At 44.2% G+C, this 144179-nt stretch overlaps 2 protein-coding genes across 3 annotated transcripts; both read right to left on the reverse strand.

Annotated features, from left to right (window-relative positions):
* Positions 1-4804: 4804 nt before the first annotated feature.
* On the reverse strand, positions 4805-8052 carry SNTN (sentan, cilia apical structure protein). Its single transcript, XM_056501665.1, has 4 exons — positions 7943-8052; positions 7308-7342; positions 6408-6547; positions 4805-5089 (listed from the first exon to the last, which is right to left on the reverse strand). Exons 1-4 carry the CDS (start codon positions 8050-8052, stop codon positions 4931-4933), a joined length of 444 nt encoding a protein of 147 aa, XP_056357640.1. The 3' UTR covers positions 4805-4930.
* Positions 8053-13011: 4959 nt separating this feature from the next.
* On the reverse strand, positions 13012-113843 carry SYNPR (synaptoporin). Of its 2 annotated transcripts, XM_056501281.1 has the most exons (6): positions 113714-113843; positions 113542-113607; positions 42234-42358; positions 25025-25223; positions 16205-16396; positions 13012-15194 (listed from the first exon to the last, which is right to left on the reverse strand). In XM_056501281.1, exons 1-6 carry the CDS (start codon positions 113729-113731, stop codon positions 14928-14930), a joined length of 867 nt encoding a protein of 288 aa, XP_056357256.1. In that variant the 5' UTR covers positions 113732-113843; the 3' UTR covers positions 13012-14927. The 2 variants fall into 2 exon arrangements, with proteins under 2 accessions (XP_056357256.1, XP_056357257.1); XM_056501282.1 differs by lacking the exons at positions 113542-113607; positions 113714-113843 and adding an exon at positions 57463-57680 and having other exon boundaries at positions 13190-15194.
* Between the last annotated feature and the right edge of the window lie 30336 nt (positions 113844-144179).

The following is a 144179-nucleotide window of genomic DNA, read 5'->3' on the forward strand; positions in this document are numbered from 1 at the left end:
GGGCAGCAGATGTGCCCAGAGTGTGGCTGCCACCCATGAAAGCCACAAGCCAGTGTCCTGAGGAGTCCTTTGCCAATGTGTTGGATGTATGCATCCAAAAACATAAGGGAAATGATCACTTGAGCAATTTCAAAAGTCTCCAGTCTCTCTTATCCTTCTTTCAATTCCAAATCTCACTGTCCTGTTACACCCATGGTCTCTTTACTCCCATAGAGGAGGTGAATCCCCCCAGACTCTGGAACAGGCAGCACAAACCTTCCTCTGCTGCAATCCCAGGAACTGCCTGTTGTCCCAGGGCATCAGCACACCCCAAACACCCCCAGCCCCACCTTGCACCCACACACTGCCAGGCTGTGGGGCAGCCTCTCCCTCCTTGGGGGCAGCTCAGAGCTCCACTGCTGCTCAAGCAGGGTCCAGCATGACACAGCATGAGCCTGGGAGCTTCTTATGAATCCAGTTCCATGTGGAAGAACTTTCCTTTTGACCTTTGTCATCCTCTAACAGGGATAGAAGTCTGCAATTCTTCTACAGTCTCAAGGGCTGGAATAGGTATGAGAGAAGAATTAAGGATCTCTCTTTAATTTGCTGTGCTTACCCACTCTTTCCTTCACATGAACTTGAGCTGTCCCAGCATTGCTTGGCCTCAGGCTGCATTCAGCAGAAGGCTTCAGGTGCTCCTTAATTAATGCTTAATTTGTGTGGGCCTCTGCTTACAATTCTTATGCAAATCCTTATCAAATTGTGTTCTGTTTTCAGCTGAGCTGGATCCAAGCCCTAAAAAGCTAAAATAGGAAAGACAAATTGAGGAGTGTATGTGCAGGTAATAAAGCCTTTCTTGTCCTCAGAGGCTTTGCAGTAACCTTGGGTCATGTGTACTACAAGTATCAATTTAGAGGAGAAATATAAGTTTCTTAATGATTGGGTCTTGCAGAATGTACAAGAGCTGTTGCTGGAAAGCAACTACCAATAAACACTTACTGATGTGTTGGTTATCAATGTAATGTTTTTATATAAATGCTTCCTTCCACTAGAAAGAAGATAGGTCTTTACCAGAGGAGAAAAAATGAGCTTTTTCTGTATAATTTAATCACTGTGTATGTTGCCTGGTACTAACACAACACTTGATAAAGCCACATCTATTATGATCTGTTTTTAATTTGTGCTCTTTATTACAGTTTGTTGTAGCTACCTAATTAAAATTTGTCAGGGAAGTAATCAGCCTTATTTCTGCAGTGAGATCAGTTTAATAAGAAAGCAATTTTGCAATTTGGTTTTATTAATTAATTAGGCAAAACCCTACACAATCCATGTAGTGGTATATAAACCCAGAGATGCCATGACAGCAGCTACAGCATCCCAGGAAAAAAGGGGATATTTACCTGTGGATTCTCTATCCCCAGTGTGGCTTTTGCCCCTGCCAGCTTCAGAGAAAAAAAGCTGCCATATAATGCTTAACCTGAATGTGTCTGCTAATGCACATTTTCTTCAATCAAACCTCAAAAAAGCATTATGTGGAGATTGAGGCAGAAGAGCTGGATCAAGAAAATTTCACCAGCAAATGCAGGAAATGGCTCAGCATCTGTACATGGACTTGCTCCAACAGTCCCAGGTGTCAAAGTAAGATGTCAAAGTAAACAAATCTCACACTCCTGGGAAAACAAATCAAAGAAATAGTGGGAAGACTGTCTGGGCCACCAATGGAGGAGGAAGAAGGGTCTCAGGTCTGGGTTTTTCTGCACTCCAGTTCCCCAGATATGAGGTCTTTCTGAAGGTACAGTAACAGCAAGACAGTTGAAAAATGTACTTTTCTTCCCTGAAAGATTTATGAAAAATTGTACATATGGTGTGTGTGGCCCTGGGCTCCCAGAAGAAAGTTCAGCATGCAAAGCCCTGCCCTGACTCACCTCCTCAAAGTCAGTGCACTGGGATGGGAGAGTTCCCCTGCAATCTGTGAGAGCCCCTAAGAGATTACACTAAAGCCAGATTTTAAAAACTTTCTGAATTCAGCAGGCCAAAGAGGTAAGGCCAGGTACAAAGTAAGAAGTCATGGGGAGAAGCTGTAGGTTGTGGATACTGAGAGCTAGGGAGAAAGAAGCTTGAGTCTTTCTCCAGCTACTCAAAGGAAACCAGAAGGGAAAGAATTAATAACAGAGATTAGCAGCTGCAGTTGGCACAGGAGGATGTGTGAGAGATGTGATGTGCAAGGGGTGTCACCTTCCTTGGACCAATGAAATTAACTTTATCCTCAGTTCTATGATCTAGTCTATAAAAGTGTGTTTGCTTCTTTAATAAATTGCTTTTCTTCTGCCTCTGAAGGAAGTTGTGTGTTGCTATATTCTTTCACTGCTTCCTAACCCTATAGTGACAGTAGGTGTGCTAATTAAAGTGTAAGAATGAACCTGCTTTCCTGAACTGATATTTGGAAATGGAAGATGAAGATCTGAGGCTGAAATTCTCCCTGTCCCTTATTTCTCCTCTGGCAGTCACCTGAAAGTTCATGTAACTGCAGAGAAGATTCAGACTTTTCAGAACAGAACTGAAAGCTTAGATCCAAAGTCTGCAGAACCTCCCAAGATTCACACCTGAGCACTCCCAGGGCACAAATCCCAACACAGCCTCAAGCTCACAGAGGTCAGGGCTGCCCACTCTTCATGCCACTTGCATTCTGAGGGTATCAGACACTGACATGATGTTCCCACTTGCTGAGGCAGAGGAACCTGCAGATTTTATCAACTCAGCTGCTGCTCAAGTCCTTAGCACTTGCTGGGCTCTGCTCTGAGGAATCAATGATGAGCTCTCTTTGCTTCCAACAGGAGTAAGCTAGGGACAAAATAAAGCTCAACAGTAGTCTTTTAAGCAAGCTTAGAGCCAGCTCCCTGAGGATGCAGCCAGACACACTGTCTGCACCAGATCAGCTTCAAAGCCAAGAGCTGAGAGTGCTCAGGGCAGCCACAAATGGTCTGAGTTAATACAAGAGCATTTTCCACAGTCAAGGTGCAAACTTCTACCTACTTGTAACTAAAGGAAGATGCTGGGGCTTTTCCAAGCATGTCCTTGTGCTTTTGAGCATCAGGTGGGGCTTTCAAGGGCTGAGGCAGATCAAGCCTTGCACATCCCATTCCCTTTGCTCAGAAACTCTTGCAGAAACCATCACAGTGCCTTGGCTTCTGTGTGAGCAGCCCAGTGCAGGCTGAATCCAGCTCCAGCTCTGCTACATGTGCTCACTTGGTTTTTCTGTGCTCTGATTCCTTCCCTACCATTTGAATATCTTTGCTACTGAGTTGTTCAGGAATTGCTTCTTACTTTGAATTTTCATTGTGCTTAGCACAAGGGGCTTTTGATCCAAGCCAGGGACTGGGGATGTTGCTCACAAGACACCAAATTGGGATAAAAAGGATTTGCACATGATAAGATGACAGAGTGAATTGATCTGATAAAAGGCTCTTAAGTCATTAATTCAAGTCATGCAAGATTTAGAAACATTTCAGCAATAACAAAAATTCTGTTAGAGCCTTAGCAATTTCAAAGAACTTTTTCTTGATTGGCTTCACAATATTTTTTCCTTTCAGTGTTTTTTTTTTTTGGGACAGAGGGGTATTAGGAAATGTATGCTTCCAGCATCACCAATGCATCCCAAACAATCTTTTCAGGACTGTGCTGTTTTCTTTGCCTGAGTAATGGGAAACCTGCCTAGAAACTCACATTCAGTTCACTTTCCTACCCCAGAAAAGGAGCATCAGGTGATATTTTAGGCTTTCACAAATCTACCTGGCCAAAAAAAAAAAAAGAGACAGGAAAAGAGACTAACACCAGGGACACAGTGTTTAACCAGTGTTAAACTGTGATACCAAGTTCCTGGGAGGCCTGATGGGCACCCCATGGGAGCAGTCACCCTCAGAGCACTGGGATGTCCCTGAGCAGACAGACAGACAGACAGACACAAACACTGTGTGCTGGCTTTGTCACTCATTGCCACCTGTTCTTGCAACCCACCATCACAAAGGGCTTTGCTGATTTATTTGTAGTAGGACTACAGTGAATGTTTAGCCTCCAGATGAGGCTGTGTCCTGGCTGAGGTCCCAACCCTGCACCTTACCTGCTGAGCTTCATTTCAAAATCCACCATATCCATTTGCATTTCTTCTTTCAGCTCCATCCCACACTGCAGAGATCTTCCTTCTCCAAAAAACTGCTGGTCTTCTACTGTAGCCTTTCCTTCACATCAAAATCCATTACAAAACATTGTCTTAGCTCCTGAAAACACTAAGAGCCTTTTTATGTCAAAGAGTTAAATCTCACTCAGCTGGCATTAATTTCCCTCTTTTAACACTAGAGAGTTTGATCCCTTCCTGTTAAAAATTAATGCACCAAAGCTGAATCATTATTATCTTCTCCTTTCCAGCCAAGGAAGAAGAAAAAATTTAAAAGGCTCCAAAATCTTGCTGGCTCATTCATCTTGGTAGAATCTTATTAAATCCTTAGAGAGCTGTTCTGTTCCTGGGGTGTGACTGCTTTTTGTCCCATAGGGATGTCACAGTGGGATAAATGCTGGCTCTGAGCCAGGACTTTGTAGGTTGGAATCAGATCAAATATTAGGATGATGAGCATTTAATACTGAGGCTCTGGCCTAACCAACATCACTCAGCTCCAACACAAACAATTTATTGGCAACCCTTTTCCCCCACCATCCCTGGTCTGGACCACCTCTTCTCTGCTTTCACTCTCTCTCCCAAAGCACAAATGTAGTGGACACAGACCCCTGAGCACCTGCTCCATGGAGGGATTAAGAGAGGAGTAACATCAGCCAGGTTTGGACACAACTTTATTCCATTTACAAGGAACCAGCACAGGGTATCCAAGCACACAGTGGTCTCTGTGTGTAGCTCACTCACTCATATGGTGCCAGGCCATTTCTTCTTTAAAATCACAGATCATTTCGTGGTTTTCACATTCTTGATCTCCTGCAGCAGGTCAGACATTAGAGTGAGACTGACTAACAAGATCATGAAATCTTCAAAATTAATTTTGTTCTCTGACTCCTCATCCAAGGAAGAAATTATTTCCTGGTATTTTGGTTTGTTTTCTTGGCCCTATGGAGGATTTTAAATAAAAAAATGAAAGCATGAAATCCCTTTTTTATTGCATCATTAGAAAAAAAAGGCATATACCTATGTAAATATCAATGTATATTTTTATTTTCCCATTAAGTTGTTATATCCACATTCATATTAGTTTTTCAAAAGGTAGCCAAAGAAATTCAAACAGAAATATTATTGCAATCAGACAGGAGAACAACCAGTCCTCAAAGTTTCCTTCAGAATCCAGAATATATCTTTTAAAAGACACCTAATCATGACTGAAAATCTGATGATGATGATTTAGACTGGTAACTGCTAGGAAAAAAAGGGAATCCTGTTTCTTGATAAAACTGGGAGGAGGAAACAATCAACTGACCAACCTTCTTAAATTTAATATTCAAATATATACAAATACATATTGTGAAGGTCTCAGAAACTGTTGATTTTACAGGCAAAACTTTAGTACTGCTATTCTTGGTCCTCTTGGGCATTCCTGTTGGAATGGATTATTAAAAATCTGTAACATATCTATTATTTATATTTCTTTATGAAAAAAACCTTGCCAGAGTAGCTTTTTAGCTTAATAATTTCCAAACCATCTCAGTGTCTCCAGCTTAATTTCTTCCAGTGATATTTTCAATTTTTTTTTTCAATAATGTGCCTAGTTTCTAATTTGGTGCCAATTTCCCCTCCCCAGCCAGTCATGTGAGTCTGTTATTTTTGGAAGTAAAGGTATTACCTCTCTTGTTTACTTATTTGAGCTTTTTTTATTAGTTCTATATAGCTTTCCCTACTGCTTGGTAATTTTTTTTTTTTTTTTTTTAATTTGAGGATGGGGAAAAAAGTAGGAAGTAAACTGTAGGAAGTTTACAGCCACAAGTGCTGCTGTGGTGGTTTTTCACCATCCCCAGCCAGGTGGGTAAGGGCTTTCTGCCCCTCTCTCCCAGGAACCCACAGTGACTGCAGTGAGCACAGGGCTGGCTCAGTGCTCTGGCAAACCACCAAACACCTCTTTAAATGCCATGAGTTTCTTCTCTTCATAAATCCAGCCTCTTGTCATCATCCAAGGGTTTTAATTTGGTTAATTGGGGTTTTTTTGCAGTTGCCCTGTTTTCTTTAAACAAATTCAAGCAGGCATCAGCTTTATTTATTGCTGTCCCCCTCCTTTGGCCCTCAACATAAAGCAGCTAAGTCACAGAATATGTTTGTACCAAGTCCCTAAAGCCTCATTTGGGATTCCCCCATGGACTGATGCTTGAGCTGCCATTCCTGCACCCAAAGTTCTCAGCCAGAGCTGCCCCAGTGCCACCCACTCAGCAGACCCCCTCACCTGCATGAAATGCCCAAACTGGGACTGCAGTAAGCTCTTGGTTTCAGCTTTGCTGAGCTTGCTCTCAGGGTCAGCATAGCTGTTATACACCAAAGCTGCTGTAGCAAAAGCCTTTTCAAGGTCTGAGCCTTTTCTTAGAGCTGGAGGGAAGAAAAGTTTATGAAAAAAAAAAAAAAAAAAAAAAAGAAAAAAAAGGCTTTGAGATATAATTGAAAGAAATTGTTAGAACCATCCTGGGTAGGTGGAAATTTGTGTAGTTTCATTAAAGTTAATGAGACTGAAACTGTTTATATCCACAGAGGATCTGGCCCAGATTTTATTTGGAGTGGGCCAGCAACATGCCTCATATCCCATGCAATCACACCCTGAAGGAAGCTTTTCTTTGGAGCTAGGGCTGTGACACAGCATGGGCTTGAGACCCATCTGGTCTACCCTGACCCTGGGCATGCAGTGAGGACCTGCCACACCATGGGGACAGGCATGGGGACATCTCCTGCATGTATTTGGACTCCCAGAGACCTGTACCAGGGAAAATGTGGCTCATTTGGAAGCCTGGCTGCACAGGAACATCCATGTCTGAGCACCAGTGTTGCATCCAGCATTATAGAATTCTTGGGATTTGGGCTGGATTCATTCCCCCCACTCGTGCATGACTCTGCATGCTCACAAATTTCTGCTAGCAGAGGTTACACAGATGATTTATGCTGGGATTTTTTATGAAAAGGCAAGCACAAGAGATGTGACAACACAGGAGCACATGGCACAGGGACCCATGAGACCCTCTTGACTTGCATCAGCTGAGGATCTGCACAGCCCCTGCAAACCCTGTGACATTGCCAGAACCTTCTGTGTGTGGCTGTGAAATCCTGAACCCCTGAGTGCAATGAAGGGTCCCCTTACCTTTTATTGATGCCAGCTGCTTGGCTATGGGTACTCTGGTGGTGAGAAAGCAGAGAGGCACAATTATCACCTGGTAAATTGTGTTGGGTATTTAATTTCTCCATGAATGAGCTTGCTCATTTCTGTTTGATTTAATCACCCAGGAACTCAGGGCTCCCCAAGGGAGGGTGTCTTTCCTTCACAGTGGAAAGGAAAATGGCCTCTACAAGCAGCACAAGATCATACAATTTCTAATCCCTCACCTAAGTGAATAGCCCGGAGTTGTTACTACAGCTAATTATTAAATTTAAGTGAGGGACATTGCAACACGCTTCATGTAATTTCTTCATGACCATGAAAGATGTCCCAGAGATTTCTCAGTTTTACATCCATTCCCAGGAAAGCAGAGAGGGGTCTGCCATCCCCTCCTCACCAATGCTCTCAGTTTGGAGCAGGCACATAGCTTTTATTTCCAGCAGGACTCACATTTGTGAGAAGCACCTCCCTGCTTTCAATCAAAACCCAAAACCTGCTTACCTTGTGCTGAATCGCTAGAAACTAATTACAGAGTATGTGATAGAGACAAACACACCCAGACAGTGAGTTCCAAGGCAAAGGGCAGATCACCCAGCTGCCATAACAAAGAGATGACTTACCCCTTGGGCATGCCTGCAGCAGCTGTGGGGCCTTTTTTGGTGGAAGCAGGAGCTGGCTGACTGACTGAGTACTGCTTGGTACTGGGAACGCTTGCTCTGCAGCCACACATCTCCAGGACAGGTGTTTGTGATCTCCAAGCAACCAGATAATAGCAAGCAGGTGGATTGAGGCTCTGCCCTGTGGAAGCAGCCTGCTTGTAGCCATGCCCATCAATAATGTAAACACTGCCTGGAACCCTGGAGCCAGTTAAATACTCCAGTCTACAGCAGCCCCTGGGCTGGCAAGTAGTGGGGCTTGTATTTTACAGAGGAATTTGACAGAAACAAGCCAAACTCATAATGGAACCTGGATCCTCTTAGATCTGTGGGGATGTAACTGCATCAGGAATAACTTCAACACTGCAGCCATTCATCTATACAAATTATAATTTTAATGAGAAATTTTCCTGGTGTGGGATAATGTAACTTGCCCCAAGCTATAAAGTGAGTTATCCTACATCCAGAGTCAGAATCCAAGCATTTCCTAGTCCCTGATCCAGCATTTCCCCTAGGTGAGCACACTCCTACTCTAATATTTATTCTATTTCCCTGTCACAGTGCAGAGACCTGCTCTGCCTTCCAAAAGCAGCATCCAGCCCAGAGCCTCTGCTGTGGTTCCCAGCTGAACAGAGGGTGCCTGCTTCCAAAAGCAGCACGGAGCCATATGGCAGAGCAGTCACACATTAGCAGAACTGGAAGGGCTCCAGTGAACTTTGTTATTTATTGGCATGGATATGGCTATTAGAAAACACAGCTTGTCACACTGCCTATCTCCATGCACGGGCTCCTCTCTGTGGATCCTTTGCACAGAGGTGTCTAGACAGGATAACTTCAACTTAAAGGACCAAGCAGCCACTTTAATTCCAGGGTGGTCTGTTAATAGGTACTGACTTCAACTACCTGATCCAGGTCATCTTTCCTGGTGAAAGGATACAATGCTGATGTTAAAACTATCCATGATGAGACTTTATGTAACGGGACACACAAAGGAGACTGCAACAGATGGCCTAGAGAATTAAAATGTTTTCCTCATTTAGTAGAAGCTAAATTACTGAAGGCTAATGAATAAGGATGTTCACCACCTTACCGTTCCTGGATTTTAATTATCTTAAAAAGCATGGGAAAAGAGAACCTTTAATTTTCCATCTAAGAGTGTCATTACTCAAACAATTCAGAGCCTTTTTCTGAGAGGTTTAAGCTGTCTTAGATCTCTAGTGCATTCTTTAGGACTGGCTCATGAATAAAACAGAGCCTGTAATTGCAATGACGAAGCCAAAACACATATAATCAATGCTCATTATTCCATCAATTAACACACTAAAATTAAACAAGAATTCAGGCTTAGTAATATGCCATCAGCTAAAAAAAAATATATAAAAAAAAAAGAGAGAGTCTTGATATCATGTTGAAGTGATAATTCCCTTTCACATCTGTTGAACCATACAAGGAGACACAAAAAGTGTTACATCCCAGTTAATATGTGGATGTTTGGTCTTAGTGTCCAAGGTAAAAAATGAGAGTGAGAAACAGACTCAGTTGTCTGTTTATCAGTGGCAGGCAGTACTGTGAGTGGGCTGGCAAACCCAGCCCTCTGTGTTTTGGGATCTTTCCACCATAGATCAGATTTCAGCTCACAGTTGTTTTAATCCCACCGACTCTTGAGAGCCTGAGCTCTAGAACAGGTGATTTGCTTTGCTGGGGTAGTAGCAAGTTCAAACAAACCTGGGTTCATTATCCCTCTAGGATACACTAATTAGCAGGAGGGTTTGTGCCTGACAGATAAAGGGTAGCATGAGGATAACCCTTGCCTTTGCAGATGATCAGCTTTGAAGACGGTCAGATTTTGGCTGGGTGTGTTGCTTGAGTATTCTGGTCAGCAAGGTGTGTGTGGAGCCAGGCCATCTGCTCTGTAGCTATTTTGGTACACACTATTTATGTTGGAAATATCCAGGTGCCTTTATTGGTCAATTTTTAGCGTGTTTCACACATCAACAGTCCTGTCTGCACAAAATACGCAACCTGCCGCTTCAAACTGCAAAATCTTTACAGGCAGTTCACTTAAAATAATTGCCACTGCAAAAAGTCACAACCTCTGCTTCACTTTCGGAATTCTCCCAGAGTTTTCCCCTCTTTTTGTAAGGAAAGGCTTTTTGCATTTCAGGAAGGCTGATGTTGTGAAAGGTGTGTGTGTGACAGAGCCCTGAATCCCTTAGAGATGACCCTGGGCAGGGCAGGATCCAGGGGAATACCTGAAACAGGAGATCCACTCACACCTCCTGGGCTCTCAGGCTTCATTTCACCAGCAAACCCTTGGGGAGCTGCAGGAGAAGAGCTGCTAACTTCACCCAGGCAGGAAATAGCTTGAACTCTTCCCCCAGAGAAGCTGTGGCTGTCCCATCCCTGGAAGTGTCCAAGGCCAGGTTGGACAGGGCTTTGAGCAACCTGGTATCCCTCCCCATGGCAGGGGGGATGGAACCACATGATCTTTAATCCTGAAAATACTATTGCCAAGTCATTTTCCCTCTGAGAAATGTTTTATTATGGGACATTCAGGGCTTCAGAGAGGCAGCTATATTCTTAAAAACCTAAAATCTCATTAATGGGGGACACAACAACAAAAGTATAAGAACAGACACTAAATACAACAAACAGGATGCCTGCCTGCTGAACTATTAAAATTTCACATCAAAATGCTAAGGTATTCATAATAAGGATAGATGGCATTGACAAATGATGGGATAATCAGCACCAGATATTAATAGTAAAATAAAAATAATTGCTGATGTTAGAGAATTCCAAAAGTAAAAACTCTTGGGTTTAGCAGAAGAAGGGAATAAAAAGAAATCCTAAAAAAGAATATTTAAGTTAGGGAGAGCATGAGCTAAGTAGACCATCCATTCACATAGAGAATTTTAACTCAAATCTGTCTTAAAACTAGTGGACAATAGAGTAAATGCTTGTAACATGAAGTGGCATAATATGAGAATAACTATTTCAGAAAAGGATTAAATAATAAGTGGCAGTTTTTATTCAGTAGTTCTTAATCTGTCTGTCATATTAGCTGTGAAACTGCAGATATTGTCAGGAGCAGACCACAGGGAGGTGCAGTGCATGTTGGTGCCACTGCCTCTTTCATCAGCACGTCACAGTTTCAGCCAAGATTGATTCAAGGCTACATCCTGGATTTTTCTTTCAATTTGAGAGTATATAAAGATTGGAAATAATTAACCTAATCAGGCCAAATTGCAACATGAATTCATGCAACAAGAGCACAAACTTTCTCCAAGTCTTAGCCATCACTGAGGCTCTGTTATGTGCAGCTCAATGGCCACACCGAAGGAGATATGGACACAAGGAAAAATATCACACAGAAAAAGCCCAACCCCATCTAGCCAGGGCAGAGCCCTGTGGGCTGTGTTTGGATCTGAACTCATCCTTGATGCACTGGGCAGGAAGTGAAGCAGGCTGCAGAGCCAGTGGTACCCAGAATTACCTTCCCTGCCCTCTTCAGCACCTTCCCATGGAGGGCATTGATGCTCCAGCTCTTCAAAGTGCATTCCCTCCCCAGCCAAGAGCAAAGAGGAAAATCCCAAACCAGCAGGTGAGTGTGCCTTGGCCTCAGGCACCTGGAGAGAAAGTCCTGTGCTTTTTTCTCCCCACACACTCACCAGATGTACCTGCCTCTCCCCCATAGCTTCACACTTGATAATGCAAGCATGCTGCTACCTTGGGTAGCTGAGAAATGGGCTATAAAGAGAAACACATGGGAAAACAGGAGGGACAGAACAGAAGATCAAGGAACATGTTTTTTCTCTCCCAGGCTGACCTAGTTATTTAACTAACTGGCAGAGGTACTAATGATGAAGCAGGGAAGCAACGAGGCTGCCAGCAGCAGTTTCATAAAGGATGCTTGAGTTGACTTTGCTATTTGTCTTAAATCCAGGTAACATCAAATACAGTCTATTTCATCAGTTGCTCAGCCCTTGGCTATGCAGTCACCATCCCCAGCTGAAATAAATGTTCAATTTCTCCACAATTGCAAAAGGATTTGATAAGACTCAAATCCAGAGGAAGACAGAGGAAACATTCAAATACATTTTCTTACATAACACAGCCAAGTGCATGCCTCATTTTTGTTTTCACTTTTGCTGCTGCCATACTTTATTAATCTGAAAAGCTATGGATGAAGAGATTTTTCTTCCCTCCTAATTCAGAGTGAAGAAAACAGTCCCCAAAGGGTAACAACCAGCTCAGCTGCTCTGTACAGCACAAGGAGCTGAGGTACCTGTGAAGATCTGGCCAGCTGGGTAAAGCAAGGGCAAATCTTCCATGAAAACTTGTGCCTCTTACACTACTTTTTGTTAACTCTTCCACCAGTTCTGCCCTTCATGACAAAGCCTTAGACCTGGAGTTACACAAATAGTACCCAAAATATGTCATAAGCTTAATTCTGTTCCCAGCCTTTTATCTGGAACTGACCTTTGTCTAGGGGTGTGAACTCCAGAAAGCTGCAGTCCTGTGCTCACATGGTTACACAAGAATTTCATCTGGTTTGAAATGCAGGAATAAGCAAAAGCAAAACCCATTTCCATCCCTCAGTACTGGATAGAACAGTTTAGGAATGGGACCCTGCTGACAGGGGTGGAAAAGTTCATTAAGAGAAATGTAGTTGACACAAAAACTATTTCTAGTGGAGAATCTTAGATATGGGAGCTTAGTTTGGGATATTCCTCATCAACTAATAGAAAGGAAATTTAAAAGAACAACAATAACAAAAAAAGGAGTAGAAGCAGGACTATGTGGGAGAGGGTATGAAAACCACACATCCCATCACACCCCTTGACATACACACAGATTTCACTTCCTCCTGACTTGCCAATGTCTAACTTTCTTCCAAACTTAGAAGAAAATCAACCAACCAACCAACCAACCCCATCTCCAACAAACAAACAAACAAACAAACAACCTCAAAAAATCACCCAAACAAAAAAAACCCAAATTAACCAAGAGCCAAAGTAACGTCTTTCATTAACCCAGAAAATTGTATTTTGCCTTCATTTGGAATAGGAGAACATTCAGATATTCCAGTTTGTTTTCTCTACAACTCACCCATAGCTTTCCAGCAATACTCAGAACTGGGATAGTTAGCACAGTACTGTGCTAGTTCTACTGAAAGTGGAAAGAGAGGTAAAGAGGCAGGCAGGTATTAAACTGCACACTTTTAATTATTTTTAAAAACTTGTGATACTAATCTTTAATGTCAGGTGTCTGCAGAACTGTTGTACTCCACTGTACATTGAAACAATTCCCAAGAAAGTGTTGGAAAACAGTAAGAACATGACCAATAAGGTCAGGCATAGGAATAGTTATTTTTCTTTAATAGTTATCTTCATTATTTGGCAGTGACATTTCAATATCAACATACTCTGAGAACATGCATTGTATGCAATAACTTTATTAGGGTCAAATAGATATCACAATATAGATTCATCCACTGAGTAGCCATAAATTGGTTACAACAATCATAGAAGAGACTAAGCTGTTTTAAGCTAAGATGCTTTCAACATTACAGCTCATACAATAAGAGTATATACTGATACACTTTGATCTAGAAATGCAGATGATCAGTTTTGATTAGTACATTGTGCTTCAGGCTTTCTTTGTGTCAATGCATCCCATATGCTGTAGTGAGGGAGGGCTGAATTTCCCAGGGAGGAATCCAAACAGGCTACAAGTCTGGCTCAGGATCTTTTAGGATGAGTTCCTCTGAGCCTGAGTTATTTGGTCAATCCAGTTACATTCTCCATTAGCACCTAGCTAGTGCTCAGAGCAGCAACCTAACAGAGGGATATCTAACAATCTTGAAACAGCACGGACAGAAGGGTTTTCTTCTCATAAGAGGGCATAAAGGAATATTTATGCTTTGTAAGGTCACAATACGTGCAGTTTTCATGTTGCTGTATCAAGCAACAGGGAGTTTTCATATGATTTTCTATACTGATATCTGCACCTCTGTTATCTTAGTTAAATAAATACCTTTGTAAACATATAACACAGTTACTTGGTCCTTATTCTCCACAGCTCACGTTAAAAGATTCACAAAACATCCATAGAAATAGTGATTTATAGAAGGAATACTTAGCTGAGTTAAATGGAATAAACATTGGTCAGGTACCATATATACTACTGAATGCCATTTCAAGGAAAAACAGTTTAGTTACAAAGCATTCAGAACTTGGGTAAGCCATATATTCAACTCTGCAAAATATATAAAAGATGCATACTTCTTTTAAACAGACATTTAACAAAATGTAGTGGCAGAAGTCGAGAAGTTCCATTTACACAGTCCAGACATTTGGTATGAAACTGCTTATCCATGCACTAAATTACAGATGGATGACTCAGTTAACTGAAATAATAGTAAAATCTTCTGAAACAAAAAGGTATAACCAAAACAAATGCTCTGAAGAGTCACAGACAGGCAGTTTTGAAAATTTAGGTGCAATGTTACATGCATGGATATACAGAATAATCTGTAGAAATCATAGTAAAACACTTCCGTTTTTCACCAAAATGCAGAAGGAAATTCAATTATATTATGCATATTAAATACTACAGACTTGAGGCTACAAAAAGCTTCTACCATCTTAACACATACAAAACTACCATAAAGTTATCTCTACAGTACGTACTACAACAGCAACTCCAGGTCACCGGCGAGGAGCACATCCCCTGTGTCTGGCTAGCCAGGGAAAGAAAGGCCAACTCCAGCCCCCTGGCCACCTCCCATCTGCCAAAGGAGGTGGGCTTAGACCTTCACTGGACATTAAACACCGTGTTGTAGTATTAATTTATGTAGAACCCTTAGAAATCTGGCGCCACTGAAACTTGAGACCTGTTTAACTCTCTACTCGTGAGGGATGCAGGAGCTTGCGCTGTGTGAACCCTAAATTTGATTAGCGAAGGAGGTTGGCCCGCTCTGCCCATAGCTCTGGGGCTGGCCATATTCACCCACCTGGCCATAGGAGCCTGGCTGGTTGTAGCCACCAGCTGGCCCATAGCTGTCTTGGTTGTAGCCACCTTGGTTGTAGCCACCGGGCTGCTTCTCCATGGTGTCCGCAGCGTGCCGCTGGCCCGAGGAGTGCCAGCCCGTCTCCTTAAACACAAACCAAATGTTGCCTGCCCACAGGATAAAGTTCAAGTAGCCAAAGACCTAGGGAGGAAGAAGAGGAGCTCGTCACCAGCAGCCATAATCTCACAGCTCAACCTAAAGTTATGGACCCTGCAGAAGGCAAAGCTGCTCCCAACCCCTCCTTCCCAAGGACAGGAGGGAATGGCCTCAAGCTGTGCAAGAGGAGGCCCAAATTGGTTATTAGAAAAAAATATCTTCACTGAAACTATTGTCAAGCTCTGGAACAGGCTGCCCAGGGAAGTGGTGGGATCACCATCTGTGTGGTAATTGTAGATGTGGCACTTGGGAACACGGTTTAGTGCTGGACTTGGCAGTGCTTGGACTGTTTAGTGGTTGGACTCTATAATCTTAGAGATCTTTTCCAACTTAAATGATTCTATGATTCTCCTAAAACCCGCTGGAAAATTTTCTCAGGTTTGGAGCAAATTCCCAAATGCACCACCCTTAGCTGTAGCTTACAAGGTGTCTGCTTTGCTTTTTGCTTCCAAAAAAAAAAAAAAGGTGGAGTTTTTAGACAAAAAAAAAAAAATTAAAAAAAAAAAATAGTTTAAAGAAATTGTAGAAAGATAAAATCGAAAGAAACTAATTAAAAAGAGAGACCTTAATTGCTCAGGTGGCCTAGAGGGATTCTTTGTGTTTGTTTTTTTTTTTAACATGCTGAAATCCAATTTCATGGGTTTTTTTGAGGATTTTTAGAGAAATCTGTAAGGCACAAACCTCTCCTTCCTAAAGGAGCACACAGACCCCTTTGCAAAAGAATTGCAGTGAGCAAGTTAAAAGCAGAGGGGCAAGCAGACACTTGGACAGACACTTTGCCTTTTCCCCATCCCAGCCCTGCACACTCATCCTGCTGCTGCTCCACGGCAGAGCTGCTATGAGTCACAGCCTGCCTTTCCCTGCAGCAAGACTGCACTTCCAACTAAATCATGTCAGATAACTGGCTTACACCAGTCAATTTAGGTCAATACATGGGTAAAAGATGAAAACACACTGCAAGGTAAGGGTGAACAGCAGCAATCAAAGTCACTTACAACCGAAGTGTTGAGGCTTGACATAACAGGGCTGCGAACAGGCAAGCATTTGTTGGACTGCTGTTTGCAGGCTGACATCAGCAGCAGCACTTCATCAGGGTCAGTTGCAACCTTTACATCTGACAGTCCTTTAGCCCAAGCAGATGAGCTCACTAGCCACAAGAATGAGAAGACCACTGTCACAATGAAATCCTAAAAGACAAATTAGTTAGAAGCATTATACTGGTGTGTCCATTGGAAAGGAAAAAAAATATTAAAAAATCACCAGAAAACTGAAAGCTTGTGTCAGAGGAGAGAAATACCAAGAGCTTGTTACTTAGTGGAAGGTTGTGTTACTGTCATCACCTACAGAGCTCATATTCAGAGGTGCTTGACATGCCTAATGGGGCAGAGCCCCTTGGATGACATTTGCACTTCTGGCCTTGAGGCAAGAGTCCCACTAACACGTGGCTGGTACCCAGGATGCTGAGCTGCCTTGAAAATGTGGCTGTTCACAGCACCAGGCTGATGCATTGGGATGAATTACAAAATACACCTGCCTGTAAAGAAGCTGGGGCCTCCCGAGGGCTGGGTACTCCTACAGATAGTCAGGGTGGGTTTCCAATAGAAAGTGTTTCTGTCTTAGGGAAAACCTGAAATTGGCTAATCCTCAGGTACCAGATGAGGAGTTTTCTCACCAGCCACAGGTAAGGCCAAATGTCCCTGCTGCATAAGCCATGCAGCCACTAATTACTGTGAGTGAGCAAGTAAACAGCAAGACTTGCCAAGCAGAGACTCCTGCCTGGCCTGGTAAAGCACTGGTTCCTAATTCCCATCCACACGAAAAGAGGGGAGAAGGTGTGGTGGTCCCTCCAGGTTCCAGCAGCTCTGCTCTGATCCACTCTGCTCACTTTCCCCTTGAAAGACTCTCGGGAGCATGCACAGGCACAAACTTCTCCTTGTCTTAGCCAGAACAAGTGGCCAAGTGACACTGTTGTTGTGTGGGTTTGGGGGGAAAGGAGGGAGGAGGTGTGATTTTTCAAGCTTTCTTGTGTCTTGCTAAAACAGAAGAGCCTTTCTGCTGTCATATTTCATCCCATCTGTCAGCGCACAACAGATGGCAGAGGTGCCAAAGTCTAACATACCACTGACTGCATCGCTGCGTCTTGCTATCCCACCTCCCGTGGGGCTGCTTCCCCTTCCCCCTGCAAAATAAAGGTGTGCATGGAAGGAAGGGAAAACACTCATTAAGATCCCAGTGTTCCAGGTTGCTTCCCAAAGAAAGAAGCAATCCCTAGGAAGCACCATGGTCATCTACAAGCACACATTTGGGGCAGGAGCTCTGGTGGCACCACAGGGGTGGAGGGCGTGAGCCTCCATCACGAGAGGCACCAGGCAGCAAAGCCATGAACAAAGGATGTCTCCACTGACACAGATGGGATTAAATTAACTGTGCTTGGATGCTTTCCCAAAGGATACACCCTTCTCTTTTAACAATTAGTTTTCTGCAGGCCTATGTCTGCCACTGAGCTCAGAGTTCCTCTGACCTTCATGCTGCCCAAATGGGCTCCCTTGGAGAGCGTGAAGCCAGGAGCTGACAACTCCCTTAACACCCAAAGAGACTCCCTGTGGGCAGAGTAATTCCTCTGCTCAGGGAGATTTCCATTATTGTATCTCATATGTCTTAGCAGTGAATGAGAAACAGATTCCTGGAGGCAACAGTTCAATTGCAAACATTTCCTAAAAATGCCTGCTGAGCTGTGGATGGTGATGGGAGATGCTCTTTATTTGCTGTGGGGTTTGACATGCTATCAGCCCAGATGCCAAGCCCCCATTCCATTTCAGACTGACACAAGAGATGGGGACACAGCAGAGGTTTGGGGAATGTCCAAATGACAAGCAACCCTCTCCCAGTGCCACCACACCTGGAGCAAACTAAATCCAGCTCTGTAATCAGTGCACTGGCAATGCCAATTAAAGAAATGCGTATCAGCAGGTAGAAATTTGATGCAGAGACAAACTGACTAAAACTAATGCAACACAGGAGATCAAGCCTGCTAAAAAGAGAGACATTTTAAAAGAGAGCAAAGTTTTGAAGCAGGTGTAGGCAGCAGGGGTACAGACCTGCTGTTGAGCTTATGGGCCCTGACCCCATGTTGGTGAGGCTCATTGCACAAATTACTGCATCTGCATGAGCCCTCAGTCTGACTGCTGGCATAGCCCATGCCCTGGGCTGTAAGTCCTTCTAGAACATCCCATGGCACTGTGCAGCTGAGGGGATGGCCCTAAAGGCACTAAGTATTTCACGTTATTTCTCAGGTCTTGTCTTCCCCATGCTCCAGCCTTCTCCTGCTCCCCTGTGCCAGGATGTTCACAAAAACTCTTGTCCTCTCTGCTACAAACTCCCTATTTCAGAGCAGGTCAGAGCCTTGGGGAAAGGGCTCATGCTCCTGGGGTACCACAATCAGATCTTGTATAGAGGAACTCCCCAAAACTGTAAAGTCTGGCTGGGTGCAAGAAACCAAACCAGAAGTGAAAGATGACACAGTGGGACTCAAAGAGGAAACCATGCAGCCTGCCCACCAGCTGCCAAGGAGACAGGACAGGAAAGCTGATGGAACACTGGGATTTTTTCAGTAGTGTTCTCATCAAGGCTACATGGCCAGACTCAGGCTCTCAATGGACTGTTTGTCTCATCTGTGCAATGCAAGGAGCAAAATGTGTGATTCTGTGACTAGAATCTTGTATCTTCCTATTTATTTTGAATCTTTGTGAACCTTCAGCTTTGGCTGGAACTTGAACCTCTCTTGTTTTCAAGTGGGTTTGCATTTCTGGCTGAACATTTTCACAGCTCTAGGTGGAACAGAGTTACAAGATAATGACATGCTGAAAATAAAAGTGAATTTCAAGCTAAGCTGCTCTGTGGCTTAATGTCTATCTGGGGAATTTCTCCTTGGTAATTAAGGCCAGAGTGCCTGCATACTAAAACAAATCGTGCACTTCACTGTTTAATATCCCTATAGCATGGGTGAGTCTTTTTTTCCTTTGGAACAAAGTAATTTTTTGTACTTGCCCTCTTAAAGTGGTGTCTACAGATCTCTTCAGTGTATATTGTTGTATGATTACACTACGCTCCTAATTGCCAAGTTTCTCTCTCAGACCTCAGCTGAGACACTTTGCTCTGCCTACAGATGCCTTTGGGAAGGAAGGAAAATAGGAACATATAAAGAAAGGCAAAAACCAAAATTTAAAATACTCTGAATATATAAGGAGGGATTTTTTAGGATCCTGAAGTATGTGCAGAAAAAAAAAAAAAAATCTTGCTGCCTTTTTCAAGTTGAAACTTGCTATTACTAAGTTTGCCAAAATTCCTACTTGGAACAATTTTATATACTATACATTTTAGAATAGAACTGTGAATGCCTTTTCTTTTCATAATAATTGAAATATTTCTCCTTGCTATCAAGCTACTTACTGTCTTTTGCAAAATGCCCTCTTTGAAAGGGGCAGTCACAGTCACTTAAGCCTCCTGAGCACAGTTTTGGATTGCCCAGTGTGTGGCACAACCTCACCCAGCCAAGAGCCTCTGTAGAAGCTTCTCTTTCACTCAGAAAGGGGATGCCCTGATCTGTTCCAAGCTGGTCAGGGCTGCATCAGCCCCTGAAGGCTGTGACACATGTCCCTGTGTGCCCTCTGTGCCCTGCTCTCCCTCCCAGCCAAGTCTGGCAGCATGGTCTTGGGCTGGCACGGCTGGGAACAGGCAAAACCTCAGCTCTGGCCTGGCCACAGCACTCCTGGCATCCCTCCTCCCTCACACAGCTGCAGCTGCTGCCTTGAATCTGGCTTCCATGCAGGGCTCATGCCACAAACCCTTCCCAAAACCCTCTCAGCCATGTACAGCCCCAAGGGAGCAGCTCCTCAGATGCTGATGTCCACAAACCTCCCAGTCAGAGCCTGTCCAGCACTGCCAACAGGTTTCATGGCAGCAGCAGAGGAAGATTGCTTTACCCAGCAGAGGCAAACCACTCAGAGGATCTGCTTTCACAGTCACAACCATCCTAAAATCTCAAGAAGTACCCCAGCCAGAGGCAGAGCCCTGTCCCAGCTGGGAAAGCGGCCAACAGCAGATTGCTGCAGGCAGCAAACGCCTTCCTAGCGTGGAATTTTAGCTCTGTTTTGGTTTGAACCAGGTCCCAGCCCAGACTTTCTGCAGAATGAAGCTTTGAAAGAATTACATGCTTCTTGCAATAGTGTAAGGCCTTGCAAGCTTGCTTGTGGCAGGGAAGTGCAGAGCCTTTTGGGAGGCACCAGCATGTACAGCGAGGTCACCCTGGCCTGTGCTTCAAAAGGACATGACAAGAGCAGGCTGAAACAGCTCTTTGAAATGCAAATAAATATTCAGGTTCTTCCTAATTTCGTTTTTCATCTGTAAAGGATTCAGTCTTTGTTTTTATAGATGGCTCTTTACTCTTTTCCTGTCTATTTTCTAGATAACTGGACACTGGTGAAGAAGTACATGTTTAATCAAAGAGGTGTCCAAAGAGCAGACCAGGGTGTACTTAACTCACTCAATCTGCAACATATGTAAGGAACCAAATGCCTTTCTGCATAATGTGATTATTCATGGGACTCCAGATGCAAAAGAAAGATCTCATCTTCTTAAGATATAAGCATCTTTATGCACCACAAGAATGAGATTATCAAATAATCACTATAAAAATGAAGTATCTCTTTTCAGGGCTATGTCAGTCACCTTTCTTGGCTGAATAATTTTATGCCTTTATATTAATTGACTGGAATATTAATAAAATGATTTACATTTATACATGAATGCATGTGGTTTCTCATGGCTAAGCTATAACTTCCCAGAGACAAATCTGAAGGCACATAGGGTTATCAGCATGTGGATTTTAAAAGGAACACATATGGGGTAAAGAAACCATGGGAAAAGTAAGAAGTCTGAGTGATGGGGTTTTATACACATTGACTGTGACTATTCTTTCTTTTCTGAGAGACATATGGAAGCATCCTATCCCTGATCCCCTAACATTTCAGCACTCTCTCAGGTTCGTCTACCTGTATGAGCCCCCTCAGATGATCCCAGCAAGGGAAGCAGAGGGTGCAAGGACTCACTGCTGCCAGCCCTGTGGGAATGAATAAGCAACACAACCAGGGCCCTGTGCAACCAAAAGAAAGACTTTTATCCCCAAAACCTGACAGGCAACAGAAATGATTTACTGCATAGTGAATAAACACACCACTGCCATCCAAACAGACAGGGAAGGAGTTAACTGCTTCTCCCACTGGAAATATTTCCTTGCTATCATGCCTCAATCCACACTGAATGCTAAAATATTTTTCCAGTTAAAGTGATGCTTCATTGAGATCTCAGCACATGCAGTTCACTTCCCTGTATCTGTATAAACTTGTAACATCTGTGACTGAAATTTTCATTGCAAGTTACTTGTGACTTAATAGTCATTAAATTCCTTTTTATCATATCTTCTGCACCCAGTCAGGCTTCTGCAATTTGGTAATGCATTGATGGTGTTCTGACTGCCTGTGCAGGGGCTTTTTGAAAAAAAATATTAAAACATTTCAAGTGAAAGGGGGTTTTTCCTCTCTCAGCTTCTCCTGTCACACTCATTTTTCAAATCCTGAAAATTTGTCAGAAGAAAAGGCAGCTCTCAGAGGGTGCTGCTTAAAGGCAGATGTCATCCCAGACTGAGAAAATATGAAGCCAAGAGGAAATACAAGGCTTAAAACAGGAATGGTTTTAACTATGAAATTGTGCTCAGGCACTGCATCAGAAGAAAGTATGGGTGAAACTATCATCTTCAAACTCTTCACTAAGAGAGAAAGAGCTGGTGGTCTGGATGAGGTGCCTGATGCACTGATCCTGCTTGTGATGAAACAGAACAAGGGCTGCCCTGCCTGCTGCACCAACACGTGCTGCAGCACAGATTCCTGCAGCACTTTTCCTTGGAAGGAACAGGCTCAGGGATGAGACATACTCACACATCTGATCTGATACACGTCAGTTCAGAGCAGCATCTGCCTGGAGCTGGAGGATATATTGCCTGCCTCCTTCAGAGTGTATGACATCCCTAGGTGAGCACTGCAGCTCTGAGAAGCTGGTTTTCACTCCAAAGTTTCTTATTCCTTGACCACTGAATTCCTCCTGGCTACAGCTGCTTGCTTTTTCTCTGTCTGGGGCTCTGCATTTTCCCTACACCTCCACTGCATGGAGGGACTCACACCTGTCCTCAGCCAGGCTGTAGTGCTGCAATCATTTCCCTGGACAGTGTCCAGGGACACCAGCAAGGATGTGCTCCAGGCAAAAAAGCTTCTTTTTTTTTTCTAAAAATACCAAATACAACAGAGCTTGCAGTGCACAGGAGTTGCAGGAGCATTTGGCTGGGGAAGATGGGACTCTCCTCCTGCCAGGCATAACCTGACCATAACCCTGAGCTACTCCCAGAACCACTCACCAGCAAGAGCTGCTTTTGCTGTAGGACAAACTCAAAAGCATCTTTATATTCTGAAAAAATAAGTTCATATAGCCTTGGTTTAAATACTGGGAAATTGCAAACAGAGGCTTTGGTAACAGACAGTGGTTAAATTTAACCTGTAGATTCAATTACAATCCATTACACAGAACAAATTAAGTCAATGTGACGTTAATGCTGTAGTGGATTGTGCCATGACCCTGTGACAGACACGACTGCAGCAGCTGTTTCAGGAAAGTTCTGGGCAAAGGCAAGTGGCCACACCATAATGTGACATATTAATACTATTGTTTTCTTTCCTTTTTCTATTGCTACAGAGGATGACGTGGTTGGTCAAAAGTGAGAATTATTTTCTGCAAGAAAATTAGGAAGGAAGAATTCTGTAACAAATCACTAGATGAGACAGTTTGAAACGAGATCTTACTTGATACCAAGAAGAAGCAAGACACTTTACTTATTTACTGTTTCTGCAGGGACCCATTTATTTTACCTTCTTTGTCTCTTCTGTGAGGATTTCCTTACATTTTCTCACCATGCTCCCAAACTAGAGCAGCCTATCCTTCGAGGACTGCACCCCATGGATGAGTTTTGGGAAGACTGTTTGCCTGTGAGAGGGACCCCACAGCATAGCAGAAAAAAGACTCCTCTCCCTCAGGGAACAGAAAAAGATCTCCAGTGACAAACTGACCAAAACTCCCACCCCTGCCTCCCTGTGCTGTCCGTGGGAAGGAGGCAGCTGCAGAAAAAAAGCTGCTTTAAGGGCTTCTTTTACTTCTTATTTTAATTATTATCCTCCTCTGACTCTGTTAATAATAAATGTACTTTATAGCTTTAAATTTGAACTCATTTTGCCTTTAGAGTGTTTTTCTCCAAGTCCTTATCTCAACTCATGAACCCTTTGTTAATTCTTTTTCTTCCCCTCTCCTCTGCCCTACTGTAGCAGAAGATGGTAGCAAATGACTTTAGTGGGTGCCTGACATTTGGCCAGTGTCAAACCATGACACCCAATAACCTCCAAATGAAGAGGATTAATTTCCTTTGATATGGAAGGAGAACTTTTTTGGTTAATGTACATCAGTTTTGAATTATGCAAACTCAAAAAACCAGCTCACATCTCCCTGAAGCAGGAAAATCTTTCCCTCAAACCCCCAAGATGTTAACTTTACTTTCCTACAGTTTAATCTTTTGCTGGCTGTTATTGTAGTTACTTCCTTTAATAGAGTCAGCATTACTGCACTGGCAATTTATTTTTTTTTCCCATTACATATTTCTGATATTCCTTACTGGTGGCTTTTAGCCACTTAAGTCTCAGCAAAATGTCTGATTTCTGTCAGTCATAAACTTTAGAATTCTCTGAAATCTAGATAACTTTTTCTTACGTGGGTCCTTCATAAATTCCCCCCACTTTCACACCAAGACTTCAGAGAAGTATTTTCTCTCCCTTCTCCTTGCAGTCATGAGGAGGAGGGTTGTCCATGGAAGGGAGACTGTGCTGCAACTCTACAGCTCACAGATGCAGAGACCTGACCCCAATTCAGGTGAGGGTCAGCACCCAGTGCTTGGAAGCCCAGCAGGACCATGGGGAGAACCACGGGCCACAATGCACTGACAGGCAACAGACACCTGGGCCAAAACAGCCCTCCCTGACTTTACAGTCTCAGTTTGTGAGAAAATATATGCACAGCAGCACTTGCTTTTTATCACAAGCCTTCAGGAATAAATAAAAAGAAAAATAAAGGCATGAACAGCCACAGCTGGGTGGGTGCAGATGATAACTGGAAGGCTCACAAAGCAGTGTGGAGACACAAAGACGCTGGGAGCTCAGTGTCATGCTAGGAAAACAGCCATATAATTCTCCAAAGCAAAATAATTTGGCTTAACCCTGCAGTAATTAGCAATAAGCAATCTCCCTCGCTTGGCTTTGATCAGGGGCATGTTTTCATCTGTCTGCTAGGACAATGCTTAAGATCTCCTCTTCCCTTTTTTCCCCACCAATGAAGCTCTGCTATCACAGACATAGGGAGCTTAGATCCCAATCCTCCTACCACTCAGCTACAATTTCATTATTTGTGTGATCATCATCACTGTGGGCAATGGGAGAGAAGCACAGAATTTCACAAGTACACACAGAACTGAACTCCTCCTGCATACAGCCTCCATTACCTTTGATGTTAAAACATTAAATCACCATTAATGTAAAAAAGCAGGTGAATGCAGAGATGCTTTGGGCAGCAGGACACCTGGATCTCCCAGACTGTGCCAAAATCCCAACAACAAAAAGCAAGAGGTGAAGACGTTCACCTGAAACACTGCAAATGCTGCAAACACTTACAATTAGAGGCCCTCTGTTGTTCTCACGGTACTTGTTCTGGAAGAAGATATAAACCACGGTGGCAGCCAGCGAGTAGAGGAAGGCGAAGACGGCGATGGTGACGAAGAACTCCGCCGAAGAGGAGAAGTCCCCTATCAAGGCGAGCGTCTCCCGGCGCTTCCCTTCACAAGTGGGAGCCTCAAAATTCACTTGATGCAACCTGGAAAACATCCCACAGAGCAGCAGGTGAAGTACAGAAAATGGGAACTGTTGTCTGAGTAAAGATGAATGCGTTTGCTCTGTCTCATTCCTGATGCTCACTGATCCCTGGGAATAATTGGCAGCTGTGGGCTGGGCTCCTCAGAACCTCGAGTGCCAAGGTGAGACTGAGCACATGAACACATCTTTTAATCAATCCCAGAGAAAAGTTTATGTTCCAGTGGTTTGGTACAACCCTCTCCATTCTCTCTGGGGTTTTGCCATGGCAACAACTGAAAAAGGATAACACGGGAAACACTTTGATTCTCAAATTCTTACAATCCAGGCAGCAGAAAACAGGTCTTACCCTCATTACTAAGCCCATGGGATACCCATGTTTGAACATTCACAAATTCTTTGCATAAAATTGTCTAGTGCAGAGCAACCCATGGCTGTTAGTCCACAGGGCTGCAAGCCATATAGTGCTTCTACATTAAAGGCTTTAAAAATCAAGCTGCAGCAGAAATACACAACTTGGATAAAAGAAAAAGTCTGCATGCTCTGGTTTAAGCAACCTGAGCCCTAACTTCATATTCACACACTGTTTATCAATGACTGAGCTAATAAATTTATAGTTCTGTATGCAAGCTCATGTGAGACCCTTTTTTTCTGTAATAATTTTAATTTCTGATTCAGAAAAAGAAAGAGGATACATGGAGGGGTCATTTTGGGAGGTCCTGCTGCGTGGCCCATATTCACACCAGTGGGGACGTGGAGCCCAATGAAGGATCATGTTGTTCTGCCCTGCACAGGGTGAGAGGAGGGGATGAAGCCAGCAGCAATTAAAGAACTGATGATCTGGTGCTGAGAAAGGATTAGGCCTTCTGGGAGACAACCCTCTGCTCAAGAGCAATTAATGTGTGCAAGCAAGCCAATGGCAGCAGCAGGCATAACTATATTTGGCTAAATAAAAAGTTAATTCCCCAGAGGAAAACAAAGTACCCACAGCAGAAATCACAGAAGACGGATTAATGGACACTGGAGGACTGGATGACTTTTTGCTTTTGCTGATTAAATGTACCCAAACGTAGGCAGGACCTTTTCATCAGTGGTTGATGAATAAAGCCAATTATTTGCCTCAGAGATTTTATTCCCTGTCACTGTAGTAGTGGTGGGATGAAAACAAAAACCAAGTCTCCCCAGATTGCAGAGATGAGCAGTGGCTGAATTGCCTTTCCTGAATAAGCCAGCAAAGCCTGATGAAATCTGAACACAAGAGAGATCCTAATGCTCAGGATCAGCTTCCTGACTTCACTGTTTCCTGGCATCACCACACACACACTTTTCATCAGGGCTCATTGCTCTTTTCTCAGATTGGGGGATACAAGGAGAAGTAAGATTTCCTAGTGCCTGTCATGCCAATTTTGCAGTCTGGAGAGAAAGTGGTACTGTTTTAACCATTACCACGACAATGGGAAGATTTGAAATGCATGATTTGCATGGTCTCTGCCTTCTTCTGTACAGCTGTGTATTGGTGTGACTGTCCACTATCTCAGCCCAGTCTCATCAACAACCAACCTTTACAAAACATGGTAAAAAACTGAGACCGTTTTCCTTTTCTATTCTCTGTCTTCCTGACTGTACCTTAGTTCTGAATCATAAGCCAGAAAAAATATTTATATATTAACACCACACTTGTACCTTCCCAGCAGTGCCTTTGTGGCCAGGCACCTGTCAGGAATACGAGATCACAGAAACCTTCTTCCATCAAGTTATTTTTATTCACAAGCTTTTCTTTTTAGATTTCCTTGGTGTCTAAGAGGATGTGCAGTAATTGGTGCCTCTTGTGGCCACCTCACCTCTGTCAAAACAACCGAGATCTCTGTTGTGCAAAGGGCCCCAAAATAGACCATGATTCAGACCTGGGAAGAGAAGCTGTGACAGGGAAGAGAAGGGAGGGAGCCAAGCCCTGCAGTGGTTAGGGTGGGTGCTGACTTTACATGATACATCTGAAAAGTTTCTTTAAGGCAGAGGAGGATCAGTGACAGATAATCCAGTTTCACAAATCAAAACCTTTTTGATCTGGAATGGCATCTCCAAGAGAAAACTCTGATTTTTTCCCCACTGACATTGCTGAGTCAGCCTTTCTGGGGGCAGGATGGTTTGGTGATGACTCACAAAGCATTAATTGCCTCCACCTCCCACTTCTGATATAATTCTACCTGTTCTGTCTCTTACTTACATCTTCTCTTATCTCTCTTTGTTTATTTTACACCTCACCTTTTCCTTCAAGTCACCCTTGGCCAGTGTCTTCCTTCTGTTGCTTTTCCAATTTCCAGCACCACCCCTCCATTCAACCTTTGACTCTCCACTTGCTAAACAAAATCAGGAGCCCCAAGAGTGACCTTCTGCAATCACACCCTTTACACTTTGTTAACATTTGTTAGGCTGCATTAACAGGAATGATTTTCACTGATTGATGGGCAATACAAATAAGGAACACACCAATAATGAATTTACTTAATTAGGGAAACCTTTCCCCCTGTAAGTTCCTCCAGGGCTTTTTTTTTTTGCCTTGAACTGCACTGAGTATTGCTATTAATTCAGAAATAATTTGGAATGGGAACCTGACTTTGGAATGTGACCTTGCAGCCCACACTCAGCAGAGCTGCACTAAGGTCATCCTCACTGCCCATCATTGCCACCACCATCCCCTTTGTTAGCAGCAACTGCCATGGCCAAGGCATCCAGGCCCAAATTCCCTCCAATTCACTTCAGCCTGAACTAAGTCCACTAAAGGCAGTCAAGTTTCACTGATGAAGTCACAGTAATTAAGGGCTTCTGAGGTTTCCTCCACCACTTGGCAAACTTTCCATTGCCGTGGGAAATATGATGACAAGACAGCTGTATTGTCTAGCTTGACAAGATCAAAAGAGGGCAGGAATGTTTTACAGTGGAAAAGGGGATTTTTACATTGTTCCATTACAGGGAAGAGCAGTTACGTTTTCAGATGCTAATTACCCTCTCTCTGAAAACAATACATGAAGGCAGACACATTGAACAAAGCCACAGCTGTTATGTGTGCATGGGGGAGCAAAAGTTGTGCTCCCTCCATGTGAATGTGAAGTTGCCTTTTCTTCCTGAACTTCCTCAGAACAATATTCAAGCCACAGCTTTCCTTTAATAATTTTTTTTGAGCAGCTTAGTTCTCCTGATGGTCCTTGACCATGAAAATGGTCAGAGCCAACTGCCCCAAAGACCTGTGTCACTCCATCAGCAGACAAAGAAGAGCCCAAGCAGAAGGGTGAGTGATCTAATCTTGTCAGATTCACCCCCTTCAACAAGGCACACAGGGCTGAGACTTGAAGCCAACAGAACACACAATTAACACAAGAATGTGCTCAAATGTTATTGATGAACCAGCACAGATTTCCTCTCCTGGGCTTTGATCAGTGTGTGGATTAATAAATAGGAGATAAAGTTCTGCCTCCAAAAATTCTCAATGGGGGTTAATGTTTCCTTTACTAGGATCTAGTGAAAAACAGGCAAAATAAAGCACTCTGTTTGGCAGGTTGTCCTATTTTCTGAAAATAGCATCTTGTAATCCACCCTCCAACCTGTCTACAACATGTTGGAACAAAATCTGCAACACCCACACACATGCTTGCAAAAACCCTGAGATCCATTATCTTTTCATTGGGTTGTATTTCCCCCCAATTTGTTTCTGGTAGTCAAACTGTCAATTGTCTTTACTGTCTGCACATCCCTGGGAGAAATACATTGCTAGAAATGAGTTACTGCAACAATGCTTGTGGAGGGGTTTCTTGGGAAATGTTTATCTTGGCTGATAATCTCCAAAATGAGGGGAAAATGAAATTTCAAAATACAGTAGTGAAATGCTGACATGCACAGAGCCCCTCAGCAAGTCAAACTGCTCTGCTGAGGCACAAAAATGTGACAAAGGTTTACATCTTCCTTTCTCTGGGATACAGAGTAAAGGCATTTCTTTTAGTTAGCCCTGAAAACACTGGAGTTCCCTCATTTCTATGCTGGTGTGCTTTGACACTGGTGCCTCCAGCCAGCCAGTCCCTGGGCAAATGTACCTTGTTGAGGTACCAAATATGGATTTTTTGTAGGTTTAGTGGAAGAATAGAAATACATGGGAGCCTTTCCTCACACAACAGAGCTCATCATTCCTGTAAAACTTCTCCAGAGATATTACTTACATTAAGAAAAAGACTTTGAAAATAATCTCTAATTGTCAGGTCAAAGCAGAAATCTGCCTGCAAAAGAGAAGTCTTTTATTTAAGGAAATTGGGGTCCACTGGCTCTTCCAACACTCTTCCCAGCCTGTTCTTCTCACTGCAAAGAACACTTCCCCCAGTGCTGGGCATTCCTCAATGTTTGGTGTTAAATCCTGCCTATCTGCAAGGCTGCTCACACAGCAAGGAACAGGCTTCCTTCCAGTCTTCAGGAGGATGGATTGAGCGAGCTCTGCAGCTTTCTCAACCTCCTCCTCCCCCCAGATCTGCTCTGCAAGGACAAACTTCTGAGTGGGGGGACCCTGCAGCATCAAAACCATTATCCAGCAATTCCCATGGCATCTGAATCTTTGCACCCAGGCATCCAGGAGCTGATGAAGTTAATGTCAGGCAGACAGCCTGCTAATAACACATTTGAACACCTTGAAGCCATTAATGCTGAGGTTCTCTCCAGCCCTTCAAAGTCAAATAGCTGAGATGTTATTCAAGCCCTGGACAACTCTGGGATGAGCAGCTACCATGGAGGTGACTGTTCCCTGGCCTTTAGCTCCCTTCACTCTGTGCTATTCTGGTAAAATCAGAGGTTTCTACCCTTTTGCTAACAATGACAAGACTGTTTATTACCCCAAGCTGCTCTCCAACAGCTCTGTTCCCAAGATGAAGAAATTATTGCTTACTCAAATATTCCCACCCCTTACCTTTTCATTGCCCATCTGCTATCTCAGTGCTGCACATAGCACAGCCTTTCAAAACTGAGATGCTTATCTACCCTTCCTAACTATCCCAGCAGTTTGCCATACCTCACTCTAACAGCTGCCCCAAAAAACAACACCCTTCCAGACTCCCCAGCACCCAAAGGTGCTTCAGGACCCTCCTCCCCCACAGAGCAGCAGCTCATTCGTTTCCACCACACACCTGCCCCTATAAAATTGGTTAATTTTTCTCTGGAGACAGAAGGCAAAATTAAAATTCACCATCTGACTCAGCAATCCAATCCTGGTCTTTAGTTTCTTTCCTTTCTAGAGGAAGAAAGGATAGAGTTGGCTGATCAAAGAGTATTTGAAATATTTTTATTTCACTTTGAATTTCTGTCTGCTCAATAAAACCTCTCAATTTATTACAAAAAATGAATTCCAAAGCCCACATCACTCTGTAATTATTCAACACTACCAGTCATTTCACACAAATACATATATCATCTTGCAAATACTTATTCTTAGCTCCTATCCTGGACATCTGAACATCCTAAAGAACTCTCCTTTGTCACAGCTGACTTTAGTTACTTATACCCCTCCAAGTCCATGTCCAGAGCAGCATGACCAAAAAAAAATAAAACCTAGAAGGTGCTACTGGGAAGCTGACCAGGAAAGCTGTAGCAACTTACACTCTTTTCTGGTTTAAGTCCAGTCAAAATAATATAAAATATTTCCCTCCTTATACCTTCAATTTCTTAGCTTGCCATGTTCCCAGCCCTCACCAGCACATAGCTGTGCAGCAGATGTTTGGCCAGCATTATTTTCCTACAGCACTGGTTTATCAGGACAGGCTGCCAGGCACAGCTGCTGTCCCAGCACACCACACTGTGAGCTGCACTGGGACAGGGACAATTCCCCCAGTGCAGGCAGCCCAGAGCAGGTTCAGCAGGATGCCTGCCCAGAGGTGGGCACCACGTGGGTCCCTCTGCTCCATCCCTCTCCCCCTCATTTCATTCCAGTGAGTCTGAGACCCCCTCAAGGTGCTCAGGCCTCCAGGAAGAGAAGCTAACAACCCTTTGGAGGATGGGGTCTGAAGGCATTGGAGCAGGGACAGCACTGGTGGTGGGGAGAAGGCACCAGTGCAGAGACCCTCCTGCAGGACCCAGTCCCAGGGAATGTGTGCACAAAGCTCTTGGGAAACAGCCTGCACAGTACTGCTGGGGGAAGAAACATCCAGACTCGTGGCAGCCGTGGGAATGAGCTGCCCAGGCTGAGCACGTGGCAGGAATGCAAACCCTACTACTCCAGCGTACACCAAAATCCACAAAAAGGCTCCTTACAGAACACATGCTGCTGGGAGTGCTCAGAGAGCTGAGTGGGTGATCCCCACCCCACTTCCAAGCCTTTCTCCAAGACCCAGATTTATCTCCCAAGATAATTTCACAGCTCTTCTCAGGAACACATGCTGTGCAAGCAGAGCACAGTGCACAAAGACATGTTCCACCAGTCTTTACAGCCCAGATACCTTCCCAGATTGGGCACTTACATTATTTGTGGTACAGATTAGTGGCATCATACTCTGATTTCACTACACGAGTTTTTTGGGACAAACTGCTTTCTAGTCTCTGGGAAACTTTGCTACTATCTCTGAAGGAAGGTAACCCTTAATTATCTTTAAAAAATCATTGTGTTCATGGAACAAGGTGAATTAGAGGACCTGGAAATGCCACTGGCATACATTTACATTACCACATAAATAACTATCCAATGTTACCTGGTCCCATCAGGAGATCCTGACTGAACCCACAGCTCCCATGCCCCTCCTGCTGCCCTCTCCTCTGAACAGACACAGGAAACAGCTTCCAAACTAAGAAGCTCCTGTCAGAGCCAAACAAAAGCTTCCATTAGGAAAAAGATCTACAGAAATCTAAACATCTACAGATAAAACATGAGCAGTTGACATCATAAAGAAAAGGCCTAAAAATGCCATTGAATATAATAAGATTATTTATGAGAAGTGGATGTCTCAGATTCCTGGGCAGTATTTCTGCATGGAGCAATGTGGGACTGCTGATCCACTGTTCCTGCACACCAACACATTCTGCAGCTGCTCACACCACCTCCAGTCCACCTTCCCTTCACCATCAAATGGGCTATGAACTCCATGTAAAAGGATTCCAAATTATTGGGCATCACCTGGTGCTCAGCCAGAACCACCTGAAAGCACAAATGCTTCACCCTGAGACAAGCAGTGTCCACATACATTTTCATCCAGATCTACAGACCCTGAAAGCAGAAATTTCAGCCCCCCAGACCAACTGATATAAATACAAGAACAATTACAGAAGATGCAGCAACATTTTTTCCTTCATGTTGTATTTCAATATTACTTTGTATTTAACTATAATTTTCTAAGTATATTATCCTAATGTACTTAAAGCAATCAAATTAAGTTCTCTGTAGAGTTTTATGGGATGACTCCAACGAAACTCCCAGTCACAGTATGTATATTTGGAAGGATATGACAAATCCTTTCCTCAGGGAGCTGCTGGGCTCAGCACAGGCTGAGCAGTGCACCAGGCAGGAGCCAAGCAGACTTGTGGGTCTGCTCATGGACCTGCAGGTCCTACTTATTTTCATTCATACTGAATGAAAAATGTTGTATTTCTCTCCTGGCAAATAAATTAATGTGAAATCCAGGTGTGAGAGGAGACCAAACACATCCCATGCATCCCATTCCCTGTAGTACTGGGGAAATCTTCAGGGACCCTGCACAGCAAATGCACATTTGGGAGCAGGGAAAAGGGGAAGGGAATGTGTTTGATTGTCCCCCAGCTGGGTCACCACGTGCCATCCAGGGGATGGGATCAAATGCCAAACAAAGTAAAGCCAAAGGGTGGCTGCTTTGGTTGCTCCTGTACTGACAGCATGAAAATGTGTAAAAATAAATTTGTAAGGGAAGTTTCCAAAAGTCTGACTTTTAGGAAAAGCCTTTGTGGCAGGCACAGATAAAACACCATCACTGCACAATACTGGCAGAGACTATTCACGAATATATATTAAAAATTTAAATAGTGAAGAAGCTGCATATATTAACAAATCCAAAATCAACTTCTACTTTAAGAACAAATTTGGCCTAAAGAATTAATGAAGAATTTTTCTGGCACTTAAACAGCATTAAACATAAAATATAGCCTCTGTGAAGAAAAATCAGCCAGTCTGGATCAACTGGACCATCCAAATTAACGAAAAATCCAATTTTTGAGTGGCAAAAGAAAAGGTCTACAATTTAATAAAGTTTTAAGAAAGTGTTCTCCCTTATCTATGGCAGACACCATCACCAGAAAGTTGCTACCACTTTCCTTTCCCCTCCAGCTGTGTGTCCATGAGCTCTTTGTTCTTGCAATGTTTGTACATGGGCGAGAAGACAAGAACTGATCAGTCTGGAGAGCTGCAAAGCAAGATAATCCTCCTCTGTGGCCCCAGTACAGCATTCAAAGATGTGTTTGTTTCGAGTTTTAAGGGATTAAAAATTACAGAGTAGAAGTAGAACACTGATGCTGGCAGCAACTGAGATGACCTTAACACCTGGAGAAGTCATCTTGCCTGCAGAGCTGCTGCCCCATCACAAAAATACTGCCTGGACCCATCAGCTTGTCCTTGGTTAATAATTGTCCTTGCAATTAACTGGAGAATTCATGGTTTTACAAATCCTCCTCAAGCACAGAGTCCCTGCTGACAGCCCAACACCACCAGCAGGAAGGAGCAGAGGCTTTGCCACCCCTGGGCTGCAGCTTTTTGGCTGTTTACAAACCAGTTTGACCCAGGAGTCAAGCCATCCAGACCAGCCATGGAATTGTGGAGGTGGTGGGTGGTCTCTTGTTCAACAACACCATTGTGATGAGAACCACATGCACAGGGTCAGCCTCAAAGAGAAACTGGAGATGTGGTGTTACCAGATTTCTGGTGGTTTCCTATGGATCTCATACAGGAACAAAGGGTGACTGGAAGCATCTGGTCCCTCACTTGTGAGAAAAGGGCACTTGCCTTTATCCACAGCTCCAAAAGTGCAAACAGGCAGTAATGACCATGCTTTGCCAATCCTGAAGATTTCTACAAAGTGGGTTTTGAAGACTGTGACTGGGGTCAGGAAGAGGCCCTCAAAACTAGAGAAGTCACAAAGTCATCCTTTTTTTATCTGTCTTAATCAAACCAGCTATAATTCCATCAAGTTACATTGTGCATTGTGCTCATGGACAGCTCTTACTGCAGACACAGCTGTCCAAGTAAAATAGCCCATTTTCTCCCATTCTACTGTTCTCTTTGTCTGAAAACTATTTCAGAGTCAGTGTGGTCCTTGAAGACTTGTGGACATTGGAGAACACTGATTTGCAGTTTTCAATTACTTCAGTGGTCTGTAGCCATGCACAAACAACAAAAATCACATCAGGGCTCTGAACTATGGGATGTACTCTCTAATCACTAGAGCCAGTTATAAAAATGTGAACTATTCTTTCCTATTACAAACTATGTTCATTCAAAGCTGAAAAGAAAAGTACTTATTCTGCAGACCTGGATCACCTTTTCCCCAGCCCAGGAGGCAATTTAAGAGCAAACAGCTCTAACAAAACCAACAGCTCATTGATCAGTGCCCAGTTTGGCTTTGCAAGCTCCATGTTCAGGTTGCTTCCAGACCTGTTTCAGTACAGAGACTTGACCAAGGTCTCTGATGCCTTCACTGTCAGGGAAGTGCTGAGGCCATACTTTAAATAGCTCACAAAGTCCTTGCATTCATGTCAAAATGGCATAAAAATCTTTGAACTGGCTTTCAATCAGTGGGGAAAAAAAAAAGTAAGATTTTGAAAAACTGAGTTGCAGTTTTCTGGACAGCCCTATAAATTACCAGATTGTAAAAATCACAACTGAGAAAAAAAACAAACCTATTTCCTAGTTAAAAATATATCTTAATGCTTCAGTTTGCATCATTAAGCCTTATTAAATACGAAGATACTTTGTGAAGGTGTCACAATCAGAGATATTTGTAATCTGAAGGATTTCCTGAATCTTACCCAGCAGGATGCAACATTATCTTCTTCATTCACACAATTTCCTCTTTCTACTCCCACTACTAATAGTAGTTAAAACGTAGAAGTCCTGGTTAGGCAAATTATTCATTAAGAGGTCAAAATTGGGTATAAAAAGCACTGCTGAGATCAGAGTTTGAAACAGTTGTGGGAAATAATTAAAGCCATGGCTGAGCCCTCAGTGCCCATCCCACAGAGCCAGTTTATATAACAGGGATATTGGTGAAAATCTCCAGCTTAGCTGATGTATTACTGAACATTTTCCTCATCAGTTCAGCTGTTAACCCCAGATCTGTAGTGCCAGATGAGGCAGTCACAGTTTGGCAAGAAAAGGGATTAAACTAATGCAGCTTTCACACACCAGCCTATTGCAGATCCAGAAGGGACCACTGTGACACAGCTTGTGGTCTTCTGAACTCCATCCCATTGACCCTGCGACTCCTGCTTGTGCAAAATCTGCCTCTCAAAAGCACCAAATTTTGTTCTAAGAAGTTCCAGGCTGGAGATTTATCCCTTCATTAAGCTGGAATGGGTCATGCATAGTTTAACCAGCACCTCTCACCTTCCCAGGAGCTCTGCCAAATCCACCTGGGAACTGGGGCATCTAAATTTTGGCACAGGTTACACCTGGAGCCAGTGCACATCCCCTGCTGCCTTGCTTTCGCTCCTGTCTATGCACAGGAGGTTTATCAGGCCACAGCTTGGTTTTGCAGAAGGGGCATCCTCTGTAAGATGAAGACATCCAAAATAAAACACAAACCTTAAGGAGTTCAGCTGACTCTGTGACTTTATTCCTTCCTATCTCCAACCTCCCAAGAAGTCTGGGAGCAGAGCCCACCACAGTTGCCTGAAAGTCAGCACTGCAGGCAACTACTTAGTTGAAAGAATTTCCATTTATCAGCAGCTCTCAGTCTCCCAGCCATCACAGGTATTTATAATCCTTCAGCCAGAATGTTTTTCATTGAATTCTGAAGCAAGATTTACTATAAATGGATGACAGAAAAAATAGAAGGACAGTACACACTAGCATGGAAATATGCTAACATTAGCAGAGGCCTTTTCCAAAGAAAGATAGATGCAAAGCTCAAAAAGTTAGATGCTTTCTCCTTAATTATCATTTGTAGCTTCTAAGTAGGCAATTTAGATCTGGCTGTCATATTTCAAATGGAAGACTAGACTACCCATTGCATGCAGATGAGGTGAACACTTTCAAGGGTGCTCAACAGGAATGTCTTTATTCAAATGAGATGCTTAAAGTGAATGAAAAGCTCCCATAAAACACAATTTCCTTTTCCTTCAGAAGGAAGAATCACTTGAAGAGACAGCTTTACTAGCACACTGAAAAGCTACTAATAGGTGATTTAGAATAAAATGGAAAACATTTGTTTTGCTCACTGCTGTGATACAAAGATGTGCAAAGACATATTTTCATCAAGGTGTCAGGTTAGCACCACCAGGAAATGCTACTCTGTCCTTCTCATAACTGTGGCTCAGTGTCCTAACACCTCTGCACACCACCACTGGCTTAGGTGAGACTGTTTAAAATATAACAATGTCATCCTCCAGGCCAATATTTTCCAAATAGTTTTCAGGATGAATGCCCCAAGAAGAGACAAGAGATACTCCAAATTAATTCCCACACAGCATTTAACTTTGGGATATACTGTGTGTGTAGGCTTGGTTAAAGCACCTCCAAAAGCTACAGGCAAAGAGATTTTAGTCCAGGGTCTGCCTCAAGACTTAGGGGCTGGTATTGAGATGGTTCTCCTTTCCCATTGCCCTGCAGACCCATGGGACTCCCACGAGCCACAGACCCCACCAGCATCACTCACAGCTGGGGTCTGGCACAGCATTCCTCCCTTGGCAGGACAGGTGAATAACCAGAGAGCAGCTGATGGCATCAGCACAGAGCACCTCTCCCAGCACACCATCACCAGAGCACTTCTGAGATGCAAAGGTTCATTTAAATCAGTAGCTGAAGAAGCCCAAGTGTTTCAGTGCAGCTCTGCCAGCTGCAAGTAAAACATCAAATTTGTGATGCGAATAATTATATAGCAAAAAATCTTCATACAGACTTGGTAAGTTAAGCAAACAAAAATACTTGCTTCTAGGAGGACTGATGAAAAAGCATCTTAAAATAGTGAATACCAATAACAAATACGTGCACAGTAGGTGTACTATTCAATAAATTATTATCAAAGTAAACACAAGGAAAAACACAGCACATGATAAAAATGTTGCTGGGATCACAGAAAATAATAAACAAATAGGACCTTCTCTAGGACTCTTATTACAGACAAAACATATTGCTTCAGGGCACTTGGATAAGTGACAAATCCAATCTGAAAGGGTGATGGACTGAGAGTAACAAATAATCCCAAGATGCTGAATTTTTTTTCCATCCCTCAAAGAATCATTGCCTGGGTGAGGGTCAAGTTAATAAAGATCCTAGTGTGTGCCAAATTTGCAATACACTCTGTATCAAGCACAGATCCTAATGCTAGAGAAAAACTGCTACTGTAGGGCCAGAGAAATTGATTCCATACTTGAATTTGTAAAACTTTCAAAATGCATATACAGATATCCAGAAGAATGGCTGATTTGTGCTTTAAAACATGAGGAAGGAAAAAATGTTTTGTGATAAAGCTAGAATCAGGCCAAAATGAGAAAAAAAACCTTAGGAGTATATTTGAAACATCTTTATAAATATCATATTAGGCATGGAAGAGTCTGGCAGGATCTGTAGAAGAGTGTGGCAGAGCTCCAGGAAACACTGTTGGAGGATATTAGGGTTTAGACTTCAGGTTAATTTCCACATCACAGGGTTACTACAGGATCATGGATGTGGGCTGCAGGAAGCTTAAATGAATCAGTGTAATTGTGGATGGGAAAGCATCCATCTAATCTCCTGTTCCAGGAGAGGTGGTGGAGCCGGATTTGGGGTCAATTATGCCAGTACTGGGGGGACTCTTCAGTGGTCACTGCACCCCAGCAGCCTGAGCTCAGAGCAGAGCTCAGATGGGAATGGCTCAGCCTCCTCACACTCCTGGCACAACCTCCCTGCACAGGCACCACCACATGGGCTTTTCTCCCAGGATCCTGTCTGCCAGCCTGCAAAAGCACCACTGCACCTGATTACTCTGGTGGTGGCTAGTGACTAGTACACTTCTGTGCTGTTCTTCACTTCCCCCTTTGCAAAGGGCAAATTAATTCAGGTCCAGAACTAACTAAGAAAGTGATTCCAGCAGAAAGGAGAAGCAGCCACCTTGTGAAATATGTTTCTTTGGGTTTTGCTTTTGGTGCTCCACAATTTCCTGCTACCAGAGTTACAACAGCAAGCCTAACTTCCTCCTAACTAGGAGCCAAGCCTAACTTCCATATACCCATAACTTTAAAAAAAACACCAAGAAAGAATTAGTATTAGTTTTAGAGGTATGTTTCAAAACTCCCTGTCTAATTGTACAAATTATTTCTCTTGCACTCATTTTTATTTCTTGCTGTAGACTTCTTGCAATTTGTAGATTGGGGTTGAGAAAAATCCCAATAAGCAGGTGTGAAGATGCTCCTTTGTTTTGGGAGCATCTGGGGCTACCTGCTGTGGAGTGCAGTGCTGCTTCAGTACATTCAACACTGGTCTGGGGTCTCTTGAATCACGCCCACACCCCACCAGCACTGGTTTTGCCCTCCTGCATCCCCCTTTTCTTCAGCTCAGGTGATGGGCCCCAGAAGCACGTGTCACAAGTGGAATGCTCATCCTTTCAGTCTGGAAAACTCCCTCCCCATTCTGATCTTGCTTTAATAAGAATGTTTTCAGGTTCCTTCAATCTCATTTCCAAAACATCCAAGCCTTCTTGCTTTGCCAAACTGTCCTATTCAGCCTCACTACTTTGTTTACCAGCTTAAAGCTCTTGACACTTGTCATCTACTGGCCAAGGTCTAGCAGTTCATCTTTTGGGAGAAGAAAATAAAGCCTCAAATCCACAGCAACAGACATGAAAGCAGCTGGTAGCACGGCTTTCTTTGTTTCAAGTCATGCTGGAAGGTGCAGCTCATAAAGAGCAGTGCTCAGGTATTTTGACTGCTTCAGTGTCACTGCTGACAGCCCCAACAGCACCACGGTGTCAGATCTCAGCAGCTTCTCTCCTTCCACCTACACCTCCCCCAGCTGACAGCCAATAATCAGGACTGTGAAGGCATTTGAGAGGAAAATGCCATGGGAAGATGGACCTGAATGCAAGACAACCGGTGGGAAATTCATCCTGCCTAACAATTCCTACAAGCCCATGCAGGGAGCCTCAGCCTTGGAGCAGAGTTTTGATTAGAGAGCCTCAACTTTTCTGAGCTGCTTCTTCCAAGCATATTCACTGCTCTGAGATGTTACCTTTCCCAGCTAATCTCACTTCTGTTTTTAGAGCATCCCATCTCCATTCTGTGGAAGGAACACTGGAGAAAAGCAAAAATAGCAAACACATGAATAGTCACAGGAAAGTCACAGGAATATTTAGATAAAACACTGAGATGACACCAAGTTCCAAAGGTAGCAGATTTTCCAGGCACACATCTGCTGCCTCATGCAATCTGCACATCTCTGGACACTTTTTGCATATGCCTCAGGTTTGCAAACAAAATCCCAAATTGCACAAAATCTAAGTCTATTCATGCTTCTCCTGTAACAGCAGCTAAGTGTCATCTCCCTTCTCACCTGCACATTTCAGGAATTTTAATACCACAAAAACCAACCACTGTACATGCCACACATCCCATCTGTGCATGCTGAGTTCAAGGACCAGCCACAGCCTCAGCTGGATCCCTCCTGCAAATAAACCCTATTTTGCATCATCTCTGCAACATGCTGGAATGTTACATTACCCATCAATTACTTCCAGTTTTCTAATAAGTAAAACTGTGGGATATTGCAGATCCAGCCACTTCTTTCTAAAAACAATGGTAAACGTGCCTGGTGAAAAACCAGGAGACACTTGATGGCTGCTTCTCTCTGTTCTATTCACTTTTAAAATAAAATACTATTTCATAATCATGCAAACTAAAAGCACTTCACTACAAGGTGTATTTGTAATGAATGTTGGAGAAATGACCTATTTGGAAGTGAATCAAATTACAAACTCACATAACTAAATTCTCAGGATCTCTCCTATGCATACTAAGCAGAAATGAAAGAAAATGTGGACATGTTCAAGGCAAAAAAATAAACATTTGTAATACCAGGAAATGTGACTTTTTTGAATAATAAATGTATGTCAAGCAAGAACAACATTTCAAGGAATCAAATTCAGCTCCCACTGGAATTTGCTGTATCTTAGAACATGTTAAAGAAATAGATGCTTTCAAGTCTGGTCTGTGCACAGCAATCATAAGCAAAACAGCATGTGATTTCCCAAGGAAGAAAAATAATTTCAGAATCATAGTGTACTAGACTTGAGATTGAATTATGCATTCTTTTCTTAATCATCGCAATTCCTTGAAGAAATCACTTACACAAAAGTGAGCAGTTTCTGCAGTGGACTTGACATATCTAAAACCAGAAGACTGTAGATGCTGTTTTGAAGCAGGATCTTAAATGGCATGATCATAACATATATATATGTATAATTACACTTCAGTTTTCAGATGTCCTTAAAAACATAAAAAACCTACAAAAACTGTTTTCCTATATCACTAGGTTTAAAGCATTCAGACACCAAGAGATGCAAACAACCAATTAATAAAATTTTCAAAAAGCATTTCAAAATTATGGTTCAAACTAATTTTGTTTTTTTGCCTCCCTCTCCCTTGGAGTAGCCATTTCAGATCCTTGCTACTGCAGTGGATGGGAAACCTCCCTCATTTCCAGCTGAAGTTAATGGCAACACTACAGTTCTTCATCTTGGGATGATGTTGAGAGGAATGAGGGATTTGTCTTCACAAACAAGGTGTGGGTCTGCTGGTAGATAAGATTAGCACTGAGAGATAAAAGTAACAATGGGAAGGATTCCACTGATTGATGAATGGAAAAAGATATTTGCCTTTACAAACAAACTGTAGGTTTGCTGATAAATGAAATTGGATATTGAAAGATGAAAGAAGCAATGGGGAAAAACCATGAATTCTATAAGACTTAAAAAGACTTAAGTTTAAATATAATTTGTGTGTCCAACACAACCCTAGAAGAATTCCTTTTCGCTTGTTTAGCTGTCCTTGTAGTTACATTGTTAATGCTCCGTGTGCTTTGCCATGACAGCCATTTGTTCCACACATCAGATCCATTCCTCCTGCCCCCAGAGGAAAGCTGTGGAGCCCAGCTGGCTGCAGTGCAGTGTGCTGTGAGTGGGGGGAAGCTGCGAGCAGCCGGGCCGGGCCCAGCCTGGCGCAGCCCAGCCCGGCCCTGCCCAGCCCGGCCCAGCCCAGTCCAGTCCAGTCCAGTCCAGTCCAGCCCAGCCCGGCCCTGCCCAGCCCAGCCCAGCCCGGCCCTGCCCTGCCCTGCCCAGCCCAGCCCAGCCCGGCCCTGCCCAGCCCAGCCCAGCGCAGCCCAGCCCGGCCCGGCCCAGCGCAGCCCTGCCCAGCCCTGCCCTGCCCAGCCCAGCCCGGCCCTGCCCAGCCCGGCCCAGCCCAGCCCAGCCCGGCCCTGCCCAGCCCAGCCCAGCCCGGCCCTGCCCAGCCCAGCCCAGCGCAGCCCAGCCCAGCCCGGCCCTGCCCAGCCCAGCCCAGCCCAGTCCAGCCCAGCGCAGCCCAGCGCAGCCCAGCCCAGCCCAGCCCTGCCCAGCCCTGCCCAGCCCGGCCCAGCGCAGCCCAGCCCAGCCGTGCCCAGTCCAGCCCAGCCCAGTCCAGTCCAGCCCAGCCCAGCCCAGCCCTGCCCAGTCCAGTCCAGTCCGGCCCAGCCCAGCCCATTCCAGCGCAGCCCACCCCAGCCCACCCCGGCCCAGCCCGGCCCGGCCCAGCCCGGCCCGGCCCACCCCAGCCCATCCCAGCCCAGCCCATCCCAGCCCCGCGTTACCTGAAGGGATAGGCAAAGGCTATGTCAATGCTGAGGTCACTCTCGGACTTGTTTGCACAGTCCACACTGAGGCGCAGCTCTCCAGAGTACCCACCGCATGTTGCAAATGCAAAGATTGCAAAAAGCTGTCAAAAACAAACAATAGTTTTTTATTTCATTTCGTTTCAGCACCTGCCACAAGCAGATCCGTGCAGCAGCTCTGCAGCACCAGCCCCTGGGTCAGGTTATCCATCACTGCTGGCACTCAAAGCATTTCAAGCACACCATGCATTATTCCTGCACCCTTCCCCAAAGCCAAGAACCACGAACACGAAGCTCTGTTGCCACACCAATTTGTCCATGCCAGGCATCTCAGCTCTTCCCTCCCGAACCCCATTTGGGATTCACAACCCAAGCAGTTGTTTCAATCACCCCACTGACAGGCGAGACTGGATATTGACTGAACATAATGAGTAATCCTTAACCCAAACAAAACACTGGCAGAAATATTTAAAAGGTACAACCAGAAGTAGCAATAGCAGGCCCAGAGAGTTCACACAGCTGCCACTCTCCCAGTTCATGTATGACTTGGAAAAAAAATACCGTGTTTTTTTAAAATTACTTTTCCTGAATTACTGCCATAATCCAAAGTGGACATAGAGGTGAAGTAAACTGGCTGCAAAGCAAAAAGGAATTCTAGGCTTTGGCTGAAGTCAGGCAAACTGGAAAGGAAAAAAAAAGCTTGGGTGGTTCTGATGCAAACCTATACCACATCTTCATCTTCCAGGAGAGAAATAATGAAGGAGGCAGTATGCAGGGCAGAGACACACGAGCTTTTATATCAAGGATTGAAAGAAAAGAATTGGAAGCAGGCATAGGTATCTTCAACCATCATTGACACAGGCTTCCTTGGAAGATCCTGAGTAGAATGGGGACAGTTTATTTATGCAGTTGTAATTTAAATTAAAGGACAGGTTAGGTTTTGTTGACTGCAGCACTATAGCTCTCCATTAGTTTTAACAGAGTTACTGTGAGATCTACAGAGGGGCAGATAAGGAAATGGCAAGCAAATGCCCAATCCCAATCCCAATTAAATAAACTAAAATCAGCAATCCAGAGAAAACAAAGAGTGTACACATCTGGGAAAGAAACCATGTTTTTGGACAATGAAAAATTATGCAGCAATCAGATGTAATGGCAAAAGAACAGACGGAAAATAAAATAAATAGAAAAACTAGATCTTTTCTTGCTTCATAAGGCTTTGCAAAACATGCCATTAATCTTAGTTCTCCCAATTTGCAGCATAAACAAAGCCCCAAGTTTCACCAGCCTCCTTGGAATTCAGCTTTGCATGTGGACCTTTTCCCCAGAGAGTGACAGATTATGGGGGTGACACTGAGCACTGGGGCAGGGGGACCCTCCCTGGGTGCAGAGTGATGTGCTGAGCACGATGGAGAACAGGGAATAACAGGAGAATGATACAAGTCTCCACCCTGCCACTCACTTCCAGTGTGATCAGGCATATTATACATGGAGGATAGATTTGCAAAGGTATTTAGGCACCTAATTACAAGAAAAGTTAATAAAAACTTTGATTGAATCAATTCTTGCTGAGCTCACTACAGAAGAGGAAAGCTGAACTTCACTATGAATTGACTTGTTAAATATGAGCCACAAAATAAATGTTTTCACTACAACTTAAATAGTGTTCCTTCATCCTAAATGAGACACTTCCTCTGTACATAGAAGTTTTTGCCCTTACACAGCACTGAAAATCAGCATTAATCACCTCAGGTTAATTTGTGAGGTGAGGTCAGAAAACAAGGAGAACAGGAGAGAAGGCTGACCTGCTTTCTGGCCTAATTAACAGAGTTGCAAATGCAAATGTTTTGCAGGTACATAGGCACAAAGATTAACAGTGATATATAAAGAGGGAACTTGAAAGCCTGTGGTGTGAGACCTGCCATAAAGAGCCATCACTTCTCAGCCACCACTCTCAGCAAGGGCACAAGCAGAGGAAAGAGGTGCAATTGAAATGCATCTCCTTTAATCATGCATTAGAAATCAGCATAATGGGTGTCATCATATTTTTTCACCAAGGGCACAGAGCCATGCCCAAAAACACAGCTCAGCTATTCCTTCTCAGGAAGTATCTCCTCCAGAATTCCCAGTTTTTCCTCTCCCTGACAGCAGACTCAAACACCTGGAGCCTTGCTCCTTCAGACAGTTCAGATCCAGCCTTTACCCACCCTTTAGCCCCACAACCAACTCTTACCCAGAAGCTTTTCAGCAAACCCCTCCAGGCACAACCACCAGCTCCACCCTGACCCAGCTCACACTCTGCAGATGGGGAAAGGAAAAGGAACATTCTGCAGACTTTTCTGCCAAACTCCAGCAGCTCCTCAGCCAGCTGAAGCCTGGCTCCCTGCTGGGGCTGAGCAGATGCTGCTGATGGCTGGGATCACCCAGCTGCCAGTAGTGTCCAGCCAGTCCCCACAGCTGCATGCTGAGGACCCAAAGCACCTTTAGGAAGCAAAAAGTGTAAATGGATATTTACAGTTTCCACCAAGGGACTGCAGAGTGAGGGCTGTAAATCAGTGCTATTTCCCTAAGGTACTGTGGCCAAGCAGCAGCATAATTATTCTCCTCCTACCTCTGCATTTCCTCTTCCCCCCCCCACCCCAAGTTGTGCTGCTTTATGTTATCAGAGGAGTGCCCAGAGCAATAAGCCAAGAATTACTAGCTGTTTTTTTGTGCACACAGTAATTCTGTGGCCGTTTCAGGAATACTGTAAACACCACTGTATTTTATTATAGCAGGATTTGTGTAAATGGCAGTTGTAAACCCCATAATGGGAGCTTTATGGGCCAGACCCAATAAAACCTCCATCTGTGAGATAATTTTATTGAATCTGGCTGCTCTGAAATTGAAAAGTTATGGAGGAAGGGAAAGTGCTTCCCCACGTTCCTATTTACTCTCTGCCTATAAATCCACACTCAGCACTAGGTCTATCTGCAAGTGTGCATGCATCCTGCTTCTTCCCTTCACAGGAGATAAATCTCCCCATGTGCAGTTACCCCTGCTTATCCCATAGCTGCTCCTGCCAAGCTCAGGTCTGACAGCCAGTCCTGTGCTTGGCTTCCCTGCAGCAGCAATGGCAGAATCGTGGTGCCCTTGAGGCAATAAATCCTTATTGTGCCAGGCTATTCCTGCCCACAGGAGTGGGAGCAGGGCAAACCCTGCTTTCTCCTGTGCTCTCCATCCCTCCTGCAGCTGCAGCTATTGCCTTGCTGCTCTTATACAGGGGGGAGGTGCCTTCACATGTGCCTGGACCCTTGCAGGGAAATGGAAAATGTCCCCAGCCCGGATCAATGGTGCACATCCCTTGTGAGATAACACACCAAGCACCCCACCAGTTCAGTGTGTGCTATGGGAGCAGTCACCAACCCACCCAAAGAGGTCACAGACCAAAGGCAGGGAGAGGAAGGAACATTATTTGTGCTTCTCAGCACAGACTGGAGCAATGCCTGGCTGGAAGATCATCCTTCTTCCTCATGGTCTCTGACAAAACTGACAAGGCAATGAGTTTCTGTAAAGTGATTAATACCATTCCCACATCCTGTTATGGTGATATTCCCTCTCTAACCTCCAGCTTTGGCCTGGACTACAGGTACATTTTTGTAAAGAATTATAATCCCACAGTATAACTTTACTAACAGAAATTATATTTATCCTGGTACTGTGCAACAATAAACCAGCCTTCCCTGTCAAATCAGACAAGCATGTTTTAAAGATCAGTTGGCTCCTTAGCACTTTTGAGAAAAAATAGCAATGTAATACCCAGCAGAGCACAACACTGCTTCTCACACCAGCACAGGGCAGGGAAAGGTTCATCATATGATTTATGGGACCACCCCTCTTCTTCTGATGCAAGGTCACTGGAATGGCAGTGAATCCTGTAATTTGGCTTTCAGGTGCTGTCATTTATCCAGGCTCAAGGCTGGTTGCTTCCTTTCCCATCCCAGTGGCCAGGGGCTTGGGGTGTGTGATGCCCTGGAGGAGCCCAAGTCCCAGCTGTGAATTAAACAGTTGGTAGTTCCTCAGCAAGTGACCCTGCACGTCACTCATCCCACCATGGAAGGGAAAAACAGGATGATTCCCTATCACTTCTCCCTGTTTGGCTTTGTGACAATTCCCCTCAATGCCTGCTGAGCAACAGGCTGGCTCTGCACACCAGGAGAAGGCAGAACAGCTCCTGACAAGGCGAGTTAAAAGGCTTATGTGGCGCATGCTACAGCTGAAACATCCCGGTAGGAAGACAACACTGTCATTTAAAATTGATGAAACTTCTATATAAACCACTTGCTTTTCCTGGGAGCATGTCTGCCCTGTGCAAAACTACCCTGCTGCAGAGGAGAGGACCTGCTCTGCCTGGAGGGCTCTGCTCTTTCCAGGAGGGCAAGATCTTAAAAAGAAAGTGTTAAGTCTTGCCTGGAGCTGTGCTGGCCAAAAACAGGCTGAGGGGGATGCAGTTCACTCTGTGGTTTAGTCTCCAGTGCTTTCTCTTGGCACCAAGGAAGGAAAATGGGAATGAACCTGCTGGATGCCTTCCCAAAGAGGTCCCCCCAGTCCCCTACTCCTGCCCTAACACTGGAAAGCTGAGGGGAACTTCTGACACTTTGAAACAGCAATCTGAAATATTCAGAACGCCTGCACTATTATTAGTCATTTCACATGTTCAGAGCGTTTTAAAAGCAGACCTGTTTTTTCTGGCATCATTTCTGGATCTGAGACCTCCCTTTCTCCATGCCACCATAACAGAGAGACTGCAAAACCTTTGCCAAATGTTCCATTGCCTGACATTTCCCACTGTGGCCAAGAGCATGTGTGGAGCTCCAAGGGCTCTGGAGCTGTCCCCCCGCAGCCAGCATCGCTCACCCCGCTGAGTGTCTCGTTAAACTGAGATTATTTATTTATAGAGCAGAACCAGTAATTGAACATTATTATTAAGGCTGTAAAGGGAAGGTTGGAAGGCACTAAATGACTGTACGGGAAGCATTTACTGCAGAACTGATGGCCCAAAATGTGTCACCAGTGAAGGATTAGGAAGCTCTCTCTCCTCTGGGTCTCTGCCTGTTTCTTTTTTAAAATCTGGCATTTTTCCTGCACGGATCTGAGCTGCAGACTTCCTGGAATCACTTCTCCTACATACAAGCCTTTGTGCACTGGAGATTATCAGATTATTGACTTTGGGATTCCTAATTATATCAGCTTGACTGGTTGATGAATTGGAGGTGGAGAGCATAGTGCAGGCAATGCAGTTCTGGGGGGATGACAACTAGCTGGAGTCATTTTCCTTCAACAACAATACAGGAAGAAAACTGAAATATATTCTGCTCTGCTGAGAACCAGCCCTAAAGCCACAGTTCACTGACTGCTGGAACTTAGTGTCCTCACCTTACAAATAAAAAGCAGCATTGCTAAGAAGGCTCCTGTGCCAGCCCAGCCCTGGTCTGTGTGGAGTGAAAACCTCAGGGATGAGGGAGCAACTCCAAGTTTGGGCATGAAGAGCCACATATGCCACTGTCATCCACCTGGAGGAGACCAATCTGCTCCACGACTTCCCCACAGGGCTGTGGGGGTCTTCATGAGGCCATCTACAGCAATAAACCTCTGTCTGGCATTCTGGAGCACCCACAAAGAGCAGCCCTTGATGCCACCAGCTGGATGGAAAGACCTGACCCCAGAGCAGGCAGAAAGTCCACAGCATCCTCTGTGTGTTTAAAGAACAACACTTCATTTAATTCTTAGCACTTTTTTTAATGAAAAAAAAACCCAAAAGCCAACAACTTGATTTGATTCTTAATGGAAAGATTTATGGAAATGAAATTGGGGTACTTTTAGTGAGTAAAGATCGTTTTATAATAACTTGGTTATACAATACTTTAATCCCAAGGAGACAATTTTCTCTCTTTTGCTTTGAAGAAAACCTTTATCTTTTCCATTCATCTTCCATTGATTATTCTAAAAATCCCATTTAGCTCCACCAAATAATGGTATGGTAGTTTTTCTCATTATTTTTTAATAGAATAAAGCCCAACTGTATATGAGAGTATTAGATAGCCATTTGTTGGGGTGAAGAACACTGCTCCTCCAGATGGCCAGACAGTATCTGTGTAATGCCTTTCCTATTTATTAAGTTCAAAATGTAATGCAAGCTATTTCATCCAGTGTTTGATGGGTCAGCCACAAAGTTAAAAGCTAATGCTAAGGTTGGCAGCATGCATGGAAGAGTTAACAGGCAGAAAAGAGGGACACATATAGAGCATCTCTTCTTGGACTCAGTGAAAAGCTGTTGGAGTACAAAGGTACTTACACAAACTGCCAAGCTCTCCCAGCACCTCTAACCATTAGTCAAAGGTTTGAGGCAAGCATTTACAAGGACCTGAGGGTTTTTAAAATTTATTGTGTAAATTGCTTTCAGCACACAGACATTGACACATTGGTGGCATGTCTGCCATGAACCAAAAAACACTGATAGGTGCTGCAATCAGGCTTAGGAGTACCTGGGGTAATTACTGGGTGTACAAGGCTTCATTTGGGATGTATCACAGACACACCTGCAGCCCTTTTCCCCTCTGGCTGTAGAACAGCCTGGAAGTTATGGCTCTGCCTCTGCAGCTCCACAGCTTCCCATTGGTGCCCTCTTCTTTTAAGGACACAGGAGCACAAGTTGGACAGACATGTTTAGATTTGTACATACAATCCCTGAATGACTCATGCTGTGACATATGTCACTGCAGCAGAGATGTGCTCCTTTTTGGGCCTGAGAGCTTTTCTAGTCCTAGACTTCCAGCCAACAAAAAAACCCAACAAACCAACTGTGGCAGTCTCTACCAGGATCCACATTGTGACAGCACCCAGAGCATCACAAGTGCCCAGAGTTCTGGAGCAGCCACTCCCAGTCTGTGTCCCCTTCCTCTTGTCTCATGAGCTGCTTTGGCATCAAACACATGTGACCATCATAGGCAAAACCATGGAAAGCCACAGACAGCCACCTTTTCTAACAGGTCAAGTCAGTTTTCATTTTACTAACAGGTAATGTGCAATAACCCAGCAAACACAGATTAATGCATAAACTTAACTCTGTTTCTGCTCCCTCCAGAAAACAACAGGTTTTGTGCAGACTTTGCAGCCTGATTATATGGAATTTATTGTGTAACAGGTGTAAACATTTAATTATAAAATAAAAATAATAACGATGGCTGCTCGTTTCCTGTTTTGCTTGGTGGGTTCAAAAGCATCTGGGCTTAAAATGGCCCATAATGTAATATAAATGCATACAGAGCACGATCCAAGTTATTACTGAGTAGGATTTTCTCCCTCTAATAATCACAGGGATTTACATTATGGCTGAGTGACATGCACACATGAGAAACACTCTGTGAAGGGAAGGTGCCCCTGAATTTAATGTCTTCAAACCCTGGCTGGGTTTGATACAGGCACAGGGACTCATCCAAACCAAGGCTACACCACCCTGCAGCACTGGATGGCAGGGAGCACAAACCCAGCTTGCAAAAGCAGCTTTGTACACAGTGTGCACAGCACCTGCCCCAGGCTGGGGCTGGGACAGAGAACCCCCAGCCCCACTGCCAGCTCTCCCAGCATCACCACCAGGCACCACTGTCCCTTGGCAACCCTCCCTGATGGCTCCTGGAACTGCTTCCCTGCCTAATTTGTGCTTTTGTTCTTGCCATTAGCTCCAGCTCCTTTCCCAGCACTACTCCGTGGAGCTGGGCTCCTGAGGAGAATTTTCCTGCTCTGGTGACAGATGCACACAGCAGAACTGAGAGGCTGGAGCACTCCTGTGCCCAGAAAATGCTCTCACAGCTGGGTCCCTGCAGCGTGGCACTGAGAGGGGGCTGCAGCCAAACCCTCCCCGGGTCAGCACTATGGAAAATGATTAGTACAGGAAAGGCTCTCCTCCTTCAATCACGCTGTATTATTTATGACCTAATGATTGCCCATTGACTAGCAGGGATTATACATTCCTGAAGATGTTTCTGGGTGAATGGAAGGGCATTAACCTCATTATTATCAGGTCCATGCTCATCAGAGACCATTAGTAGCTTCCTCTCAGCTCCCTAGGCTCCAGTGGAACTCTCTGGTGTCATCTGCTGCCTGTCACCTGCTGTCCCACATGCCTGCCCTGGCTCTGCCTCCAAACATGGGGCCCACTGCCTCATCTCAAACCAGTTTTGGATGGAAAAATCCACTGGAGCTGGCTTTGACCTCAACACCCACATCTGTGCAAAAGGCTGGAATGAGAATTTGCTCCTGGCTAAATATCAGCCCACATGGTAAAAATAATTTATTTTTTAATAATTAAGATGATGGGCTATAAATGAAGGTTTGCTTTGCTGAGCTCTGGGAATTTACAGGGAACATTTTGAGCAAGAAACATTTTGAAAATTAAAACCTCCCTCTCCTTTTCCACCACTCCTCTCATACTCTGTCCCCAGAGATGGTATTGCTCTCCTTCCCACACTGAAATCATAAAAAGCAACACCTAAGCACAACATATTTAGGAAATGCTAACAACATTGTCCTTATCTCACTAGCTCTGAAACACTTCATCTGGACAGGTTAAGTTGTCCTGTTCCCCTACATCTTCCCATTTCTGTGCTGCTCCACACCTCTTGCCTGTCTCCTTTTATTCACACACCTTAATTCATGCTCTCTGAAATCTATACACATACCTGCTTCCAAACACAAAGAGAAAAAAATATTTCAAAAGTCTTGCCTGAACGTTCTCCATTTCCTTCGTGGTTCACAATATTTAATTCTGAGACAACCAGTCATCCTTGCCTTTCTCTCAGCTGCCAGCAGCTGCTGCAAATCTTCTGTGCCACTTCCCAATGTACTTCAAATCCTCCCAGAGCCCAGAAAGGAAACAGACTCTTGTACAAAACCAATAATGCATCAATATGGTTTTGGCTGTTGCAATCTTTACATCTGCACTGCTGGAGATGAATATCCAGCTTTTTTTTTAATCTATAGACTCTGGCCTGTGGAATAAAGCCAGGGCCACTAAAATAAGGAAGCAGAGAAAACACAAGCAGAATGGAAAAAGCAATTGAACATGCTATAAACTTAGAATCAGGTGAAAGCTAATTATGGCCATGCTCACTGAAGAGATAAGGACACAGTGAGGGAGATAGACTTATTAATTATTTGTGTTATGGTGCCACTTAGAAGCCCCAATCCTTTATCTGGGACTAGCTGTACTATACACAGCAAACACTTAGATGTATCTTTGGGTACTGGTACAGAGTTTTAAGGAAAATGTGCAAATGCTCTCCTTCTCCTTCAGCAGTTCCTGGTTTGTTAATGCTTTTAAAGGAACATGAGTCCACCATCAGACTCCTACTGAGCAGCTCACAGGATGGTCTCATTGGTCAAAGAACAAATAATTCAGCATGAAGGCAGCCTGCACTGAAGGCTGAATTGGGCAAACCCCAGGAAACCTCCAAAGTGGGCATGAGCTGCATCCATCCCCATCCCCATCCCTACTATGGGGGACAGAACACTCACTGCTGCCAACAGAGACGTTTCATCCTCATTGACTCTGTGCAACTTTGATTGCTTTTCTAATTAAGATACATTTTATGGTAATCTACCAAGCCCCTTAGACTAAATCACTCACTTAATCTGTTGTTAGTGCCCATATGTTTACAGCTTTACAGCCTGCTGCAGCATATTTGCTTTGCCACGGCGCCGGGGAGTTTCGGTGACAGATGAGCCACTGCAGAGCCCTTCAGGTGGCACAGGGCTCTGCCACCCAGCCTGTGCACGGACAGACAGACAGCCAGACAGCCCTGACACACACACAGTGCTTTGCAAAAGAGAGGAGAGGGAAGCCACAGCACTGCAGATACCCCACACTGATCACCTGTCTCTGTCTCTACAGACGGGCTTAGCGCATCTTTCTCATTTTATTTTCTCTCCTTTCTCTTTTTCTTTCTTTTTCCTCCAAAATAAGAGGTGGCACATGACAGGAGAGGACTGCTGAAGAGTTTCACAGTACTGTCACACCTCTGGCCCCAGAGCTCAGTTACCAGAGAGTCTCACTGCAGGTGCAAGTGCTCTTTGCAACCTTTTGGTCAGATCTGCAAACTAAGGACAGAGCCCATAAGCAAAACCAGGAAAAACCACACTCAAGGTTTTCCCATAAGCAAAATCAGGAAAAACCACACTCCAGGTTAGGTTGTCATCTACATCCTATGTTCACAGAAAAATTCCCTGGAAGAAAATGATCATATAACTCTATAGGAACTCTTGATCAAGAGTAACATGAAGAATAAACACCTGCCATCACCAGCACTGACAGGCAGCTGCTGCCCAGTATCAATACAAATACCTTTCCCCCTGCAGAGTTTCTATTGATCTGAACAGGATCAACAGAGGTGAGGAAAGTACTCATTACATCTTCCAAGGACTTGGCTCAAAAAAGAGTATCAGACATTCAAAAGGAGCCAGATATTTAAGGCATTAATTTTTTAAAGGGTTTATGGAATTTCTCTAGGAATTGTTTGAGCTGCTAGAGGAGCAGCCAGGAAGACAGGTCTCAACGGAAATTAAGCTCCTGGGATCTGAACACCCTAAAATTATATTTCAAACCCCTTTCAAACCTCCTAGCAGGGGACAGTGATGCCTCCTCCACTGGCACGAATTTCAAATTTTCGGTCCCAAGGCTTGCAAAGCACCGTGCTGTGAACCTGTCCCTGCAGTTGCACCAAGCCTATTCTGCACATCAGCCTGAAGTCATCCTGCACAGTGGGTATCACACTCCTGGGGAGGCGATGCAGGCTGCTGCAAGGTCTGAGAGCTGAGTGGTTGTTGGTGCTACTGGGCTGGGGTGCAGCTGCCCCCACACCTGCTACCACCAAGCAGCTGAGATGAGGGATCACCACACACTGCAGCATGAGGATGGACAAAAGGACAGGCACAAAACCCCATGAACACTGAAGACTTCTGTGTGTATGACATGATGAGCAGGGCAGGCTTGCTGTCCCCCCGAGTCTGTGTCAGCCATACCCTGCAGAGATGTAGGGCTGCTGGGATCAGTTCTGCTCAGCCAAAAGCTCCTCTGCCAAGAGAAAGTCTTGCAGCAATATACTTGACCACATTTTCACTTTGTGCCTTAAGTTCCCTGGCTGCTGGCAACCTGCCCTCAGGGACAGGGATGACTTGCCCCTGCCTGCAGTCAAACCAGCCATTTCAAGCCACTTTTCCTGCTTCAAAGCAATTAGGATGAGACCAACTGCCTTTCTTAATAAACCACAACCTGTCTTCAGGGCAGTCTGGCACCCCTGCTATGATGAGTTATGTGGCACAGAAAAACCAGGCCTTTAGTTTTGCAGGGTAGGAGCAGGAAATGTGCTTTTCAGCCCCTTCCCCTCCTGGGTTACCCAAACACTCTCTGACCATTGCCCTGCTCACCTCAAGGACTGCACTGAGCCAGATAGCAGGGCTGAGCAAAGTTAGAAATGCCCAGCACTGCCCTCAGTCCAGCAGCATTAGAAAGTGTGTGAGATGTGCATTGCTCAGGCACCCATGCCCTCCACACCTGAGGAGCTAAAGGACTGTAAAAAGACAATTATTTTTATGTACTTGTCCTCCAGCATGGTGGCACACAGCACATTTTATGTGCCATGTTTTCTGTGCCAAGCTATGCAGCTGCTCTAAATACATATGGTCCTTATGAAACAGCAATCACAGAAACACCAGAAAGCCTCTGAACTGAGTGCCTATTAACTACATTTTCAGGAACAAAGCACATGGGCTTGTCTGTGGAATGCCCTGGCTGCCTATGGGATGCTGTGCACCAGCATCAGCTCAGCCCAGCCAGGGCACAGACCCAGCAGAGCCTGTGAGCCACTGCTGAGGGGCACACCACCAAATATTCCCACCAGCTGCTCTTCAAGCAGATGAGAAGGCACATGAACTATTACTTAAAAAAAAAAAAAAAAAAAAAAAAAAAAAAAAAAAAAAATAAATAAATAAATAAATAAGGACTGGGGAGATGGACAATGAAAGCTGTCCAAAATCAGCTTAAAATGACTAAGCAGTTATTGCTAATCTGAAATTTCTCTCAGATTTTAGAAGAGTTTATCTTGGGCTTATGCAACATCCTTACATTCTCCTGTGGGTTTAATAAACTCAGTTACAGCCTTCTAACATCTTATTAAAGTACACTTCATATATCTATTAGCATAGCCTGGTATCATGAGAGTAGCAGACTATTCTAGGTTTAATCTGTGACTTTCTGAGCAGATACACACTCAAACATGTTCTCATAGCAGCTCCAACTTGTGCTACAGCTGGAGTTCTTAAAGACTTCTGGAGCACATGGATACGGTTCAAGTATGAGAGAATTAAAGGGTCAATAAATTAATCAATATAATGCTGCAAACTCGAGTATTAGGTAGTCTGAAAATATTAAAGGTATACATCTTGTTTTCCTCAGTCTACTATTACAGTCTCTGGTTTGTGCAGCCTGGAAAGCTCGCCAGGAGCTGTGATGGGAAGAGAGAAATAACTGCACCTCACTGTTATTCACAGGTAACAAGGAGGTCTCCAAGTTAACCAGGAGGGCTGAGGAATGAGGCTGCTGAGCTGTAAAAGCAAAGGCAGGGAGCAGAAAGTCAGAGCAACAGTCTATTGACCTGTACTAATGATGTTACACTCTGAAAAGTAAGCTATTTTCTTAATTAAAGATTTTCTTTATTTCATTAACATATATTGATGAGAAGCATGTTGCTGCCAAGCTGTCATACTTTAGATTGATCTAAGGTAACAGGCAGTCAGATTTCATACTTCAGCTCGATCAATATTAAATAGCTCTGACTGATTTTTTCTATCAAATATTGCAGCATTATTTAGGAGGCACCTTTGATTTAAAATGCCAGAGGGAACACAATAAATAAGAATTCCTTTCCCCTTTAATCATCATTGTCCATTTTCTGCAGTAAAATGAAGTGCAAAACAAGTTTTCAAAGCAGGCATCCCTCTCTGCAAAGCCAAATACAAACTGAAAATATTTCAACGTATCTAAAAATCACAGAACAGTTTGGCTCAGCATGAGACTACAAAGAAACCAAGCCTAAACACAATTTTGTGGGCTTCATGATTCCTGAAAAGCCCCACTTCTCCCCCAGCCAGTACAGTTACACAAATAAATAGAGATGCATATAACTTACCGGAGCAAATATCACCATACACATTTACAAAAAGATTTATAATCCAACTTGCGTCTCCTGAAATAAAGCAAGGTTTGTCTCATACTAAAAATAAAGGCTCCCAAAAGCTTCTCACAGGAGAGAGAGAGAGAGAGAGAGAGAGAGAGAGAGAGAGACACAGAGAGAGGGAGAGAGAGGGAGAGAGAGGGAGCAAGCGAGCATCAGCTCCTTGCCTCGCTTTTTATGAAGCAAATAAGGAGAGCAAGAAAATCAATGCTGAGAGAAAGTGAGATGATATACCAATCAGGCAGCAGCCTCAGACTTGTTTGCAGAGGGATGGCAAAATGCTCATATTATTAGGCACTGACTACACACAGCCTGAGTGCAGCAACCATTCCCCTCGGCGAGGGGCTGATTGCTCTGTGTGGTGCAGGTACCACTGTGGTGGGCTGGGAGAGCAGCCCCTTCCCACCCACTGCTAATGCAGCATTGCTTTGGTCTCCTGTCTGCTCCCAGAAAAGAATCAGCTCACAATTTTGGGCTGAAGTTGAAAAAAGCCTGAGGATCCTCCAAACTGTCATTGGAGCTTTATTGTGGGGTTTGGGGGCTGTTTGGACTCTGTTACATTTTGAGATGCTTTTCACTGCCCCTCAGACAGCTGCCCTGCAGCTGCAGCAAGGAGCCCATCCAGAAAGGGGAAAGACTTCTCAAGTCTCCCATACCTTCATGTGTGCTGAGCTCACCCTGTGCTTGCACAGGACCAGACCTCCAAAGCTTCCTGGAATTTGAGCTTTGTTCCTTTTTGAATATCAGAGAAAACCAGTGGAAACCCATGGGTTGCCATGCACCAAGAGGGGAAAATTTTGCGCTATTAATCCACCCAAACAAAACCTTTGCTGTGGCCCATGTGTGCTGGAAGGAGGAGGATGTATCAGGGGATGAGCTCAGGCTCCTCTTTGTGAGCCAGACGCATCAGTGGCAGCCAAACACCACTTCTTTGGGAAGGTGCCACATCTGCTCCCCCCAGCAGCTACACACAGACACAAACCCCACACCTTGTCACAGCAAACTTCCTCACAGGAGGGGTTTCAGGCCAGTCCCACATCTCTGCTCTGCATTCAGGACATCAGCATGCTAAGAGCAGGAAAGGATCCATGGATCCCTCTTGGAAAGGTGTTTGCTCTGCACTTACCCGTGCCCCAACACCACTCAGTGCAACCAAGACTAAACCATACTGTGCTGTTCATTGATCAGTGCTGAGCTGATCACTGTTTTACCCTCTTTTCTACCCACAGCATCAAACATTTACAAACAGATGTGACATAAGGCAAATTACCCTTTTATTAGGAGATAGAAGTTACATGCTGGTATACAGATACACCTGTGGGGTGACAATAGCTCTCTGCACTGCAAAATTGGAGCACAATTGCTTTCCCCCAGTGGCTTGGGATTTACAATAAGTGCTGGAATTCACAGGGAAAATCCTGAAGACAAAAGCAAGGAGGCTGAATCCATCTGATAATACAGTTTATCTGTTGGGGGCTGGCACTTCTAGCACAATCCAGGCACGGAGGAGGCTCTGACAACCCTTTATGAGCACAGTACTCCAGGCTCCTTTCCCACAAGCAGGAGCTGCACACCAGGCTGACAGATGTCACTGCTGTCGATGTGGCCCTGTGTTTCCAGCAGATACAGCCTGATGCTGCTGGATGCTGTAATGAGCAGCTGCTGTGATGCTCAGAGAGTTCTTCAGGCTGAAGCACTGCTCTGCTGCGTGGTGCATTTTAACATACACAGAAACGTTCGCCAGCTACCTGCACGCTGCCTGAGCCCCAGCCACGAAGATTAAACACCCCAGTGACCCTGGTCTGCAGAGCTGGGCAGCTTTTACCTGTCCCTGCACTGTGAGCAGCCCTTTGATGCCTTACAAAGGCAGGCAGGAGCTGCACTCTGCAGTCACGTTCACGCTGCACGTGGTCAAAGGTGACCAAGGACCACACAAAACTTACCACCCACTGCATCAGCACAAAGAGTGATGCTGGCTCTCCTGCAGCCCTGGGAGCTCTTCTCCAGCCTGTGGGTGCACACTGGTGGAGGATGGCAGGAGGATACTCAGCTTGCCTCAGCTCCCCAGCTGATGCATCTCACTGCTCCTGGCCTTCTTCACTGCATTCAGCTCTCCAGCTGGCACTCAAATGCGCTGTATCTCATGGTGACCAGCCTCTTGCTGCAAGGTGTGAGAGTAAGTGAAATGCAAACACCTCTCATTTCATTTTCCAGTGAGAAAATTTATTTTCCCTTCCCACAGCTAACAACTGCTTACTTAAACTCACTAAAGTCTTCTGAAAACTTTGAAAAACATACATTAGAGGAGTTTTGCTGAGCTGAGAGCTGCCATGTCTCAGCCCTCTAAAATATGTGTGCACCTGGGCACCTGTGTGGGATGTAGGGATGCAGCTTTAGCCAGAGCCCAATGAGTTGCAGCAGATGAGGACCTGTCCTGTCACACACCTCCTCCAAATGACACTGAAACACAAACTCCACAGGATATAGAAACCAAGGGCTGCTTTTCTCCCCTAACTAGTAACACACCCTGAATGCTGTGGATTAGTTCTAACAACGCTGATAGTGAATGTGCCAGTGTTTGGTAACAAGACAAAACACTTGTCAGGCTGCAGCAGACCCTGCAGCACTGCAGCCTGGTCATTTCTCCAGCTTTATTTAATTCCTTTTCAAAAATTCATCTGAAATACTGCATGGGGCACTCAGCATCACCAAGCACAAGAAGAGCTGCTGCCAAGACCAGCTCTGCTTTCCCATGTCCCTGTGCTGTATCAGAACTTTTTACTTCTGATTTTTGAGTTGGGAGTTTCAAAGCAAACTAAAAAACTTCCTGGCATTTAAAAGCAGTATACATCTAACAGATTTGCATCAACTCTGTGCAAGGTTCATGGCCAGTGCTGCTGAAAGAGATGCAGTGACACCAGCAAGAGGACAGGCAGCAGCCTGGGGAGAGACTTATCCCTGGATACAGCAGGACTCAGGGGAGGCATCTGCATGAGGACAGCTCAGAATTACAAATGCTGGAAAAGACCCCTGAGTACAACTTCATGCAGCACTGCCAAGTCCACCACTAAACCACATCCCTAAGCAGCACACACATGTTGTTTGAATGCTTCCAGGGACAGAGGTTCCATCACCTCTCTGGGCAGCCTTATTCCAATGTCTGGCTCTTTCAGTGAAGAAACTTCTCCAAATATCTGGTTCCCCAGCACTCCTTGCTGTCTCTTCCCACCATTCCCCAACCCACTATGGAGTATCCTGCGTCACCACAGGAGAAGCCCAAAGGCACTCACTACCCTTAGACCCTCTCATTGCCTTATTGCTTTATTCCTAACATGCTTGTTCACATTATCCCAGAGCCCTGTTCATGCCTGCTCCTGTGTGTGTGTGCAGATTTACAGACACTGCTGAAATCACACACTGCACTCTGGAGATGGGGTTTCATTAGCCTAGTCATGGAGCACCTGAGCTGGAGCTTTCCCAATCAGGGTCCTCAGCTCTGCCCAAGGCTGGACTGCACCCTTGTCCTGCCCAGGTAAAGCCAGGAACAGGCAGCAGCACCAAAGGCCCTTTGAACCATGCTACTGCACTGGTGGCCACTCCACTTTTGGAAAAGTTCATTAATAATATTGAAGTGTCCATCCCACTGTGCTGCAGAGAAAGCATCAATCAAGGCAGCAGTGGTGTCCAAGGAGGCTGGAGCCTGGCAGAAGGGCTGGAGCCCCAGCTGGGAGAGGGTAATCAGCCTACCTGGAGCTGCTGCTGTGAACAACCCACCAGCACAGGGAATATGAGATAGGCTGCCTGTTTGCCAACAGAGATTTTCACATTTCCCTTTCTATCTTTATTTAAATTTGGGAAGACAGAAAATTAACGAAGTCTGAGATCTAAAACTGGAAACCATTTGTTTTTCTTGTGGAAATGGAAGGTTTCCTAATGAACTTCCCCTCCCCCTGTGCCACTCAGATCCGGATGCAAATATTGCCGCGAGTTTATCAATCTGCGCCTGTTTCACGCCGTTTGCAATGCTAATGAGTAAACCAATTTTGACATATTATGTAAGCCAGTTTCTGAAACAGAGATTCTTGGCAGGCCAAATGTAAACACAGACACCCTCTTGCATCCAATTTAAATGAGCATGTTTCTGAAAGCACTAAGGGCTTGATTCTGTTGACTTATTCCTGATTTACTCCAGTGGAAAAAAAAAAAAGGTGGGGGGGAGATAAAACTAACAAAAATACCCTTTCAATTCAATTACTAGTGCAGCAGCAATTTGCAAAATGAAACTAATTTTGTAACAAGGAAATGTGCTGGAATAAGCTAATACAGGTTGGTGACTCGGGCACTGTGTGAGCATCAGCACAGCACATGCCTGAGAGCACACATGCCATTCCAGATGGAACTGATGGGGGAGATGACAGCTCTCCTCTCCCTCATCCCCCCAAGCCAAAATTAGGTTCAGGTAGTGGCCCACGGGTTGGACCAGCCCCAGGAGGTGACTCCTCCCAGCCTCCCGCTCTTCCACCAGAGCTCTGCAGAAGAACGATGCCTATGGGGCAGCAGACACAGCCCAAGAGCAGCACCAGCTGTTGTGAGCTGCCCCTGTCCCTCACACAAGGGCCAGCAGGAACCCAGAACATGAGGGAATATTTCTTTCAGCACACACTAAAAGTCTGCACTTCACCAGAGCGTGTCCAGGTGTCAAGACCCCACGCAGTACTCACTGCCTTGTCCTGGCTCAAACCTGGCAACACGCCCCAACACAGAAAGCCAGACACTGTGATTAATGGATTATATCCACTTTTTAAAGACTAGCACCAGAAAAACATGCTGGAAGGTAGCCACTTTGGATGGCAGACTGCAACAACCAGCAGAACAACTCCCAGTGACACAGGGATAAGCTGAAAGTCACAGGCTCAGAGGTGGGGGTAGGAAAAAAAAAAGAGAGAGAAGGGATACATTTTTAAAAGAAAGGCTCTACCAGAGAGATGAGCAGGATTTTATTAAAGTGAGGAAGGGCCGAAATCAAATCTTTCATTTGCACTTTTCCCAGTACCATCTGGAGCATTTGCATCTGCCAAAAACACGGCACATTTCTTTGACTAGTGGAACCAAATGGGGTAGAGGCAAACCTGGAGGTGGCCTTTGCTCTGCTGTCAGCTCTGGGCACCTCCACAGTGCTTTAAAACTGAAACATGTGTGTGAAGTTGGACTGTGATGCTCCTGCCATGACAGAATAAAGCAATAAAATCAGAGACATGCTGTGCTGTGAGGTCGGGTGTGCTGCCACAGAATGCATTTATTGTGTGTCAGAGATCCCGCCAGACACTAGAGCTGCAAAACACCACTTCACATTAAACTCCCTGCACAACATCACAACCAGGATACCATTTATCATACCTGGATCTTTTACATTACACAGTAAAGGAGAGCAAAAGGAAAAATACTTTTAATCTCCAAGCAAATATCCTATCCTGAGCTTTCAATGGTGAAAGCAAACCTGAGAGTTCTTCCCTTTGTGCTGTGCTGCACTTTCAGGCTATGATCATAAGCAGCTAAATGCCACACATTTGTTGGCTCATTAAGTTTCACCCTGCAAGTTTAACAACTGTATATTTCTAAAGTAATTCACATTTTTATACCGAAAGAGAAAACTTACTGCTGTCTAGACACAGAGGAAAAAAAAATAAAAAGGACAGTGCTTGAAAGGAGGGCAGCAGACAAGGAAGCATCACTTGGGATGTGAACAACAGGGACATGAGATGCCTGCACAGCCCCAGCACTGCAGGGCACAAATCCCAGCACTGCAGGGCTGTGCAAGAGCAGCAAAGGCTGAAGAGAAGATGCCCTGTGGATCTGAGGGACCTCACAGATTTTTGTCCTTGTCCAGCTCTTTGCCAGCCAACAAACACCCCCACTACTCACACTGCCATCCCAGCATGGAGCCCAAGGTGGGAGTGAAGCCCAGAATCACATCACAGCATGGACTCCCATCCCAGCAGGAAATGAGGACAGCAACCTGAGCAGACTGATGTGCCACAGCACCTCCCTCCATCCCTCCTGCTTATCTACACCTGGCACATTACAGTAACAGACAGGTAAATGGGGATTTAATTCCTAACATCTCATTTTTTACTGTAATTTTAAATGATTTGGAATAACTCCTGTGGTTAGAAGCCCAACTGGTATTCAGAGTCAATCAATTTGGAAAGCCTTCACTGTCCATCCCTTGGATTCCTCATGCTCAGAAGAGTGTTACTGCCATTCCCTCATTCCTAGTGCTTTCTGCATTTTTTAAACATTGTCCTATTTCTGCATGTCTTAAATATCAGATACTAAAACCATATAAAGAATAATCAGAAGGCCAACTGGAGATGAAAACAGCATGAAATAAAAGAGAATCAGATTATTTTCTGTTGTAATTTTTATAGCTATTTAACAGCAAGAATGGAAAAATCTAATTACTGTCAACTGTAAGTTTTCAGCTACCCAGCCAGCAGCGTGCTGTTATTAAACTACTGTATAATTGCCTCTTTTACTCTGCTTCCCACAGAAGTTGTGTTATTTCACTCATAGTTAAACTCATAATATTGGCTTCATAACTAATCCTGTCAATCGAAATCCCCGGGGGCTGGTGCAAGGATAAAAATAGCCAGGAGTTGTTTCCTCCCTCAGCTCTCTCCCAAAGCCCATTTCTGCAGCACTGGGGCTGCAGCTCAGCAGTGCCACGGACCTTGGTAGCCACCCCTGGTGTGTGAGTGCTGCTCCTGCAGCTCAGGGGAAGCACAGGGGGAGGGACAGCTCCTTCCACAGGAGATTCAGTCCCTTGTGCTGTGTCTATCCCAGGAAAGGCCGATCCTGCCCATCTCTCCCTCCTGACCTGATAGCTCAATTAAGATATTTCATGCTGCATAGTTGAACCTCACCTCCAAGCCCAGCTGTGGCTGCCTACCCTGGGACTGCTTGCCAGCCCTGAGGAGACACTCACAAAGTCTGAGGATACATGAAAAACATGGGTTTGCTCCTTCCCCAAACACTGGGACAGAGTCTCACATAAAAAACCCCACCAGGACACCCAGCTACCTGCTCAAGCATCAAAGATGCCCACTGAGATGTCTGTTGGGCTTAAAGGTCTTCTCCAGACTAAAAGATTCTGTGCTTCTCCAAGATGAATTCAATTTGTCTGTGCACTTACAGGAAACTGCAAAAAGCAACAGATTTTCAGCCATCCAAATAACTAAGCTCTGTCTGAAGCCTTGCTTCCTGTACATCCAGGATTGATGTCCCTTGCTAATAATGGCATGGTCCCTTCCTGGAGATGGCACTGGCTTTGCTGCAGAAGACACAGCCAGGGTCTCCTGCCTCTCTTCTCCAGCATGTCCTTCTTTCCTTGTGGATACTCCTCAGGACATAGAGGGCCTAAACTCACTATTCAGCCCAGGTTTGGCATGAGGTGATAGGGCTGGAAGGGGTGAGGGAAGATGGATTTGACCTCACACTCAGCCCTACAATCTGTCTCTCTGGAGACAACCCTGTGCTGGGGTTGCTCTCTGGTGGGCATGCACAGAAACTGCTGAGAGCTGGCAAGGAAAAGATGGGAAACAACATTTCCCAAAGTGGTGTCCCAGAGGAAGGTGGCCATGCCAGGAGGGACCCAGTGCCAGGGCTCTGCATGCACCTGGACCAGCTCCAGAGTCATCTCTCCTGCCTGGAGGACACCCTCCCTTTGCTGGGGCTGACACACACAAACAAGAGCACAGAGCACAACAGCTCGCTCACTGCACCACCAGGTCCATATGGAAATCATGGGAGACTGGTTCATCTGAGGTGGTTTTCCTCCTGGGAGAACCATCACCTCACCTACTACACTCAGAGACAGGGGCTACAGCATCCCAACCTTCACTCAGCCTGCTCCTGGAGCCACCCTTGGGATGGACAACAGCAGTGTCCATCAACACAGGAGTGAGAGAAACAGAGCACCAGTTTAGAAATGTGCAAAAAAAGAAAATTGCTCACCCTTTTTCCCACCCCACAGCAAGGATGGACCAGCTCCAGCACAATGCTCTGCAGCCACATAGGAAATTACTGCTTCCCATGCAAGCCTGAGACAGAAATCCAGAGGGACCCCAGAGCTAAAAATCCCTTGTGTGTGCTGTGAGAGCCCTCTGGGAAGACAGCTCTTTCCTGAGCTGCATTACTCTCTCCTCCCCATCACTAAACTTGTTTCACTGTTTAAGAAAAGATGGAAAAATCATTTTTGCCATTGCTTGGGCTGTCAAGCAGCACCACAGGGCCCCCAGGCAAACCAGGAGAGCTCCCACCACATCCAGCCTGGAGAGTCCTGGTGTTCCCAAGGATTGGGGGCCTGCCTTGGCTGACAGAGCTCTCAGCAGCCCTGAGATTTAAAATAAACATGGCCCAACACAGTGTTAGACTTCTCACCCACAGTGTTTGTGCAAATGAATCTTCAGGCTGACAGATCTCCTTACTCAGAAAGCTGCAAAGACACAGAGAAACTGTGTCACGGCCAAAGTCACTCTTGTGGTGACACTCAGTGAGCTGTCACCTCCCTGCCAGCAAGGAGAGCCCACAGCCTCAGCTGTGCCAGGCATGGTGAGGACAGAGGAGGGAAGAACCAACACATCAGGGCTGAAACAAACCCACCAGCATGACTGAGAACTATTCTGTCTCCAAGTGCAGGAGGAGAGTAAAAGACAAACAAGGAAAACTGATGCAGCCAGGCACAGGAGCAGCAAAATCTCCTGTTGTTCCTACAAGTGTTGGTGATGGCACAGCACATGGAGGAGCTCACAGCAACAAAACAGACCTGGTGGCATGAGCCAGCCTGCCTCAGTGCAGGTGACAGTGCATGTCCTCTCTTTGGATGCTCAGCCAGGTCCTCAAGGAGAACATGGCAAAGCAATCACTCTTATAAACACAGGCCTTAATATCAAGATCAACACCCTTGTGGTCTGATTCTTCAGTTTGCCAGAGCTCCCAGTCTTCCTCCATCTCCTCTTGACTATACTGCTTGTGGGATGTCCATTTAAAATTGTCAACTCTTCATCCTCAAAGAAGAGGAACGAGAGCCCCAGGCTGTCCTACACTCCTTGTGAAGTGACACAGTGTGTTTTAAAGCAGCAGTAGATCCTTCAGGATGAATCTGGAAGAGGAGAGCACAGGCTGTGTAAGCAGAGGGTAAATCAAGGCCAGCCCAATCTTCCCATTTGCACAGTGGCCCAGGCATGCAAGAAAATGTGTGCAGGGTCTCTGTATTCCCCAAATTAAAGTACTGTGGATAAAAGGATGAAAATGTATTTCAATTGACTTATTGGTCAGAGAAAAATGAAAAGAAAGTACATTACCACTTCCATAAGTTCTAATTATCAGTGGATTTTAGATGCAAGAGAAAAGCATCCATCTTGCTACCTATTTTTCATTAAATATAGTTCAATCAAAGAAGCCATCAACTTTCCTAGATGGAAATAATTAAGGAAAGCACAGGCTGCTGTGTTTGCAGTGGAGACAGGAGCCTTCCCCTTGGCAAATCATATGCTCCCAGATGCATCCAACCCACCAAAAGCTTTCAGCCAGCTGTCAGCCCAAGGCTTGTTCCCAGATGTGGGACACCCTGCTGCTCCAGCAATCAACCCACCCACTGCTCCAGCTCCATGGGATGTGCAAATCCTTCCCCCCTGCATAACTGTGCCTGTTATGGGAACAAAGCACAGACCTGCCCCTGTGCCAGGGTACAGGGGAGAGATGTCTGCATGTGCCCATCTCCTGCTGCAGGACACTTGCACTCAGCTCTGTAAGGGCTGGAGTTACACCCAAAGAAGTTGGTGGTCCCTTGAAACACAACCAGGGACCACTGAAGATACTCCACATGGAGAACAAAGCTGAAGGAAAGCAAGGGTTGGGCCATGTGGTGAAATGTTACACCTCTCCAAGTGATGTCCCCAAAAGTGCAAGTGTAGGATGCTGTGCTGGGGACAATTTCAGTTCTGCCTGAGACATGAGAGTCATCAGGGTATCTCATATTGTCCTGATGCCCAGAAAAATCAGTGATGCCCCTCACAGAAAGTAACATGGCCAGTGCAAACACCAGGCAATGTCTTACCTGAATCACCACTAGCAGGGCTCTTCCAACCTGCAGCTTCAGGAAGGTCAGGGGCTGAGGTACTGTATCTCCCCTGTGAACGAAGGTGAATGGTGCATTTTTTAAGTTTCAGGTTAGGCACCACACAAGTGTTTGGATCACAGAAGACTGTCCTTGTCCAACCAGCAGAGGCTTTCTGTGCAAAGCAGCTCACTGTCCTTGGCTTTTGCACATTTTTTGTGTGTGTGATTCAAGTATTTGTTATTTCTTGAAATGAGAACCCCCCCAGCAGCAGCACTTGGTTTACATGGGAGACAACACTCTCCCACACCAGTCATTTCCAGTAAAGTGTTCCACAAAAGTCTGGGTGTTCAGTACGTGCTTGTTGGCAATTTATGTAAATCTAGTCCACAAATAATCTTGACAAATAATGCTAAGAGTGAATTTGAGCTGAGGCTGTCTGAGATCACAGGTGTTAGTTAGGTTATCAGACACAGTGGGTGGCATGTTAATGTGTTCATGTCTTAACTAGTGGGTATAAGTGAGAGGCTTGATCTACAACTGAAAGAAAAAACTGAAAGAAAAATTGAATATAGAGCACAACAGATATTGCTGAACAGATTCGCATGTGGGCACTTGATTTATCACAATGCCTACATAAATATGTATGGAGCAACTGTTTCAGAGAGGCCCCATGCATGGACAAGCCTGTAAAATTAGTTTTTCTGATCTAAATATTAAAATTGGCCCTTGGCAAGTAATATAAGTAAGAGTCTCTTACAAAATCACTGTTTCAATTAATTTTACTGGCATCACCTTTATTTGTGCAAGAAGGAGAGAGAAGCATCAAACAGACCTGAAAGCCAGCAAAATAAATTCAGAGTTATTTTCAAGAGGTCTGCTCGTCTCACAATTATGAAAATGCACCATGAGATGGAAAAACAAGTTTAAGTCCTATCTCTGCCAGTGTCTAATTTTTCTCTGTAGAAAAGCAGGATGTATTTCTTGCAGCCAATACAAAGCATTTTCTCTTACTTCAACGAACAATCATTTTTTCTGAGCAGTTACATCAAACAACTTACATTTTTTTTGCATCTTCCAGTAGCTTTGTTTTACTGTAATTGTCATTGATAAAAATAAAAATAAAAAAAAAGTACCTTCCCCCTTCCTTAAACCGATCAGAAACGTCATTCACATTATACTGTGGAAGTGAACTGAACTATTCCCAACAGCCACTCAAAAAATACATAATCACCATAATTACTGGTGGCATCTAATTAACATTCAGCTTCCTCTCTACAGCAGCTACAGCTGGACAATCCATTTGTTTCAACCTAAAACTAAGGCTCTCCTAATTATTTTCCATCTCACCAGGCAGCCCACCTGTGCCCGCTTCCACCGACGGCTCCGTCTGGCACAGCACGAGGCAGAGCCTGGAACAGCCTTGCTAACAACTGCCCCATGCAAACACAGGGACCTGCTCCCACTAATTATACAGCTCCTGGCTCTGGAAGCCTGCTTAAACAGGATTCACAGCAAAAAATAAAATTGAAAAAAATAAAGGAGCTGCAAAAGGCTGCAGCCACCCCAAGGGATTTTGTGCTCTGGGTTTGACAGGATGGGGCAGAGGATAAATGAGCTCATAAAATGCACATACCTTGCATGTTTGGTGCTGTGGACTATCTTCCAGAAGGGCATGGGGTCAGGGTGGGCACACCAGTGGTCCAAAAGCCTGGCACACCCTGGTGCTGGTCTCCACCAAACTCTCTGCTGCCACCTTTGTCCTCCTTCTCTATCCACTCTGTTGCAGCAACAGGAACAAAACTGCTCAACCCAAATACTATTTAAAAATAAAGGCAGCTAGGGATTACACAGATATCCAGTATCAGTCACTCTGAATAAAATGAAGTACTTGCAAATCCATGATACCTTAGTTGTTTCAGCCTACTCCTAGCCCTTTCCACCCCCGTATTACTAATCAGGCAGCTTTTAAATTCACTTTTACTTTCCAGACATGCATCACCTCTTGTTAGGAAAAGTAATTCCTGCTGTTGCCATCTAGATAAGCTCCAACTCATTAGCTCTGTTTCCTTCCAAAACTTGCTAAACTTCTTTTTTGCTCACTCCTCTATTATGTTTCTACTTACATTATTTCAGCCTCTAATGATTGTAGCACTCCTAGGAATGATGCAAAATTGCCTTGTAATTGCATTCATGTTTGAACTTTCATCATTACAACTGAATATATAAATGGGGATGAGAAGGAACCTGACAGCTACTGGGGGAAGCTCTGGCTGAACTTCTCCTGAACTCAGGAATTACTGATGCCTCTTTCTTTCCTTCGCCCCCACTTTAATTTGTCAGCTCTAGGGTAAACCTCTGAAGGCACCAAGAGGCCTCTGCTCAGCCCAGCCAGCAGGGTTCACAAAACCCACATGAACACAGAGTTTACCCCCAGTCAAAGTGAGCAAGACAAGTTAATGATGCTCAGAATCTGTGGGGAGAAGGAAGGAGCTCAGACAGCAGAGTCTTGTAGATGTCACTTGCTTCAGAGATCAAGGAGGAAAATCCAGCAGGTCAAGAGAGGTCATAAGAGCTGTCAGAGATGGCCTGAGTGGCAAGGGGGAAAAATAAATCAGTGCATGCATACTGGAAGGTCATTTATGCAATAGTCAAGTAGTTATGGTTTTGATACCAAGATAAGAACTCCAAGCACCAGTTAAGATCAGAAATTCACTATCTTCAGGCTCTGTGCACAAATTTTCCTCTCCTCATCACCTGCTGAGCAGCAAAGTGCCTCCAAATGTAATTGTCCAGACTTGCCCAAACAAATTTTCAAGTCCACAAAAGATAACTTATCTTGGTAGCTGACCTGTTAAACCTTTTAGATATGGCTATAGGCAGAGGATCAAATTTTATGAAAATGCCCTATTTCTTATCAGTGCAAATCAAGCTAAAATGGATCAGAGAATTGAAGTCCCAGCACTTGCTAAACTCAAGTGCTGCCCATGTGCTCCCCTGGCTGTCCAGGAGCACTCATGTTTGAAGGACTAACTGCAAACCAGTGTATTTTTCTTTGCAATTTTTCCATAAAAGAATTTAACAGAGTTAACACAAAGATCTCCAGCCAGCAGAACATTGCCAAGGTTCCCCAGGTGAACCTCCTGCATCTCATTTACCTTCCTGGGGAAGCCCAGGTTGGCAGATAGCTGTTTTTTGGGCTGCTGGGCTCCCCACACCAGCCAGGCTCACACTTCCCACTGCACATTATCTCTCCTGGAAAGGGCACTCAGAGCATCAGCAAGAGCCCTTGTAAACCCCAGAAGTTCACAGCTGGCCCAGCAGAGGAGGAGGAATGGGTGGATTCTCTGGTGTCTAGTCACACATACACATCTCTGCAAATACTCTCAGTAGGGGCAGTGTGGGACTTGGGAGGTTCCATTTATTTTTTAATTTACTTTTACAAAACTTGCAGAAATTTAGATCCTTTGAAACCCCACTATCCTTCCCCATCAAGCTGAGGCTGTGCAGTGGGCTCACAATGTATTTGTACCCCTTGTCATGTTGCAGGGTGCCAGTCACAACCAAATTATTTCATCTGATGCTGGAAGACAGGACTTAGAGATGATAAAACAAACATCTTCAAACTAATGGCCTTCTCCAAAAGCCAAGCAGGTAGCAGCTTATCACTTCCAACCTCAGCTAGCACTCACTTGCACTCCTAATTGCTTCTAGCCTCTTCTTCAGGCAATTAACTCCACACACATCCCCTGACACTTCCTCACTCCAAAAAGCAGTTCCCAGCTTCCAGAGCCCCACAGGGCTCTGCATTTGGATCTCAAGCTTCTGTCTATTCCCTTTCCTCTGCAGGGCTCTGCATGTGTTTGTGTCTGGGCACGTGTTTTCTCACCCTGATGAATTCATTATTTATGGGGCTGAAAGAGCAAAGCTGCTGAAATCATTTAGCTCTTCTGCATGTCTCCCAAAGGCATACCAAACATAATAGGAAAGCAAATATGAGGCTAAGCAGGGCTGTTTGATGGAGAGCACAGGAACGAGCGTGGGGATGCTGTGCAGCAGGTTTGCCAACACATGCCATGCTTTGCTGCCTGGTGTGGGGCTGAAACCCTCCAGTGCTGGCTCCAGCTGCTCGTGGGGATGCCCAGAGCAGCCTGGAGCAGCACTGTCAGTGTGCTCCAAGGGATGCTCTGTGTTCCCTGGCTCAGTGTTCAGCTTTACCAGATCTGGCAAATGGCACTAGAGGGCAGAGCTGTTTACCCTCAGCACATCTGAGACACGGGAAAAAAACACAATTTTCAGGCAGCTTCTGAATTCTCCAGTCCTGTCCAACACCAAAAGTCTGTTAATACAAAAAAACCACCAAAATATTTCCACTCAGAGTGACAAACACAGGCATTAACGAGCCAACCAAGAGCCTGCAGCTCCCTGCTCTGTCTCTACTAAGACTGAAGACCTGGAGCTGTGTGACAGCCTCTTGCCAGGGCAGCAGCAGCTCTGCCTGAGCCTGCCCTGGCTCTTTGCATTCCAGGCAATACAAATGAAACAGGTCCCTCCACAGCAGGCAACAAAGCCTGTGCTCTTCCCATCACTGATGTGGATGAAAAGGCTTTACTCCTTATGGACCACACTGACACTCTGCTGCCCAGGCTTGCTGCTAAGATCTCAACAGATGGAAAGTGCTTCCAAGCAGGTGAAACCTTCAAGGTTTTAGCTTTTGTTCTGAGCAGATGACCCAAGGCTAAGAGAACTCCTGTAGGTGGGCAAACAGAAATGTCTGAATGCACATCTACCCCATGAACCACAGGATTTACATTCCAGAAAAGAAATGTACCTCCAACAGTCACCTTTACATCTCCTGGACCTCAGCTCACTGCACTTGCCTCAGGAGGGGTGGGAGGGACTGTAATTCCCAAAATTGACACTCTTGTGCTCTTACATGAAAAGGTTTTTGGATGGTATACACCTGCTAACTTCAATAGACTTTTCCACAGTGTCCCTGGTACAGAGAGCTCCCTTGGATGAGGATTATGGTCCAAGAATCCCACTCCAAACCACTCATAAATCCTTTTCTTATTATTTTCTCAGTGTGCACAGTGTGCTTTTCTTTATTATTATCAAGATCAGTCATCCTGCAGGCCTGTTTACTGTTAAGGAAGCAAAGGAGTCTTGCCCCAGAAAGTCAGTGTTCCTTCCAGAGTGTAAGAAACTTGTCCATGAAGTACCACACTGTATCACATCCCAGCTCTGCTGCCAATGAGGGTACTTCATAACAAAATCTCTCAAGAGGGGAAGGAAAATACCTGCAAAATATAACTCAGAACACAGTGCATTAATGGCTTAGGCAACAGCTTAGAAAAATGCTGGCTATCGTAATAGCATTAAAAAAAAAAAAAAAAAGGTGTATTAATATTTGAAGAGAAGGAAGGAAATAATACTGGTTTCAGGTCTCAGTCACATTTTGCCCCTTGCCACAACCACTTGATTCCACATCTCTTCCTCCTGGGCACATCCTGCATCTTCTTCTTTGCAGAGGAAATGCAATGCATTGTCTTATTTTTGTGCAGAATTTGATTTCAAAGTCATCACTGCAAAGAGGGTTGAAAGGACCCTCAGAGCAGAGACCAGGCAGCTCTATCTTTTCTGGCAGATGTTTATCTAACTTCTGACTCCCAGTGACTGCAACTCCACAACTTCCTGGGGCAAATCTACCCCAGTGCTTCTCCATCTGCTTCTTAAAATCATGTATCCCTTAATAGCATGTCTTCTCCTCCCAAATTGCCCATTCCCTTCCTCTCTGCAGCAGCCCAGAACTCAAACATGATCTTACCTCCTTCCAGTCACCTCTTTTTTTCCCCTCACAATAAATAGCCCAAACCCCACAACTTTTCTCCCCACACCCTCTACTCTCAGTCCATTTTTAGTATCTCCTTCTTGACTCTGTTTTCCCAACTATCTCCTTCTTTTAGGATGAAGCCCAGAATGTGATGGTTTCCCAGAGTCTAAGCAGCACAGTGCAAGGCAGGAAAAACTGCCTCACCTGCCCATCACTCAGCTCTCCCAGTTTGCTGTAGCCCCACTTATAATCTGGCCACTCTGCAGAAAACTTACTTCCAGTCTGTGAAACACCCAGTTCTCACCAACCCCCTTCCTCAAAACTCTCCTTCCTGCAGAGTCCCACTACAGGGAATTTGTGAAGCTGTTCCTGCACCTTCCCAAAGGATGCTTACATGGAATCAGATGGCTCCAGATATTTTCTCAGCATCAACCTCATCCCTTAACTTACCTTAAGGAGCAGCCCAGCTCTTTCCAATGGCTACACAGGAAAATCAGACTACACAGTACAATTTAGTAAGCCTAAAATCTCTTGATTCCCTTTCTCACTGACTTACCTTGCCCATGTTTTCAGTCCTGCCCCACAGATCTGCACAGGAATTGTAGAGAAAGCAACAGGAAGGACCAGCCTACCTGAGCACATCACCTGCTCAGCTCACACCTGCACCAGCCACTTTGTCAAAACTGATGCTCCTTCTCTCTCCCTCCCTTAAAAGCAATGGCTGTATGTGATTCTGTAGTTGTAATTAATGATGGCCTCCTAAAATTTCACTGGGGTTGATGTGAGCTCACCCAGGCATGCTGGGCTTGGTGATTGTGTTCACACTCACAAATCCCAAGTGCACCCCAGGTGTGGCTGGGTTCTTCCTCAGCCCAGAAACTCTGGGGTTGTGTAAAACCTGAGCAACATTTAGATTTGCAGATAAAATATCTTCACTACTTAACAATTTAGCATGCAGTTACTGTATTTAAATACAGTTGGGCAGAGAAATAAGATGGATACTGTTCCTAATCTTCCAATAGTTACAACAAATTACAGTAGTACACTAATATTAGAGATATTTTGTTCTCTAGCTACATGATCATCCTCTGTGACTGTGGCTGTCATGTACACTGGTGTTGGAGCACTGTGTTGGGCTCACTGAATTTACACTTCATCTCTGAGGTCTGCTGCAGAGTCTCATGACCAGCCTGAAAAAAACAATACTTAATTCTTTCATAGATGCTGACTCTGAAGTATAGATCACTCAGGGAAAAAAAAAAAGCAGCTTATGAAAATTGAAAGTAATAGAAAGTACATACATATGAGTAATAATTCAGAAACAATATAAAGCACATAAAAGGACCAGTTCCCTACCAAGGAAAATACAAAATACTAACACCCCTGCATAAAATGAAATTAAGCCAAAGAAGGTTTAAGGAGCATTACAAAATCAACATCCTTTTAATGTCAATGACCAAATCTCAAACTACTTTCAGCCACCCTCCAGGTTTTTAGCATATTTTAGTAATTCTTTAGCCCAAACATACCTGCCAAACCTGCCTGGATGCATTTACAATGACTCAGATGTGGCTGTGCAACAAAATATCTGATTTGCACATGCAAATTCTCATGAAAACCATAAACAGACAATTGACATAGACAATTTTTCAGTGTGTGCTCAGAAACTGACAATTTAATCATTTTAAGTGTAAACGAGCCTTTTTGTTACTTTGAAACACAAGGCCTGTCAAGAGGTTATAAATGAAACACATAAATTGCTATCTGAGGAGTATGAACCATCAGAGCCAAAGAACACCATTGCCTGGATGGATTTAAAATAAGAGCAAGGCTGGCATGAATCAATAGTGGTAAACAAGAGTCTTCAAACAATTTAAAGGACAAATACCTCTGTGTGCATTTGACTATACATATTACCATATCAAACATGACATTTATAGAATCACAGAATGAATCACAGACTGGTTTGGGTTGGCAGGGACCTCAAGGATGATCCAGCTCCAAGCCCTCTGCCATGGGCATGGCTGCTGCCCACTAATAAACACTGATGTGATATTTTGGCATAGCTGGCCATGCAGGGGGATCCTGTGGAGGAGAAGTGCAGGTGCCATTTCAGTGATGTTTCCCATGCCCACAAAAGCTGTCTGTCCCAGAAGCTGTGGATGCAGGCAGTGCTGCCTCCCATGGCAGGGAGGAAAGGGATCCAGCTCAGGGTCTCTGGTGCAGAGGATCTGAGCCTTTGAGCAGGCAATGGATTGTTCTCCTTGTGCCCCTGTGTCTCTCCTTGATCACCCCTCTCCCTCTCATCTGCAACTCACTTCTTCTCATATGGCTTCCAAGTATTTTTAAAGAATTACCTCATCAGTTGACATTTTAGCTGATAATCACCTTGTATCTGCAAACCCAGATAGTTAACAAACTATTTTATTCTATCATGAAAGTATTTTTAAGTTCAGGAATACAAGCTTTGATAAACAGCACATTCTATATGAAAGAAAAAAGATGCTTTATTTGTAACCTAACCAATTGATTCTCTTTTTAAATATTTGCATAGTTTTGTTTAATTTTGTAGAGAAACCTAAAATTGAAACTGAAATCAAAGGGATTGATTTCACAAGAGACAATAGCTTTTATAGAGTTCTGCAAAGTTCTACCATTGCCTAAAGAGATTTTAATTCAGGAAAGACTTTACATTTCCAGTTTCAGTTAAGACTAATAATTACACTTGTAAATGGACTGCTGGCTCTTACCTGAACTGTGATTTTTAATACCCAGTTTGAAGGTCACATCTCGCTGTCTATACTGGACAATTTTGGGCTGGGGTTAGAGATGTTTCTATGAGCCAGGTCACTTCCAGGAATTGTAGTTTGACACTGGCCAAATGCCAGGAACCCAGGAAAGCTGTTTGCTCACCCTCTCTTGCTCTCAGCTGGGCAGAGGAGAGGGAAAAAAAATTAACAAAATGCTCATGAGTTGAGATAAAGACTGGGAAAAAATACTCTAAGGGCAAAACAGGTTCAAATTTGAAGACATAAAGTAAATTTATTATTAACAGTGTCAAAGGAGGATAATGAGAATAAGCCTTTAAAACACCTTTTTTTTTCCCCCAGCCCCTCCCTCCTTCTCATTGACAGCACAGGGAGACAGAGCCTGGGAATTTTGGTCAGTTTGTCACTTTTCCATTGTTTCTAACTAGAGTTTTATGGCTTCTCCATACAGGGGCTGTCAGAGACAAAATTCAGTAATATTCTGCAATATGTGATTTCAAACATACACAGCCTTAAACAAGGCTCTGTAGACAGTGAGTGAGAGGTACCAAAATGATTGCTTTCACCCAGCTTTCAGGGAATCAACCTTGATTTATGACTAAAACCAACTGCATTGAAATCAAATGACAGTCAGACTCTGCCCACAGTTTCACCTGCAATAAGTGCTGGGAGGTGATGGGGAAAATGGACCATTATCCACAAGGCACATGATTTCTGAAATAACCAGAGCACTGCAAAATTAGGTGATGCTGACCCTCTGGTGAGCAACAGTCTCCTCCAGAGCCTTTTTTGCTCATCACTTGCCTCTTCTGCAGATCCACCTTGTTCTCCCCAGGTTTCTCATTAATCTGGTCCCAGTTTGGGGAGATAGGGCCAGCCTGAGCTTCCCACAGGAGGGTGTGTCAGCTGGGGCATGTTCTGGATCAGGTGGAATTTTTTAAAAAAAGAGCAAAGGCTGCCACTTCAACAGAGCTTACAGCACAAATAACACAACAGTCATTTAGCAATCTTGTCATTGCAGGCAAAGTTACAGCTCAGTCCTGATGGTGCTTTGATTTTAAAGCTCAATCCTTGTAAACACTTTGGCTGAATCAAGGATATGGATAAAGGCAGTGGGAGGCTTTTCCCCTGCAAAGAGCAGAAAACAGTTTGTCTTGAAAAAATTAATCACAAAAAACATGCCTCTATTTAAACAATTATTTCCAAAATTTTGGAAGGGATTTCATCTCCCTGGAACTCAACATTACATTTGGGTTAACAAGCACCAGAAGTAAAACCAATTAAAATTTTACAGTCAGTGAGGACAGAACCAACAGGGTATAACAGCCTTCCAGATTTTCATTGATATGGTGATGAAACACAAATATTTATGAGTTGAACACAGTCTCCAATATCATTCAAGAAGAGTCCTTTCAGTGCTCCAAGTAACCTTTCAGGATTACGAGAGAGGAGACTTGCAACAGATAAACTCTTCACCCCAGCTCACCCTGAAAGTACTTTATCACCACATGTATCTCTTCTTTATTACTCTTAGGCAAAGAAGAATGAAAATTTGAGACAGGATAATGCTGCTCATGAAAAAAAAAGAATGAAAAATCTGGAGATAATTTGAAGTGATGAATCAAACTAATGCTGTGCTGGTTTTTGCCTTTTTGTTTTATATATTCTCTGTATTCTTTACACATATATTTGTGGCCTATTATTGTATTACTGGCCAGTTTTCCCAGTAGTTTTTTCATGCTCCTTCCCTAGGCAGAAAGACAAAACACACTCCTAGGGCCCCTATCCTATCTTGGCTCTCCCTAGCTACCAAGGTTGAGAACAGTTCTTCAAGACACTGTTTCATTAACAAAATACAGTCATTACCAAGGGAGAGGGCTCCAGAAAAGGGTTGAACCAGAAGGGGGAATTACCTCATCACATGTGCCTCTAATTAGGAATTCTTGTCCATTTTGCTAATTTGCTAAATTTATAGAAACTGTATTCACCCTGTGTGGGTGGGCTTTTGTTGACGTTTTCCATATCTGCCCCTGGAGGCTTCCAATAAAGATCAATCTTTATATTACCTCTTATACTAATATTATCTTGAAAGTGTGTGTTGTTTCATTTATAGGTTCCTTAAGGCATCAAACTACTGCACAGAAATATGCAAAAGAAAGCCTTATTTACATCACAGCATTGAGGCTGGTGCATTATTAAAAGGAACAGCCTTGAGCTCCTGATAGAAGAACAAAAGATCTTCTCATTCACAGCCAAGGCACAAGAAGGAACTGCTTGCCAGCATCTCACAAAGTCTGTGCCACAGCCAAGAAATGAGCCCAGATTTCTCAGAGGCAATCCTGCATCATGAACACATCCTCCCTACCAAAGGAAGGCTGGAAGAAATGCCCTGACAGTGCAAATCCATACAAGAAAATTAAATCTACCTAACCAAGGAAACACTCCTCCGTGTCTGTGAAATGCATCACTCCAGGTCAAGAGGAATTTGTCTCATCTCATAAATGTCACACACATGCTTCATGCTGCTCTGCACTACCTCAGCAATGTCCTGGAACCTGGAAGGAAATATGACAACCATGGCACAGCACTAAGCACTCACCCAGGGCATCTTCCCCAGGGCAAATGGGGTCTGCCCAAGGTTCCACCTCAATGCTCTCAGAAATGGCCTGTGCCAGGTGACACTTTAGGAAAGGGGAGGAGAGAGTGAGAAGCCAGGGCTGTTCAATATAGAAATGCAGGAAGAATTCTGAAACAGGTACAAGTGCTGCATTCTTGTCTGAAATGGTGCAGGACTTGGCTTTTTTTCCTGCATTTCCTTCTCCATATGGAAGAAGGTAGGCGCTGCAACCTCTAGAAAATACAAGCAAGAAAACTCACCTTAAACTAAGGGAAGGAGGTTCCAGCTTGACCCAAAGGGAAGAACCAAAGGTTACTTGTGATGCTGAGCAAAAAAATCCTTTACAATCGCTGTACTGCTTTGCCCATTTACCAGTCTGCAGTTTTGTTTGACTTTCATAAATCAAAATTTATCATCAAGCACATTATTTTGTGTATCTTTCTGGGTGGCATGTGAATTGAAGACTGAAATGTGTCACAAAGCCACACCTCACCTCTGTGGTGGCTGCTCAGCTTAACACCTCCTCAGCCCACATCAGCCCACAGGTGCCAGACAGCAACAGCAGGATTTCACAGGCAAGGTAAGGAGTGTAGCCCTTGGGAGAGGAACAGGACTTTTCTGATCATCAGCAGTGAGAAGGAAACTCATTTGATGCACTCCAGGAGAGCAAGGAGTGCACCTGTAAAGCCAGGGAGTTTGTCACAGTTGCTTAAACAAACATAGAACAGAAAACATATTAAGGGACTATAATTTGTGCACTCACTGAGAAAATAGACTAAAATGCTTTTAATGATTATGAAATGAAACTACACAGGACAATGCCAAAACATAGGTAACAAGGAACAAATATTTTCAACTATAATTCCCTTAACCTGAATTCATATAGAATATCCAGGGGCAAATTTCCCAAGGTGTGAGTGTGGGACTTGTGCAGCACCAGTGTGACTTCAGGGAGCATCTCCCCAGGTACTGCTTTGCCAGAGAGCCATGAAAAGCTGACAGTGCAGAGAGGCACTTACCATGAAAAGCCCAGGAAGATGAAAGAGTGGCAGAGAGTTATGCAGAGCAAATCTGCAGCAGTTGGGATGCAGATGGTGTCATGCTACCTGCCAGACCATGGCATGCTGCACCACCCTGCCTGCACCCCCTTTTACCTGCTGGGAAAAGGAGCACCAAATGAGGAACACCAGAATGATGCTTTCCTTGTGATGGACTCCAGACTTCTTAAACAAACTCACTTCTGACTTTTCTGACTCTGACAATGTGCACAGCATGAGGTGCTTTTGGCACACATAGAAGGCTCGATGTGGGGTAATTTGCTGTGCCCAGAAATGTCACTGTTCACCTCCTGATGGCAGCTGATTTTGTACCATTCCCCTGGCACTGAAGACAACTGGGTAATAGAATAGCTTGGAACACCAAGGAGCACAGAAAGAAAGTCTATTAAAAGCAAGGGAAATCTCCTGAATTACAAAGCTGCAGTCACTGCAGAGCCCATGAAGGGCAGACAGTGAAGTTCATTAAAGAGCTCTCAGCAAACATTCCTTGTGTCAATTCCACTCTAGAGTTACCCTCCAGCTTCCATCCATGCTGCCTGTACACTTGGCTCCCCTTGGGTGTTTCCAAGAGGAGCAGCTCTCAGGAAAAGGCATTGCCTGAGTGCTCTGCCCAGGACATCAGCACCCCCAGAGCTGGGGACCATGCTGGGGCAGAGCCAATTTACAAGAGTTTGGCTTTCTCTAACCTATCCCTATCTCACAAGCAGCAGCAGTCATTCCAACAGCTGAGCTCAGTCTGTTACAGCATTTCTCTGAAAAAACAGCATTGGATCTGGGCTGCATCAGGAAAGACAGGTTTGTTCTTTTTGCACTCTCCACCCAGTCCCCTCTGGGCCAGGCTGTGAGCACAATAACTCCAAATATACACAGGTGATAAAGAATGGCTGGACACAGTCCTGCTTTTTACCCACAGCTGCTCATTTTCCATCAGTTCTCACTGCTAAAGAAGGTCTGGCTGCCTCCTCACTCACCTCTGAACATCTGTATTGATCCCCTTGTACCTGCCTTTAATTATCAGCGTGGCTGAAGTTCTCCAGATAAACATAAATTCTCCTCATATGGAATTATCTATCCCCCATGCACAGCTCCCCTTGTGACAGGAGCAAGAGGCCTGAAATGAGTCTAAGAGCTGTGCACATTCAATATAAGGCTGAGCTTCTAAACTTCCTCATTTTTTTTTTCTAGTTTTTGTTCTGTTTGGTCAGTTTAGTTTGGGTTTTGGGAGTTTTTGCTGGTTTTATTTTTCCCTTTTCAATATTCTTATACCATGTGCATTGAGGGTGGGCAAATAAACCATGGCAGCAGGTAAACAGGCAAAGGAATGGGGACTGAGCATTTGCCACACTGGATACTACAGGACAAAACCATGCAAAATATTGGGTTTCTAAAATCCTTATGACTCCACAGCTGCTGCCAAGCACAGGAGATTGATCCCAGCAGGGAGGAGTATCCCAGAAGAGAGGTGATTGACACCTCAGCATCTCAGTGCCTCACTGCAGCAACACAGCCCCCTCCACACTATTTAAAATATCATTAAATACCCCTCTGGCCATACAGTACATAAACATGCACTCATCCATGCACAGGAATACCTTTGGCTGTCTTTGATACTGGAGCTATAACTGATGGCACAGCAAAGGGGGACCAGGGCTCCTCATAGCAAATAGCTTTTCCTTGTATTCAACTTCATCACAAGTAAGCTTTTATATGCTAAATTTATGCAAACAAATGCTATTTTGGCAAATTCTTTTGTCAGCATTTTTATGACAACGGATACACACAGAATATAATGACTTCAGCTCACTGAAGAAAAAAAGCCAGCACTTCTGAGAAAATTAGATTTAAGAAAAAATATTCTGATCTGGAATAATTGTCAGTGTTTTCATAAAATTATTCATTGTTTCTTTCACTGGTGAAATGTATTGCAAATAAACATAAACAAAAGAATTAAGGAGAAGCAGGTAAGTTTTCTAACAACCTGCAGACATCCCCTTGAACTCTCCCTGCCATTCCCACTCCACCAAGGTATGCAGGGAAAGCAGGGCTCTGTCACAAGCTTGTGTAGTGCCTGACCACTAGCACTGAAGCTGCTTGGAAGCTTTCCAAGGCCCTGATTCACCATCACACACATCTGTAGCACATTAAGCTGTGCATTTGTTATCTTGAAGCTTTGAGATAAATAATGTTTCCTATCTGACTAAATAAAATCACAGTACTGCTTCAGAAGGCATCACTGTAAGGGCTCCAGAGCCAGGCAGATCATGCAAGTGGAGCTTCTCAGCCCAGAGCCTTGCAAGGGCAGAATCCCTTTGATCAAGGCTTGGTAGACAAGTGCAACCTGCTGCATCTGGAGCCTGCTCAGGGCAGAGATATTTGGGTGCCCTGAGAGCAGGACATCCTCCCCCTGCAGTGGCATTCTGTAGCACCTGGTGTCTCTCTGAAGTGGTTTCTAAATCACACCTGCAGGGAGACCTGCAGGGCTCTGTCCCTATTGCTCATGAGAGTGCCAAGCTTGCCTAGATAAGGACAGATATCTGGTTTTCAATTCGTTTGCTTTGATTATTTTTTCCAAATATGCCATAATCTGTTGATCTGTGTAATGCAGATTACAGACTCTGCTTACATATAAAAATAGCTACTTGCTTGGTTAAAATATCAGAATCGAGGTTATACCAGGTCACAGACAAAAATGCAACATCTTTCCTTAAAAATATTTTTTAAAGTAATTAAAATACTGACTTTCATCAACCTGATGATGCTGCATGAGCTGTTGAAGATGAGAGATATTTTATGAAAAATACATCCTGTATTTGGAGTGCTCCATCCATGTGGCATAATCACATGACCTGTAAAAGTCTCTGCAATTATGATCCCATCACTGGTCCCCCTAACATGCAAGAAAAAAAAAGAACTAACACTTTTTGTTTTGCTTTTGTTAAGATTTTATGGGATCCAACATGAATACAGCTACCTGGGCAAAACCAGGAAACTCCCATTCAAAATAAGATTGATTGCCAAGGTGACTCAGCTGCAGCAATGCACAGTGAAACACAAACCAGAGAAGGAAATAACAGTTCTCCCTCTGCTCCATCTTCCTGACAGGTGTGCCTAAAAGGCCATCTTCCAAACTAAAACTGGGACAAAATACCAATCAAACATGAGCTTTTAGATCTTCATATTCCATCTGAATAAGACAGTATAGAAACAAGTTGCAGTGATAACAAGTTTCAGTGCTTTATTGAGATGAAGCATTAAAAAGAAATCTCTAATATAGATAGATATACAACCCTGGACTTCACAAAATAAGCTTATACCAGGACATGCCTCCCCACTGGCCTCAGCACCACAAGATGCTGTACACTTAATAAACATGGTTTCACTGCTGTACAGAAAACAGCAATACACACAAAAATGGACACACATCTATATTCAGCCCACCAGAACAAACAAAAAGATATGTAAAAAACATATTGGAAACAGGGAGATAATGAGCTGTCATAGCAAGTAACAGTTTGGCACCAGTGGTGCAGCTCTAAACAGTCACAGTTACCAAATAATAATGTTTACTTCAGCATTTCTGTCAAGATCAACTTGATGCCTCAGGCAGTTTGTGGAATAATCACTTAGCCAAGAAGCAAAATCCAAATTCAATTGGAGGAAACTAATTAAACTGAGCATGAAAGTTTTCCAAAATATTAAACTATGTCTGAAAAGACACCTTAGTACAACTGAACTGACAGGATTTTGGATAAGTCTCTATTTTTCTGATTTTAAAACACTGGGATCTTAGGCTGTCCAAGAAATGTGTTTTATAGTTCATCTCTTGCAATAAAGCCATCACTGGGGGAGGACAGCAGCAACATTACCTTCCTGAGAACCCTTTTGTGTTGTTTCTCTGATATAATGCCACTTCACTTCTGGAGACGGGACTGTAAAGGATGAAATGACACTTTAAAGAAATCTTCAAGGATCTTCTAATTAGTTTTCATTTTACAGAGTTTTGGGAGTGTACATTTTACTCTTTGAGGTGCACAAGGATCCTGACTGCAGCCTGGCTGAGTCCCTCTCTGTGTCTGCAGGGGTGAACAGTGGTGGCTGCACATCCCAAACCCTGCTCCACATGTGCACCATCCTGGCAGGCTCCACATGGGTGCAGGAAGGGCCCTTACAACAAAAATGGTCAATGACTCCAAAAATCCTCTAACCAGGCAAAGGTTTTCTTCCAAGTTAGACTCTGCCAAGTACAGCAGGTATGGATTAATGCAAGCATGCTATTGTATATATATATATTTTAATTGGTTCCCTGTGTAAGATAATCCACATACTCACCAGTGATACAAAATTTAAGAATTCTGATGCACAGAAATAGCATTTATTTTCTCCAAAGGATACCAGATAAACAGCCAGTTGTACTCGACCTCTGTTACAGTCTGCTCTTCCCAAAATGTCTCATCCTTTACAGAAGATACTCCAGGTGATGTGAGAATTGGGGATGTGCTAAATTCGAGCAGCAAGGCAAACACAGAGATGGTGTCAGGGACAGGATCTGCCTGTGCAGACACGGCAGAGTCGGGATGCTCCTGCTGCTGCACACAAACACCCCAAACAGGTTTTATCCCTGCAAAACCTGGGAAAACAGTAACTCTGACGTGCAGCATTCTGCCCGTGTCGGAAAACAGCAATAATTCTGCAGCAGCCCGTTCCAAGGGCAGGGACAGAATCTGGGTCAGCGGAGCCGGGTTTGGCCGGCGCCCGCCACCAGGTGTCACCAACTTCTTGATGAACGCAGGTCCGATCCCAAACCGCAGCTTGTCAGCCTGCTCATCACTCCGGGCACACCGGCACACCCACCACCCCCACAACAGAAAAGACCGGCGCTTTCCCCTCCAAACCCGCGGGGTGCTTGTGTTCAGGTGCCTCTGGTTCACCCCACAGCTCCACTCCTGCCGCCTTACAGAAAAAGAGAACCCAACACACCCGGGGTGTTTAAGCCCTGTTCCCATAAAGGATGGGGGCTTGAGGTGCCATGTGCTGTCTCTGAACAAGGAGACCCAAGCCTGCCCCAGCCCATAGGGAAACCTACTATCCCAACATTTGCTCTGCTATCAAAACACAACCCACTGAGCAGTTATGGTCTGGATTTCCAGAGGGAAAATTCCAGATGAAGGGCAGTTAGCTCCCAGATGTATAAAACAAGGTATAAGACATAAAAGTTAAAGAGTACCTTGGAAAAAGGTGACAACTGCAAAAAAGCACTGTTACTTATCCTGATATCTGAGCAAATGGTGCTGCTCAAAAAGTGGGAGCAACAGAAAGAAAATCTACTCAGATGGGGAATATCATCTTTTAGTCTCATATGTTTATGTGCATGCATGACATTTAACAATCAATGAAAGAACTAGAGAGAAAACACGAGTTACTAATACTTCTGCATCAGTTACAGAACTTGGGGAAAAAAAGTTATCACAGGAGATAATCTATGCCAGGCTCCCAGTAAAATGTCATACATGGAGCAGAGATACACAAAACCAGCACCCAGCACCAGCCTTGGGAATGCTGCCACTACACTTGGTGCCTACAGACATTGCCACACTTTGAAGATGATCAATGAGGAAATATTCTTGCAGCATGTGGACACTGCCTCAGCATATGAAAGACATTCCCAGAGGGACTCAGAACTCTCTGTTTATTCTGATTTGAGATGCCATGCTTGCATATGTCTCTAACTGGGAACAGACCTTCCGTACTGGTCGATAAGCCCCAGGTCCTTCGGTTATAGCAGGCAAAGCCCTGCTGAGTGAAAAAATTTAGTGGCTTTGAAACCTTCAGAATCATCTGAAAAATCAGGACTTTCTGTGCCTCTTCTCTATCCCTCTGATTATCCATCCCAATGTCAGAGCCTTGTCAAACACCTCAGAACTCATAGCATCCATCTGGCAGGTCCTCATGTCATCATATTCTTTCAGATTGTCACTATAATGTCAACTGAAGGCACCATCACAGCACACATTATCTATTGGGGTCAAAGAGGATGTTGTCCTTATCTTCATATAAATATATAAATTAATTCCTGAAATCTGAATGAATTTTTTTTTTTTTAATTGCAGATTAGGCCTTGCAGATGCTGGACTCAAGAGACAGATACAAAACCAGAGAAGGAAAGCTGTAAATAAAAATGCCCCCAATCTGTATTGATTTCAATGATGTTAAGTAAAATCTGCAGACCAATACTGCCTAATACCAATGAAAAATCTCAAGAGTATTGTACAAGTTGTCAAAAAAAACCTTGTAATCTGGGACAGTGGAGATTTTCACAGCCTGAAAAGCAGAGGTGCTACCTGTGGTTTTAGAACAGGCATATGATCTGAACTGTTCTAGTGAGATCTTTGATAGTAAGTGACCTTGGTGTGGTCAGTTGATTTATCTTCAGGAGTCACAAATCTCTCCCCTCTCTCTGGTTCTTTGCAGAGTCACACAGCTGCTGTATTCTGCACAAGGATTCTGCTGTGAAAAATGTAAAACACCACAGAAATGCACAGTGAGTGAGGCAGAAATGTCCCAGGGCAGCAGCTCTGCACAAGCCTGGGATCAGCCCTTTGCACAGGGAGCCTCAGAAAGGGCTGAGCCATTTTCCCAAGAAGGCTTCTCCTCCTCTGACAGTGCCTGGCTCAAACAAGCAAAGAGGGCTTGTGCTCTGCTTTGATTTTGTATCTCATTATCCCACTCTTCACAGTGAGCAGATGTGAGGAAGCTTTTCACTTTTTGGAACATTGCTGCATCCAGACCAGATAGAAAATACTGCACAACACCAGAAAACTGCCCAAATGCATCAAAGTGCTACATGCTCTTATTCCTTAACCTACTGGTTTAACCTAGGAGTAATTCCAGAGCTCCTCCTCAGGAACCCTGGATTAAATTCCCCGCTCAGACACCCATTCCTTGCATAGCAAACACCAGCCTTTCCTGCCCCTTGCTCTCATGCATGAAACAGAGTGGTTTCTATAAAGCAGGGAAGATGCTTGGCAGCCCTTACAACAAGCCACATCTCAATACAGCAAAGAGTGAAGTTAGTGCCTAACTCACACTAAAGGGTTTTAATTGTGTTTTTATCAATGTTGAGGCACTGCAAGTCAAGAGCTCTGACAATATACCCTAAATCATACAGGATTACCACATTGTGTCAAACAAACATATAATTAAGCAGCTTTAATATGTTAACAGTTGGGAATCAGATTAGTGTTGTATTAGGCTAATAGAGTTGGTCCCCATTAATCCAGATCAATTGCTCAACTCTGTTTACTTGGATTTTTTTTTTCCCCCCAGAAATTTAAAAACATAAATCTAATTCTCAGCAGAACGTGCACATGCTGTAGGGTGGGATGAATTCATGAAGAGATCTGGGCACGTGGATAAACCAAGTGCAGCTGAACTGGTTCAACCACACAATGAAAACTAAACACTCTAATCCCCTGTGATGAGATTTTTGTACCACAAGAAGAGACCAGCACCACTTCAATGGCAGAAACAGTCCACAGAGGTAATGCTGCTTTTGCACACATAATGCAGGGATGCAAGACACAGATGCATGTAAAACCTTCTGCCCAAGCTTTAAATACAGAACTTTAGGGATCACACATATCATGACAGCAATGCTGGCATGTCTGCACATATCCATGATGCATGGTCCCAAACAGAGGGTTCAATATACCCAGGTCAGAAAAGCTCTTGGTGATTCCCATTCACACCTTACTCTTAAGGATGCAAGGAAACATCCAGGCAAAAAGAAATGTGAATAGAGGGGCATGGAGGGCAACCAAGGCCAACCCATATTGCTCATGACCTGTACAGCACTGATGAGATTTAATCCAGCCTCATCTAATGCAGCCTACTATTGGCACATCCACACACCAGCAGCAGAGTGAAATCTTGTTACATTAAGGTTTGGTTCACATGTCAAACTCAGAGGTGACACTTCAAAGTCATTCCTACAGCTGCCCTCTGCTTAATTTCTGCATGTGTATGAGTAAATACATACATTTTCTCCCTATATATATGTAAAAAATACATAATCTATCACAGAATGGCTTGGGTTGAAAGGCAATTTAAAGATCTTCTAGTTCCAACCCCCCTTCCATGGGCAGGGATGTCAGCCACTGGATCTATATATAGATGTATGCTATATTGCAGCAGGGCAATGTCAAGATTTTACTTGATATGACTATGGCAAAAACACACATTAAAGATGCAATTTCTTTTCAGCCAACTCTGTATTGCTTTATAATCACAAAACATGGACTAGATTTACACAAAATCAATGTCTACTTGTCTTAAACTGATAAATCGTCACATTTTTCTATATCCATGCAAACAATTCATTTTAACAGTCAATTTATGCTAATAAACAAGGCAGTTTCTAAGAAGACAAATTCTGTTACTGTCTACATTCAAGGTACCACTCAGCCAGCAAGAGAAATTTGATTTACATTGCATGAGTATTAGGAGTCACCCAAGTACCCATAAAACAACTAAACAGAGGCTGAGTTCCAACCAGTGAATTCATCACACTTGTTACAAGACAAAGCCTGTGGTGCAGAGGGCAGGATGCTGGAGTCACCTGACACGTGAACACCCAGCTTTTATTCAAGGAAAAATGTTATTCTCAGTAGAGAGTACCAGGCCTTGATTTACAACACATAAATCCTAGTTCACTGTGTTTATGCTACTGGGGACAAAACATTTCCTTAGAAATATTGCTGGGAAAATGTCAAGCAATGAGTTATCTGTGATAGAATGACATGGAGACGACAGGTTTTTACTGAGAGTAGAATGGCAAAATACAAAATGCAAAGAGGTTTGGACAGCACTGTTTCTTCTGAAGTCTGAAGCTCAGCACACAACACTAAAATGAAAACCCACTTGCATCTGTTCCATTTATTCCATTCCATGGAGTCATAAGCAGAAGTCAGATACTTTTTGTTTGCCACCAAGCAGTTATTGATGTGTAGCTCAATAAAAAGATATTTCATCACAGTGCAGAGACCTCATCAAGCATCCTTGTACCACCAGAACACAACTCTGTGCCAGAGCAATATGGTTTAACACTTCACATTTACTGATATTTACAACATGCAGCAGTAAATGACACAAAAACCCCCATGGCCACCAACACTTATCTTCAAGGGCAGCTTCAGAGACACTTCCAGCTCTGCCCCTCCTCCCCACACACTTTGACCACTCCCTGATGGCCAGGCATGTTCTCTCATCAGTAATGAGACCTGTGCCCCTTCCTTACCTTTCCAGCTGCAATGAGGAACCTGCACAGAGCTGAGGCTGCAGAGCTGCTGGCTCCTCTGTTTTGTCTTTGCATTCAAATGCCTCTACATTTCTTCACTATTCAGCAGAAAAAGCCACATGTCCCACTGGGACTGTGACAGTGGTGCCATCAGCCACATCATTCTGAAATTCTCCTATTATCTGAGTTAGTGGTGGGAGATGCTTCTTAGAATTCCCCCAAACGCTTTTGGGACAACATAAGGTCCATCTTCCCCTCCCACCAACAAGAGACCAGCTGACTGAGCCCAAGAGGAATTGCCATTGATTCTCAAAATACACAGGTCTATACTAGCCCTTTCCTTTTCTATTAAAATTGAAATAATGTGTTAAATGATGCTGTTGGAAAGTCCCAAAGAACTACTATGCATGTGAGTTTTTCCCTTAAAGCTTTGATTTGTCCCACATAATTGCAGACAGGAAGGATGACATGTTCTCTACAGAAATTTATTACATTGTCAAAATCCTTGCTCTGAGTTTTCAAAATGAACAGTTTTGCTTGAAAAATACTGTGTTACAAAATGTATACACACATGAAAAAGACAGTGTAACGCATCAAAATCAAAGTACTTCAGTTGACCAGATCTGAGTTTTAGGGTGTTGGTATCTTTTTCAAGGCAAACAGACTTTCAAGATTTAAACATTCCTTCCTGACTCAAAACAGACAAAATTTTGGCAGTCTTGCCTTTTTTCAGTGAGACGTGAAGACTGTTTCACACGTGGCTTTGCCAAGCATCACTGAGGCAGAAATTACCCTCATGTGTGAGGGCAGATTTTTCTCTTTCCATGCCCCACACTCTGAGACAGCCCCCTAGAACATAGTGGTGGCCACACAAGGAAATGCCCAGCTCTGATAACCAGGGCCACCTCCCATCCCATCCCATCCCATCCCATCCCATCCCATCCCATCCCATCCCATCCCATCCCATCCCATCCCATCCCATCCCATCCCATCCCATCCCATCCCATCCCATCCCATCCCATCCCATCCCATCCCATCCCATCGTGTCCCCCTGGCTCTCAGAGCACTGGAAACAACACGAGGATCACTGAAGTCTCATGCTGCTGAGGCAGCACAAGCACGAGCACCTCTCATCAATTCCCTTCTTTTCTCACAAAACTGCCTTTGCCTCTCCTCTTCCCTCCATGCTGCCAGAGGAGCTCTGTGCTCCCAAAGGCTGCAGTTCTCTGCAGGGTGCCTGCAGCCACACCAAGCTGGCTCATTAGCTCAAACAGCTGTTCTCCCCTTCATGCATCTAAACAGCAGAGTTATTTTTAAGTGTGCCCATTACACCTGAAAAACCTTTTGTCTCCCTCTTGTACAGCAGTTTTCTATCACACCAGCACTTTTCCATACCTTTGCCTGCTATCAGAAAAGTGAAAATCCAACACCAGGCAGGACAGTTCTCCTTGGCCACCTCTTTTGCTGTTTCTACAAGGTGTGGGCCAACCATAAATGTGTATTTTCACGAATAGCTCTTAGCCTCCAAAAATGCAGACTATTCCAGCCTTTCCATGTGGCTCCTAACAGATTTATCAGCTTCATTATTACCTAGCCCACACCACTTAAGATTAATCCAGTTTGTTGTACGTTGAGAAGCAGACCATGCTGAAGATGAGTCTTCCCCAGAAATCAGACTCCTAGCAGCATGCAGGAGAAAGGAAATACAAGGACACCTGACAACCACCCTGCTATCTCAAGAGAGCCAGGCGTGGGTGTCCACCACATTCCAGCATCCAAATGGCTCAAACTCCCAAGGGGAGACCAAAAGCCTTTACAAAGCCCAACACAAGCTTCACAGTCTTCATGCTCAGCCTAGAAAAAATGGGTTTGTTTTCCTTATAAGCTTTTGATTCTGCACTTGAAACATGTAGGAAATACTGAGTGCCTCTGGAGCCAGGATGCTCCTTACACCAGGATCACAAAACCCACAGCCAAACATTTTATCCCGTGAAGAGGCAGAAGTTGTGGCCACCATCCCCAGCCCAGTCTCTCCTCTTTGCCACTATTGTTTGAGTATAATGAGACTTTATTGCTTTTAAGACTCTGCCACTTTAAAAAAATCAGATGGCATCTTGGTATGGTTCTGTATTTAGGGAAGGAGGAGGGAGGCTCTGATGTTGCCAAAATAAGATAAATAAAAAATCAACCACATAAACCAACCCATATTTGCTTATCAATATCAGTAGCTTGAACTAGCATTTTATTTGTGTTTGTATACAGTGACAACATTCAGGTGAGACCAATAATAGAGAACTAAGTGTCACAGGTTCAGGAGTAATGTTTTCTAGGTAAAAAGCATTTATGAAGAAAAATCGGCATCACAATTCCATTCATACTCAAATGTGAGGAAATGAGTTGGCACAACCGACAGCTCCATCTTTTTGACATATTTGTACTTTGCTTTTAAAAAGTAATGCAAACACAAAGTAAAAATGTTCAACACAGAGGATAAAGAAACACACGATCAATGTCTCCCACTCCCCACAGCTGGAGGCAACACATTCCCTCAAACATGGTATTTATCTTGGCATTTCTAAATTATTCGCTGTTATTACTATTTTTTTTCCTGAATAGGTGCCAAAGTATTACTTTCCAAATTACTGGTCTCTATTGTTAGTTACCTGCAATTCTTCATCTCCCATGCAAGTCAGGGCAGTCACATGAAATTGAAGTCTGAGGTGTGAGGGACTGTTTGCCCATGAAACCCACGGCCTTGAGGGTGCCACAGCTCCAGGACTTCTCCAAAAACACACTGAGAGCTGCTGCCCAAGCAAAAGGAGTTGAGATCAAAGGGAGGGGAAGGGAAACCAAGCCACGGGGCTGCTACTTCCCAGAGACTGTCCAGGAGAGTTGGGTGAGCCATTCTGGCTCTCCACTGACCAATTCCCACTTTCTCCCACCATTCCAAAAGCAGGTTTTTTGAGGAATTCACCACCCTGCACATAGCCACAGCCTCTACAGAACATGACATTTCAACAAGGGACAACTGTTTGCCATTTGTGAGAATGTGGCCAAGCCCCTCAAGAAAATGCTGTTTGGAATCATGTTGATGCATCATCCTCTTGCCATGGTAATTTTTGAGATATCTGTGATTTCTAGCCCTTTCCAGGTTAGGAAAAAAATCCCACTTTGGCCACCATGGGCATATGTCAAGGAAAAGCAGCCACACAAGGCACCATAATATGATGAATATGTAGCAAGTGCTGGTACCCTTTTGCTGTAAATCAGAGGGAACAGACACACAGAGCATTTGGATCCAGATCTTCTTCCTCCAGGTACTGACTTTAAACACTTTGCAACAGCTAAAGCAGCACAAGGATTCCACATTCAGTTCTGAACTTCTCCCTAACCTTTGTGGTGGCATTAGCATAAGGCAAGGAGACATATTTTGACTCCCATCTGTGCAAATCCTCCCCGTGCTGCAGAATCAACATTCTGTCAACCAATTATTTTATGCTGTATCACAGCACCGGGGTGTGGGGGGGAGAGATGAGGGGGAATCATCACACCTACAATCAAAAGAGCAAGGTTTTGCAACATAGCATGTACTAAAGATGTCTGTCTTAAGTCAAACTAGCAGCCATATTTTATTCAAGAAGCATGTAAACAAATCTGGCACATTCATTATAAAAAAATTGTGTACCTAGCATGTTCATCACATTTCAGATATTCCATTCCTCCCTCCCCACTGAGCTCCATGGAGACAAGTCAATCAGAGTTAACCATCTGGTAATCCTTAGCCCAGGCTGTGCAGCTGCTACCTACCATTTTTAATCAGGGCTATGTCTTCCATTCATGCTAAATAGGAGGCATGAACAGCTGCTTGGCCAACACTTCCAAGCAAGAGCTCTCTCTCTCTCTTTAGTATTCCTGGCTTCTCTTCCTTTCAGCTTTACATTTTGCCCATGTTTTACAAGTATTCACTTTAAAAAAAAAAAAAGAAAGTAATTGTGAAACAAGAGGAAAACGCTTCTGGTCATTAAATCTTTAGAGATTGTATGTGCTCTAAACAAGCTCCTAGGGGACACAGAGTCCAATCACAGTGTCTGATTTTAGAAAATAAAAATTATTGTGTCCATGGAAATACCTTTTTGGACTTTTTTTAATTTACAGATCCCTGCAGAATGGTTCTCCATTGCACATTTCAGGTAGAGAAGTTTTAAGCATGTGAGAGGTAAGATAAATTTAAATGAAGAATATATGGAATAATTTTTAAAATAGGCACAGTAATTCCCTAGCCTACAGGGAAGGTTTCCTGCAGGCTTCCCTGTATCCCAGCACCCAACCAGAAGTCTCTCTGCCTCCAGGAGATGCAGGGGAGGGGCACATGCCAAAATTACCACCAAATCAGGCTGTCTCATGTCCTTTGCTCAGCTCCCTGTGAACCATGCCTTAAGCTTCTGCCATCATCCAAAATGCTTTGGGGTTATTTTTGTAGGAAATCCGACTGAATGGCAACCAAATCTCTTACAGAGATCAAAATATTCCAGCAGAGCACAGCAGTATCTCATCTGGGACTGCTCCAAAAGGCAGGGATGGGTACCAGCCCTGCTCCATGCTGGGCACACACACTCATCCCTCATTCTCTGCCTTGGATGCATGCAGAGCCATGGCTGTAAATCTCTTACCACAGGAACATGAGAAAAACCAACTTCTACCCACTGCCAATGGCAGATTTGCTGCACAGTCAGGGAGATGGGTGATGACAACCCATGGTGATGCCACCCTGTAGGAATGACTCAGAGAACTGGTACCTGGCCCAGCAAGATTCCCACCCTGGTTTTGTGGCTGCAGACACTGAGGTGTCAGCTAAGCCTGCTTGTTTAGGCCAACCCCTCCAGCACAGGTGCTTCTAGAGAATGTGTTTTTACATCTTTTTTCCTGAAATCTTCCTTCAGCTGCAAGATGTTTTACATAGACTGGTTTTTCAGAAGAGCGTGGAAATCACCCATTGCCTCTCTGCTCCATGCAACAATAGTCACAATTTATACCCCACCTGTGTCAGAGAATGTTTAACCCTGCAGAATATCATTACTTGCTCCACCTACCAGCAGTCAAAACTAACATGAAGGTCATACTGAAAATAATAATAATTTTAAAAACTCACAATGATATAGATATTAGAAAACACTGTCTTTATTAATAACATGTCACTGTGGATGTAAAATCTTGCATGGCTTAATCAATTAGTTTGCCTGAACAGAGAATAAACACAGGACATTTTCAGTATACAACAGTGCAGAAAGGTTAATGCAGTCATGCATTCCTCTGAGCCCACCATGAATTCAGCATTTAACTTCCAGGAATTTGCCACAAGTAAAAAAATAAGGAAATAAGTTAGATGACAGGATGGTGTTTCATCTTGTGGAGGGAAAATTCCTCCAAAACACAAACATGTCAGAGCAAATTTTAAGAGAAAAATAGTCTAGAATTGTGGTAAAAGGATCCTGTGAAAAAATAGCTCTAGGATAATGAGTGCCATCAAATCGATAAGGTCCACTTCTCCTCATGGCCTTTATGCACACATACACAGAAAATTACTGCAAACATTCTGCTTTAATGGCATTTTAGTTTTTCAACAGAGATAAAAACAGTCTTTGCTGTATCTAAATGTGCAGATTCACTTCCACTCTTACATCAATCAGAGTGAATTGGAAGAAAAAAATATGAATGCTACGTTAGCCTTTCTGGGAAGACTTATTTCAACCAAAAAAATCCTCCTCACGAGTGATGGACCAATGCATGTACATCTCTAGGCAATGATCAGGCTGAAGGCAGTGAAAATGGGACAAGAGAGGTGTGGAAAAAGACAGACAATGAAAAACACAAGTGCAGATCATTTCTTGACTGGAAAAATAATGCATAAAAGAGTGGAACAGCACTCTGCCACATACCAACCCAATTAAAGTGGAACCAGGGGCTGTACATATCAAACTGGTTTTTGCTGTCTTCTGCTTGTGGGTCAATATTCCCAGCCTGCAAATCCTGTGTGTGTTCTCTGATATCCTCTCATGCACCCTCCCCCTTGTGCATTCCTTCACGCTGCAGAAGTGAATACAATTAAAATTGAGGACACAAAACACAGTAAAAGCCAATCACAGATTTGCATACACTAACCAAACTAGAGAAGTATTAAAAACCATGAGACAACTCAATTTATGGCACTTGCTCTAATTGTGCCAGCTGCTCTGTGGGCAGCACTGAGAACAGCAATACATTTCCAGAGGTCATGATGTGGCAGAAACTCAGGCTCAGCAACTCTTACACAAACTAGCCCATGCTAAAACAGTGCAGAAAACACCTGCTGTGACTGAAGTGAAGCTCAAGAGATATCCTCACTTACTGTAGTGCCACAAAGCCAAGCTTTGCAGCCAAAATACTCTTATGAATTACCCTGAGCAGCAATGCCCATGCTGTAGCCAGCAGTTGCTACTTCTGGCAGAAAAGCTGATTATCTGATGACTGCTACACAAAAAAGGGAAATCTTTTCTAATAACAGCACCATTTCCTCCTCCAAGCCCTTGATTCCACTGCTACAAAATGAGGAAAGGGATGTTACCCCTTCCCCCAGCTAGGGATGTCTCCTGGAATTGGGAAAAGCCATGGCACTTAAACCCCTTGACAACCAAGTGAAATCAGTGAAATACCATTAATCCTCACAGCAATTCATTCAGTATGGAGCAAGCCCTGGACAGACACACATCCACCACTGCAAAGATTCAGAATGGCTCTGTGCTTTCACACTTGCACACAATGTGCACACCTACCCCACATTTTAAGAGGTCCAGTGTGCTAACACAGGATGTGCTGGGATGCTGAGCCCCAAAGCCATGCACTGAAGGGTTTAGTTTTAATAACTGGAATGGTTTGGATTTAATAATCCAACAGATGGAGGTTTTCATCATAAAGTAACACCTTCTCTTTGAGAAAAATCCAATTTTTACAGAACATGGTCACAATAAAGATTGCATTCTTCCTTAGATTTAGTCCCAAAAAGCCCCAGCCAACTCACAACCTGCTGGATATGAGCTATAATAATGGTGGTGATGATAATTTTGTTTTCTCCCCTCCCTACCAAATATACTAGTTATGAAACAGAGACCAAAAGGAATGAAAGGTAATTTCAACATCTTTAATTCAGAAAAGAGAATGAACCAGAAATCTGGAAAAATAACTTCTGACTAATATGCAGATTTTATCAGCTTGTAGATCGGAAGCCACAGTTTGCTGGAAGTTGTCTCCTTTTCTGCTAATTTATCTCAGATGAAAAAGGCACTTGTGTTCTCTCTCTAAGTGAATACTTCACCTCAATGCCTTTTGCAGCATATGCTCAAGCTTGCAGTTACTATTGATAGAATGGGGAAGAATGACAATTCTCAAGATTTCATAAAAATTCTCCTTAAGCCAAAAAGCTGCAGAATTTAATTTATAATTCAGATATTTACACTCAGATATCAGTCCTGAAATCTTCCTTTGCAACACTCTTACCATAGGTGGAATTTAATTTAATAAAGGCTGCAATGTTATGTGTTCAGACTGTGGCCTCACTAGAGCCTGTGATGAAAGCTGGGGATGACCACAGAGTAGTAGAAGTGTTCAGATTATTTTAGGCCAAATGTCCAGTGGGATATCTGAAAACTGCTAATTTGGAAGAGGATATTCACATGATTTTAGAGTGGGAAGTGTGCTCTGTGGTCATTAGCCAAAATCCTGGGAATATCCATGTGAGGAGCAGAAGCTGGTTTAGCAAGAGGGCAGAGACTGGGGAGCAAAGTCCCACAAGGGAAGAGTGACCATGTCCTCGTATCCAGCACTTTTTGAACCCACTAGCCCCAGAGCTAAGGCATTGTAAGGTGAAGTCATCAATCATAATCTGCAAAAGGTGCAAAACCTGCATCATACTGATTATTCCTGCAGGATCAGAGTCTCAACCACAGGTTTCTGCAGCAGTCAAAACCTTGGTTTTCTCCACTCTAAAAACCACACATCTCAGAGGGTCTGTGATGGGTGGGACACGTCCTGACAGACCATTACCTCAGGTGTCAGTGCAGCACTGGGGTTTGGAGGAGAAGCCACAGGAGATGGTGCCTGGAACCTGCTCTGTTCCTTCCACTCCTCCCCTCTGACCCACAGCCACACCACAGGACATGAGATGTGCTACAGGGAAACTGCAGATGGGCCATTGCACTGCCCATTTCCCTACTGCTCTGACTGGAGAATTTGTGGAGGCATTTCTAGCAGAAAATGATAACTGTGCCTAACTTTGATGCTATCATTGTACAACAGAATATAACTCTGATTTCCATGCTCTTAGGCATGCAATAAACTAAAGACACTATAACTGGGAGGTACATGCAGATAGCTATAGGAATGCCTTTGATTTACACCTGATTTACAAAATACCAACTTCCTAAGTTTTTTCCTAAAGCACCATGGTATGGATAGAGGCAGGTACAAGAGCTCATGCAATTTCCTAGACAAAGTGACTAAAGCTATCAAAATATGTATGCCTGGGTAAGCAACTTGATACTGACATTCAGTTAACAGCACCACAAATGAGAACCTAAGATAGAAAATGTATCCCCGAGGAGTGTGAAAATACATTAACTCCTTGATGCTCTTCATTATCAGCTACAAGAGGCAGGCCATAATATCCAAATACCCAGCATCAAAGATTGAAGTCACAATACACAGCCAGAATCAATTTTAATTATAACAATCACCCTGTAAACAGGTCAGGAGCTAATTGGATCAATAACTGAATTCCCATCAAGTGCAATGAGCTGCACATTCAGCAGCCTAAGTTATCCCTGCCTATGGCTACAGGAGCTAGTTCTCAGCATTATTGGGACAAGATCACTTTTAAATTGGCTGGGGCTGCAGATCCCAGCACTGCCAGCCCTCTGCATCCCAAAGGCTCACTGCAAAGGGCAAGACTTTTGGAGAGGCTGCAGAGAGCTATGCACCTACCACAGAGGTCTTCATTATAATCGATATTTGAAGCATAAAACATTCAACAGCAGGATACTTTAACTCCTAAAACCAGTCAATTATGTTTGCTGAATTAGCCTGTGTGACTGAGTTGGTGAGTGCAATGAAGGAATAAGAGTGAAACAAAAGCCCTGTTCAAAATAGGTCGCTCCTTTAGAAAAAATTTGCAATTACACACTGCAAATACATTTGCATGTTCAATGAGTAGTACATGTTTCTTGTGATGAGAAAGCCTGGAAGAGCTTAATCAAAGTCTAGCTTATCAGCAAAGGCTAATTGGCTTCCATAGCACATCATCCATCAGAATCTAGCATTAGTGCAAGCTTCGCCAACCATTAGTTGGCAGAAAATCCCAATTTATTTTGATAACAGAGGTCTTACCTCCAGGGGTTTCCATGACCACATAATCAGGTGGTGCATCAGTGGCCCATCCCATGCCCTCCAGTCAGCATCACCCAGTTAATCAGCTCAACAGCCAGGGAAGATGGGAACTGACCATGATGCAGAGTAATTTGGGAAGAAAGAAAGGTACAAGGGTGATGCATAATGAGTTGGAATCTTTTTTCTTCCAAGAAAGAGTGCAAAATAAAAACTAATTAATAAACTGCCATGAGTAAAGCAACCCAAAAATGCAAAATAATGATGGACTGAAGTTTTCCCTACAGCAAGCTGTCATCTCAGTTTGTGAACTGTCAGGCTGATTTCCCCAGCGTTATGCAAAGAAACAGCCCCTTTTTTCTTTTATTTAGACCTCTTATTTCAGCTACTGAGTCTTCTTTACACTAAGCTGGGTTTGCAGGCAAGGAATGAACCCAAGCCTTCTATTCCTGGGCATGATCTGCCTATGCAAAATCTGGAATTATTTTAGGGAAGCACATCTTAGTACTTCTAGACTTGAATTTCTACCACCACAACACATGACTACAAATGACAAAATCTAAAGAAAGTCAGACCTTACGGAGGGCAGAGGCTGAAGATTCATTTACTAATGTAACACTTCATCTGAAATCATCTTAAATCTGTGTTACAGCTTGAAATTCTTAAAATCAACCTAGTAGAAAGTGTCACAAGATGCCATTAGCTTGGTGCAAGACAACAGCAAGGAGACAGGACAAGAATTTATTGTCATACCAAAGGTAGCACGAAGGAAATACGAAATGGAAATCCAGTGACTAATTCAAGGGTGAAGAATCAGGTCCTGCCAGGATCACCTGTAATCTGTTGTGGCTGCTGGTTGTTTTGGAGTCGCACACAGTGATCAGAAAGGCAATGAGACAGCTCTGTAAGCATCACAGATTCATCAGCAGAGCTCCTGTAACTGAGAGCCTGAGCTAATTAGCAGTGCCCCACTGGCAGCATCACTCTGGGATCCAGCCCATCCCCTCCCTGGTGCTCACCCAGAGCTGGCCAAGGGGGACACAGCCACACGTCCCAACCGTGCTTGCCACTCAAATCACCCAGCTACAAAACTCAACTACAGTGGTTACACACGAGCAAAACAATCTAATTTAGTGCTTCAGAAGATCAACCAAGAGTCTTCTCACCATCTCTAAATCCAACAGCCAGACCTGGGCGATTAGGACCGCGTGTTTCCTAGGTGATAAGCCTTTCATTTTTCTGAAAGACATTTGAAATAGAGCATAGGAAGATTAATCCTCCCCAGAGAAGGGAGAGTTCACTGACTAATTTCTCTTGCATTTAGATGTAATAATTAGGCGTATTGATTCTCCTGCTTTGTTCCTTACCATTATAATGAAATAATTAAGACAACTTCAAGGAAATATTTGAAAGCTCATTTCACTTTGTCTTCTCAACCGTGGGCCACATAACACTTAGTGCACACTCAAAGGGAAAAGCAAAGGTAGACTCTTGCCTTATTTATCTCTGTAATTCATCAAGCATCAGCTTCAGGCAGCAAAGTGCTGCCTCAGGCTCCACTCCATTTGCTGCCTATCACGACTATGAACAGCAACATAAATGAGATCCATCTGGTGTGACCAAGACACACATTGCTTGTTATCAAGGGGGACTGGAGAGAGGCTGACCCCCTCCAAGAGTTATGAAGAAAAAAAAGCAATACTCATAATTCCCCCTGAAGAGCCTCATGGGAGTGTTCTCACAAAATATTACCCAAATGTTATTTCCAGTTCAAGTTTTTTTAAGATTCTTGGAAGATAATGGTAAAGTGTCTACACTGAAGAGCACTCATGATCTCTCCAATCGCTCAGACAGCAGCACAAGAAGGTTTTTCAAGCACAAGAAGGACATTATCCATTAAGGGCTCAATCTTTGCATCCACAGGAGGAAAACGTCAGACAAATGGTTTGGGGGTTTCCTGATGGTCCTCAGGGATGTGAAGCTTGGCTGAATGGATCAGGGCCTGAACAGTGTGCATTGTGCACATCTGCATGGATACTCAGGGAGTGCTGAAATTGGAACAATTATGAGTAGGATGAATGAAGATATTAAACATGCAAAAAGTTCCAAGAGGAGCCACTTAAATTGAAAAGGATTTTCTCATTTCTAATTCAACATTACTAATTCAACAGCTGATAAGAGTTCTCTGATCTCTCCAGCATGTCTCAGATTTAAACAATTTTAGGCAGTTTCATATTAAATAACCTTTCAAATATTAATCTTGTAAAAACAGAGGGAAATGCATACGCATTTTAAAACATGCTTGCTTCACACATACCACTAAAGCAAGCTGATATAAAACCATGGTCTCACTGCCCCTGGGGGGCAAAGGCAATGACTGAAAAGAGAGAGGTCACTCCCCAAAAAGCACACAGATATGCTGGCCTGGAATATGACACCACACCTGTTAGATGTGGATGAGTGTTTAGGTCCAAAGTGAGCACAGAACTTCCCAGAAGTGGGACATTTACTGCAGACTGGGATTGAGCACTGGGGTATACTGACTCAAGAAATGGTACCACAGCCTTCTCCACGTTTTTCTCTTCATGTAAAGCTCCCCCAGACCCTTGTGACTGATGTAGCTCTGGCACAGTATGAGCTGTTAATGTTTAATAGGCGTCTCCTGCACCCAGTGGTCACTGGGACAGCAGGGAACCAATGTTTATGATTCAACACTTCAAACGAAAATCATAGATATGGCTACCTCTCAACAGGAGGAAACATCTGAAGAATGTGTTTTTCTGATATTTTTACTTCCTGAGAAATGAAGGGTGCTTTCTGTATGACTCACATCCATGTTTTTCACTTGTGATATTTTTAAACTCTGAGATCCAGCACTGATTGGAATGCAAAAAGTGTGACTTTCCTCCCGTCCTACCCCAAAGGGCCTTCCAGCCAGGGACAGGTGACAGTAGGAACTGGGAGTGGGTCATCTCCAGGTTTGCAGTAGGGGTAGAAAGCTTAAAAGAAACAGCTTTAGAATTTATGAATGTCAGCCATATGTGAAAGCTAAATGGTTTGATGAAAAAGAAGTACACAGACTTCTTTCCTATGAGAACATAATGTGTATTTGAAAACAACCAGAAAAACCCATCTAGAATAAGGGCTCCTTTCTCTCCTCTCCTCTCCAGCCAAAAATATCTTTACAGTGTAGATGAAAATACATTTTTTAAAATGCAGTTAATTAAGTACATAATTCAAAGAGATATTGTCATGACAAGTGATCCAATGCAGATTGTTTACACGAATTCCCTCTCACTGCACATTCCTTCCCAAATTCTGCATCATGGAGAAACCCACACCTGTCCTAGTAGCACTCAGACTAAATTGTCCAGTCCTCAAAGAATTCAAAGATGCAAAACAATAAAAAAAAAAAAACAAAACAAACAAACAAAAAAAAAAAAAAAAAAAAAAAAAAAAACAAAAAAATTACAATAAACAATGATAAAAGAGTTACAATGCCCTGAAACTGCTCCCCAGAATCCAGCTTCTCTTTCAGCTTGGGGAAAGCTGAAGGGCTCCTTGCTGGACCAAGGCTCACCATAAAACCTCACTGGCTGGGCTAAAATGTCTTTAGCATCAGGCCAATGTAAATGCTGCCTTTCTTTAAGTACAGTTTAGTTCCTTTAAAGCACCATTCAAGAGACCTAAATGCCAGCCTCAAGCTCAGACACAAGTAAGCATTCAAAGGAAATTCACAGCAAGGTTTTGCTCTGGGCAAAAAGGTTTTGCTAATGGTTTCGCAAAACTTTTTTTTTTCCTCCACAGGAGCAAAAAAGCAGAGGAAAGTTGAGGCAGAAGAACCACACAAGCAGTCAGAACAATAAAAATAGCCTGAGAACTCAAAGGTAAGAGAGGGGCTTCTGCCCAGTCAGGGGAAAGGTGGCTGCAGACACTCACAGGATGCAGGAGCACACCAGGTTCCTCTGTACTGCCAGTGTGAATAAGCAAGAGTGAATCACCAAAACATCTGAAGGAACCTCTTTTCAAAGAAATAACCTGCAAAGGACTGCAAACCTGACTAACAATTAAGATCAAAAGGGGTATCATCAACACAGAAACCTGTTCAGTCTGTACAAAAACGTCTCCAGCTCTCCAAGTGACAGAGAACACACTGTTTGCTTTGCAGCAACCCAGAATTGTACAAGATACAGAGTTTAAATACATTTCCATTCAGATAAGTTATCTCTTCCCCTCCCCACCAGCAGCTTTTAAAAGATTCATCTTGAACTTACAGCACTGGAGGGTTTTTTTCTTCTCTGATTTTTAATTCACTGGCATCATAAAGACCTTTAGCAATTTACAGTGTGAAGAGCACTTTCTCCTCAGATTGCCCTGCTCTGAGTCAGTTTGTGCATTATGGTTACTTCATTACTTACATTGCATTACACAGGGGCACATGCAGCAGGCACTGCTCTCTGCAGCAGATGTGCCCCAGGGCCAGCATGAGCCAGATGTTTCCCAGGGCCCCACATCTGGAGCAGGGGCTGGGCTGCTTCACCCCAACTGCCCCTCTGCAGTGATGAGCCTGGCACAGGCCTCCTACCTTCCTTCTAGTCTGAAGGGGTAAATCAGAGAAACTGCAGAGGACACAACCACATCAGCAGGCTGCACTAATCAGAGATCAGAGTGCTACAATTAGCAAAAAAACCAAACCAACAAAACCCAAAAAAAGCCCCAAAAACAAACAAAAAATCCCCACCACAACAAACTACCAAGCCAACAAAGCCAAAAACCCCAAACCTACGGGAGACACCCAAATTCTGTTGAACTGCAGAAGGAACACTAGAGGAACCAGAATGTATTTCTTCCTGCCTCCTGTCATGATTGTCCTCCTGTAAGTCAGAGGGATGCAAGCCAGACACCTCAAACCCTCATGCCACACTCCCCCCATGCAGGTTTGGTGATAGCTGCATCAGGGTAGAGTCAAAAATTACAGGTTTAGCAACTGTGACCAACCAATGCACAACATTCTTCACCCTGCCACTCAGTTATTGTCTAACAAAATGGCACCTGGCCATATAAACCCATGGGTTTTCTTTAGATATGTTCAAAGCAGAGCATTCCCTCACCTTGCCTAACTGCTGCTTCCGTGAGACATCTCTTTTTCAAAAGCACTTCCTATTTCTACATGCTACATGTTGGCTTTAAACATCACAGACAAATACAGGTGGTAAAAAATAGAACAGAGTGCAAGAATCTCACCTTCCTCTTTGAAGGCACCTGCATTTTCTTGGAGGGGTGCTGAGCTGCTGCATTGCCAGGAGGCCAGTCCATAGGAATATGTGACCACTATATGTGGAGTGTTGAATCTCATTTTTCTGTGTACCACCATATGGAACAGAATCTCAGCAGCATCAAACGTTTACCTAAACTCCATTAATGTCTTCTGCAAGCCAATATTTATAGCATACACACCAGTAGCTGCTGTCAGAGTGTGTATAAATGTTAAACTGAACTGTTAAAGAAACATAATGACAGATGTAGAGATGCTGAAGAGTGCAATCTATTCTAATTTATGATAATTTATTTCCATCATCTGGAGCCCTATTCAGAAGAGAAAGCTGAATGCATCCCAAAGAGCATCATGGGGTGGAGTGTAAAAATCCCCAGAAAAAAAATAAATTCTCTTTTAAACGAAGCAAGAGTACTCTTGTCCTAACCCAGGACATGCTTAGCAATCTCTCTGTGCAGAAGCAATACAGATGTGGGGTACTCAAGCCCTGCCTCTTGGCAGCCCAGTGACACATGGGTTTTAGTGCCATTTGGGAATAGCTGGGAACTATTTGTCCCATGAGAGATGTCTGATCACTGCTGAGTCACTACTTTTGGGGGATTAAGCTGCACAATGAACATTTATGAGCTCTGTCAGAGCCCCTCCAGCTGCATGAACAAACAACGCTGCACCCATGGGTGGCCAGCACTAACGAGCACACAAATTAGAAGAGGGAAAGCCATTTTTAGAAATGAGTTAACTATGCCATGGTGAGCTGTATGGCAGAAAGAGCTTTTCTATTTGATTTCTCAGCAACAGAAGCTGTGCTGGATGAGTTCTGCCACAAAACCCAAACCCAGTCTCCCTCTCCTGTTGCTGCCATTCTGCTGTGAAAGCCGTGGTGGAGAGGATGAAAAAGAGAAGGGGAAAAAAAGTGGTGACAGCATTTGTCTCTGCAGTGGGGACCACCACTGGGCTGCAGAGAACCACGGGCAAGGAGCTGATTTCCATGATTTCCATGGCATCATCCCTGCCCGGGAAGCAGCAGTGGCAGGAGGCTCATACCCTGTGGCACAGCCAGCATCCCCTGCATATGTCAGCCCACCGTGGAGCCAGCTCCTGCTGCCTGCCAGGGCCTCACAATCTGGACAGGCACAGATTTTGTGCTGGAACAGGCGCCCTCTCTGCAGAGCTGCCTGCCACGAGCGACAGGGACCGCGCGCAGCCACGGAGCCAACGCTGCAGAACACAGAGGCTGAGGAATGCTGACTCTCTGCTGAGGGCACTGCACCACCCCTGCACTGCTCTGAAACACTCCACAGTCGGCCAGAAAAGGGCTTGGCACACAATGTATGCATAGATACAACACCAGCCTGCACCCATGCACTTACGTGTCAGATGACAAAACAATTTCCTGCATTTTAGACTCACTTGGCTTTTTCCTAAAGAGTTGTCATCTCTCCAAAAAATCTTGACTTTTCTTTCTAAGTGCCAGTGCTAAGGGTTGCAACACCTACCCCAGGAACACCTCTGCTGTACCTTCAGCACAGTTTTTGGTTTTGGCCCCTCACGCTGCCCCTGCTCTGGAAATCAGGTGCCAGTCACACTACACTATTCCAATGGGCAGAAAGGTCCCATCACTGGCTCCTCCAGAAGGAGTGAACCTGGGGCATCTCAGCAGGATGTGCAGAGGAGGAGAATACTATTTCTGTAGAGAATAGCACTTCACAGAAATATTTTGTGTTGGAATATTGTAGTTTCTGTCACAAATATTCCTCCATTCATGATCTCACCAAAGTGCCAGTTTTCAAAGGATACTGAGATCAAGAATTAAATTTCTTTTCCCAAAGCAGCTCTACCAATGACTCCTTTTGATGCAGCAATGACAGTTTCTTCCCTGACATCTTAGGCACAACCCAAATCACAAAGGACAAATACTCCACATGATCCTCAATCACCTTCCCCAGCTTATAATCCAAAGGAAACTCTTTCCAATACCTTTCCTGCTGCTCTGTGCCTGGCTGCAAGGAAAGCCAGTTGCCTGCCAAACGCTCCCAAACTGGGCACTTGGCTGGGATTAATCGATGGATGTGCCCATCCAACAACATACAGCATTGCTTCTGCACTCTGACTCAAGAATCAAAGTTTATTAATTATTCCACTTGAAATTAAATCCCTTTAGCAGTAAAATCTCCACTCTTGGCCTCAACCCTCTCAATGAGTAATTCCATCAAGGAAACTCTTCTTGCAGCACCATTCAAAGAAGATTAATAAAAGGGAGTGAATATGTTTAGAGAGAAACTCTACTGAGCCATACTTGTGAGTAATCCCTCTGTCCACATGCCCATGGGTGACCAGTTGGAAAAGGCAGCTTGCAATGCAGTCAGTACTTGGCAGTGAGCAGCTTTTGCACTTTCAACCATCCTCAAATGCATCCTTGCATCTGCGTGGAAGATTAGAACAAAACGCTGCAGCGACACAACAGCACACGCCATGTGTATCAGCTCACCAAGATCAAAGGCACACAGCAGCGAAGAATTTAATTAAAATGTAAAAATTAAACAGGGAGGCATCCATTGTTTAATTTTTTGGCAGGCATCTTCTTTCAGACCGGGTCCTAATTCCATTCCAGCACGCTGCCTGCCCTTGGAGATGGCAATCAGGAGAGCTCTGCTGGGTTTATCAGCTGCTGCATTTGGTGGTGGGGGAATCCCACACTTGCTTTGGCTTTCAAAAAACACTAAGAGAAACTGCTCAGCTTCAAAGGATAATTACTGCTATACACATATTCTGCAGCAATAAGCCAACTTCCAGTATCAAACCTAAGCCCCTTGGGCTGGGCACAAGATACACCCAAGAGTATCATTCCCCCTTACAGTCCCAACAGCGAGGTGTGACCTTGCCACGTTCAACCACTTCAAGACAACCTTCCCTCCATACAAAGGCTGTTTGAAATGGGGTAAAAAGCTGATGCAAAGGAGTGGTGTTTTGTGTGCAACGTGGCCTCTGTGTGGGGAGGAGCAGGGGTACACAGCAATGTGGTTTTAGACTTGCATGCAGATGCAAAACCAAACAAAACCTTGTCTTGTTTGGTTTTGCTTTGAGCATACCTCCAGCACACAGCCAGGGAGAAGATGATGCTGAAAACAGTTCAAATAATGCTCAAGTTTGTTTGTTCAATAACTGTAAGATATTTCCTGGCTTCCTAGGATATTTGGGGCTAAATGCTTAAGGCGGCCATAGACCATACAGCCCACCTCAGGGAGGCTGAACCAAGAAGCCAGGTGTCTCCTTGGTTTTTGGGAACCTAGAAAGGAAGATTTTGCTACTTCTTTAATACTGTTTGGGGATGCCACAGAAACTTTTCACCTAATATGAAAATTGTCAAATGCAGTGTCAAACATGGGGCTCCAATACAAGCACCCAACATGCATGTGACAAAGGATTTGAGCTGGGGTTTATAACTTCAAGGCAAAGATATTTTGGATTTGCATCAACTGAGAAATTACACGGGAGGGCAGAGCATTAACATCAGGAAAAGAGAAGACTGAGGACAAACACAATAAACTTCTCTTTGAAATTCAAAGAGCTACTGTAGAGCTGTTACTATAAATTACTTTCTGATGTATCAATGATCTTGCTGATGTTGGGTAGCATTTCATTTTGAAATCATCTGGGCAGAATTTCACCCTCAATACTTCAGACTTTCGGGTACTTCTAGTGACTATTCAGTCAGGCTGTTCACAGCAGGCTCTGATATTTCTTATAGAATAAAGATCAAGTTGACAGGTTGGGACTTTTGCAAGAGAGTCAAATCAGATTTATTTCTGACAGCAGGTCTGGGACTGTACCCTTCTCCTCTGAAAATGTATAACATTTCATTGAAATCTTCCTGCTTCCTTAACACTACCTCCCTCCTGCACATTTCAGTGACTAGGATGGGGTCTTCTAATAAAAGAGCCTTCTCCAATCCAGCAAAAGCCCCCTGTGTCATGGTCTGATCACTGAAAACATCCTCACTCACTTCTGCCTTGCCATGGCCCTGCCAAACTGGGCTGGAACATCTGTACCAGCACCTCCCAGGACCTGGAGCTCTCCAGACCCCCACAACATTCATCTCAAGCCTCAGGCTGCAGCACTTTCTGCTCCCCACAGTATAGGCTCACAGCTCCCACAGGCTCTGCCTCTAACACAGCCTTCTCCCAGATGCTAAGGCATTCTGGAAAAGGCACAGACAGAACAGCTTGCTCAGAGAAACACAGTTATCTGCCTATTAGAACATCAGAAAGAAGGAAAGGTAAAACAATAAAGGGCAGTGAGCACATTGCTTTCAGCCTCTCCTGAGCCTTTTTCCTGGGTCGTGCACCCACCCTGCTGCTTTAAGGGCCAACGCTGACATTCATCTTGGGAGACCTTTCTGCTTTGCTCTCAACACTGAGGTCCATAACATTTGCTTTGTGCCACAGATGACTGCTCATCTGGAAAACCCTCTCTCCTCAGGGGCCACACCAGTCTAATCCTCTGCTGATCCTTCTCCCCTGGCAGCATAATGAAAATACTTCACCACACCAAGCTGTCTAACATGAGATTCTGTTCCCCCTCCACAACCAACCTCTGGGCCTGACCCACAGGAGTTCTCCCCACACCACCCATTCCAGCTTAGGTTTGAGCACTTGCAAAAGTGTGCACATATCCCATCCAGAAACCTGGAGCATGCACTCATGGATGTGCCTGCATCCATAGGCTGCTAATGACACAACATCTAATATTTTTGTTATCTAAAGTATTCTTAGAGAATACTTCCTTACTTAAATAAATGTTATATATCAAAGCCTTTCAATGACATAAATAATAGCTACAATTATAATAATTGGAATAAATTAATGTGATTTAGGATCTTCCATAAGAATGGGAAGCACTATTAGCTTTTTTAACTGAGTGAACTATTCAGAATGGGCAAACACTGCTTCCAAACACATACCTGAGAAGTCTCTACAATGGCCAGAAGATAAAACTGTGCAAATTAAAGCAAAAGCTTACAGTTTGCCTATATTCAGTATTCTTTTGCTTTTGCCAAAAAGCAAGCAAGCTGTCACCTTAGCAACAATGTCACACTTTGCAGCACATATGCCACTTTGAACAAACACCTTAAACAGCATCTCCACACTGTATGTTCCTTTCTATAATGTTCTTTACAGCACTCTGTAGATCCCCCCACCAGGAGTAAAATCCATGAAGACCCCTCTGGCAGCTGCTGGGCTGGACAGACAGACAGACAGACAAGTGCTGTTTTCCAAGCACCCCAGGCCCATACTTAGAAGCATTTTTATTCAGTGCCCAAGGGGAAAGCTGGACTTGCAGAGGTGCAGGTTTGTCTTCCACCATCAGCCCTGTGCAGAGTGTTTGCTGCTCCCTGCCTCTCCTCTTTCCCTGCTCAGGACAAGGTCCTCTCCCCTGGAGCAGAGTGGAGAACTTCACCAAGCAACACCTCCTGCCCCTTGGGATCAACCTGCCATGAATGCAGGTTAAGCCACCATCCTAGTCATAAAAAGGGTTTTATCAGAAGCATCTCCAAGCCTGTCCTCTCCCAACTGCAACATCTGAATCCAGAGATGTCAACATGCAGGGCTTTTACCCGGAGCTCCAATTATGCAGATGCTGCTTTACAGGAGTGATGACTGAAACATCGCCCTCATAAAAATTGTCAAGGAGACTTTAACTGTGTTTGTCTAATAGCAGAACCCTCTATCTCCACTCATCTTATTGCTAGTTTGAAAGTCAGATAATTTTTGTTCTTTTCATAGAAACCTGGTTTGCATATATAATCAAATTTAGCATTAATGAGTCTCTTTCCTCATTTTCTATTCCTAATGCTTCAAACAGCCACACTTGGATAAGAGAAGCCATTGAAATGTCTTACCATGAGATTTTACCAGTTTCTCCCAGATACTTCCACAACTCCAAAAAGTCCTGTTCCTGGAGCCCTGTCTCTCAACTACATGTGCTAACCCTACATAACTGTTTTATAACAGGTCACACTCTGGCTGCTTGAGAAACATCAGGATTTAAATGAATTATTAGGCGACCTTTTAAAATCAGCTCTTCCATGATCACAACATGGTCTAAAATGGAAAATGGTAGGCATTTTCCAGATGAGAGATGTCATTTATTTGCAATGTGGTCAGGCACTGCTGACCTTTTCTCTTCCCCTGTATCAGCATTTGTACCATTTTAACAGCAACTTGCTGATAAGCACAGTTCTCAGTTTCCAACCAGATACGCATGCAGATAATCAGGGATGTGAACAGCACAGCAGCCAGCTCTCTGCAGACTGCATAAAACATGGGGCCACAAGACAGATTTCCTGCTCTTTCACTTGTGTTCTGGGCTTAGAGCTCCCATCTTTCTTCTGCTACCTTGATCTAAAACCGTATCTTCTGTCAAAGCCAGAGGTTTCAGAGTCATGAGAGTCACAGAAGTTGGGACTTTAAGACCACAAGGTAAAACACCATGTAGGCACTGCTAGTGCTTCTGCTGCCTTTGGGCCAGTCCCACTGGCAGAGTGCCATATAGCTTCAGTGAGACTACAAAAACTTTTCAGGTCCTTCCTATTGCACACCACAGATGTCCAATGGCAAAATCCTCTTCCTAATAAAAATAACTTGTCTGACAGAGTTCCCTGCTTGCAGATTACCCCAATAAGTGCTCAGAAGTTGCAGGCCCAAAGCCAAGGACAAATGAAGCCTGTTCCCAGGGCTCAGGTCTCTTGGATGTTCACATCTTGTTGGTTCATCCTGGCAATTTTTGCCTGCCCAGAGCTGCAGAGTATTTTGCATGCATTATGCTAAGCTGCCTATAAGAAATCATCCAATTAATGACAGCTTACAGAGAAGGGTTAGTTACACGGTAATTACCTTTCTAATATTAAAATACCATAGAAATGGATTTACATTTTTTGATTTAGTGGCACATGTTTTACTGACCTGACATTACACATACAAGACCATTGAGGTAACAACTGGGACCCAGTTTACAAGAACAGCTAAGTACCTACATCCCCAAGCAGACATCAAAGACTTGACAACACATTTTTAACATGTGTATGTGCTTCTTACACATCAAGATGGATGGGCCCAGCACTAAATGCAGCATCTGATCCTGGCATTGTATAAGCAAAATCACCAGGCAGTAAGAAATATATTACTTTTTTTGAAGGTTTTTCTTTCAATACGTGGGTAGAGAAGATCAAACACCTAGTTCTTCCACTCTGCATCCACAAAGAGCATTAAGCTTCAGCAAGTTAACCCTGCTCCATCAACTAAGTCTCTGCCCATACCAGAGTAGCCAGCAGCCTTCTAGTTAAGCAAAAACCAAACAAATATATGCAAATGTGATGAAGAGTCTCAAGCAACTATAAACATCTCAGGCCTATAATACACTAGACAGAGCAAACTACTAATCACTCATGCTTCATGCAAGCATTACCTTCTTATTTCTTTCCCATTTATTTTCAGCATCTCAAGATATCTAGGCTTTTCTAGGGCACACTTGAAAGCACGCAGCTACTTATGTCCATTCATATGCATGCAAATATAATCCAACAAAAGCACTCCACAGCCAGATGAGCAATCAGCACTAGGACAAAAGACAAGGCTTATTATCAGTCTTTCAAGATTCAGATTCCCTTTGCCTTCTGAACACACATCTGTGTGCAAGGCAAGAGGTGCTAACCCTTTCAGAATCTATACCATCAAAGCAAGCTTGACTCTTGCCAGGCAGGCAATAGCCTGGCTTTTTTCCTGGCTCACCAGTCAAGTGATCACTGTGTGAAGGCAAGGAAGCAAAGCAAAGTTAGCTAGGTCCACGTGCACCACACACAGATTTTTCAAAACATCTTCACCCAATTTCTCCCAGAGATTTTTTTGTCCAAATGCCCTGCAATGCTTTGGAACTCTTTGGTACATCTCATGAAGATGCTCATGAGCAGTGATGAAAGCCAGTCATGTAAGGCCTGCAATATTTGGGGGGTTTTGCATAAGGCAAGAAATAAACAACTAAGAGACACTTGAATTCTCTGAACATCCTAAAATTCATTTCCAAGTCATCCTGTTAGGAAAAAACATTGTGTCCACAAGATTTGTCCTGCAACATAAATGGTTCACAGGTGCCCTGATAAATCTGCACTGACTTACACAAAGTTACAGAGTGGCTTTTGTGCCAAAAATACCCCTGGCCATAGCAGCCCAGACACAGCTGCAAGCTGGTGGAGATGGGAGCTCACTGCAAGGTATTTTAAAACACCAACCTACAGATAAGATCAAGGCAACCCCAGCATCTCCTGACTGGCACAACGGTGGAGCTTCTGCATCCCTGCTATTTTTGGAGGAATACAGGGAAAGAAATTATGGACTCAACAGCAATTTACAGGAAACTGGACAAGTATCAGGTTGCTTTAGGTTTGCAGAAGGAAAGTTGTTTGTGGGAATTTACAAGGTAATTAAACACACACCCCACCACCCATCCCCCCCGCCCTTGCAGCCTAGGGATACAAAGTTCTCATTTTTACAAAAATGTTTTTGCCAGTTACAGCCTCAGTACAGCAGGTAGTTTCTACACCCTTGACACTGCATGGGGAGAGCCTTGCTTTTCACTTAATTTTCTCTTCTAGGGCTCCAGAGAGGCAGCAAGTGCAAACAAATAGACTGAAAGTGACAAACTTGTTTGTCTTGCTTGCTTTTTGCAGACCCCAATAAAAGCAGTCTAAACACATGCTTCATGCAAGAGAGTCACAAGACTGAAATTAATCCAGGGAGACGAATGAACACATTTCTTCTCTTTCATCTTTCCTTATTCATTATTGTCAGGTGCATGTATAAGAGAGCTATTTTTTCAAATGAAGTTGTAAGAGTGTTTGTGACGTTGCTACTGGTTGTAGTGCCACAGTGGATTATCTGAGAAATAAGCTTCACAAGAACATTCTTCTCATGCAATGATCTATGGAGTCACGGCCAAGGGACTAAAGAGGAGCAAGAACAAACACAGCTTTTAAACAGCTCTTCCCTGCCCCCAGCATATGCCATGAGTTGACTCAAAGCTGGAAACACCCAGGCTCACCCAGTACAGCTGTGTGCATTTTTCCAAGCTCAGATGTGTGATCCATATGCTCTATTGCCAAAGTAGAGCTCAAAAAATGCAACTGTTGCGTAATTGCTACAAGTCAATTTCTTGGTTTCTTTTCTTTCTCTTAACCTTTCCCAGGCCTGAGCCAATGTTGTCCCTTAATGGCTTCTAAACACAATTTCTTGTCTGCAAATAAGATTACAATGAACATGGGAAATACAAATGAAAACATATAACAGTACTGTGAATATCCAGAAGAATCAGCAGCTTCTCTCTGGGTGTTAGGTGACCATCAAAGCAGGAAATTGAGAAGGTCAGATAAGGTCCCTGCTCCTCAAGACAGAGGTCCATGTCTGAGCCAGAGTACAGGTAAACTGGATCTGCACACCTAAAGAAGAATTCTGCAAGAGTTACAGTTTCACATCTGAGAAACCCACAGCCACTTCAGTTTCCTCCAGACCCACAAATGTGTACACCCACAAACACACGAATTCCAGCAGCAGAGGTTCACAGATAAATGACGTGCTGACCCCAGAGTCACCACGAGCCACCCCAAACCGCCCAAACAAAATTCAAGGCTGGACTGCATGGACAAGCTGAGGACATTTTCAGCCTGCACCACCTCCACCCTAGCAGCCTTTCTGAGGAACTCCCACAGCTCTGCCATCTGTGCTGCAACACCACAGAGCCTCCCCCCAGGCACGAGAGCCACCCAACGCCCAGCATCGCTGCGTCACCAGCTGGGCTATGAACTTTATTTCCTTGCAGATGCAATCTAGGACTCCAGTGGGAGGTGTTAAGGGGTGAAATTTGACTGTTCTGATCAAGTGCAACAAGGTCTGTGAGGCTGCCGGGGGACATGGAAGTGGACGCAGAATTGATTGGAGCATTTGGTCTTCTTTTAAAGTTTAAAATTATGATTAGGCTGATAAAAGGAGTCTGAGGGAGAGATGGATATTAGTTGAGACTGGAAATGGTAGAGAGAGGTGGACAGCAGTTTGGAGGCACTGTGAGAAGAGGAAGATGGGAGTAATAAGATGAATTGGATAGATATGGAATTCCAGCAATTCAAAAAGCCTGTCAAGTATATTAAAAAAAATAAGGTCTTCCACACTGAAGTATCATAAAATAAACTGTGCTTAATTCTACTTACACATACATGTCAAATAGAGAGAAAGTAATTTCTTAGATCATCTTAAATGTGAACACACTCTGCACCCTTCTCCTACTCCCCCTGATTGCCAAGGACTGGCCCACCTTGGCCGTGTCAGAAGAGCTGTGTTTGCACCCAGCCGCGTGTGCACGTATGTGTACACACACAGCAACGTGCACTGCAGCAGCCAGAAGAGCTCCACTTGTGCCTTCCAACCATGACAAAGGCAGCTTTTATATCTGGCTGTTGGAAGAAGTTACAGACCCAGGGAAGTGCCAAGAGAAGAGTTCCCACTCGCTGTCCTGAGGATGCCAACGCACAGACTGGGGCGGGAACAATTTTCTCGATGGCTCAGCCCATCAGCTCAGAGTCCTTCCCAGAAGGGCTCGCTTCCCAAGCTCCATCAGACATAGCCTCATCAGGCAGGCAGCCAAGAGACCACGCTCCCAGTGGCTATTTGCCATAGGAACAGCTTTGCTCCCCGTTCTTCTGCCCCGCATTGAGCGCTGCAGAGTGGCTGAAGCACCCCCAGACCAGCGCCTGGGACTCAGCCCCTGCTTGTCCTGACTTCTCCTTGAGGCAGAGCAGCAGCGCTGGGTGGGTTTGCAGAGCTCTGGGCAAAGAACACAAGAGACCTTGTCCATCCACTGCCACATGCAGGCGACCCCATTGCGGGGCCGCCCTGTCCCAGGCCACGGCACCACCCCATCCCCATCACCCAACTCCACAGGACCTGATGCTTCAAGGTGCCCAGCAGGGAACAGGAGCTGCTTCTGGTGAGCAGGGACAGAGTCTGGGGCAAGCAGCTGCCCCCAGCACACCAAAACACCCCCTCAGAGCACCCTGCACGTTGCAGGTGCCAACATGTGGATAAACACACCCGCACAGGGATGCGCCCCCCAAAATACACGCCTTACATAATTCCCCAGCCAGTCGGCGTTAGGGGAATGTGATTAATCCTCCATGACATGTTCTGAACTTTCCGTTCAGAGAGGCTCTCTGCTCCCGCAGACCTACTGGCGATGGATGTCATTTGACCTGCAGACTTCACTACGAATGAGCATCAGAGCAACACACAGTGACATTGCTCCGCACACCAATTATCCGCCTCCTTCCCCGCTCGGCCCAGAGACAAGTTTGCTAAATGCATAACGAGGATTTTATTTATGTCGTTTTTTTGGTGTTGCTTTTTTTTTTTTTTTTTTATTCACAGCCAGCACAAGGATGGGGGGGTCACCCACAAACCCAGCCCGCCCCGGCGGCCACAGCGCTGCAGGACGCGAGTCCCCGGCCCCGAGCCCCGCGTCCCTGTCCCCGAGCCCGGCCCAGCTCCCACCTGTTCCGCCGGGCGCGCACTTTGGCGACAGCCCCCCCGCAACCCCCCGAGCCCGGGACTCACCCACTCGAGCACCCTGAGGAAGGCCAGCGGCTCCTTCACCACGCGGAAAGTGCCCGCGGAGGCGAGCTGCGGGCAGAGACAGGGGTCAGCACCGCGCCCGCTCCGCGCGCCCCGCGGCGCAGCCCGGCCCGGCGCCGCCCGGCCCGGCGCAGCCCCCGCGGGCTCCGCGTACCTGGTCCACCGCCTCCATGGCGCCGCAGCCCCGCGGAGCGGAGCCCGGCGGAGCCTCGGTCCGTCGCTGCCGCCCCGCAGCCGGGATGCGCGGCGCTGCCCCCGCGCAGGCCGGGCGGAGCAGCCGGGCGGGGCCCGCGCCCCCCGCGCCGCCCCGCGGAGCCGCCCCGCGCTCCGCACGCCGTGCCCTGCTGGAATTACTGCGCTTGGCTTGCCTTTATTTCCTTTTTATTTTCTTTTTTTTTTTTCTTTTTTTTTTTCTTTTTTTTTTTTTTTTTTTTTTTAATTTTATTTCTGGTAGAAAGGAGAAGGAGGACAGCGGGGAAAATAAAATTAGAAAGGAAAAAAAAAAGAAAGCGGAGTGCCTCCTCCCCGCGCGCACGGGGCTGTTAATGTTTATTTAGGGATGGCACCCGCTGCCCTGCGCTCTGCCGTCCCCTCTCCTCCTCCCGGGATGAACTCGCTCGCCTCCCCCGCGGCCGCAGGGCTGCAGCTCTGTGCTCTCATCGCTCCCTCCTGCTTTTCGAGCATTTCCTTGACAGCAGAACAGCGTTTGCTGCCTTGCAGTTGTCCTGGCCTCGTTTCCCAGCAGAGCCGTAACAATTCTAAAGCATCCCGGGTGGCACAGCCCGGCAGGAGTGGAGGTTCCCCGTGTCCATCCTCGCTCCTCGCATTCCCAGCTCCTCGTGACAGTAAAACAGCACCGGGAGGATTTTGCCATAGCAAATCCCTGCCCCAGTAAAGACTCAGGACACAAATCCACCACCCCGTTTAAGAGCTCAACAGCCTCTAGACTGAGAGCCCGAGACAAACATTTGCATATTCAACTTCCCTGCCACCCTGATAACCGGTTGTGCCACCAGAAGGACACCAGTGCTCAAATAGGATTTCGGCCATAAGTAGGTCAGAGATGTGCCTAAAAAATACCTGAAGCTTTTATTCCCTGTAAGGAATCAGCCATCTGCAAAAGTTAAATGAGTCAATTAGTTTTGTTCAAACTAAATGTCTATTATAAAAACCCCAAGCAATAATCTAAATGCACTCTTGGAGTAAATAAGATGGGGAGAGGGGGAGGGAGAGTCAGGAGAAGATGAATTTATGAAGTTTTCACTGGAACTCATGGCAGGCGATTTTGTGTCAAAATCACAGATCTGGAACAAACTCAGCTGAAGTCTGCAGTGGGATTGGGTCCAGATTTAAAAAAAAATAAAATTTTTTTTGTTAACCATATCAAAAACAGCTTTCATGTCAGAATTGCATTTATTTTTTTTTTTTCAATTTAAAATTCTTGCATTTTCTGTGCTTCTTTCTTTCCACTGTAGGAGAAAAAACAGGAAAGGAAAATGGGTAATTTTCCTCACAAAATATTATCAAGTATGTTTTTATTTATTTATATAACATTCTCTAGGAAACACTCAACACTTCTCAGCAATTCTAGGAACTGCCTGCTGGTGGCCCAGTGCTGTGGGAGGCTGGGTCCCCTCACAGAGACAGAAGGACAGAGCACTCATCTATCTCCAAGATGCACAAGCAGGCAGGGATGCACAATCATCCCTCTGACTTTCAGCCAGAACTTCTCCCACTGGTACAGAGATGTAGAGCCAGGTCACTGCAAGCCACCTGCCTTCAGTTGTCATGCCTGAAGAAGAAATTATCATGGAAGATCCCTCATTGGAAATGACCCACAAGGATCACTGAGTGTGAATTGGTCTGGTCCCCAAGAGCAGCAGGGTAACCATTCTCCCTCCTGCAGAGATTTCCAGCTCTGGTGTCTGGTATTCCCACCAACAAAGCCCTTGGCTGTGGGAAGTTTCATCACTTGCTGTTTACTGTGACTCTCATGTGCTGTTTCCTTTAATAGGTTTCTTTCATGGAGAGACTTACAGCTGTGGATGTATTGAAGCAGTTCAAAAACCTCCTGAGAGATTCAAAAAATTGCTGAAACATTTAGTAAAGCCATAACTTAGCAGTAGACTGGGGAGGATATGGAGAATATTTTTTCCTTAATTTTATCAGTAGTGTATTCTGGAAAAGAACATCTTCCCTATCTCCATTGACTGCCACAGACAACTGGAAACCTAAAATCACTAACCCTTTATTAAAATTACCTCCAATTACAAGCCTGAGATTTTAGTTGCACTTGAACTTTAGCTTTCAAAAATTGTCAAATAAAGGAAAACAAAAGGAAATGTTCCTAAAACCTGTATCACTGGCAGGTTGCAAACTGGGATGATTTCCCCCACTGCTCTCTAGGCCAGGAGATTTGAGTTTTCAGCAGAAACAGGAGCTCCCTCATGCTGTTTTTGGGGTTTTTCCCTCATTCCCTCTCCACCATCCCATCTGTGTTTCATTGTGTTTGGCCATCCCCACCTCAGCTCCCTCACTGACTGGAAATCCTTGCAGAACTCTGGCAGGAACTAGGGTTTATAGCCAGTGTTCAATGCCTCTTCTTGCTGTTAACTCTTCCATACAGCTATTAGGATTTTTTCTTAGATATGGCAGAGTGTCTTTGACTTTCACAGCTGCTCTTTCTAAATACTATCCCAGTCAGCTCAGAAGAAAAAGTGCCTCCATCCCAGGTCCTGAGTGTCCTAGTACAAACCTTGCTCTGAAAATGACATTAAAGCTCCACACTTTTTTGATCCTATTTGATAATACACACTCTGAAATGCATGTTCAGGTTGGCAGACATGGTAAGTCTGCAATTACTGGTGATATAGCAATAAGTTGTACCCCAGGACACTACATTATATTCACTCTTCTCACACCTGGATGGCTGGGCTTGACATGCATGAACCAATAAAAGCCAGAGAGGTGCAGTTACAAATCTCCATGATGAATGAAAAATAGGCTGGAAACACTCAGAGTATTTCATAGGCACAGAATCTCATACACAGGAGGCTCCTGCCCTTTCCTTTTCTTGAAAAGGGTCCAGCAGTGCTGTAAGGGGAAGCAGCCATGCCAGTCCTACATCACTGCTGGGGGCCAAAGTTTTCCACAGGACACTAGTGGAGCTTTAGTGCTCATCAAAAGAATAAATTTAATTGGCCCGAGTCCTAATAGGGCAAGTTTAAAAGCTAGAGTCCTAATTTCAGGATTAGCATTTTATCCAGCTACAGGCAGCGATTTCTTTCCTGTTTCTGGGAAGCACATACCTTGATTTTTCATTTGGCTAGAAGGTGGGAAGCTTCCTTGATTAATGGCAAGTGTTAGAACTGCATCTGTTAGATGTTATGTGTCAGTAGGAAAAGCATCAATATGTGCCTACCCCTCATTTCTACCTTGGAGAGGTTTTCTCAAAGGCTTTTGCCAAGAGATGTGTGTTAGGCTTCTCCCAGGCTGCCTGTACCTGTGTTCTCAGAAATAATTTCCTACAGTGTGGTCTAAGCCCCAGACCAAGTGAATTTAGGCTTTTGCTGCACACCCATGGACTGCAGACCACACAGAGCTGGAAAGCAGCAGATCCATAACTGTGCAGCACCACTCATCAACACATGGCTCTGGATCAAATTTTCCCTGTGGGAATGGAGAAATAGCCACTGCAAGGTAGGGACACTAATTTAAGGGATGGTAGTGCTCCTGCTCCTGCCCAGGACTGCAGCAGTGAGAGCCATGCCAGCCTGGAGGGGCTGAAAAGGGCACTGAGGCTATGTTTTCCCTTGGGATGTCTTTGGTTTAAATCCTGCTTCCACCTGCTGATGTGGAAAGGGTAAGGATAACCTCTTGTTCTTCTAGGCTGGACATTAAATGTGAGCCAGGTATGTGCACACAGGTGTGTGCACAAAGGGTGAAAAGTAGAAAAAATATCTTTCCTTGCATGTGGCAGAGCACAAAGCCTGAGACCCATGGGTCATCCAAGCTGCAGCAGCCAGGGCCAGATGGTGGGGTCACCCAGTTTGAAGCAAATTTAAGGCAACTGGTGATAGCACCAGTGCAGTTTTTTGTGAGCAGTTGGGTGTGGAAATGAGGTCTCACACACGTGCTAGGAGGACCATATGGCACTTAGCACACCAGATTTCCCAGCTCCAGCCAGGCCTCAGTCTCACACTCTACCTGTCACTCTTCTCCAGATCCACACTGTTGAGGGTCACTTCATCCTCTCGGGGTCTCCATCAAATTTGTTTGCAAGACATTATCTCCCATAAAGGAGAGCTTGGTGCCATCTCTTGGATCTTTCAGTTGTTTTTAAATCTCCCAGTCATTTTGATCAGGTTTCAATATTTTCCCCTGGGGCTGTATTCTGCACCAAGGAGCTTTTTCACCTTTTCCTGGCACAGAGTTCACTCACCCATCCCAAAGCCAATTGCCAGTCATTTCATGGCTTGGCTTCACTTTTTTAGTGTGTTCACTCTAAAATTTAATAGCAGAATAGCAACAAACTATGAGGCTTTGGGATAGCCAAGAATTGCCTTCCAGGAGGCCAGGAATCACGTATGGAGATCCATGGGAGAGACCAGACTTAGGTCCCAGCCAGGTTCCAACACCCTTAAGCTCCCTCCCGCATTGCATTTTCAAATCTTAGGTGTACACCACTGGCTATAAATAATCCTTATTAAACCTAATTCCCCAGGGAATCTCATTTCTCAGCGTTCCCTGTGTGCAGATGACAGGGTCAAGCATGGACATCAATCTCCCCTCACTGTATGCTAAGGTAAATAACTTAAAATGCCACAGGACTGCAGAATATTCCATCCTCAGAAGCTGAATAAAGTCTGCATAGAGAAACCCACATGTGCTTGTTTTAGAGCAGAATAGCTTGGAAAAAACTGCACATCTCAATGTGTTGCCAGACAATAAAAAGTTTTCAGGATTCAAATCAGCAGAGCAATGAGGCTATTGCTCATTATTAAGATAAAGGTACAAAAGTATTTTTGAAAGGAGCTTTGTTGAATCAGCACTTGTTTTTCTAGCAACATGCATAATTTCTTTAAACAGGGTTATTTTCAGAGTATGGCATGAAAATAATTATGGAGTAGTTTCTAAAGGTTCAGTGATTAAGGCAAGAGCAGCCAGCTGCTTGGCTGCACAGCTGATGTTGACCAAAAGTATCATATCTGTAAGTCAAACTATCTTAATAAGATTTCTATATCTCACACAAGGCTCACAACTATTTGTCTCCTGATCTCTAAGAATAGATGCAGAAATAATCTTTAGTTTTTTTCTTTGGATTTCAGTTATATGCCTGTGAAATAAAATTAAAAATTATATTATTGAAAGTCAAGTCCCCCTTAGCCCAGAAGGTTTGCCTGACTTGGCTGCAACCTTTGTTCTATGTACAAAAAGTGATCCTGATTTGATTTTAAAAACTAATCAGTCATTTTTCTTTTCCTTCCTAATCTTTCACTGCCATCCTGTCTTGTCATTTTTGATCCTAGCTTCCAGAGCACATTGTCTGGCTTTAATCAAAAGCATTCTGTAATTAGGTTCCAGCTAATTTAGCTTAGACTATTTAAAAGCAAAAAAACCCACCTTGCTTCATGGTAAAACCCAGCTAAGTTTCAAAGGAGCTGAACAGGGGTAACTTCATTTCATAAATGTATCACTGGCAACCAAAATCATGCCTTAAAATCATGGGGGTATAATTTGTCCTGGGCATTTTGAGGGTGATTTTATACACAGGAACATGAAGAGCACAAATCAGCACGAGAAGAACTGCTGCAGTCATATTCAGTCTCTCCCCAAAAACCTGGGTCTGGAGCTCTAGAAGGGACACTGTCAGGGCTGGGATCCTTCAAATCTGACCTACTTTTCCATTTCATCCTTTACCAGAGCAAATGTTTAAATGCTAGATTTTTTTTTTCCTTAAAGGAAGAGGGGGAAATGTCAGTGCACTGGCTCCAAGGAAGAGCTGCAGAAACCAGAGCTGCTGTGGGTTAAGCAGAGAGGAAGGGGCTTGTACCACACCCTGCATGGAGATGATGCCCTCAGCTGTCCCAGCTCCATGAGAGAGATGTCCCAGAGCCTATTTAGGGCACAAGAGCAACAACAAAACCCACCTTGCTGCTGGCTTGAATGAGAAAAATCTCTTTTCAGTGTAAGGAATTAGAGGGTCAGGACTAGCCAAGTGGTGGGGAGACCCCACCTTGTCAGTTCCAGGGTTGAAGGAGAAATACCACACACCCAGAATTTGTTTCTCAATACTGGTTTAAAGCACATTCACACCACTTATATCCTTAAGGAGGGATGGGGTAGCCATACTGCATACACATCTCTGTATCCCAAGAGGTATCTCACCTGTACTTTTCTTGCTAGGAGAACATTTATTTACCTTCTTCAGCCTGGATTAAAGCTTTGACAGCATGGTAGGTGCAAAGAAAACACAAATCCACCAAAATCCCCAAATTCACACCAGCACAGCCCTGCAGCTTGGAAAGTGTTTTTGACAGCTGGCTGTGTAAGACAGCTAATAAAAATGGAAAGAGAAACATCCCAAACACCATCACTCTCCAGGAAATACCCATCCAACTCTCCATGCTCCCACACCCTGGAGTCAGGAGCTGGTGCCCCATCACTTCAGAGAACAGCAGCTCCTTCTCCTTAAAACTGCTACTTGCTGGTCTGAACTCTCACAAAAACCATGAGAGGAAAATTCAGCCTCTTCTCCAGCCAGGGAAAATTCAAGTGCAATTCCTCCCTTCCAGTGGTGGCCCAAGCACAGGGCTACAGATGAGGCCAGGCTGAGAGGCAAAGCATCATCTGGTGTGCAGCCCAGGCAGGGTCACAGCAGCAAAGGGGAGATGCTCCAAATCTGATCAAAACACTCAGCAGGTTCCACTGTGAAAGCCTGGACATGTAAGGCATTAAAGTCTGCTTGGACAGCATAGTACCAGTTCCTGTCATCTGCAATAGAATTTCAAGAAACTTTTAGGAAGTGAGCAGTTCTCTGCATCCTTCTTTTGGGGATCAGAAATACAAAATGAACTACACAAGTGTAAATTATGGGAAAGTGAGAATTGACAGCCCTCAAAAATTGCCTGTAACATCCCTGAACATCAGCCCCCACTCTTGCCCTCCTTGCAGGCAATTCACACATTATCTTTGCTTTCCTCACACTGACTGCAGTTTTCACAAGTGCTTTCCCAGGCTCTGGGGTTGAGCAAGAAGCAGTGCTGTAAATTTTCAGGTTTTAATAAGGTGGTCTCTGCATCTAATTGGAAATTTTGCTAACCATTTGTCAGCACGTGCTGAAGTTGTTATTGGTAACAGCTCAAACTTTCTATAAAGATAGAGAATTTTAAAAATTATCTGGGGACCTTCCTTCCCATAACAATGAATATAACAACCCTTTCTCATGCTAAATATTATCTGCTTTTTCTTCAGATTTGCAATCTGGCTAAAGCTGTTGTACAAGTCATGCTGGTTGCTGATGTGCTATTTATAGCAATGTTGAGAACACTGAAATTCATTCTCTGCTCCCAGGATGGTGTGTTTTTAAAATTGGGTTTTGCAGAATTGGAACTAATAAACAAAATAAATTTAAAAATCAAGGGTTTTTTTAGGCTTGGTGGAAAGATAAAAAAAAGCCTGAAAAAAAAGTGCACACATTTTCCTGGTTATTTCAACAGCCTTTTGAGTTCACTTTTTCTTGCAAGGCACTCACAGGGTTGGGTGCAGCTCACCCAGCACAGAACCAGCTCTTCCCAGCCCAAGGTGTGCTGCACTGAGGTCTAAATCCCCACCAAGGACTTCACAACAGCTTCACAGGTGCCCACACAAATGGAGCTGGATCCTCACCATTAGTCAAACCCAGGTCAGGCTCTTCTGTGCTCCAGAGAAAGTGTGAAAGGGGAAAAATTCTGCTCTCAATTTGTTTCTGAGGGAGTTTAGTCAGTACTTCTGAAGTTATTTTTAAGGGCTGTAAAACACAGAGATCCAGCCAGTGTATTATTCTCACTTACCAAACAACACCTTGTTTTCATGAGGATAAATTAATCTTCCCATCTAACCCACAAAAGGGTTAGAGATACCCTTTTAGAGTTGTCCAACCACCCATCAGTCCCTGATGCTACAGAGAAGGGACTGTTGGGTTTGTTTTGAAGAACTCAGGCTCCACTACTTTGTTGGAAAGAGAAACATCAGGAGACCCTGCAGGACAGAGAGCAGGCAGGGACTACTAACACAAAACCCACAGTGAGAGGGTGTTACCAAACAGAAGAAGCAGCATGAAATATGAAGTGAAAAATACAGATGGAAAAAATCCATATTTAAATTTAAAACTCAGAGTTATAAGCAAAACAATGATTAAAAAGAAAGCAGACACAGCCCATCACAAAAATCCGAAGTAGCTGCAGTTGAGCAGAGGTAGAGAGGGCTGTGCTGGTGAGAGAGATCACACTGAGTTTGCTCCTCCCAAAGTCTTGTTAAGTCAATCAGCAAGGGGTAGGGAAAGCTCTGGATAGTCCCCAGCAGGACTATTGCCTATTTTTTGGAGGGGAGAGAAGAGTGGTAGATAGAGCTTTCTGTAAGGCAGAGCTGTTCCTAAGTCTGGGTACAACTGCTGAGTGTTTCCTAGTTTGGTCACCTTTTTAGCTATGTGCCTCCCAAGAGACATAAATTTTTCCTTTCTTGCTGAAGGTCATTTTCTTATAAATGGCAAAAATCTTGAGTTTTGAGACCTTAAAAAGTAGTAGCAGAAGGGAATTATGCAGCATTTTCTTTCTTTCTGTTCTCCTGCTTGTATGCTATCACCCCTTGTGTCTCTCCCTCAAACTCTAGCTTTTGACTAAATTTCCTGCTTCAGTTTCCATAAGCATCTGAAGTCCTTCAAGGACATGTCTTCAGGTGCAGAAGGAGCTGGGGGCTATGGCAGCTCTCACAGAGTCATTCTGGGGGATGGAAAACAGAGGCTTGAGCCTGTGAAATAACTTATCTGGGAGAAATTATAAGCTCAGGCTGTCTGAGAGCATTTGCTAGGACTATGTAGAAGAATGGAAGACTGGAGAAGGAAATAAAAAAATTTCTTTTATCCCGAGGCTGCTGTCAACAAAAGGTGGTGTAGTGATACTGCACTGCTTTTCTCCAAATCTGCCTTGGCAGGAGCAACTTCTAGAGCAGTCTGACTTTTATGAAGGCCACAGAGTTTATTTCAATGACCTCTGTATACCAGAACTTCCTGGAGAGGCTGGAGATCTGTAGAGAATCTCCATGTATGCAGAGAGAATCACAGAATGGTTTGGGTTGCAAATGACCTTAAAGACAATCCAGTTCCATGGGCAGGGGCACCTTCCACTGGACCAGGCTGCTCAAAGGGGCCTTGGACACTTCCTGGCATGGGGAAGTGTATATTAAAAAAAAAAAAAAAAAAAGTATATGTATATATATATATATTTACACACAGAGATGTGTATTTGTACCCCATACTTCAGTGGGTGACAGTCCTAGCATTTAAAAGGAACAGTGACTTCACTGGCAGTGTTTCCCCATAGCTCTGTAAGCAATAAAAGAGCCCTGTGTGGCCAAATAACCAAATCCAGCTCTTCTGGTCCTGAGCAGGGAGCTCAGCAAGTGTGACTGGAAGGGCAGGTCTGGCTGTTCATGTGTCAGATAACAGCTCTGAGTCAGATATGGCCATGAAAAGGCACAAGTCTCCAGCTCAGTCTCTGGCCAGGAGCAGCAATTCCCACGTGCTGCTGTTGGTCCCTGGTCCAAGAGGCTGTGTAAGCACCCCTGCTCATCCCTGGGTGGGTAATGTGGTGTGGGTGCTGCCAGTATAGACACAATCTGGGCAAATCCAGGCTTCAATGGGTAAGTGTTGGTGCTTTCAGACTGGCAGCTTGCTGTGTGGTTCTCCACTCTTTGTCTCCTGACTCTCCTGCAGCTGTCACTGATGTGAGAGACCCTTGTGAGATGGTGGCTGTGCAGTGAGAGTTTAGTGCTGGGTTTTGGTTTGAACCTGAAATCAAGTCTGGCTGAATGGGCTCTTGATAGAGAGGGGCTCTTGGGAGAGTGTTAAGATCCTTTAGTGAAATGCAGTCATGGTTTCTCTCTGAGCTGGATCTGAGTGCTGGTAGTGTTTAGACTGAAAGCTCAGTTGTGTTTTGACATCTTTTCTGGTGTGATGGAGAGGAGCATATCCCAAAATCTGTCTTGTTGCGCCCAGACTTGTTCCTCAGCAGTATTTAATATTCTAGGTTTGGATGCTCTATAAATAAAGCAAAAGCCTCGTGAGTCTCTGTGGGACAGTCTCTTTCCTCTCCTCCTGATTTTAACACAGGAACCCTGGAAATTCAAAATCCAAATATGTGCAGGAGAAAACTGGAGTGTGGCATCCAGCATGTTCTACTCACCAGTTGCCCTGAGGAGGATCAGATTAGGGAGAGGCAGTGACTGATGTCTCCAGGCTCTTTTTGTCTCATGTGATGGAGGCATGAGACATCACAGGAAATGAAGGAAAGTAAGAATAAATTCTGAAAAAATTGTTAAAACGAGGAATTTTTAATCTTAAAATATTAATGAGGTCTTAACCAGAGTGGATGAACATATGCATATGTAAAAGTACCTGATCCAGTCCTCTTGTGCTGGAGGAAAGGATTTTAAAAAATCAATCATGGGCAGGTAACAGATTGAAGGAGCAAAGGGCAGGACTTCCCCAGATGGAGGACTGATCTCCCTCACAATTTTTTCTTACTGTTTGAGCCCTCAGGACCAGGACCAGCTATATCTCAGAAGGAAAAAATAATGATATTTACTGAAAAGGTTGATATTAAATGTCATATTGTGACTTATTGATTTAAAACCAGGATCATATCTACAGTGTCATACAAAACACTCTATCAACTCAAACAATTGTATTAATTCGAAAATATAAGGTCAGGTGATTTAAGTGCTTTTCAAAAAGTATTTTATAACACATTTTTTCTCCTTAGATGGAAAAGCAGGGAGAAAGCTTTTTTTGTCTTCCTGTAAAATCTCTATTGTCACAAACAACCATATCACCAAATGAAGAATGCAATTAAGCCACTGAATAAACAAAAATAGAACAACATGCTTTTGTTTTTAAAGGGCATTTTCTCTTTGTTACAAACCTTACCAGTAATGAAAACTATGTGCACATAAAAACAGGAGGAAAATAGATTCTAAGGATGATTTTCACAGGTCCCAAGCAGGACATCTAGTGCAAAATCTGCTCCATGTCAATATGAGAGTTGCAGGGTTTGGAGTGGTTTAGTTGTCGTTCATCTAATTCTTTTACACCAGTTCACTTTGTTGTGAGAAAATCTGTGTTTGCCTTGTAAAACCAAAACATTTAGGTCATGGAGGGAAGCATAAATTGACAACTATTGATAAGCAATAAACTTTTCAGTAATAGATGTTAAAATTCATGACTTTTGTATTTTAATGTGGTAGTTCTCTTGTATTTGAGCTTTTTTTTCTATCTTTCCTAATTCAGGTGAAATATAATTCTAATTCATAAATCAATAGTTCATTCTCAATCCTCATCTATACAAAAGCCTTTTTACCCCTTTTCAGTAAAGCAAAAAAGGGCCTAAAAGTAAGATTATTTTCCTGGCATGAAGATTGCAGTATGAGTAAGAATCAGACCCCTTACCTAAAAATATAGTAAAAAAAAGGAATCCTGCCTGTTTTCCATGGTGACAGGATAATTTTTGCCTGTAATGGCCTAATTATATACATATTTACGTGTTAATCTAAGTTTGCAAGAAAGAAGTTCGTAGTGAAAATGCAGGGAAGCCTAAAAATTTTTAAAACATTAATATTTTTGGTTTGTTTTGTTGGGCAGTTTGTCACAGAGGATATTATTTAGTCAAACTAACTCTGTGTCTCTGTGTTGCCAGCATAATGCCTTGGCTACACATACCAGTCACCATCTCCATTCCTTGTGGCAGACCCAGAGGGCAGGAGGGGCTTTCCTCCACCTCTGGTTTTGAAATTCTTAATGGGTTTGGGATAGCAAAGGGCAAATTAAAAAAAAAAAAAAAAAAAAAGAAAAGAAAAAAAAAGGAACAGTGTCCAGATATTGATAAAAGGATTGGAGTGTAAAAGCTGTGAAAGGCTTTAATTCAGTGATGTGAGTTAAGGATCTTGTGACCACAGTTTCGGACGGGAGCCGCAGGTGTGGGGTTAACCTGCTCCCTTCTCACAGGCCATTCCAGTGGGATTTGTGTGATGTGGGTCAGGAGGCTGGGGCAAGCCCCAGTTCTGCTGGGGATCAGGAATTCCTCTGCCCTGTGCATCCCTTGCAGCACCGGGAGGCACTGAACCGTGCTCAGGTGTGTCCCTGTGCCGGGGCATCCCGGGGATGTTCCAGCCCCGCCTGGGGCTGCTCCATCCTGCAGGGCCAGCAGCCTGGAGCAGCTGCAGCCAGCCTCCTCCTGATCCCACACCGAGCTAAATCTGGAACAAGTCCTCTGGGATCAGTGGTGCTTCCCTCGCACAAAGCCACTGCAGGAGAGGCAGATTATCCCAGACCAGATGTCACTTTCTGCAGCGCTGCGGCGCCGGCACGGAGCGCGTTTCACTCTCTGCGCCTTCCAAGCTGTTCTTGGGCTCTTTCCTTCACCTCAGCTCCAGCATGAGGATCCAGGGGAGCCAGCTAGCTTTTATTGATTGTCTGCCTTATTTCTTCAGGAGCTCTGTTTTGTTGTTCCTAAGCACGGGTCTGGCGCCCTTAAAAATGTTTTGCTAAAATAAAGCTTAGAATTGTCACAGACAAATTTAGCATACACAGGGATCAATAGTTTATACAATCTTAGGGGTGAAATCTTTCATCAAAAAAACCTGGAACTGTTCCTCATGTGACCACAACTCTAAAATATCCCTAAGTATTTCAAAGCTCATGATTTAATAATGAGATCTGTCAGCACCAGAGCGTGCAGAGCAGCCCCTTTTAATCTCTCATCCAAATGTGATCATTGTTTTTCATCTCCCATTCCTTGCTCTGGTGCTGGACACACAATAAACTATTTTCTCCTACTGAAAAGACTTTTCAACAGCACCAAACCACCCTGAAGTCCCAGCTTCCTTCCTGGCATGTCTCTGCCTCTCCCAGAGGATGTGAGTAAACAAGCTTCACACTGTCCAAAGCTGCTATCTAGGCAATTCATCTTTTCTTCCAGAATGAAGAAAAACCTTGCCTGGTTCTGAGGAGCATATGATTTCCAAAGCTGGTTGCATTTAACTCAGAGTGAAGCAGAGACAGTGTTTATTGTATTGGAGAGTAATTTACCCTCTTGGTCATGTGTTGGAGGCTGTGAAAATGGAGAAAAAAACGATTTGTTTGAAAGCTTTGCCAAGAAAACCAGGTTCATATTGGATGTTTAGCAGATTTGACATTTGATTTTCTTTGTAGGTAATTGTGCTGTTGCTGAGGGAGAAGAAATGGTTCTGTAAGGACTTCAGTATAGGCCAGAGCTTGTGCAGGAGCCTTTGAATTTGCACAGATAAAACCTTCTTCTGAAACGTCTATGCAGTCAGACCCTGCCACACACATTATTCTGAAGGAAGGGAAAGAGAGAAGGTGATCCAAACATAACTAGATTTGGAGATTGCAAATCATTTGCACACCATTGGTCCCACTCTAATCTGCAGCAGATCATCTGGACCTCTGTTTTTTGGAGGCCTAGAAGAGCAAAGCACCTGTATATTCCTATGAACTCCTTTTGCTTTAGATTCAGGCATAGAAAGCCATCTAAATAACACCAAGGGTAGCAAGTGGCTAAAATACACATAATTTTTCATTATATGATTTCCTAAATGACAATATGCATATGCTTTCTAGAATACATGTTACAGCTATGACATGAAAAGCTCTTTGGAGCTATTTTGTGCAGGTGGAGTAATTTGGGGAGAGAGAAATGGAGAAGATATCTGTGCTCCATTACAAAGCTTAAGTTTAATTTTGAACAGAGAAATGGAGCAGAGGAATGTTCTTCTCAATAGCTTGAGTTTGCATCTAGGAAGTGAGAGATAGAGATTTTTCCCTGAAAGCTCATACCTGTTTTGTCACCTGAGAGGGCAAATTTTGCCCATGTTTCTCCAAGCCTTGCTGTACCCTGATTGTGTGTAACCTCATATGGAAAGGAGCAGGAATGTCAGACATTCTCCTCCAGCATGTGTTGTATTTCACAGCAGGAGTTTAATGCCTTGCCATAATATTTTTCTATAACACAGCATGCAAGTAAAAATTCCCAGTACTTTCAATTACTGGACACCTGAGTGGGGCAACTGCTACTGATAGGATTAGCAGTGGTGCAGGGTAAGTGGAAACAGAGTCCCATGAATTTCCTGGTGGCAGGGCTGGCTTTCTGACTCCCTGCATATTTCAAGCCAGATATTTCATGTTCAAACTGCCACTGAAGGAGACAACCTATGTTGTCTCTTTTGCTTAAAGATACAGCAGCATGAGATCTCATCTGATGTGATAATATGCTGCTGGTTCTGGGAGCTGCAGCAGGTCTCCATCCATGAGTGAGCAGCTCATAAATGTCAGGCTGCACCAGTCATGGCATTCCTTTGAAATTATCATCCATGCCATGGTATGGATCTATGAACAACAAACAAATTGTCCCTCATTCAAGATAAATGGTGTGATTATAATGACCATAGATAACATAAAAGAAGTATCAAAAGGCAGAGGAAAATTGCAGCCCACTTGCTTCATGTTTCTCAGGGTATAACTGCCAGGGGAGGTAAAAAACTTCTGCAGCCTTCAGTTCCTTATCTTCAATCAAAACACAATCCAAAGACATTTTTATTACATTAAAAAACAATCAAAACAAATATCATAATGTTGTAAGAAAAAAAGGGGAAAAAAAGTGACAGATACCCACAGTCAATAATTGGCATCCAACAGATAATTCACCTATTACAGAATTAACAGTCGTCACCACCAAATAAAATAACACAAGTACATGAATAAAAAATGCTTTTTGAAAATAGTAGCACTGGGAGGGTGCACATACTGAGCAGCTGAGGGGCAGCAGAGCTGCTGAGCATCAGCATTTTTTCCTAAACCTCCCTAGTGCCAAGTGGCCTCTGGCTGCCCTTAGGTAGTTGGATGCCTTGGGGGTTCCTCTGTAATTACTGGTCTGCAATCTGTGTTCAGGAAAGCTGTGATTCTAAGAAGTCTGTAAAGTTTCCTTAGTCCTGTCTTAGGCAGTGGCAGGTGGCTTGGGCTGTGCATTACATTTACAGGCATCCCCAGGCTGCTCTTCAAAAGTCCTTTTGCACCTCTTCCTTCCATTTGCCTGTTACAAAATGAAAAGTTTTCATGACTAACAGTCTGAGGAATAACTCCTCCTGGTTCACCACAGAACAGCCTGAACTCACAACATCACAATAGGAAGAGTTATAACCTTTAGTAAGTGGGGCATTTCTTATTGCTCTGTGGTAAAAATATCTTCTCAGTTGCAAAATCTGAATTCCCTCACAACCAAATTCAGCAATCAAGAGTTTGACTAGCTCTTAGTGCTTCCAAAATGGATGGCATAATTAAATGATTTAAAGCCTGCTGTAATCAGGAGTGCACAGTCAATGAATATTCAAGCTGTTCTCATTGTTAGGGATGATAAAGAAACATCTTCCCTTTAGGTGGGTTGTTATTTATTGTCTAAAGAGTCATCCAGAAGATGGTGCCACAGTTCTGCCTGTGAAATGAGCGCCAGCCCAAAAGACAGTCCTTGCACAGGAGAAAATATTTCATAGAAATTTAAGAGCAAACTTATTTTCAGGGGCAGTTCAGAGCTCCAAACCTGGCATTAAGTCTGTGTTAAGGCTCTTGTTGAAAACTAGGGCAATGTATCTTCATTGCTTTTGCTCTGTGTCACTCCAGGCAAGGTCAGCCAGCACAGCAAGGAAGAGAAAACCCTTCCCATCTCCCATTTCCTTCTGAAAAAGAGACAGATCTTTGGGTTTGTTAAACTGCTTGTTCTGGGTAGCAGCAAGACATCAAAAATGATAAATAAGATGAGGAAAAAATAAGCCTGGCTCTGAATGCTTCACAAGGCTTCTGTGGCAGCAGGAAGTGCAGCATTAAATACAGGCTGTAGCTGTTTCTGTTGGTTAAGGAAGGACATTATTTCTGAAGCTCCGTGTCACTGAAGAAAATGAAGAGGTCAAGCCTGTAGATCCTTGTAATGAGATTAAATAATCTGATTTCCATTTCACAAAGCTTTGCACTAACATAGAAGGGAAAAATGAAAACTGAGATTGGTACGAAACAAAATCTTTGCTCCTACCAAAAGCAGGCATTTAATTTTTTCTTCTATTACAATTTTCTGTTGTCTGAGGTCTCTTCTCTGTAGCTCAACCAATTTGTCATCCGATTAGTCTGATGAAGCAGAGAGAAGTCATTTGAACTGTAAATTTTCTGCAGGCAAAATAAAATGCAAACAAGAAGAGCTTCCTGTGCCTGCCAAAGTGATGATACTCAGAATACAAATAAGAAAAAGCCATGCTGACAGCATAAGCTATTTTTATATTCTGTCATTGGCTCCCGGGCATGGCAGTTTGAACAGGACCACATCTGTATTCCCAAACCCAAATAAACCATGTATTCTTAAGTGAAGTTCATGTCTTGCAGAATAGCTCTTTAATCACAGTGAAAGGATCCATTGCAGGAAGGATGAATCACGATGTTGATTCACACTCAAGCTGTACGTTTGCTGTTTGGATTAACCCGGACACAGCAGCTCCAGAGAGGAGGGTTTCCTGCTGCTGACAGGAGCTGTGCAGGAGGAGCCAGCAGGGATTTCTGTGCTGGCAGCAGGAGCTGATGACACTTCACAACAGTGCTTCAGTCCTGGACCTTTTAGAAGCCAACATCATCACCTGGCTTTTTGTGGTGGCTGGGCACAGACTCATGAGAGTGTTCAGGGTCTGGGTCCCCTGCCACCCTCCTCCAGTGACACCCCAGCTTCCCCAGGGTGGCTGGGTTTATCACCTGAAGGTCACCAGACAGCCCCCACTGCCTCACTTGGGTGACAGGGCTGGGCAGAGATGCTCGGCTGGGGCTGTGCTTTCCCACAGCCTTAGCAGCTCTCAGCTTCACTCTCACGTGGCTCCTCTCTGAAAAGCAGCTGTGGCCTCATTCCCTTCTGTACAACCTACAGCATTTAGAAAACACAAGCTCTTTCTCAGCACTCTTACACTGCTGAATTATTGTACAGACATACATCACATACTCATTACCTGCCAGGATGCACTTAACAGCTCTGGCTAATTGCAATAACATCTTGCTTTCATAAACTGTTGGCCACTGCTGGACCTCAAAGTCTTTTGGGAGGTCAGTAGCATTAGCAACAGGCAAGATTTCCCACAGCAAGTGCAGCTGAAAGGAGCACTAATAGGACTGTAGCTAGCAAATGGACCGTGCAGTGACACAAAGGCCTCAATCCTGCAAGTCCTTCCAAAATAATCCTCTGGAAGATATTAGTGGAGCAACAGGAGACTTTTATGATGCAAAGGAACTGCTGCTTATGAATTTCTGGAAAGTAATCTGACTTTGTCTAGATAAGCACCACAGGGGAACTTCTGCCAAGCCAGGGAGTGTTTTACTATCCAGGCACTCTTCATTCAACACACTACAATATTAGTTAAGTAATTCTCTCTTGAATTAGAAAATTACTTTGATCTCTACGACAAATACCTCTGCAAAGTCAGGAACTTGCCTGGATTTGCACAGACATTCCCACAGCACTTTGCACTTCAGGAAACCATCCTCTGCTTCAGCAGAGCTTGGACCAGCTTCCCACTGGGGCTGAATTTGGCAGCCAGTCACCCCAGATGAAACCCCCTGTTAGTTACACAGCGTGTGATAACCAAGCCTGTCACCAAAGTTAAATGCAGTTCTTGCCTAAATTGGGAACAGTGGCTGAAGGTTTTGCTTCTCCCCTCCTGTCCCCAGCATCTGCTGGGCTGACTGCTCAGCAGCTGCTTGGGCCATGTGGTTTTCTGGCAACTGCAGGTTGTTCACTCAGTGAGGGGCACCACGGGCACGCTGTGAAGGGATGATTGATGATCTGATCAGAGCCACGACTGTGTTTCCACCCACGCTGCTGCCAGTCCCTTTCAAGAGAGACACTGTGCTGCCATGCTCTGCTGTGATGAGTGAGTACAGCAAAACACTCAGTGGGATGAGTCCATCAGGATTTTGCAGCTTTGGACAGGCCTGGCTGCCACTTTATCTCAACTTGGCTTCTGAGCAGCTGAGTATGGTCAGGGATGCTCCCAGTGTGCCCCAAAACCAGGAGTTCACTGGTAAAATGCCTCCCATCCTGGCTGCCCAGGGTGGATATCAGCTGTGTATAAAAGACTATGAAAAGCCTTTCCTGGTGAGGATCTGAAAGGGCCAAGACATAAGTTCTAGGTAAGTGACCCAAACCTGTAATACCAGTGATCTCCCAGGCACCAGAAACCTTGTAAAACAATCAAAACTAGATAACTCCCACACACCCTTTCTGAGGAAATGCAGCTTTTTGGTAGGAAAGAAGTTGATCAATGGATTTTATTTTAATTTTTGTCAGCCATTGTGCTGCAAGAAGAGGTGAGATTGGGAGTTAGGAGGATCCTTTCTGGTGCTGGGGACTGGGAGGTGCTGCTCTAGGAGACGTCAATGTTGTGGTGACTTAGCCATCATGCAATGAGGGCTTGTGGGAGAGCTCTGAACTGTAAATCCACTTGCTGAAATCCACCTGACTCAGGCTTGAAAGAAAGGAAGGAAAAGTACTACCCAGATTATTTGCATTGACTTTTGCCTTTTTCATTAGGACTCCTCCCTGCAGAAGAAAAAATGAAGGCAGAGCTAATGTCATGGATAAAATTGCAGCCCAAACCTGATTTTCATGCTCTATTTATTACAGCAGATCAGGGGTTTTGTCTGAGATCCTTGGGAATGTGAAGAACAGTGAGTTTGTTAGACCAAAGCAGAAGTTGCATATTTCTCCTGGCTCAACACAAAACTCAGCTGTTTTCTCAATGTGAACTTGGTCCTCATCCAAAAACTGACCTCTGGAATGGCTGGGAATCCAAAAAGTGACCTTGCTGGCTGGGAGTCTGACTCCAAATGTCCCACACAGTTCTGGCTGGCCTGGAGAGCAGCCACTTTCCCTGCACTGGAGGGAGGATGCATCACCCCAGGTGCTGCAAGAGGAATTATTTGGTGTTCAGGTGGTGCTGGTGCCAGTGCCAGCCTCTCCATCAGTGAGGACAGTGAGAGCCTGGACTACCTGGAATCCCCCTGGCTGGGTGGGCATGCCATGAGCATCCTGCAGCTGCCAGAGCCACAGCCCAGCACGGGAGCCAGTGGGCACCTTGCAGAGCTGCTGGCTGCAGGCAGGCATGGTGGCAGTGCAGGAGGGACTCTCTGAGCCCCTTCCCTCCTTGCCCAAATGCACCCAGAGACAGAGCCCTGCTTCCTCCCTCCAGACAAGTGCTTTCCCCAGCAATGCCATTGTTTTTGGCTGCTATTTCAGCTGCCTGGTAATTCACTGGTGCAGCAGTTAGGAGCATGCATCTGCTCATTTTCTCTTTTTGGGATCCATCTGGGTGCCTTGGGGGTGTTAGAAATCCTCCAACAGGAAATTAAACCAAAAAATCCCAGCTCCCAATGAGAGGGCTGTGTTTCTAGCCCAAGCTTTGTCTTTCAGGGAAAATGGCCCCACTTATCAAGTTATCTGTGAGAATGATTAGGCCTCATGCCAGGATTGCTATCGGCTGCCTGCTGAATCACTCACTATTCAGTGACCTTTCAGCAGATTATTGGAATTATTTTGAATTTCAATGCAGGATGCTGGAGCCTCTTTGCTTTCAGGCCAGCTCTCTGCCCTCTATTAAATCTCTGAGCTGCCAGCACAAGCTACTGGGTCCAAGGCAATGGGAATGATTCTATCTGGGTGGCTCATGTGATGGTTTTCCATGTGTGTGATCCATCAGAAAAGTTGTGCACTGAATCCACAAGCAGCAAGACTGTCATGATCAGTATTCATCAAAAGTGAGGTTTTGGGTTTCAGTAGCAGAGGTGCAGGGTTTTCTTGTGGGATACCTCATGCTGAGGTAGATGCAAAGGAGCTGATCTTTTCTTAAGAAGGTCTGCATTCATTTGCACAGAAGAAGGAAGGTTTAGATTGATATTTCCTTACATGAACATAACAGAAGGTGAGGAGGAGAGAAAATAATTAGCAGATTCAACCACAGAATTGCTTTGAAGGCTCTTCAGAGATACTGCAGAAAGAAAATACTTAACTAATGGGAAGATTTTGAGTGTGCTGATGGTAATAAAAAATGGTCCCAGGTTGGCTGAGTTTGAAACATGGACCTCTAGTTGGAGAGAGAGCTGCTTTTCCAGCAGCACAGATCCCTTCTAGCCATGGATCAGCATGCAGAGGAGAGAAGGACTGTCAGTTGTGACTTGTGAACCCTTCCAGCAAGAACTGCTGGAAACTTCCTCCTGTGCAACTCTCATAGGCTTTCTTATGACTTTCTGTCCCATGAAGATTTCTTGAATGTACTTGAAACAGCTGTGCTGCAGAGACTTGCTGACAGCAGAGCCTGTTCTCTGCTCTTCCCCACCTGTACAGGCAGCATCAGAAGCCAGGATGTCAAGCCTCTCAACTATTGATTGATGACAAACCCCAGGACAGCCCTTCAATGGCAGTAACAGCATCATTTCACATCCATTTTCTGCTGTGACAATGTTCAAGTGCTGAAATACACACTGGAGGTTTCTAAGCCTGTAGTTCATGTGATGGGAAATACATCTAACAATCCAAAATTCATTTTGCACTGAGCTTCTAATAGTGGGAAAACTGCTTCAGTGTTGCTTTTATGTCTGCTTGGGCTGTGCTGGGGTGAGGATCAGGAATGGGGTGATTTGTAGCCTTTACTGGTGCTAAAACCAACCTTTCCCAAAACAGTTTAAAATTTGTAGCTCACTTATGCAGGACATGGGGTAGTTGTACACTCACTTGGGTGAGAAGATACATAGCTAGATCTCTAAGAATTGCACTGCATAATTGCATGTATGCTACACTACAGCCTCACAAACCTGGCAACACTTTCAGAGAACAGCTGTTATAAAAGTGGGTACTTGGGAAAAAAAACAATTAATACTTGTATTAACAGAACTGATTATTGCAAAGCAAGTGAGTATTTCTCATGTTTGCATTGAGCAAGTGTAACTATTTAAATCGGGGCTGTTACTAGTGACCAGCAGCCTTTTCCTTCGCCAAAGCACATAACTCTGGCTGTGACAGGGGACTAGGAAAATACATAAATATTTAATGCTAAAGTACAGGCAATTGAGCTGAGTTTTCCTGCAATTTGCTCGGCTGCCACTTGATGGGGCCGAACGTCTCCTTTTGGGACAGGAGCCGCTGCTTCCCCCGCCGGCCGGGATGCTCCGGGAGCGCTGGGGATGGGTGGTGGTGGTATTCAATCTCTGCCTTTTGAAACCATCACCATACTGGGAGTCTGTCACACCTTCCCAAATCTCACCGTGCTTCCCCAAGCCTCCTCCTGTGCTAATTCATGGTTGCACTTACAATTGCTCTCTAAAGCCCAAGGAAAAAGTGGTACCCGTCCTGTAGCTAATAGCAAAGGGCTGGCATGCAGCATGTTTTGGACAGGTCAAGTGGCCTCCCAAAATGCACATGCATGGATCTGACTTCCCCGAAGAAGCCAGAGGAAATAGTTTTTCTAACTTTACTTGCTGAGTATGTCCAAAACCTTTCCTGACATCAGAAAGAAGGAAAGTAATCCTCCTCCTCCCCTCAATGCACCCGATGTAAAACATCCAGTTTAGGTTCCTCCAGTCAAAAAGGAATTTGGGGACTCTTGGAGAGCTGATAAGATGCCAAGGGTTTGGGTGCATGCTAAGGGACAATGTACTGGAACACTGTATCTCGTAGGTGTCTATGCTGGGGCTGCTGCTAACAGGAGCTGCTGTCTCCTGCTCATTTCTTGCTGGAACCAACAGCTGTGGAGTTGCTGGGCTGACCACAGGCCTTGCATATTCTAGAACTAATACAAAGAAAGGTGTGTCAAGGTAAATAAGAGAATCCAAACTGAAGTCTTGTGCAGCTATACCTGGGTGGCCCAGAAAAGCCACACATTCAGGGAATGGGGCTGCAGAAATGACACCATGGCCTTTGGAATTACCTCTGTCTGAGCTGGTGGCTGAGTCTGAGGCTCAGATGTATTCAAAAAAAACCCAGTATTTCATTACACCTGCTCTAACCTGGAATGTCCTTGGCTGAGCTGGAAAATACACAAAGGTCATACATGTTTATAAAGAATAAGCATCTGAGGACATGAAGGAACAAAGAAAGTAAACCAGTATCTCTGCACAGGTGGGGTTGTAGGCTCGCAGGCCATTGCAGCAGTTCCATGCTCCAGAGGTACCTGGCTGTGCAGCATTCCTGGTCTGGCTGAAGGTGAGATCTTCCAACTTCCCACTCATGACTTGGCATCACTTTTGGAACACGATGCCCAGTGGGGCCAACGTTGCTGTCTTCATATTCTGCTGTTGGTAAAGAAACTCCCTGGTATTGCACAAACATGCTGGATGCTGGCAGGCAAAGCACTGCTGCTAAATTGCATCAACTCTGAGTTTAAACATAGAGCTCTTTTTATAACACCAGAAGCATCTCCACGTGGAAACTCAGAGATTGCAGCTCATTACCAGCCCATAGGAGGAACAAGGCAGGACGTCCCTGCTGGGCCAAGGGACAGCAGCTTGTGAGGGAAGGGTTAATCAAAGGCTTTTTCCTCCCCTGTTTGAAGACAAGTGCTTCTAACTGCTTTCACCAAAGTTTTTTATTTTGAGTTACTCCACAGTGAATTGTGACCTTTACAAGGGCAGATAGTGATAGAATTAGGGGGAACAGTTGTAAAATAAATCAGGAGAGATTTAGATTAGATGCTACAAAGAAATTCTTCACAGTGAATGTGATGAGGCTCTGGCATAGGCTGCCCAGAGAAGCTGAGGATATCCCCCATTCCCTGAATAGTTCAAGGCCAGGTTGGACAGGGCTTGGAGCAACCTGGTCTGGTGGAAGGTGTCCCTACCCATGGCAGAGGGGTTGGAACAGAAAGATCGTTAAGGTTTTTCTAACCCAAGCAATTTCATGATTATGTGATTCTTGGACTCTGTATCTCTTTCAGACAAATACAAAGTTGATTTGTAATACAAGTGAAATGTGGCATGTTTAACAGATTTGTACATCCACAAATTGCTTTTTGATGGTGTCCCCAGGAGACATTATTATTTGTTATGGTAGTTAAGACATGATTATGTGAAAACTGGATGATGATTTCTAAAAGTTAGTTAAATGTAAGCAACCAGCATCTTTCTTAGCATAACAGCAGGCTAAAAGACATAAAGGTTCTGTTCCTCAAAGAGCAGTGGAGGCTTGAGCCTGTTCCGTGTATTTACAGCCTTTGAAAATGGTGTAAAGTTATGAAGTTTAGCAAAGAAAGAAAGCTTGGGGCATTTTCACTACAAAGAAAATCTGACCACTGGGGAATATATATGGGACATAATCAAGCAGAATCAAAACACCAAGTAGTGCTTTTAATGAGCACTTCTGCTGTAAGTCAAGGACATATTATTTGGAACTGATTGTTCTCCATCTATCTGTTGCTAACAGGCTGAGGACATAAAGCATGTATGACAGAAATGGGAGCCAAGGATGTAGCAGCAGAGAGTGTCTTGTAATCCTAATGTGGGACACTGGTGAGCCCTGATCTCAGACAATGTCCTGAGTGGGGATATTGTGATGCTGGAGGTATAAGAAAAAGGTCAATGAAAACTCAGCTGCTTTTGTCACAAAAAACAAAGGCTGTGTTCAGTGTTTAAGGGAAGGACCTTGCCCAGAAGTCCCAGCTGTAAGTGGCACAGTGCCTGTGGACCTGCTTAGCTCAGAGCACAGCTCTCTGCCTCAGCAGGTGATGTGGTTGGTGACAAGCAGTGTGGCACAGAGGGGCACAGCATGGCATGTCACCTCCCTTGGCCCCACCAAGCACAGCTCTGAGTGATGCTGAGACCTGAAGGCTTTTCTGGTCACGGGACTGTATGTCCAACAGGGAGGTCCCTGGCAGTTTGCAAGCCCTGAGGGGCAGGGGTAAATGAGAAATTAGGATAACTGGCAAAAATAAGCAGTTGTACATTAAATACAAAAGAGCAATTCTTGGTTGATTAGCTTTCTAGGACAGTGACATTGCTGAGGCTGAGGGGGTAGAGCGAGTGCCTCTTGCAGACTCCTCAATTCCATCCCTGGGTGTGGGGACACTGTGGAGCCTGCAGGTGTCCATTGTGTTGGCACTGAGACCATCACCTTGCTCTTCAGGTCCCTCTGTGCCTCCCTCCCTTCAAGCACTGGGGCTGAGAGGGGAAAGTCTCTGCAGAGGGATAAGCACAGCTGTGTCCTCATCCTGCTACAAGAGCAGTGCCTGGGGGCTTCCAAAACCCAAACCCCTGCGAGGGTGATGCTGGCTCTGCTCCTTCTTCCTCCCACTCCTCCTCACCCTGCAGGCTGGGTGCTGCCTCTGGGAAGAGGAGGGATGCAGGGAGCAGGGAGTGAGGCTGGATGGTGCTGCCAGCAGGGCTGGAGAGCTCTTATCAGTGCAACACAGAACCAGCCATACATATTCATTTCATCCCCAGTCATTTTGATTTTCTCTGGGTTTGAGAGAGCTAGCAGGGGACACCCCTTTGAAAGAAAGTCTTAATAATAATCTTTTTCCATTTCCTCTGCCTTTGCCTCAGAAACAAAGGATTATTTTACATATTTTACACGATTTTCTCGGTAGCGTAACTGAGGCTGACATGGAAATTAAGACATTTTGAAAAGTAGCTGGTCCTGTGTTATTCCAGGTCTCTGACTTGCTTATAATGCTCTGGGGTAGCACACCCAAGACTGGAGGGGTCCATGGAGGGGTGATTTTTATGAGAGCAAATTTCAGGTACATTCCATCAAGAGGAACTTGAGCTCTTTCAGAATGTTTAATAAAAAAGGCTCTATTATCCCTATCCCTATCCCTGCCTCAATTAAATATGTAGAAATTATTAACTGAATAGAAACCTTTAAAATTTTTAGCATTCATAGAAGCTTCTATAAGCCTCTCTGTCACCAGCTCTGCCAGTGCTGGTGGCTTCCTTTAGTTGCTGCAACTTTCCTTCTTCCAAATGTTCCTAGAAAGACCTGCCCTCTAGGAGGGAAAATGCCAACCACAACCTTGTGTGGCTGATGCCAGTCAGGGGCTCCTGTCAGTTGGACATTGGCCTCTTTTTTTGATGTGCCTATGCTAATTATCTGAATGTACCCAGGCACATCCATCATTATATAAATGTTTATTTGTTAAGTACCCTGTCACGTTCAGTACTGTCCCATTGATTCTGATTATGCTCAGAAGCAGTTGAGCAAAAAGTAACAGTGGAATATTTTAGAATTCTCTCTACCAACACCATTCAAATATCTGCACATTTTCCAACTATTTGTAGTAACATTGTACTGAGTTTAACAAGATGAGAGGTTCATGCTATAATGCATTGAGAGCTTGTACAAACTTTCCTTCCCTCAACCTATGGCATGCAATTCTTTCAGGGCTTTGAGAGTTTCATGCAGGAATGTGCTTTTCTCACTATTTTAATGAGCCACTGCTAAAAAAATTCAAGACATCATAAGCTGGAATCTTGTCTAAGCATTGCTTAATCAATAAATGCATAAATAGCACCAGTGTGACCATTTCTCTGCTCTGTTTTGGTTTGTGTTTCCTTCTGTTCCCTCATCAGTCAGGAATTACCTCTCAACACTCATCAGAATTTTGAGGTAGGCTCCTTTTGGTCTCTGAAAGTACAGTGCAGTGAAAGTCTACATGTGCCCAGAGAGAAAAGAGAAAGTCTTTTTTGCTTTGGAACCTGCCAAAATTTCCAAGAAAATTTTCTTGTCAAGAAGAGGTTCATATCTTATTTCAAAGAAGGCAGCTTGGTTTCAAGACAGTGTGTTTGATTTGCCCTGGCTAACTGACTGCAGGACCCTTGATAGGGATGTGGGAATGGTTCTGCACCAGAGCACTGCAGAGGTTTGCCCTGGGCTTGTCTCCAGGAAAGCCAGGTCTGCCCTTCTGAGCTTTTTGGTAGGAGGTTGCTGCCTTCATGGAAAGTGTTGCTATCAAAGAGATTCTTGTGCCTGCTTTGCACAAAACACAGGCTAAAATACCTTCTAAGAAAGCCCAGTTTTTACAAAGAAATCAAGAGCAGGAGTCTTCTGAAGAGTTGATATTATTTCCTTCTTTGAAGCACAGTAATATTTGAAATAAAGGGGAAATTCTTTGTCCATAAGGAGACTGCATTGATTTTAGTCAGAGATTTTTTAGTGGGAAGTAGAAGGAACTGGAAGTTGAGAAGAGGGTCAGTCTCTCACATCTGCAGACTAATTTTTTGTTTGTTTATTTACTAGAATGCAAATTTAAAAGGAAGGTTCAGAAAATACAGATTTATGTTCAATTATGAAAGAAATACATTTACTCCACTTGGACCACAATTCATTTGTGGTATTTTAATTTGTTTCATATGAAAGAAATACATTTATTCCACTTGGACCACAATTCATTTGTGGTATTTTAATTTGTTTCAGTTTTGATGTATTTATTGATGTATGCAGGTATTCAGCAAGCTCAAGTGGGGAGTTTCACAGGAAAAGAGCTGTTGTGCAATAACCCACATACAGGCACATTTGAGCAACCTATAATGTTACAGAACACTACTTTTGATCTGTGATTTCTCTGCTTCTTTGGAATTTCATGTCCCAAAACTCTCTGAATACTTGGTTCTTCATATGTTGATGTTGCTCTCCCAAAAATGGGAAGCTGTTTAACTTGTTGTAGTCTCGTTCTTGACAGATCTCAAGACCAGCATATTTTCATATAAAACAGTACAAACATTACAGTACAAACAGAAGACAACTCAGAAATACTGAAATACCACCCCAAGAATCCACAGGGATTTAGGAAGCAAATAGACAGACATGGCACCACAACGAGCCCCAGCCATATGAGCTGTGACATGTGAAAGACAACTGAAGGGAACTCGGGAAGAAGCATTAAAAATACTCTGAGAAATGATGAGGGTGTCTGAGATGATGAGAGCTGCTTGGAAGGGTAATAAAAAGGAAATATATTCTAATGAAGGATGGAAGAGAGAAGCAGTTTGCCCATTGCTGCTGGCACTGCTGAGCCATGCAAGACGACCAAGGCTCATCCCCAGCCCGTGTGATGCTCAGGCACTCAGCACCTTCACAAGCTGATGGCCAAGGGTAGATCAGGGCAGAAGTTTATGTAACACAGGATCACACAGCACCCAAGGGGACTTTTCAAACCCAGGGGGACTTTGGCACCTGTCACCAGCTTCTAGGAGAAACATTCCCCCCTAACTGGATGATTGCACTTGACATGATGAAGGTGTGACAGCCTCATGTGTGAAACAGCACCAGCTTGGCTGCATCTTTGAAAGGCTGATACAATGGGCACAGCTTGGGATGTATCTGAGAGGAAAAGGAGAAAAGATAAAGGTGTCATTAAGTCACTTCAGTATTTTACACTTAACACATATCTTAGAAGGTTCCTGCTCTTACACATTTTCAGGGAATGTTTTTAGGAGAAGGAGAGGTTAAGCATGACAGCAGGTGAAAAGCTGTTTTTCTGGCCTTAATTTAGCAGCGTGGTAAGCCTCTTGGAGCTCAGATGTGTTAAGATGTGCAGGAGAGCGATTCAGCTCATGAGAATGGTGGGTTTAACCCGAGAGAGTCACAGGGAGATGTGTCTGAAGCCGAGAGCAGTCTGGCTTTGGGCAGGACCCAGGCTGTGCCCTCCCCTGTCCCCGCAGTCACACACTGGGAGCTGCTGCCAGCACAGCTGGCGACACCCTCGCTGCTCCTGCTGCTCCTGCAGGCTGCAATGGAGCTCACAGCCCAGCCCTGCCCAATTTACAGGGAATCACAGTGGGACTGGGGGGTGTTTCTCGTAGAAGAGGCAGAGAAGAGAGAGAATGTTTTCCAGAGGCTGATTTTCACTGCCCAGCTCTGTCCAAGTTTGCATCTTCCCAGGAAAAAGAATTTGGTCCCTGCAGGGGCTGGGTGTGAGACAAGAGCTCTGGTGATGCTCTCAGGTTTGCTCAGTCTGCATCCCCCTGCTGGCAGCTGCCACATCCCCAAAAACACTGAATCTGGCTAATTATTGTCTAGGCCTTAATCACCCTGGGACATGAGCAGCATTACTGATATCCATGCACCCAGATGGCTCCAGCCACCAGCCCTGGCTCCCCCTCTCAGACCAACTGGCTGCACTGGGCATTATCTCAGAGACACAAGAGAACCAGAAGACACAGCAGACACTGTCCAGAAGTAAATGAATGCCCAGGCTGTAAGGTGCTGGAGTCCAGGCAAGACCTGTCCTTCCTGGCAATAATGTTTGGGTAGGGCATTAAGTACAGTAATTACTAAAAAATTTTGTGATTTTTATTCCAGACGCACATTTTACATGCAATTGAGACTCTCTATGACCTGACTCATGTTTTACTTCTTTATCTGAAAGAGAAGTGAGGGAGGAGGGTGTGTGAGATATGGGACCATGTCACAGGGTCTGGGTGCTGAGCCACTCTTCCATGTCCTTCCCTGAGCTTAGCAGACAGCCTGACCCCCAGAGAGGATTCCCATCTCATGGACCACACACATTTGTCAATTCAAGGCAATGCAGGGCATTGCTAAGCAGATGGGGGATCTTACATCATCTGAATTACAGGAGAAATGTAAGGTTGTCTGTCTTTAAACATGCAAACTTTTTTTTTTTAGTGTTCTACACAGCACTTGTGAGCAAAGGATGTTTTGGCAGCACTCTGGATTTAAAATCTCTTTGTTCTCACTGTTAGTTTTGTGAAACTTTTGGCCCTAGTTTCTGTGTAAATGTACAGTTTGCAAGCTATTTTATCAGTAGATGTTTTTATTTTGGAAGAACTACTCCTGTTGCAATTTTCCAAGCACTTGTAAAAATTGGGAAGCACAGCTTTTCACTCCAAAGATGCCACCAACCCATTTGGGCTTTTTATTAAGTTCTTTTTTTTCCTCAATTATGAAATCTCCTAGCTTCCACAAGTCTCTTTCCATTTACTGTACGGATTCCAAGAATTCCTAGTTACATTATCTCATATTTGAAGTTTACTCACACAGCTACTAACATTGCAGTTAACATCTACACCACCTTCATGTTGCTGTGGTGGTTTTCTGGCTCTTTCTGCCTTGCTTTGAAAACAACAAGCCTGCATATAACAGGGTATTTTCCTAATTGACAGATGACTGCTTCCCTCTCTGTCTCTTTCCTTTAGAACAATTTGTCCACTGTTTCTTTTTTTTTTTTCTTTTTTTTTTTTTTTTTTTTTTTTTGCTGTTAATTATCTTATGAGCACTTACAGTAATGGAGGTCCCCATTATGATGAGTTTTTTTGCCACTGCTGAGGATAAGGGCACAAGTGCTGCCCTGCAGGTAAAGCTCATTCTCCTCCATCTCTGTCACAGCTTGCCTGCTGCTGCCTGAGGCCAGAGGAGAGGGAATAGCTGTCTCTAAAGTCCCCTCAAACCCAAACAATTCTCTGATTCTGTGATCTACCCAAAGTAGAATCAAATGTCCCACATCCAAACATGCTTCACATCATTTTCTTTAGGTAGAAAATGTAAAAGTCTTTGTATGGGTATAAGGAGAAAGAAAAAGCTAACATTGCAGAAGATATTAATATAGCTGCAAATTAACACCTAATTCAAAAATTGCAGAGTTTTTGAGTGATCCCCAGTTTTAAAATATATTTGAGGAAGGCGACCCATCAGTTTCTGAAAGGACCAAAATTTCCATCCCAAGAAATGTGTACATCAGCAAAATATCCTGAAAACATGGAAAGATATGCAATGCAACAAAACCCTTCATATTTTCTAAAATACTTACATTTAGACACTACACTTCTGTAAATGACTCACCCTTAGATTTCCTTTTGTGTAACCTATGCACAACACATATTACAAAAATGGGGAGTATTAGAGACTTCAGATAAATGATCTTTGTGCTTATTTCTCCACAGATGATCTGTCTGACCTGGACATTCACTATAACAAGTGGATAAGGGAGGGTGCTCCTGAGCCAGAAGCAGCTGCCTGGGGGCAGAACCAGGTACCCTGCAGAAGGTCTGAGGTGTGCTCAGCAGTGCTCAGCCCATGGCAGAGCCAGAACCATGATGATATTTCAGATCTCAGGAATTAGATATTTCCAGGAGCTGTCTGTGTTCCCTGCATAGATCGCAAAATTACAAGCACTGGGCTCCCAAACTTTGTTAAAAAGTTTCTAACAAATCTGTCTGCAGCATCTTGCCATTAGATCTAATTAACGACTGTGCTGTGCACAGGGTAACTGCTCAGATCAAAGCTGCAGCTATTTATTTTTTCTGTTGCAAACAGCAGCAACTGCAGAGCTCC

Source organism: Oenanthe melanoleuca, chromosome 12 (assembly GCF_029582105.1).
Source record: "Oenanthe melanoleuca isolate GR-GAL-2019-014 chromosome 12, OMel1.0, whole genome shotgun sequence".
Classification (NCBI taxonomy): domain Eukaryota; kingdom Metazoa; phylum Chordata; class Aves; order Passeriformes; family Muscicapidae; genus Oenanthe; species Oenanthe melanoleuca.

What these genes read in the sequence shown, in the direction of transcription:
- SNTN (XM_056501665.1), bottom strand. Translation starts at nt 8,052, where the DNA reads ATGTGTGGCTGCAGAGCAAGCGTTCCCAGTACCAAGCAGTACTCAGTC. An exon ending in GCAGCTGGCATCAATAAAAG is followed by an intron (nt 6,548 to 7,307) that starts GTAAGGGGACCC and finishes TCTTCCCTCCAG; the next exon opens with CTCTAAGAAAAGGCTCAGAC. An exon ending in AGTTTGGGCATTTCATGCAG is followed by an intron (nt 5,090 to 6,407) that starts GTGAGGGGGTCT and finishes AATCCTCCATAG; the next exon opens with GGCCAAGAAAACAAACCAAA.
- SYNPR (XM_056501281.1), bottom strand. An exon ending in GCCTTTGCCTATCCCTTCAG is followed by an intron (nt 25,224 to 42,233) that starts GTAACGCGGGGC and finishes GATGTTTTCCAG; the next exon opens with GTTGCATCAAGTGAATTTTG. An exon ending in CAAGCCTCAACACTTCGGTT is followed by an intron (nt 15,195 to 16,204) that starts GTAAGTGACTTT and finishes CTTCCTCCCTAG; the next exon opens with GTCTTTGGCTACTTGAACTT.